The 143557-nt window shown below is 42.5% G+C and overlaps 10 protein-coding genes and 1 long non-coding RNA gene across 25 annotated transcripts in view; 6 read left to right on the forward strand and 5 right to left on the reverse strand.

Moving 5' to 3' along the window:
- The window catches only part of LOC110529600 (uncharacterized protein C1orf198 homolog), a 2346-nt gene extending 2260 nt beyond the window's left edge, over positions 1-86 (forward strand). Inside the window, exon 4 of the mRNA XM_021611953.2 lies at positions 1-86. This exon is cut by the window's left edge and continues 442 nt beyond it. The gene's annotated coding sequence lies outside the window, so the exon portion shown is untranslated.
- A 149-nt stretch (positions 87-235) lies between these two features.
- On the forward strand, positions 236-2930 carry LOC110529601 (C-type lectin domain family 11 member A). The gene is made up of 4 exons (XM_021611954.2): positions 236-948; positions 1256-1352; positions 1450-1641; positions 1773-2930. Exons 1-4 carry the CDS (start codon positions 838-840, stop codon positions 2171-2173), a joined length of 801 nt encoding a protein of 266 aa, XP_021467629.2. The 5' UTR covers positions 236-837; the 3' UTR covers positions 2174-2930.
- An 8384-nt stretch (positions 2931-11314) lies between these two features.
- ttc13 (tetratricopeptide repeat domain 13) lies at positions 11315-28385 on the reverse strand. Of its 7 annotated transcripts, none has more exons than XM_021611958.2 (23): positions 28180-28385; positions 27422-27516; positions 27198-27273; positions 27029-27099; positions 26733-26798; positions 26377-26469; positions 25910-26026; positions 25705-25815; positions 25510-25592; positions 25222-25363; positions 20892-21066; positions 20635-20791; positions 20316-20446; positions 19902-20034; positions 19638-19730; positions 19418-19501; positions 19259-19328; positions 18893-18999; positions 15527-15662; positions 12837-12916; positions 12582-12660; positions 12382-12461; positions 11315-12280 (listed from the first exon to the last, which is right to left on the reverse strand). In XM_021611958.2, exons 1-23 carry the CDS (start codon positions 28382-28384, stop codon positions 12166-12168), a joined length of 2499 nt encoding a protein of 832 aa, XP_021467633.2. In that variant the 5' UTR covers position 28385; the 3' UTR covers positions 11315-12165. The 7 variants fall into 7 exon arrangements, 6 of the variants coding, with proteins under 6 accessions (XP_021467633.2, XP_021467632.2, XP_021467631.2 ...); XM_021611957.2 differs by having other exon boundaries at positions 18893-19002; XM_021611956.2 differs by having other exon boundaries at positions 19259-19343.
- LOC110529604 lies at positions 28353-34771 on the forward strand. Of its 2 annotated transcripts, XR_005052833.1 has the most exons (5): positions 28353-28637; positions 29347-29465; positions 29628-30842; positions 31343-31539; positions 34705-34771. It is a non-coding gene; the product is annotated as an uncharacterized LOC110529604 (long non-coding RNA). The 2 variants fall into 2 exon arrangements; XR_002474422.2 differs by having other exon boundaries at positions 29347-30842.
- Positions 34772-38857: 4086 nt separating this feature from the next.
- LOC110529605 (protein FAM89A) lies at positions 38858-42131 on the reverse strand. The gene is made up of 2 exons (XM_021611960.2): positions 41642-42131; positions 38858-41019 (listed from the first exon to the last, which is right to left on the reverse strand). Exons 1-2 carry the CDS (start codon positions 41891-41893, stop codon positions 40759-40761), a joined length of 513 nt encoding a protein of 170 aa, XP_021467635.1. The 5' UTR covers positions 41894-42131; the 3' UTR covers positions 38858-40758.
- A 2783-nt stretch (positions 42132-44914) lies between these two features.
- Positions 44915-49649, reverse strand: LOC110529207 (sprT-like domain-containing protein Spartan). Its single transcript, XM_021611331.2, is given in 6 exon segments — positions 44915-44982; positions 45654-45951; positions 46036-46164; positions 47720-47819; positions 48048-49132; positions 49518-49649. Coding segments are annotated over 5 exon segments (726 nt in total). The 5' UTR covers positions 48179-49132; positions 49518-49649.
- A 702-nt stretch (positions 49650-50351) lies between these two features.
- On the forward strand, positions 50352-52992 carry LOC110529606 (exocyst complex component 8). The gene has a single exon (XM_021611961.2). The coding sequence runs from the start codon at positions 50538-50540 to the stop codon at positions 52605-52607; it is 2070 nt and encodes a 689-aa protein (XP_021467636.2). The 5' UTR covers positions 50352-50537; the 3' UTR covers positions 52608-52992.
- Positions 52993-54383: 1391 nt separating this feature from the next.
- On the forward strand, positions 54384-82007 carry LOC110529607 (E3 ubiquitin-protein ligase TRIM9). Of its 6 annotated transcripts, XR_005052834.1 has the most exons (12): positions 54384-55212; positions 67358-67453; positions 68562-68684; positions 70743-70853; positions 71892-72045; positions 74415-74483; positions 74747-74907; positions 75285-75423; positions 77195-77498; positions 77936-78209; positions 78662-78824; positions 79122-82007. XR_005052834.1 is itself a non-coding variant. In XM_036985031.1 (11 exons), exons 1-11 carry the CDS (start codon positions 54457-54459, stop codon positions 79170-79172), a joined length of 2127 nt encoding a protein of 708 aa, XP_036840926.1. In that variant the 5' UTR covers positions 54384-54456; the 3' UTR covers positions 79173-82007. The 6 variants fall into 6 exon arrangements, 5 of the variants coding, with proteins under 5 accessions (XP_036840926.1, XP_036840930.1, XP_036840931.1 ...); XM_036985031.1 differs by lacking the exon at positions 77936-78209; XM_036985035.1 differs by lacking the exon at positions 79122-82007 and having other exon boundaries at positions 77936-78012; positions 78662-78796.
- c8h1orf131 (chromosome 8 C1orf131 homolog) lies at positions 81547-84449 on the reverse strand. Its single transcript, XM_021611965.2, has 7 exons — positions 84085-84449; positions 83308-83594; positions 83151-83204; positions 82939-83034; positions 82634-82720; positions 82515-82546; positions 81547-82297 (listed from the first exon to the last, which is right to left on the reverse strand). Exons 1-7 carry the CDS (start codon positions 84164-84166, stop codon positions 82171-82173), a joined length of 765 nt encoding a protein of 254 aa, XP_021467640.1. The 5' UTR covers positions 84167-84449; the 3' UTR covers positions 81547-82170.
- Positions 84343-94135, forward strand: gnpat (glyceronephosphate O-acyltransferase). Its single transcript, XM_021611964.2, has 16 exons — positions 84343-84487; positions 84603-84791; positions 85174-85350; positions 85471-85600; positions 85746-85873; positions 85994-86069; positions 86445-86596; positions 86816-86946; positions 87549-87772; positions 90452-90700; positions 90946-91025; positions 91123-91263; positions 91695-91794; positions 92231-92324; positions 92424-92485; positions 92824-94135. The coding sequence occupies exons 1-16, from the start codon at positions 84464-84466 to the stop codon at positions 92865-92867; spliced, it is 2001 nt and encodes a 666-aa protein (XP_021467639.1). The 5' UTR covers positions 84343-84463; the 3' UTR covers positions 92868-94135.
- Positions 94136-131091: 36956 nt separating this feature from the next.
- Positions 131092-143557, reverse strand: part of LOC110529611 (exostosin-1) — a 280414-nt gene continuing 267948 nt past the window's right edge. For all 3 annotated transcript variants that reach the window (XM_036985038.1, XM_036985037.1, XM_036985039.1), the window contains exons 9-12: positions 141206-141295; positions 137078-137238; positions 132866-133037; positions 131092-132020 (exon numbers count right to left, since the gene is read on the reverse strand). In XM_036985038.1, the coding sequence (XP_036840933.1) occupies positions 131835-132020; positions 132866-133037; positions 137078-137238; positions 141206-141295 (609 nt within the window). In that variant the 3' untranslated portion in view covers positions 131092-131834. The remainder of the gene's footprint in view (positions 132021-132865; positions 133038-137077; positions 137239-141205; positions 141296-143557) is intronic.

Genomic DNA, 143557 nt, shown 5'->3' on the forward strand with positions numbered 1-143557 from the left:
AATTATATTTACTGTATGCTATATTGCACTCATAGATTTTGAAAACTTGGATTCAAAGCAAATAAATTATAGAGAATGAAGTCGTTGTTCTGGGATTGTACATTTTTTTTGATTCGGTGACAATATCAGTCCACAATGTGGCAGCAGAGATCTTGGTTCAATTGAGAACATCTCACAAATAGAGAATGAACTGTCTGAGCAGACCCTGATAAAATGGAAAGGTAAAACCAGCAAAGAATCAGACATATGTCTGTGTTGGTTAAGTTACTCCAAGTGTACTGTAAAAAACATGCTTATGGAGAATACTGGACATCCTATTTTTGCGTTGTACAGTTATCCTCAGCAATCTGTATGAAAATTTCAGTTTTGCCTCACACTCACCCCTTTCAGTGTCTGGCAGTAGCCACACCCCAAACATCCTAGCAGACCTAGCTAGCTCATGTCCAAGTTCTGTGGAATGGAAAGTATGATTTTTGTGGCATTTTAACTGGCATTCCTCCTGTCTGCCATGACTTCAGCACATAGGGATACATTGACTCTCTCCTTTCCCCTGCAAATTTACTCACCACAATCATTGCCTCTACTACTGTGATTTATTTACACTGGCAAATCCTCATGTTCGCCGTTATAAAAGTGGACTGTATTAATAGGAACATGTGTGCCACCAAAGGTCCACCTCTAAAAGTGCACTGTTAACACAAAGCGTGGAAGTGGGAGGTGATAGGAAAAGCAGGTTTCCTGTTGTTGGGGAGTCAGAACGACAGGAGAGAGTGAGATTGAGAGAGAGGGGGCACGACAGAGGGATACCGAGAACAACCAAAGTTATTACAGGGTAAAATGGGAATAGTAGCCATCCTAGTCATCGTCTTGTGTATGTGTTCACTCAGCTTTACTGATCTGGACAGCGGCACCAAAGATGGAGATCCTTTCGACGCAACACCATCTGAGGTGAGGACTTGTACTCGCTTGAAGATTTTGAGCTAAGACATAAAATCAGTTAAGGCGGTATAGTAGCACATTGTTAGCGCAGTAAGAATGGAATGAATTATCCAGATGCACATAAACTCAAATAGAGTGCTGTAACATTTTCATTATGTTGTCCTTATTGCATGGAAACCCCTAGACTAGTTTTATGTCTTTTTAACTCTAGTGTATTTTTAGTGGAGGTATTTAGTGTAACAGTACACTATAATGGAAATCAGTGGAGGAGCTGGAGTATTGGTTGCAAATGTTTTACCCTCACTGTTCCCTTCAGAACCCAGAGACTCAGGGGAAACAGGCAAGAGAAGACTTACCGGAGGAGCAAGAGCCCAGTCCTGTCTCAGACTTTGACAACACATACAACTATATTTGTATGTCTGCACAGACTCAACAAAAGTTATACACTACACACTATACAAATTATTGCTGAATTGATAGACATAACTTCTGAGGTTTTCTCTTAAACAGTGTCCAGGCTGGCAGCAATGGATCAGGCCATCCACAGACTGAATGTCGGCCACTACACCCTGGACGTGAAGGTGACCCAACTGTTGGACAGAGTGTCCCGGCTGGACGGCACCCTCGGGGAGGTAGAGGAGACCATGCAACAGATATCGCTCCTCACGAAAGAGAACCGCAAGGAGATTGGCCGCTTGGAGGGTATGTCTGCACTCTGCATACCTCCCTTGAACTTTTTACTCTCAATAGTTCAAATGTTTTAAAATGGAAGGATGAAAAAACATTATAAAATCATGAAAAACTAAAGGTGAAACGTTTCCTCCTCTTTCTAGGCTGTCAGAAGGGCCGACGGGTGGGGTATAAGTGCTATCTGGTGTACCGCACATACGAGACGTATGCAGGGGCAGCCCAGAAGTGCCTGGAGCGGGGTGGAAGGATGGCCATGCCTCGGGACAGGAAGGAGCAGGAGGCCTTGGCAGACTACGTCAAGGCTTTCTTTCAGCCAGGGAACTGGCCTGTGTGGCTGGGCATCAATGACCTGCGCTCTGAGGGACTCTACCTGTTTGAGGACAACACACGCGTCACCTACTTCCAGTGGCGCAAGCACTTCCTCTCCAGCCAGCCGGACGGAGGCAAGCGGGAGAACTGTGTGGCCATGGCGTCAGATGATGGGGACTGGTGGGACAACTATTGTGACAGGAATATGTCTTACCTCTGTGAGTTTGATGCCTAATCCTTTTCTTCAAACTTTTGACAAGTATCTGACATTTCAGAAACACAAATCCAGCCAAGCTTGACGAAAATGTACCTAGTAGATAATCTACTATGAGTAGTTGTCTATCTTGTTATATAGTAAAATCTTTTGTTTTTTTGTTTGTTTGTTTAAAAAGCAATAGGGGATGTCATTGATCCACAAAGAAGTGGGTTGTAATCTATATATCATACTGTTCAATACTCAAGAACATTTTAGTTTACTAGCTGATGGTGCTTGTGTTGAATAATAATCCATAACACATTTAACATACTGTTAAAAAAAAGAAAACAGTATCAAACCCATGGCCTAACATACTGCACAGACAGACAGTGGTCATCTTAGTCCACACTGAAAAAATAAATATATATGTAATTTATTACTCACTCTAAGCTACGCAAATGTCTTTGGCTGAATACGGAATACTTTGGATGGAATATTTAATCTAAAATTGGATTAGCAAAATATTTATTCAGTTTATCATGATTAAAAGCATACAATGTTATTACTGTACTTTTTCACAGTTAATGTAAACAGAATAGTTCCAGGACAAATATTGGCCAATAAAATATTTGAAAATGCTCGGTCACAGTATCATGATCAGATTTGTTTTACTCATAAAGTCAGTGATTATCCTTAAAGGGGCAGTGCAGTCAAAAACGTGATTTCCAGTGTTTTTTTACACAGTGTACAAAACATTAAGAACACTGTCCTAATATTGAGTTAAACTCAATTGTCTCAAGGCTTAAAAATCATTATTTAACCTTTCTCCTCCCCTTCATCTAGACTGATTGAAGTGGATTTAACAAGTGACATCAATAAGGGATCATAGCTTTCACCTGAATTCGCCTGGTCAGTCTATCATGGAAAGAGCATAATGCTTTGTACACTCAGTTTATATTTCCACACTATGAGGTTGGAATAATACTGTGAAATTGTGACATCACCAGGTGGTATAAGTTAATTAAGTGATAATGTGATAATGGCACGGGTGTTGTCAGGCCTGAGACGAACGTGCCAATATATCATCCAAAACACCAGCTTCGAGTGGCCGGTTGGTCGTTCGTTCTATTGGTTCGGTTGCCAGAGATGCGACCCAGTCGTTCAGTCTTTTGTTATGTATCTATGGACGCAACTCAGTCGTTCGTTCTAAATGTTCCATTGCCATACTTGCTGGCAATGTTCTTTAAAAAATAAAACATAATAAACATAAACATGTTATTTAACCTTTAATCATGCAAGTCAGTTAAGAACAAATTCTTATTTACAATGACGGCCTACTATTTACAATGCTGGGCCAATTGTGCGCCGCCCTATTGAACTCCCAATCATGGCAGGATGTGATACAGCCTGGATTCGAACCAGGGACTGTAGTGACGCCTCTCGCACCAAGATGCACTGCCTTAGACTGCTGAGCCACTCGGGAGTTCTTATCCATTGCTCGTTAGATAGCCGGATAATTCACCGTTACGTCAAACAGTGCAGCCAGAATAACAGCATAGTAGCTGCATTTGCGTTTGTTTAAGCTGTTTTCTGTGACATTTATTTGGATACATCCATAACAATGAGCTAATGATGCACGATTTCGCCTGGCGTAGAAAATGTGCTCTCTCGTCAGGACACTTGTTCAGAGGAGCTAGCCAACAACACAGCTAACACAATCACTTCAAACTGAAGCTGGAAAGACAGCAAATTAGCTGCACTTTGATTCGTTTTACCTGCTTTCTATTGATAGTTATTTGCATATATCCATAAAAATAATGCTGATTCGTGATTTCGACTGGCTGAGAAAAGGTGCCTGTCTGTCTCATCCCGACACGTCCATTACTATGGAATATCTGGAGATCTAATTTGAATATTGAAACAATGTAGCAAACGTCGGAGAGACAGACAAGGTTTATACAAATCTCTGCTGTTGAAAACTTAATGTTAGTCTAAAAGAAATGTGAGATAATGTCTAGATGCTTTTTATAGTGGCGATTAAGTTTAAACAGCGCCTGGCCGGGCTGATTAGCCAGTGAATTGCACAGTCAGATGGGACAGAGTAAATAGGCATTTTAACATCATGGAAATAGACACCGGCTGGAATGCGGTTTTAACCAATCAGCATTCACGATTAGACCCACCTGTTTTATAATATACCAATAACAAAGAGTTTGCCCTCTTCTCTGCCAATATCAGCTAGTTTTCAGGTTACACAACTCCCATTAGGCTCCTCCAATTAGGCCCCTCTCTCAGACCACTCCCAGACAGCCCTAGCTAAATTCTTGCTTGAGAAATTGCAGTTTGCTAAGAAGCTATTTTGTTTTCAATTAAAATGGTCAAAAATAATCACAGTAAATTACTTAATTGTTACCCAGAAATGATTTAATATTGAGATAAAAATGGCTGCAATGGACCTTCAAAAATCCTTGAGATCTGAATTAATTTAATAAAAAGTTAGAACATTAGAATTATAGAATTCAGTCAGGAATAATAGCACTAGCGCAGCACTGATCCCGCTGCAGGAATGGTGATTGTTCTTGGCTTGTGAGTTCCATTCAGACACTGCTCTTCATGAGGTCATAAGCTTGAGCCGTGTCTTCATCCACACAAGCCAAGGAGGTGCCCTTCCAATGAGGGGTCAGTGCCATGTCCACTCAGATGGAGCGAGTCACTACTACATTATAAGCTAGTAGGATGGCCACCAGACGAGATGGTAGCCACCATCTGTGTTACTTCAGGCTTGTCCATTGGATTCTTGCAGGGATGAGAGAGGATCAGTTTCCCACCTTCATTCAGGACAAAGTTAGCGCCCATCTGAAATCATATCAAAAACTGAATTATAATGAGGACATGGATTATACAAACCTATCCCAAAATAATTGGTCATTGTATAAATAATTTTCTTCATAGAAAGAGGAAATATTATTTTGTGTATTTAATGTATACTGTATCTTAAATAGGAGGTCATTAATCCAAATAAAAGTTGTAATTTTATTTCGGACAAAATCTTCAATGGAACCTGCAAAATAACAAATAAACAATGTAGCTGATTGTGCAAATGACAGTCCTGGCGAATGCATGACAGAGTTTAGATCCCCTATTGCTAAATTATTAATACCTGATCACATTGTTCTACTTTTAGAACATGTTCTGTAGGCCAGGGGTTTTCAAACTTTTCTTTCCCAGGAAAACTGGCTACCCAGGGATCCCCATCATAGGTTAGAAAAGGTGATTGATAATGGCAAGTGGAAGTAATCAACATTTTAAAATGAATAGATTTGGTGGACAGTTTCATTATTTTGATCTTCCCACAGTTCATTGGAAGAGGAAGCATAAACTCAAACATAGTCTATTAGCTAGAACATTTTCTGCAATATTTTTTTTTCTTGAGCTGAGAGAAAATGTTGCACTTTTGAAGCACATTTCCATGAATTTTACAGTTTGGCATTGAGCTGAAATTTTATTCAGTTTTAAATCTAATTTCCTGCAATTTTATGCATTTTATCCATGGCTAATGATGTGTTCCTCTGCTCAAACATTTTAACAAAATCAATGGCATGTGCCCTGAATGCCTGTTTCTTTTTTTGGGTGGGGGAACCTTGCTGACTGTCTAGCTTTTATTTGATTGTTAGTTCTCAAAGATTATGATAAAATATATATATATATATATATATATATATATATATATATATATATATATATATATATAGTTCAATATCTTTACTGCCTTCTATTTGGTTGTTTTCCTTCAAATTGACACTGAAATAGTTTTCCATCTGGAAAATTATCACTGAGACAGACAGCACGCCTAAAAAAAAACCTTGTAATTTACACTATATTAAAGGGATAGTTTGAGATTTTGCAATGAAGCCTTTTATCTACTTCCCCAGAGTCAGATGAAGAGGAACAGCTAGCATGCTAATGTTCCAGTAGACTTCCAGTCATTGCGCTAACGCTAGAGACATACAAATTCTATTCTGTTGCAGGTGGCGATATACAGTTGAAGTCAGAAGTTTACATACACTTAGGTTGGAGTCATTAAAATTAGTTTTTCAACCACTCCACAAATTTCTTGTTAACAAACTATAGTTTCGGCAAGTCGGTTAGGACATCTATTTTGTGCATTACAGAAGTCATTTTTCCAACAATTGTTTACAGACAGATTATTTACCTTATAATTCACTGTATCACAATTCCAGTGGGTCAGAAGTTTCCATACAATAAATTCACTGTGCCTTTAAACAGCTTGGAAAATCAGAGAAAATTATGTCATTGCTTTAGAAGCTTCTGATAGGCTAATTTACATCATTTGAGTCAATTGGAGGTGTGGATGTATTTTAAGGCCCACCTTCAAACTCAGTGCCTCTATGCTTGACATCATGGGAAAATCAAAAGAAATCAGGCAAGACCTAAGAAAAAAAATTGTAGACCTTCACAAGTGTGGTTCATCCTTGGGAGCAATTTCCACACGTTTGAAGGTACCACGTTCATCTGTACAAACAACAGTATGCAAGTATAAACACCATGGGACCACGGAGCTGTCATACCGCTCAGGAAGGAGACGTGTTCTGTCTCCTGGAGATGGACTTACTTTGGTGCGAAAAGTGCAAATCAATCCCAGAACAAATCAAATCAAATTTTATTTGTCACATACACATGGTTAGCAGATGTTAATGCGAGTGTAGCGAAATGCTTGTGCTTCTAGTTCCGACAATGCAGTAATAACCAACAAGTAATCTAACCTAACAATTCCACAACTACTACCTTATACACACAAGTGTAAAGGGATAAAGAATATGTACATAAAGATAAATGAATGAGTGATGGTACAGAACAGCATAGGCAAGATGCAGTAGATGGTATCGAGTACAGTATATACATGTACATATGAGATGAGTAATGTAGGGTATGTAAACATTATATTAAGTGGCATTGTTTAAAGTGGCTAGTGATACATTTTTTTCCATCAATTTCCATCAATTTCCATTATTAAAGTGGTTAGAATTGAGTCAGTATGTTGGCAGCAGCCACTCAATATTATGGTCTGATGGCCTTGAGATAGAAGCTGTTTTTCAGTCTCTCGGTCCCAGCTTTGATGCACCTGTACTGACCTCGCCTCCTGGATGATAACGGGGTGAACAGACAGTGGCTCGGGTGGTTGTTGTCCTTGAAGATCTTTATTGCCTTCCTGTGACATCGGGTGGTGTAGGTGTCCTGGAGGGCAGGTAGTTTGCCCCCGGTGATGCGTTGTGCAGACCTCACTACCCTCTGGAGAGCCTTACGGTTGTGGGCGGAGCAGTTGCCGTACCAGGCGGTGATACAGCCCGACAGGATGCTCTCGATTGTGCATCTGTAGAAGTTTGTGAGTGCTTTTGGTGACAAGCCAAATTTCTTCAGCTTCCTGAGGTTGAAGAGGCGCTGCTGCGCCTTCTTCCCGATGCTGTCTGTGTGGGTGGGACCAATTCAGTTTGTCTGTGATGTGTACGCCGAGGAACTTAAAACTTGCTACCCTCTCCACTACTGTTCCATCGATGTGGATAGGGGGGTGTTCCCTCTGCTGTTTCCTGAAGTCCACAATCATCTCCTTAGTTTTGTTGACGTTGAGTGTGAGGTTATTTTCCTGACACCACACTCTGAGGGCCCTCACCTCCTCCCTGTAGGCCGTCTCGTCGTTGTTGGTAATCAAGCCTACCACTGTAGTGTCGTCCGCAAACTTGATGATTGAGTTGGAGGCGTGCATGGCCACGCAGTCGTGGGTGAACAGGGAGTACAGAAGAGGGCTCAGAACGCACCCTTGTGGGGCCCCAGTGTTGAGGATCAGCGGGGTTGAGATGTTGTTACCTACCCTCACCACCTGGGGGCGGCCCATCAGGAAGTCCAGTACCCAGTTGCACAGGGCGGGGTCGAGACCCAGGGGGGGTACTATGGAGGGCACTTTAGAGGGTACTATGGTGTTAAATGCAGCATTATCACATATATTCCTCTTGTCCAGATGGGTTAGGGCAGTGTGCAGTGTGGTTGCGATTGTGTCGTCTGTGGACCTATTGGGGCGGTAAGCAAATTGGAGTGGGTCTAGGGTGTCAGGTAGGGTGGAGGTGATATGGTCCTTGACTAGTCTCTCAAAGCACTTCATGATGACGGAAGTCGTTTAGCCATTCAAAACAAATACAATCTGAACAACATAATAATAGAATATTGCACCATATCAAAGAAAAATAAATAACAATGTGCAAAACTGCAGCATCCCACTTAAAACATTAAACTGGTCACTCATTTCTCTCTCTTCTTAATTGGCATGTTATAACCAGCAGCACACAGCAATGCTGACCATATTTTGCTTTTATGAGAGATTTGCATTAAGAAATGCAAGCTGCCTCACTTTCAAGGGGCTGATGCAGTTTCTTCTCTCAGTAATTATTTGTCGAGAAGACCCTTTCAGAGGGAACGGATGTGGCCACTATAGAGTCTCCCTGTCATGACTTTAGTGAGCCGTGGGTAGGTCAGTGATGCCAGAGCGTTTGATGCTCTTCAAAGAATAATCTCAGCAGCAGGGAGGGACAGCCCCAGCAGTCAGCTGGCTCAGGCACCAGGGCAACAGGAAGAAGAGGGATCAGATGGAGCAGAAGCACCAGCAGTAGTGCCACAAACGTCTGCTGTTTGACGAGAGAGCAACTGGGGATGCAGCACGAAGGAATCCCTCAGCAGATGCCATAATGGAGGTCCAATCCTATTTGGAGGATCTGTAGATCCTCTGAGCTGGTGGAAGAACAAGGCAGTCTTGTTTAGGCCTCAGCTCAGGCATCCCCATCTGGCGTTGTGTAGACTTTAGTTTTTCAGCACCTAGTGTGCTCCTGTGGAAGTATTCCACAGCTACTTTCACTTTGTCCACAGTGGGCTTCATCACCTTCAGAGCATCTCTTACAATCAGGTTGATTGTGTGGGCAAGACATGGATGATGGGTCCATTCGAACATTTTCATGGCTTTGGTTATGTTAGCTGCATTGTCGCTAACACAACAGACCACTTTTCCATCTACTTGCCATTCTCAGGCCACTCTCAACAGTTCCTCTGCCAAGTTCTCTGAGGTGTGTCTGTCACTGAACTCAAAGCAGTCCAGAAGACAGCTTGACATCGAAAGATCTTCAATGAAGTGACATGTAATCAACATGTAAGAAGTGGTTACCCTTGATGTCCAGCTGTCAGTGGTAAGACAAACTGCAGTAGCTTTTTGGACTCTTTCTTTGCCTGTGTGCTCTCGTACAGTTGTGGAATAAGTGATTCTGAAAGTGTTTTCCTGCTTGGAATTGTGTACATTGGACTTAGACTATTGCTATAATTTCTAAAACCTCGGTCCTCCACAATCGAAAATGGCTGGCAATTATTTTAGCCAAGATAGCTACAGAAATATCAGTAGCATACTGTAACCGCTGCTTCTTTCTTGCCACAGTTTGCTCGGCCCTGCCTCACGCATCTTTGGTTCATTGGTTGAGACTGCGTGTCTGATTGACAGGAACAACAGGAGAGGCTGTTAGTCTGAGCAGACAGTCAGAACGAATGTGCGTGCGCTTGAGCATTTAGGCATATATTTTTATTTTTTTTGTTCTTTGAATTAGTTAATTCTATTCATTTTAATCTTTTGCTTATTCATAAATTATTTTTTGTATATTTTTATAAATAGTTAGGCTCTCCTAATATGTGAGCCGACTCGTTCGAGAACGACCCATCACTACTGCATAGGTTATATGTGACAGTAGCTAGCGCCATAAGATAGCTACAGAAATATCAGTAGTATACTGTAACCGCTGCTTCTTTCTTCCCATTTTCGAGTAGATTTCTTCCCATAGTATACAAGCCTGTTAAACCATAAATAAGAGTATCCCCTGCCTCACTGATATCTTCAGCCATCTCTGGGAACTGTCAACCTCCTCCAGCAAAACAGAAACAGTAGTGTTAGCTGCAACTGTACTGTTAGCAAGCAAACCATATCCTATTCGGCTTATCAGAAACATCACATGATTTGGCTAAAGTCATGGTGGTTTACAGTATTTAGGAGCACTTGTGCGACATCTGCTGACCTGAATGAAAGTACAAGCAAGGTGTGTTTGAAAGGGGTAGCAAAAAAGCTCATGAATTAATAATGTCTTGGTGGGTGATCTGGTATAACTTTAGATAACCCTATCAGTATCACTCCTGGTTGAATTGAAATAACAAGAAACAAACTCATTTGTCAACCAATTGTATTGACCATTGAACATCCCAATTCCCTAAAATCTCCACAGATTTCTTTCCTTCAAGTTTAAACTTCAAGCTGGGACATATGCTTAAAAATCCACCTTAGCGCTTCAATAAACATAGCCAATTCACCCAGTGCAAAAAAAAAAGATTAAAACAAAACTCCCAGCCATTCAGCACTAACATTGATTCGGAAACATTATGATAAAACAGTTCTGCCAAAAAATTAAATAAAAGTTAAGGAGAGAACTGAAAATTGTTGTTGGTTATTTCTTTTGATCCTCTGGAGCTCATTACGTAAGGACTCAGGCAGGCAATGCATACTTTATTCTGTCATTCACAAAATTCTTCATGATTGGTGGGTCCCCTGCGGGACATTGAACTAACGTAGGATAATGCGATTAGCATGAGGTTGTAAGTAACAAGAACATTTCCCAGGACATAGACATTCCCAGGACATAGACATTCTGATATTGTCAGAAAGCTTAAATTCTTGTTAATCTAACTGCACTGTCCAATTTACAGTAGATATTACAGTGAAATAATACCATGCTATTGTTTGAGGAGAGTGCACAGTTTTGAACATGAAAAGTTATTAATAAACCAATTAGGCACATTTTGGCAGTCTTGATACAAAAATTAACAGAAATGCAATGGTTCATTGGATCAATCTAAAACTTTGCACATACACTGCTGCCACCTAGTGGCCACAATCTACATGGCAGCTGGGCTGGTATAATACATGGCCTTTCTCTTGCATTTCAAATAATACAAAGAAAAAACCAAACGTTCTTTGTATTATCTTTTACCAGATCTATTGTGTTATATTCTCCTACATTCATTTCACATTTTCAAAAACGTCAAAGTGTTTTCTTTCAAAAGGTACCAAGAATATGCATTACCTTGCTTCAGGGCCTGAGTTACAGGCAGTTAGATTTGGGTATGTCATTTCAGGCGAAAATTGGAAAAAAAGGGTCCGATCCTGAAGAAGTTTAATTTTAAGGGTAAGTGGGGAACATACAAACTGAACACCAAAGCTTGTCCTCACATGAAGAGGTTCTTCAGAGCAGTTGAACAAACTCCCCTTAATGTATCCCTGAACATTTGTTCAAATGTTGTGTGTGGGTAAGACCATTATTAATTATTTTAAAACATTTTAAGGAACAAATAAACAGAGAACAGCAACAAGACAGAAACAGATGTCTCAAAATAAGACCAGAGGACTATTGTTGTGTGCTTTCCCCAAAACAAGTTTGACCTAACCTAAAACCAACCCTGCCTCATGCCCTTTATTGGTCAAGTTAAAATAAATTACTGAAAAAGGCAATGCCAAAGAGTGACATTCTCCACAATCGCACCATCGACAAGACTAAATAAAAAGATTGCTTGAGTTTTCTAAAAATGTTCAAGTATCCCAAGTGGAATAGAATAGCCCTGAAGGAAAGTTTATATCTTAGAATCTCCTCCCCCACTTTCTCTGCTTATAGACAGAGTTTTTAAAAAGAAAATAGTTTTAATTTTAGAGCCAATCACAATCGAGATTACCTCCCATTCAAATCAATTATGCTTCTTAGCTTTTACATACTAGACCCTACTAGGGTTTTGCTGGTATTGCATACATATCTGAACAACATGGAGTTCCCATAAATCATGTTTAGACAGACGCTGTGCTTTGGGGGTTGAGCTTGGCCAGAGAGACTATGAGCAGAGAGAGTGGACAGGGAAAGTGGCCCTTGTTCTCATCAGGAGAAGTGGTGTTAGGACTTCTTTGGACAGTGTGATGTCGAGTCCGTGTTGAGGACCTCTATCATGGTTCTAGTCGTCTGGAACGTTTCTACTACCGATGGAAGACTCTGGTACCACAATGGTAGGCTGAGGTAAAAAAAAAAAAAAAAAAAAGGTTATCAACACAATAATTGACCAACTTATGATGTGGTTAAAGTTGATAACAGTGGGCACACCAAGCTACTCACCTCTTTAAATTCATCCAGTTTTTAGCTGTTTTACTAAAGCTGTCAGGACTGTGTGTTGTCATGGCTTCAAAATCAACCAACTGAAAAAAAACACGAAAAATACTTAAACCAGGCACATTGTTACAACATTGATACCACCACTGGGAAATGTAACGTATTAGAATGAAGTAGTGCAGAGTAGAACAAAACGCCACTATTACCTTCCCTTTGGGGATTCTGCCTATCACCTCCTTTCCACTGGCCATCAGTGCTCCCATGACAACAGAGTATGCCACAACACTGAAAAAAGGGAAATAGAGACAACAAACAAAAAAATTGGGGGGGAAATGAGACCGATTTCATAACTAAAAACCGCTTCACAAAATGAAATCACCATTCAGAGAAGACCAACTGAAACACATGCCTTAACATGTATTGATGGTTATAGCAGAAAATATGATTTGGACAAAACTTACCTGGACCCTCTGGAGAGGGGCATAAGGTTACAGAAGTAGTAAACCAGGGAGAGGATTAAATTACACACTGCATCTGCATCCTAAAAGATAAAAACAAAAACACCACAATTCATGCTACAGGGTCCACTTAGAGGTAATATCATTACACAATGATGATGTGGCCAGTGACACATTGCTTCTTGAAAGTCCAATATCTTGAAATGCTTGACCGCTGACTTCCAAACCTTTTGGGACTTTATCAAGAAAAAAATACAACTCAGCAAAAAAAGAAACATCCTCTCACTGTCAACTGCGTTTATATTCAGCAAACTTAGCATGTGTAAATATTTATATGTACATAAGATTCAACTGAGACAAACTGAACAAGGGGGATGGGGGGGGGGGGGGGTCAAAATCAAAAGTAACAGTCAGTATCTGGTGTGGCAACCAGCTGCATTAAATACCGTAGTGCATCTCCTCCTCATGAACCAGATTTGCCAGTTCTTGAAGCGAGATGTTACCCCATTCTTCCACCAAGGCATCTGCAAGGCCCTAGCCCTCACCCTCCGATCCAGGTCCCAGTCGTGCTCAATGGGATTGAGATGCGGGCTCTTCGCTGGCTATGGCAGAACACTGACGTTCCTGTCTTGCAGGAAATCGCGCACAGAACGGCTGGTGGCATTGTCATACTGGAGGGTCATGTCAGGATGAGTCTGCAGGAAGGGTACCACATGAGGGAGGAGGACTTCCTTTAACGTGAGGAAAGACTCCCTTTAACACACAGCGTTGAGATTGTCTGCAATGACAACAAGCTCAGTCCGATGATGCTGTGACACACCGCCCCAGACCATGACAGACCCTCCACCTCCAAATTGATCGGTAGGATAGTCAAGAGTACAGGCCTCGGTTTAACGCTCATTCCTTCACACTGAACGCGAATCCGACCATCACCCCTGGTGAAAAAAAACGTGGCTCGTCAGTGAAGAGCACTTTTTACCAGTCCTGTCTGGTCCAGCAATGGTGGGTTTGTGCCCATAGGCAACGTTATTGCCGGTGATGTCTGGTGAGGACCTGCCTTACAACAGGCCTACAACCCTCAGTCCAGCCTCTCTCAGCCTACTGCGGACAGTATGAGCATTGATGGAGGGATTGTGCATTCCTGGTGTAACTCTGGCAGTTGTTGTTGCCATCCTGTACCTGTCCCGCAGGTGTGATGTTCGGATGTACCGATCCTGTGCAGGTGTTGTTACACGTGGTCTGCCACTGCGAGGACGATCAGCTGTTCATCCGGTCTCCCTGTAGCGCTGTCTTAGGCGTGTCACAGTACAGACATTGCAATTTATTGTGCTGGCCACATCTGCAGTCCTCATGCCTCCTTGCAAACATAGCCTTGTAAAAAAACTGACTATCCTACCGATCCTTGACTTTGGCGATGTCATTTACAAAATAGCCTCCAGCACTCTACTCAGCAAATTGGATGCAGTATATCACAGTGCCATCCGTTTTGTCACCAAAGCCCCATATACTACCCACCATTGCGACCTATATGCTCTCGTTGGCTGGCCCTCGCTTCATATTCGTCGCCAAACCCACTGGCTCCAGGTCATCTATAAGTCTTTACTAGGTAAAGCCCCACCTTATCTCAGCTCACTGGTCACCATAGCAGCACCCACCCGTAGCACACGCTCCAGCAGGTATATTTCAGTGGTCACCCCCAAAGCCAATTCCTATCGGCCACCTTTCCTTCCAGTTCTCTGCTGCCAATAACTGGAAGGAACTGCAAAACTTACTGAAGTTGGAGACTCATATCTCCCTCACTAGCTTTAAGCACCAGCTGTCAGAGCAGCTCACAGATTACTGCACCTATACATAGCCTAACTACCTCATCCCCATACTGTTATCTATTTTTCCTCCTTTGCACCCCAGTATCTCTACTTGTACACTCATCTTCTGCATATCTATCACTCCAGTGTTTAATTGCCATGCAATTATTTTGCCACTATGGCCTATTTATTGCCTTACATCCGTTATCCTACCTCATTTTCACACACTGTATATAAACTTTTTCTACTGTATATTTGTTTATACCATGTGTAACTCTGTGTTGTTGTTTGTGTTGCACTGCTTTGCTTTATCTTTGCCAGGTCGCAGTTGTAAATGAGAACTTGTTCTCAACTAGCCTACCTGGTTAAATAAAAGTGAAAAAAAAATGCCTAAGGCACGTTCACGCAGATGAGCAGGGATCCTGGGCATCTTTCTTTTGGTGTTTTTCAGAGTCAGTAGAAAGGTCATTAATTGTTTATGGTTCGTTTAACAAGCATGGGAAAACAGTGTTTAAACCCTTTACAATGAAGATCTGTGAAGTTATTTGGATTTTTACGAATTATCTTTGAAAGACAGGGTCCTGAAAAATTGATGTTTTTTTTGTTGTTGCTGAGTTTATATATGTTTTTGAGTGGATTTTCCCTTTAACAGGTTAGGTAGCCTCATATGAAACAAACTGCTCCACATTTTCAGTGGTAGAGAATAAATCTATCAACACGACAATAGAAAATAGAAAAACGTGCGTTACATCAGATAGGAAAGCAACAGTATGGATCAGATTGTTGAGATGGCATTTAAAAATCGCACAACTGGAAGCCAACACTGACAGTCATAGAAAATAAAACAGAGGGAATAGTGAAGAAGAGAGGGGAAGAGAGAAAGTATACCCCAAGTTCAGTGGACAGCATTAGAGCCTTGCCTTTGGCAGTCAGGTCTTTGTAGATGGAATCAATCTCAGACTGGTACTGCTGAGTGCGCTCCTCTGTGGTCTGGGTCTCCACTGAGAACAGCATGTTCCCCACTCTAAGGTAACACAAATACACACCGTCTGAACAAACACCTTGGTCTCTATGGACATCAACATTCATCATGGGACAGATAACAAAGCACACTTTGGTGAAAGCTGTAGGGTTAGAGGTACAGTGCCTTGCGAAAGTATTCGGCCCTCTTGAACTTTGCGACCTTTGCCACATTTCAGGCTTCAAACATAAAGATATAAAACTGTATTTTTTTGTGAAGAATCAACAACAAGTGGGACACAATCATGAAGTGGAACGACATTTATTGGATATTTCAAACTTTTTTAACAAATCAAAAACTGAAAAATTGGGCGTGCAAAATTATTCAGCCCCCTTAAGTTAATACTTTGTAGCGCCACCTTTTGCTGCGATTACAGCTGTAAGTCACTTGGGGTATGTCTCTATCAGTTTTGCACATCGAGAGACTGACATTTTTTCCCATTCCTCCTTGCAAAACAGCTCGAGCTCAGTGAGGTTGGATGGAGAGCATTTGTGAACAGCAGTTTTCAGTTCTTTCCACAGATTCTCGATTGGATTCAGGTCTGGACTTTGACTTGGCCATTCTAACACCTGGATATGTTTATTTTTGAACCATTCCATTGTAGATTTTGCTTTATGTTTTTGATCATTGTATTGTTGGAAGACAAATCTCCGTCCCAGTCTCAGGTCTTTTGCAGACTCCATCAGGTTCTTCCAGAATGGTCCTGTATTTGGCTCCATCCATCTTCCCATCAATTTTAACCATCTTCCCTGTCCCTGCTGAAGAAAAGCAGGCCCAAACCATGATGCTGCCACCACCATGTTTGACAGTGGGGATGGTGTGTTCAAGGTGATGAGCTGTGTTGCTTTTACGCCAAACATAACGTTTTGCATTGTTGCCAAAAAGTTCAATTTTGGTTTCATCTGACCAGAGCACCTTCTTCCACATGTTTGGTGTGTCTCCCAGGTGGCTTGTGGCAAACTTTAAACGACACTTTTTATGGATATCTTTAAGAAATGGCTTTCTTCTTGCCACTCTTCCATAAAGGCCAGATTTGTGCGATATACGACTGATTGTTGTCCTATGGACAGAGTCTCCCACCTCAGCTGTAGATCTCTGCAGTTCATCCAGAGTGATCATGGGCCTCTTGGCTGCATCTCTGATCAGTCTTCTCCTTGTATGAGCTGAAAGTTTAGAGGGACGGCCAGGTCTTGGTAGATTTGCAGTGGTCTGATACTCCTTCCATTTCAATATTATCGCTTGCACAGTGCTCCTTGGGATGTTTAAAGCTTGGGAAATCTTTTTGTATCCAAATCTGGCTTTAAACTTCTTCACAACAGTATCTCGGACCTGCCTGGTGTGTTCCTTGTTCTTCATGATGCTCTCTGCGCTTTTAACGGACCTCTGAGACTATCACAGTGCAGGTGCATTTATACGGAGACTTGATTACACACAGGTGGATTGTATTTATCATCATTAGTCATTTAGGTCAACATTGGATCATTCAGAGATCCTCACTGAACTTCTGGAGAGAGTTTGCTGCACTGAAAGTAAAGGGGCTGAATCATTTTGCACACCCAATTTTTCAGTTTTTGATTTGTTAAAAAAAGTTTGAAATATCCAATAAATGTTGTTCCACTTCATGATTGTGCACCACTTGTTGTTGATTCTTCACAAAAAAATACAGTTTTATATCTTTATGTTTGAAGCCTGAAATGTGGCAAAAGTTCGCAAAGTTCAAGGGGGCCGAATACTTTCGCAAGGCACTGTAGAATAACAAGCTGAATCATATTTCAAGCTTTGTATTTCAAGGTTGTTTTTTTTTAAAGTCCGAACTGAATGACAAAGAATTCAATAGGTTCAAATAGGGTATTGGATGTTTCAATACTGATCAAAAATATAAAACGCAACAGGAAAAAATGTTCCAGAAGTTTTCCATCCATCAAATTTTGTGCACAAATGTCACATCCCTGTTATTGAGCATTTATCCTTTGCTAAAATAATCCATCCACATAACAGGTGTGGCAAATCAAGAGGTGGATTAAATGGCATGATCATTACACAGGTGCACCTTGTGCTGGGGACAATAAAAGGCCACTCTAAAATGTGAAGTTGTGTCACACAACACAATGCCACAGATGTCTCAAGTTAAGGGAGCGTGTAATTGGCATGCTGACTGCATGAATGTCTACCAGAGCTGTTGCCAGGTAATTTAATGTTAATTTCTCTACCATAATCCGCCTCCAATGTCATTTTAGATAATTCGGCAGTACGTCCAACCGGCCTCACAACCGCATAGCACGTGTAACCACTCCAGCCCAGGACCTCCACATCCAGCTTCTTCACCTTCGAGATCGTCTGAGGCCAGCCACCCAGACAGCTGATGAAACTGTGGGTGTGCTGATGTCAACGATGTGAACAGAGTGCCCCATGGGGGCGGTGGGGTTATGGTATGGGCAGGCATAAGCTACGGACAATGAGCACAATTGCATTTTAGCGATGGCAATTTGAATGCACAGAAATACTGTGACGAGGTCCTGAGGCCCATTGTCGTGCCATTCATCAGCTGCCATCACCTCATGTTTCAGCATAATAATGCACAGCCCCATGTCGCAAGTATCTGTACACAATTCCTGGAAGCTGAAAATATCCCAGTTCGTCCATGGTCCACATACTTACCAGACATGTCACGCATTGAGCATGTTTGGGATACTCTGGATCGACGTGCACGATAGCGTGTTCTGGTTCCCGACAATATCCAGCAACTTCACACAGCCATTGAAGAGTAGTGAGAAAACATTCCACAGGCCACAATCAACTTCATGCAAAGGAAATGTCGCTCTGCATGAGGCAAATGGTGGTCTCACCAGATACTGACTGGATTTCTGATCTATGCCCCTACCTTTCCTTTAAGGTATCTGTGAACAAGAGATGCATATCTGTATTCCTAGTCATGTGAAATCCATAGAAGTTCCCTAACAGAAACCCCTGAGCGCTGAATTCGAATGAACAAAAACATACAATGCATTGAAGTACTTAATTGCTTTCAACTGAGCTGACATAATAAAGTTGACATAATAAAAGTTAAAAAACATAATAAACCGTGATGTTTATCCACGTTAAATTATGTTCAGTGATGAGAAAATGTGTCTCAAATTTCTGTATGATTGGAAAAGCTTAGGCAAACCACTGATGGAAACTATAATGTCAAGAGAGGAGTTTGTTATTAATTTATTAGAACGAAATAAACTGACCTGTCTCCTGTTATGGTGATCGTGAAACCATCATATTCTTTCCCGGGATCTTTTAGACTAGGTACCTTGGAGTTCACTGTGAAGCCATCCCTTGTTTTACTGTTAAACTGCTTCAGGATAAAAATGAAAAGACAGTTGTGAAACTCATGCCAAGTTGATATCTCAATTTGGATGTTTTTGCAATAGACCTTTTACCACATTATATCGTATCTAGCACACCCCACTTAGTCGTTCCTAGGACCTATATGTCCATGAATATATCAGGCCTCAGAGCTAAGCCCCCTGGGTCCAGAATCTGAAAACACTATATCATACTATTTCGAGGAGTCAATATTTTCTTATCTGGGTGTTGTTCCTTATTACTACCTTCATTATGGGGAGAAGGTCTTCCACCTTGTCCACATTTTCCAGTGCTAGTCTGACTTCCAGTAGGCCTCTTGGGTTGTATGCCCTGAGGACAATGCATAAGTAAGCCAAGATATTTCTCCAATAGAAAGCTATCTGTATTTTCTTTAAAAGACCCACCCATGGTAAACCAATATTCGATCTTTGATGAAGTTGAGTATTTTCTCAAAATACGCCAAGTATCTTATGTTGATGATCTGTCCTCTGTGAGGCAAAAAACAGGAAAACCACATTATCAAAAAGGATATCTAAAAAATACAACTTGACTCTACAGTTTGTGATCTGTTAGTCTCTGTGTAAATCTATCTTTGAGATGATATGTCATTTTCCTTTAGGTTACCTGATGAGGTTGATATGGTTATTGAACCCTCGGCTGAGACTTCTGGCAGGCATCTGGTCCAGCCAAAGAACAGGCTGGTCTGGATCAGCGATCCTTCACAGGGACAGAACAACAAAATGACTTGACATGAAACATGTATCAAACCTCACAGACTGACAGTAAAGAAACTGCAGACAGGGTGTTGATCGATACTGCAGATGTGCATTGTTGTAATAACGTTATTGTATAGCAACTTTCTCAAACAGTCTCACACCCAAACCTCACCTCCTCCATTTGACAGCTATATCGAACATGTCTCTCCACTGCATCTGCCTGGTTTTGCCATTGACTCGCACCTTTGAGTTGCTCCAGGTGCGCTGCATAGCCTGCATGACCTCTAGGGTCGCCAGACCCATAGCTTTGGAAGTGAAATACAGAACATGTTACATTTCAGAACTTTGAAATATACTGTTATGGAGCTACCGGACTTAAGACATAGGATGGGATCAGAGATTACGTATTCCAGAAAGAAAAAACAACAACCTTCATACCAGCATGCATAGGGTTTTTTAACAAGTTCAGGGCTGATACGAGTACATTAAAGTTATAGAGTTACTTAATCTGATTTCAGCCGAGAAGGTACACAAGAGGACAACAGATTTTAGTATGAATTCTAATGTGTCTAGGTGACTCACCCACCTCTGTGTATTCTGCGATTTGGAAGAAATCCTGGTGTATTGTATTGCATAAGGGCACCAAGGTGATCAGCTGTGCAAATGAGCTTCTGAACTTCAGTGTTGTAGCTTTCAAAGTTCTGAGGTAGAACATCCCTACAATGACAAGGCATGAAACAAGATCAGTTACAAATGGGTTGAATAGCACAAACACTCAGTAGGTCCATGTCAACTACAGTAACTGAGCCTACTCTATAACTTATCAGTTAGCCTATACCGCAATGCTGGCAGAATATATAGAACTGTGTTCAGTCAGAAGCAGGTTTATATCCCTTAGAACTCACTTAATATGAGGCTGCAGTCCTGGCTGCTCCTCATAGTCTTCTATTAGAAAAGGGAGGTTTTTTGCCCAGTGGTTTTTGAAGTTTCCTGGAAGATCCTGATCAACATTGTATTCTGCCACAGGTATGTCAAGATGTGAGTGCAAGTAGCGAGAGTATTCTGTGGGGGGGGGGCATGAGAGAGGCAAGAAACGATCAAAGATAAAACATTCAGCTTCAGGTTGAAATGTTAGCTGAGAGGTCATGAATGCTGCACTCACCTCTGAGGTATTTCACTTTGAGATACTCCGAGCTTGCTTTCTGGCCCAGCAGAGGGTCGTTCAACATGACTTTCGTCTGAGCCTTGATGCCTTCATAGAACTGCCCCATAGCCACGTGGCTCAGACCCTTCATGTACTGACATACCTCGTTGTAGGGCTCCAGCTGTAGACATCTCTGCAAAACACAATTCAACATGAAAGTGTTGCACATCAAGTCCAATGACACACATAGGTGTAATAACAAAAAAAGGGAAGGAACCTCAAATTCACACATACAATTCTGACTCAAAGTGGATATTACTGCAGATCGCTGATGACTGTGTGAACGGCCTGCGGGTGACGGCTCTAGACTGATTAATCATGACCCCACCAAGCCACATTCTCCACAGGTAGTGTGGGAAGCACGTGACACGGTCCTGTTAGCTGATGTGTTTTATTTAACTAGGCAAGTCAGTTAAGAACAAATTCTTATTTACAATGATGGTCTACCCCAGGCCAAACCCGGACCAATTGTGCGCCGCCATATGGGACTCCCAATCACGGCCGGATGTAATACAGCCTGGATTCGAATCAGGTACTGCAGTGACGCCTCATCACACACACACTTGAAGTCGAAAGTTGACATACACTTGGATTGGAGTCATTAAAAGTCGTTTTTCAAACACTCCACAAATTTCTTGTTAACAAACTAGTTTTGGCAAGTCGGTTACGACATCTACTTTGTGCATGACACAAGTCATTTTTGAATTGTTTACAGATTATTTCACTTATAATTCACTGTATCACAATTCCAGTGGGTCAGCAGTGTCTTTGCAGTAATTCGACCATGAAGGCCTGATTCACAGTTTCCTCTGAACAGTTGATGTTGAGATGTGTGCTACTTGAACTCTGTGAGGCATTTATTTGGACTGCAATTTCTGAGGCTGGTAACTATAATGAACTTATCCTCTGCAGCAGAGGTAACTCTGGGTCTTCCTGTGGCAGTCCTCATGAGAGCCAGTTTCATCATAGCGCTTGATGGTTTTTGCTACTGCACTTGAAGAAACATTCAAAGTTCTTGAAATGTTCCGTATTGGCTGACCTTCATGTCTTAGAACCAGCAGCATACCACTGCTGGCTTGCTTCTGAAGCTAAGCAGGGTTGGTTCTGGTCAGTTCCTGGATGGGAGACCAGATGCTGCTGGAAGTGGTTTTGGAGGGCCAGTAGGAGGCACTCTTTCCTCTGGTCTAAAAAAATATCCCAATGCCCCAGGGTAGTGATTGGGGACACTGCCCTGTGTAGGGTGCTGTCTTTCGGATGGGACGTTAAACGAGTGTCCTGACTCTCTGAGGTCATTAAAGAGCCCATGGCACTTATCGTAAGAGTAGGGGTATTAACCTTGGTGTCCAGGCTAAATTCCCAATCTGGCCCTCAAACCATCACGGTCACCTAATAATCCCCAGTTTACAATTGGCTCATTCATCCCCCTCTCCCCTGTAACTATTCCCCAGGCCATTGCTGCAAATGAGAACGTGTTCTCAGTCAACTTACCTGGTAAAATAACTGATAAATAAATGAACTTCTCTAGGGTATTTGGGACGCTAGCGTCCCACCTGGCCAACATCCAGTGAGATTGCAGAGCGCCAAATACAGAAATACTGATTATAAAAATTCAGAAAACAAAAAATCTTTAAACCTATGTAAAATATGAACTTCTTGTGAATCCAACCACGGTGTCAGATTTTAAAAATGCTTTACGGCAAAAGCATACCTTAAGATTATTTGAGAACATAGCCCAGCAGACAAATCATTACAAACAGTAACCAGCCAAGTAGAAGTTACACAAGTCAGAAATACCTTACCTTTGATGATCTTCATATGGTGGCACTCAGAAGATATTCATTTACTCAATAAATGTTCATTTTGTTCGATAAGGTCTCTTTATATACAAAAACCTCAATTTTGTTTGCGTGTTTTCTTCAGTAATCCACAGGCTCAAAAGCAGTCAAAACAGGCAGACAAAAAAATCCAAATTGTATCCATAAAGTTCATACAAACATGTCAAACGATCTTTATATTCAAACCTCAGGTTGCTTTTAGCCTAAATGATATATAATATTTCAACCAGACAATAAAGTTGCAATATAAAATGTAAACAAGAAAGGCACACTCTCGGGATTGCGCATGAAAAAGCTCTGTGACACGGTAGGGTCCACTCATTCAGACTGGTCTCACTCCCTCATTTATCAGAATACAAGCCTGAAACAATTTCTAAAGACTGTTGACATCTAGTGGAAGGCATTGGAACTGCAATTTGAGTCCTAAGTCAATGGATACTGTAATGGCATTGAATAGAAAACTACAAAACCAAAAGAAAAATCCCATCAGTAAGTAGTTTTTCTCAGGATTTCACCTGCCAAATCAGTTCTGCTATACTCACAGACACTATTTTAACAGTTTGGAAACTTTAGAGTGTTTTCTATCCAATATACATATCATATCTCCTGGGCCCGAGTAGCAGGCCGTTTAATTTGGGCATGCTTTTCATCCAAAATTACGAATGCTGCCCCCTACCCTAGAGAAGTTAAAGTAATGATGGACTGTCGTTTCCTTAGCTTATTTGCCATAATATGGACTTGGTCTTTTACCAAATAGGGCTATCTTCTGTATACCACCCCTACCTTGTCACAACACAACTGATTGACTCAAATGCATTAAGAAGGAAATAATTTCCACAAATTAATTAAGAAGGCACAACTGTTAATTGAAATGCATTCCATGTGACTATCTCATGAAGCTGGTTGAGAGAATGCCAAGAGTGTGCAGAGCTGTCATCAAGGCAAAGGGTGGCTACTTTGAAGAATCTAAAATTTATTTTAATTTGTTTAACACTTTTTTGGTTACTACATGTTTCCATGTGTTATTTCATAGTTTATGTTTTCACTATTATTCTACAAATGTAGAAAATAGTAAAAATAAAGAAAAACCTGTGAATGAGTTGGTGTTCTAAATTTGACCGGTAGTGTATACATTTTTGTCATTTAACAGACACTCTTATCCAGAGCAACTTACAGGAGCAATTAGAGTTAATAATAATATTCATTTGGTGGTTGCCTATATTGGTGTTTTTTGCATATCGCAACTCCCCAAGACACCCTCGGAGAGTGGGGTCACGGCATGGTCAGCCATTATAAAAAAGGTGAATTAAGGTTAAGTACCTTGCTCAAGGGCATATCGGCAGATTTTTTACCTAGTCGGCTCGGGATTCAAACCAGCGACCTTTCGGTAACTGGCCCAACAGTCAGAGTGTGGCCTACATAACACACATTCCTGTCCTGCTAAGCATTCAAAATGTAACGAGTACTTTTGGGTGTCAAGAAAATGTAAGGAGTAAAAAGTACAATATTTTCTTTAGGAATGTAGTGGAGTAAAAGTAAAAGTTGAGAAAAATATAAAGTACAGATGTACTGTACAGATGTACCATTGTACATGACAACTAGTAGTGTGTTTTGAGTTTTCACTTCGTGTGGTGAATTATCCCCAAAATAAATTAGCCTATGATATTAGTACACAAAAAGATGTAGGCAAATTCATCTATATTGAACCACAAATGTCAGAATAATGGAGCCCTATTTTAACAGTAAAATATAACAAATCCTAATTGTCAACCCACAATTCATGACAATTACTGGATTAGCTTGCACATCAAAATATCTTGAATCATGCCTTCCTGCTTGGACATGTTAGCTGAAACAACTTAGTTATTGAATAGCCTATCATCTCAGTAGTCTATTACACCGTCTAAAGCACTGTGAATGACTTTATAAGGTGATTCATAATTTGTTCCATTGTGTGATGCCACAGGAAAAAAAATTGGTGCGACCAAGTCAACTGAAAGAGTTAGGGGCACCAGTGCCACCAGAGGAAAATGCTAATCTGGAGCCCTGTCAAGAGATGTGATTTTTAATCTGCTGCTGAGTAATGTGTTCTGCTGCCAATTGGGCTGTTGGAAAGAGAATCATGTGATAGGATGTTATGCAGAAAAATATGTTGGTAGGACAAGGCTATGTTTGTGCACATGGAAGTCAGTGATTTATGTTTACTATAGGTTAATGAGGCAATAAAAATGTGATGTAACTAAAATGTGACTAAAATGGCCCACTGTCTTCATCCTTTTGACAATAACTAGACTAAATAATTATTCAAATTACAATAATTTGACTAAAACTTTGATATTTTTGTCAAAATGACTAAGACTAAACTACATAAAAACTATTTTTAGTTATCACTTGTAATGTGTGGTCGACTGATTGTGTCAGGAGAAAGAAGGTGTGTGTTACATGGCCATTACCTTGAAGTTGCCGATGGCCTCCTGGAGACTGCCGTGGTGGTATAGCATCATGCCTCTCAGCTGCAGAGACTGGATGTGGTTCTGGTTGAGCATCAGGGCTTTCTGGAAGCTCTCCATGGCTGCCTCAAAGTCCCCCAGCTCCCTACAGACACACAAAAGGGATCAATTACTGCACTGGCCCATGAGTGCAAAGGCCCTGAGTTTTTCCTGACTAGGAAGAACTCAGGACCCTAACTTTGAGGCACATTGGTTGAAACCAAAGCAAGTCATAGAGCATCCCCACTGTACCTGTAGGCCTGTCCGAGACTTTTGTACGCATCTATGAAGTCAGATTTTAATTTCAGGGCCTCCTTGAATGTTTCAATGGCTTCCTGGATCGGAGACAAAACTGTATCGTAAACGTGCAGGGATATAACCAAAAACTGGTTATATTGGCAGTACTCAAAGTTGAGCAACTATGGTTTTCTACAAAAATGTCTATACCTTGAGCATTCCTCTGTGGAAGAAGGTTAGACCTCTGTATAGCATGGCAATGGGCTGGTTTTTCTTCAGATCCAAAGACTGTTGAAAATCCTCCATAGCTGCCACATAATCCTATTTAGAGAAAACAAAAGCCTATAAAACCCACTGTGTGAACTGAACCCTATATCAACACTCATCAGAAACTTTAATACATTGCCAGTCTGACCTCGGAAATGAAGAGCAGAGTTCCTCTGTGTCTGTAGAGGCGGGCGGAGGGCTGGAGCTGGATGGCTTTGGAGAGATCACTCAGAGCCTCACTGATCCTTCCAAGAGGAGAAAGAATCTGCAAGCACATTATACAAGTAAAACTTGATAGTCAGAGACTAATATACTTTCCCATCATTTTACTTGTGTGGGGGGGTTCAATGGTCTAGTAACTAGGCTACGTCAAGGCATACTGTTAATACAACAGTGGTTTCCTCCTGTGCAAGAGTTTTTTTAATGCCTGCTTGAGTGAATACCACCGCTCTCACTAATTTGTAACAATTTTGCATGTGGTGACATAGAAACCTGCTCCATTCAAAGAGAAATACAATTCAAGCATGATAGTGAACCCCCCAAAAAGCCAATACCCTAACACAAGGTCTAACACAACAGAGGGTTAACCCATAACAGGCTTAGCATTATCCTCACCTCTGCCCGCTGTTCGTACACCTCAGGACGGTTGGGCTCCAGAGCAATAACTCGGCTTAACTCGAACAGCGCCAAGTCTGCATTCTTGATGTCCTTCCATAGAAGAAAAGAGACAGTGTCACCTCCATTGGACACACTAGGACAAAAAAGCACCACTCTCAGCCTTTATCAATCACATCCACTGATACGCACACATGCTAACTGCTGAGTAGGGTCCCCAGGAGAGGCACTCTCATAACCAAAAGGCTGCGCAGATTTGATTTTTATGTGTCACAATGAAAATATTGGCTAACTGAATAGAACTTCTGGTATCAATATTCTGTGAACTCCAGTATCATGCTAATGTGATCACTTGCCTGCAGACTCTTTTTCCCGTATGCTATCCCTCTCCCGTAGATGGCGCTGACCACCTCTGGATCCCCCTACACCAGAGCACAACAAACACTGATAAAAAATGTGCCCTTTATTGCAAATGCAAACCACACGGAGAAAGAGAAAAGGTAATGTAATGTAAATTAAGTCTGTGTCTCTCTACTATTCATGTATATGACTAAATAAAATAATATTCCTTAATCAAACTGTCAAGTAAGCCAGCCCAAGACATATCTACGGATGTGTGTTGTAATTCATGCATCTATGAATGTTAACCAACCTGTAGTAACAAGGAGAAGTGTTTAATGGCCTCATCGTAGAGTCCATTGCCAATAAGAACATATCCTATAGCTGCAATGAAAAGAAAATGAGAGTCAAGCAAAAGGGCATTGATAGCAGAAATGTATAGCATGCACTCCACATACCAAACTCTTACAGGATTAACTTACCAAGCTCCTCATTTGTGTTGTGGTTGTCCACTGCAAATGGGAATCTTTTCTGCTCTATGAACAACTTGGCTTGGCTCTGATTGAAAGAAGATCATTGTAGTTAGGTACACATTCAGTCTCCACTGTGAAAACAAAAGGGTCATATTCCACTACAATGACGAGTCAGCCAAACAAAAATGCCAAGGCAAAAGCATTGAGATCTTAGTGAATTCTGTTCATTTCACCAGGATTTTCTCTGCGTTGAGAGAGAAAACAGACTCGCATGGCGGGTTGCTTCCTTCCTCACAGTCTGGGCTGTCCAACTGTAGAATGGAGGACTCTGTGGGGAAATATACAGCATCAGAACCAACACAGCAACCCGACTGCTGCCAACTTGGTCATTATGGGGATAGATAAGGATCACAAACATTTGCAGGCTTCTTACCTGATCTGCAATGAAGGGACTGGTCACATCAAATACTAATATTTTATTGTTGATTGATTCATAAAAGCCTTAACTACAAGCTTTGTGATTATTCATTATCCTAGATCTTTTGATTCAGTCACAGTTCCAATGTAATTAGATTTTATTTGAATACATTGATTGTACATTCCAATACAGAACCTGTGCAAGCAAGACAACCGCGTGCTTTGAGATGCGCTCTGGGTTACGTTCACGCGCAGGAAAGACGCGCAGCATGTACTAGCTGACATTGTGTATAAAATGTATTTAGGTGAGGACATCATAACACTGTATTATTAGGGGAACTGAGGACATTGTCGAAGTATTATTAGTACTATTAAATCTTGAAATATCAGTTGAGGTGCCTCTGATTCTACCCTGACCTTTACCATCAAACCCTAACCTCTACGAGAGTGGGTAATATCCCTCGCTTGCTAGCTCTTACAGTAGCCAACCTCCTGTCAACGGGTGCGGAAAAAGAGAGCTTTTGCTAGCTAGCTACATTTACACAGCGAGTTACGAGGACGTGGCAAAACTTACCGCAATCACTTGCGTATTCCTCCCACTCTGACGGGGAGCTGCAACCATGTTTATGCAGTTCGCTATTAAAGAAAGTAAGTGTAGAGAAGTGTTCAGTGGAAAATATAGCACGGGATAAATACAGAAATGAGAGGCATACCACAACAACACCCCGGCAAGCAGGTGCCATGTTGTGTTTCATGTGAGAGGAGGAGCGCGGGAGCATTGGTAATGTAGTTCCCGGGTACCTACGCCCCCTTTCGACCCAAACCGCTAGCCAAACTGCAAACGACTACATTTCCCGACCAATCATGCATAAATCCAGGAAGTCAGGTTCCTCAAGCTGGTCGCTTATCGTTGCCAAGTTGCCAACATAAAACAGAATGGCAAATGGGTTCTTTAGATGTTTTGAATGCAATAAGGACGCGCACGAGCTTCGCAAAGATTACAGTAATGGGATCTTGAAGATAATAATATGTGTGAGTTGAATAGCTGGCCCATATTCATTTACTGATTTAGATATTACCTAACTGATGATGCTAGGCTAGCTAGAAATTAAGGGAGCTGTCACTGCCAGCGGTGTAGTTAGCTGGGGTTTTGTTTTTCCTATTCAAGTTATTAGCTGACATTTCTGGTTAGAGGTTGGGTCTCTAACCTTAAAACAGATAAAACAGTAAGCTGTCTATCTAGTTTAGCCATAGAAGCTAGAGAAATGCTTGGTGTGGAGTGCCTGTTTTATCCCTTTCATACACAGACCAAAATCCCACTAATTTACCATGCCTGCGTTTTTATAACAGCCATTTCATATATCTGAAAGGGGTAGGGGGTAAAAAACGTGGAAAAATAAAAGCCACCAAAAGACCTCGACATGATTCCTGGATAGACCATGTAACCAAAATATAGGTGTCGGGTCTGTGTGAATGGTTCTCTGCTTTTTGCAGGTAAATTCATTAACACTTCCATTGTTTAACACCTCCCAAATTTGAACTGCAAACAGCCCCCATGGTTTAACAACACCCCTCCCAATTTGCCAGGTACCCACTGATATGTAAAAGGTTTATACCTGCAATTCAGTGGTAAATAAGGGACTGTTTGAACAGGGGTCATATAAACATTGCCGTATATTTTTTTACAGGTAACATACCACATCTTCTGTCTGAAATGGGTAAATGTCTCTACTTCTTTCAGGAATCCTTCCAAAGGCCTGTGGACAAGTACATTGAATATGATCAGTCATTATTCTGATTGGTGCCATGTTATGCTAAACTCAAGCCTTCACACACATTCTGTTCAACATTACATTGAATGTATGTACAGTAAGACACTCAAATAACGATTCACCAGAGTCAGATTACAGTGCATGATTTCAAAAATGGATGAGACTTGATGCATGTTGCGTTGCATTTTCATTTTCTCTGCAGAGAGACACAAGACATGATGGTATGTCTTATTGATGGTTTCCTCTATAGATTCACTAGAAGCTGTGTGTGTTTTGCCTGCTGTGTGAGTTCTACCTGAGGTGGTCACAAATGCAGGGATTTGAACAGAACAATGACCCTGCAGACATCATTAGATACACCAACGAATGGGAATGTTTGGGATGGCAGCTCTTGGTGTATTGCTCATGGAAAAAGCACATTATTACTATAACAACTCATGCACTCATCAACAAACATGCATATGACAATGTTAATATCAATGTTATAACAATGTTTCCAAGTGTGGTTGAAGTGACAAATTCTGCTTTCTTTTCACAATGATTCCATACAAATTACAGTCTTCTGCTGGTTGGTACTGATTTCATGTTCATTTGTCTACAGAATTGGGTGCGTTCTCTGTCGGAGTGCTGTCCTTCCTTTAGCTGGTTTAGATGCTGCTTGGCTAGGACTTTGAACTGAGCTTAATGCTGAAAACCATCCTGCTGTCCAGCTATGGCAACATTCTGCTCATCCCTATAGTCATATGGGAGCATGACTATTCCCCGCTCTGTTTCAACCTCATCAAACTGTTTGTGCTCACGTCCAACTCTCAGGCTATTAGAGGTACATTAGCCAACTCCTCCCTCAGTGTACCAATTCTCCCATTAGAGTCACTCACATTTAGCGCCATCTCAGTTCCTGTTAATTCAGCGAATTAATTGGGTAGAAAATTGATTGAAAAGTTCTCATAACTCATTATTGATACTAGTAAATAACCTACTTCACACATCGAGCCCCATATCTATCTACTTTTCACATCAGTCATGTTTTATTAAAATAGAAACCATCAGCTCACAGGGTAATGATTAGGAGCAGGAACATTGATGTGCACCAGCAGATGGCAGCTCATACACCTAGCTTGAAAATCCATGTTCGAACATGAATTCTGTTATTCTCTAGAGTTACTAAATAGTTATAAATGGTCCCAAAATTGTCCAAAACGAATCCATTCATTCACTAAAACTGCATTACCATTATACTTTGTTTTTTTCACCCAACAATCAGGCCCACAAAGCAAGCATTAGTCTCTGTGTGGCCCTTGTGGTTTTTCACAATACACAGGGTAATGGCCCTTGTCGTGCTGCTGGTCAAGTTTTTGCATTTCTGCCTGCGGCTATGGAACCCTGACCTCTTCAACAGTTGTGCTACCTTGTCCTGGAGCTGCGGTTTCCACCCCCCCTCTCAACCTCTAAATGCTCGGCTATGGTAAGCCAACTGACATTTACTCATGAGGTGCTGATCTGTTGCACCCTCTATAACCGCCATTATTATTATTTGACCCTGTTGGTCATCTATGAATGTTTGAACATCTTGAAGAACGATCTGGCTTTAATGGCCATGTACTATATTCTCCACCCGGCACAGCCAGAAGAGGACTGGCCACCCCTCAGAGCCTGGTTCCTCTCAAGGTTTTTTCCTAGGTTCCTGCCTTTCTAGGGAGTTTTTCCTAGCCACTGTGCTTCTACGTCTGCATTGTTTGCTCTTTGGGTTTTAGGCTGTGTTTCTGTTTAAGCACGTTGTGACAACTGCTGATGTAAAAAGGGCTTTATGAATATATTTGATTGATATTGGATTTCTGTAGAATTCATAGTTTATTGTACTGATGGCAGTATTTCTCAATTCTACATGATGTGAAGTTGTTCAAAACAAGTACTTTTCCTGCATATTGTCATGTTTGTGTTCTGATCATTTCCTCTCTTCTCCAGTCATTCTATACTGCAGCAGAAGGCTCTCCCCGCTGGCTGTGTGTGTGGGTCTGCTATTGGAGACGTGCATAGCCCAGGCATTTCAGACACTTCCATGGAGTATACCGGACATCCTGCCGTTCCAGTGACCTGTTTCAGGCCGGTCCTAAAGAACACACTGTTACAATGGCGCCTATTATACCCGGGACCAGAGAGCGGTGAGGGGAACTATCAGTGCTGTGTGGAGTGTGCCTAGTCATATAGTCAAACACTGACAAAAACCTCTCTGTTGGTATTGGAGTTAATAAGGATACTGGGCATTCCTGAGGCTATTTGTGAAATACTTACCACCTTAGAAAGGACATATTGAACACATTCTTTAATCTGTGCAATGCCAAAACCCACAGGCTGTGTGTAAAGCAACAAATATTTTGATATGGAACAGATGTGTGTGAGAGAGAGAGAGAGAGAGAGAGAAAGAGAGAGAGAGAGAGAGAAAGAGAAATCGAACGTATTGCCTTGAATGCTTTATTTCATTGAAGCTGTACAGTAAAAGAGAGCAATACTCTCTTGGTGATGCAGCCTATATGATTAAGTATAGGAGCTGTGGAATAATAAGCATTTGACACATGTTCACAGAGGGTGGCTTTACAGTGCCTTCAGAAAGTATTCGCACCCCTTGACTTTTTCCACATTTTCTTGTGTTACAGTCTGAATTTAGAATGGATTAAATTAAGATATTTTTGTCACTGACCTACACATAATACCTCATAATGTCAAAGTGGAATTTATGAAAAATTAACATCTGAATATCTAGAGTTAGTAAGTATTCAACCACTTGTTATGGCAAGCCTAAATAAGTTCAGGACTCTGTTCAATAATAGTGTTAAACATGATTTTTGAATGACTACCTCATCTCTGTACCCCACACATACAATTATCTATAAGGTCCCTCAGTCGAGCAGAGAATTTCAAGCACAGATTCAACCACAAAGACCAGGGAGGTTTTCCAAAAGAAAGGCACCTATTGGTAGATGGGTACAATTTTTAAAAAGCACACATTGAATATCTCTTTGAGCATGGTGAAGTTATTAATTACACTTTTGATAGTGTATCAATACACCCAGTCACTACAAGCGTCCTTCCTAACTCAGTTGCCAGAGAGAGAAAAAAGGCTCAGGGATTTCACCATGAAGCCAATTGTGACTTTAAAATTATTACAGGGTTTAATGGCTGTGATATTAGAAAGCTGAGGATGGATCAACAAAATTGTAGCTACTCCACAATACTAACTTAATTGACAGAGTGAAAAAAGGAAACCTGAACAGAATACAAATATTCCAAGACATGCATCCTGTTTGCAACAAGGCATTAAAGTAATACTGCAAAAAAATGTGGCAAAGCAATTAACTTTTTGTCCTGAATACAAAGTGTTGTGTTTGGGACAAATCCAATACAACACATTACAGTGTATCACTCTCCATATTTTCAAGCATAGTGGTGGCTGCAACAGATTATGGGTATGCTTGTAATTGTTAAGGACTGGGGAGTTTTTCAGTATAAAAAAGAAATAGAATGGAGCTAAGCACAGGCAAATCCTAGAGGAAAACCTGGTTCTGTCTGCGTTCCACCAGACACTGGGAGATGGCCAAAACTATACTGGAATAGCTTACCAAGAAGACAGCGAATGTTCCCGAGTGGCCGAGTTACAGTTTTGACTTAAATCTGCTTGAAAATCTTTGACAAGACCTGAGAATGGTTGTGCTTCTGCAGAGTATTGATTAAGGGGTTTGCATACTTATGTAAATTCAATATTTCTGTATTTAATTTTCAATAAATTAGCAAACATTTCTAAAAACTTGTTTTTCAGTTTGTCATTATGGTGTATTGTGTGTAAATGACTGAAAAACAAAATACTGGCTGTAACACAACAAGATATGGAAGAAGTCAAGGGGTATACTTTCTGAAGGCAATGTATATGCTAAGGTCCCTTGAGACCTTATTGGTTAAGTAGTGCATACACAGAGCCTTTATATTTTTTCTGACCAAAGCCAGTTGCTTTGTTGGTGTTTCTTAACTGTATGAAGCACACTAATGTCCTCCGAAAATGCTATTATTGTATGCAGACAGAGCCTGAAGTCAGTGTGAATAAAATAATATTTTTGATTACTCACTGTTTTGTCCTTAGAGATTTTTCGAACTGGTCTTATCTTTTGTTTCTCCTTTTTGTACAGTGATCAAATGTTTAATGTTTAATTTTTGTCATTCCTGCCATAACTCGGTTCAGGATTCATGTTGTGCTCAGAAGTTGTAACAAGCCTTTACATCGTTGAGTGAACTATGCTTTGAAATGTTTTGTTTGGTATCCTTACAAGGATACCTCAAGTGGATCTGAGCATCTGTCCGTGGATGGTCCAGGATGACAAATAGTCATTGTTTTTAGACTGCCTTGCAAGCACATGGAATAAGGGGAGAAAATAGTAAGGGGAGTATCTTGAATGAATAGTGAGAATCGGTACCTTATCCAAACAACAAGGCATGTCAAGTGGATGGAAATGTAAACAACAATGCTAGAACAGAGATTAAACACCACATGTTCCCCGGACACATACTGTACGCTAATGTATCAAGTAAATTGGCGATGTGTATTCTAAAGAGCAGTGGCGGTCACTTACGGGAAATGTGTCATTTCAAATAAATAATCTCTAATGCCTGACGTGCTGACCCAGCCCGGTGCCTTCAAACAGGGGGAATGTGTTATGAAAGGCATCAGGTGTTCGCGGGTAATTGTAGATCCATGTTTTGAAAGACATTCCACTGCTTGTGAAATCAAACTGGTTTCAACCCCTGTAGTAAGCCTTGGAGACAGGCAGCTGTCTCTGCCTGGCCGGTTCCCCCTTCTCCACTGGGATTCTCTGCCTCTAACCCTATTACAGGGGCTGAGTCATTGGCTTACTGGTGCTCTTTCATGCCGTCCCTGGTGGGGTGCGTCACTTGAGTGGGTTGAGTCACTGACGTGATCTTCCTGTCTGGGTTGGCGCCCCCCCTTGGGTTGTGCCGTGGCAGAGATCTTTGTCGGCTATACTCGGTCTTGTCTCAGGGTGGTAAGTTGGTGGTTGAAGATATCCCTCTAGTGGTGTGGGGGCTGTGCTTTGGCAAAGTGGGTGGGGTTATATCCTTCCTGTTTGGCTCTGTCCGGGGGTATCTTCGGATGGGGCCACATCCCCTCCTGTCTCAGCCTCCAGTATTTATGCTGCAGTAGTTTATGTGTCGGGGGGTCTAGGGTCAGTTTGTTAAATCTGGAGTACTTATCCTGTCTTATCCGGTGTCCTGTGTGAATTGAAGTATGCTCTCTCTAATTCTCTCTTTCTTTCTCTCTGTAGGAGGACCTGAGCCCTAAGACCATGCCTCAGGACTACCTGGCATGATGACTCCTTGCTGTCCCCAGTCCACCTGGCCGTGCTGCTGCTCCAGTTTCAACTGTTCTGCCTGTGGCTATGGAACCCTGACCCGTTCACCGGACGTGCTACCTGTCCCAGACCTGCTGTTTTCAACTCTCTAGAGACAGCAGGAGCGGTAGAGATACTCTAAATGATCGGCTTTGAAAAGCCAACTGACATTTACTCCTGAGGTGCTGACTTGCTGCACCCTCGACAACTACTGTGATTATTATTATTTGACCATGCTGGTCATTTATGAACATTTGAACATCTTGGCCATGTTCTGTTATAATCTCCACCCGGCACAGCCAGAAGAGGACTGGCCACCCCTCATAGCCTGGTTCCTCTCTAGGTTTCTTCCTAGGTTTTGGCCTTTCTAGGGAGGTTTTCCTAGCCACTGTGCTTCTACACCTGCATTGCTTGCTGTTTGGGGTTTTAGGCTGGGTTTCTGTACAGCACTTTGAGATATCAGCTGATGTACGAAGGGCTACGTAAATTAATTTGATTTGAAGCACACATGCTGAAAGTGTTCCAGCAAGCGTGTAGTGAGTGCAGCATTATTCAACCTGGTGTAGTGGTAGATCATGAGCCTGGATAATCAGTTTAGTATAACAAGAATCACATCAGAGCTATTAGAATGTTGAGACCAGTGCATAAATGTGCTGTTAAAGGGAAACAACATTTGAGTCATTGGGACAAAAGATGTCATGGAGAATAGAGAATTTGTGGTTGTAATTCTCTATCTCCGTGAAGGAGATGAAGAAGAGCTCAGTGTAAGCTCATGAGGATAGTGCCAGCCAGGTCCAGGGCTCAGAGAGTAAAAGTCAGACAGGATCACTGAAGGAGGGCTGACTGTTCTGTGCCAAAGCTGGGCTGTAAACTCTCAATCAGCTTTTCAAAACCCTCTGGACAAGTTAACCAAGGTTTCAGACAGCACATCTGTTGACACAATAAAGGTCATATGTGCTTCTAATCACACAATATTTGATTGCCAGTAATGTAAGTGTTCATCAACAATTGTTTGATGTTTTTAGTTTTGTGTTCATCATATTTCTGAATAAAACCAAACTTCAAGGATACATCTGAAAATTCCTGAGCTGTATTAGTTTTCTGGCGTTAGCAGAACCAAGGGAATTTATTGGTGTTATTTCCCATTAATTGCTCAAGCTTTGTGGTGAGCAGTGTGTTTGTGGTCTGTGAATGTTGGCACAGCCCAGTTGTACATAGCCCATTGCTTGTGTTGTAAACTGTCCCACCCCAGCGGCAGAATTACACATACCTTGGATTTGCTTTCAATCAAGATTATGTTAATCTACCACAATCTCTTAAACAGGTGCTCAGCCCAGCACAGAGGCATGTTCACTACAGGCTGCATTCCAAAAGGCAGTGGTGTAAAGTACTTAAGTAAAATTACTTGAAAGTATTACTTAAGTAATTTTTGGGGTATCTGTACTTTACTATTTATATTTTTGACAACTTTTACTTTCACTTCACTACATTCCTAAAGAAAATTACCTACTTTCTACTCAATACATTTTCCTGAAACCCAAAAGTACTTGATACATTTTGAATGCTTAGCAGGACAGGAAAATGGTTTAATTCACACACTTATCAAGAGAACATCCCTGGTCATCCCTACTGCCTCTGATCTGGCGGACTCACTAAACAAAAATGCTTAGTTTGTAAATTATGTCTGACTGTTGGAGCGTGACCCTGGCTATCCGTAACTTTAAAAAATAAGAAATGGTGCTGTCTGGTTTACTTAATATAAGGAATTTGAAATGATTTATACTTTTACTTTTGATTAAGTATATTTGAGCAATTACATTTACTTTTGATACTTAAATATATTTAAAACCAAATACTTTAAAACTTTTACTCAAGTAGGATTTTACTGAGTGACTTTCACTTTTACTTGAGTCATTTTCAATTAGGGTATCTTTACTTTTACTCAAGTAGGAAAACTGGGTCCTTTTTCCACCACTGCTAAAAGGGTTACTTCATGCTAGTCAATATTTACCCCTACTTCTCCTTTGAATACAAGTAGCTCATATTGTACTCTAAGGGACACACGCTGGTGTATGAAGTGTGAGTGTGTGAAGAGGGGATTCATTCAGATCTGCCTTAATTTTAGCTGCCCAGCCGGATTGGTTGCTTTATAACGATGGTTGACCGTTGCTCTCTGTCTGTGAGAAGATACAGTAACAGGGTAACTATCTGAGGGTCCACCAGTGTTGATCACATGACTTGTCTACGGAGCCTTGACCTGATAAGAAAACACTTACATAGCCATATTGTGCAATAGCTCTCTACTTCACCTAAACTGCAAATTCCAGAAGCTTTGCTTCTTAGTTTTCAGTATGAGATAATAACAATGTTACCTTCAGCTGTACATATAAACTCAGCAAAAAATAAACATCCTCTCACTGTCAACTGCATTTATTTTCAGCAAACTTAACGTGTAAATATTTGAATGAACATAACAAGATTGAACAACTGAGGCATGAACTGAACAAGTTCCACAGACATGTGACTAACAAAAATGGAATAATGTGTCCCTGAACAAAAGGGGGAGTAAAAATAAAAAGTAACAGTCAGTAACTGGTGTGGCCAACAGCTGAATTAAGTACTGCAGTGCATCTCCTCATGGACTGCACCAGATTTGCCAGTTCTTGCTGTGAGATGTTACCCCACTCTTCCGGACATTTCTGGGGGGAATGGCCCTAGCCCTCACACTCTGATCCAACAGGTTCCAGATGTGCTCAATGGGATTGAGATCCGGGCTCTTCGCTGGCCATGGCAGAACACTGACATTCCTGTCTTGCAGGAAATCAAGCATAGAACGAGCAGTATGGAGCCTGCAGGAAGGGTACCACATGAGGGAGGAGGATGTCTTCCCTGTAACGCACAGCATTGAGATTGCCTGCAATGACAACAAACTCAGACCGATGATGCTGTGACATACCGCTCCAGACCATGATGGACCCACCACCTCCAAATCGATCCCGCTCCAGAGTACAGGCCTCGGTGTAACGCTCATTCCTTCGTTGATAAACGCGAATCCGACCATCACCCCTGGTGAGACAGAACCGCGACTCATCAGTGAAGAGCACTTTTTGCCAGTCCTGTCTTGTCCAGCGATGGTGGGCTTGTGCCCATAGGCGACATTGTTGCCGGTGATGTCTGGTGAGGACCTGCCTTACAACAGGCCTACAAGCCCTCAGTCCAGCCTCTCTTAGCCTATTGCGGACAGTCTGAGCACTGATGGAGGGATTGTGCGTTCCTGGTGTAACTCGGGCAGTTGTTGTTCGGATATACCGATCCTGTGCAGTTGTTTTTACATGTGGTCTGCCACTGCGTGGACGACCAGCTCCGTCCTGTCTCCCTGTAGCGCTGTCTTAGGGATCTCACAGTACGGACATTGCTATTTATTGCCCTGGCCACATCTGCAGTCCTCATGCCTCCTTGCATCATGCCTAAGGCACGTTCACGCAGATGAGCAGGGACCCTGGGCATCTTTCTTTTGTATTTTTCAGAGTCAGCAGAAAGGCCTCTTTAGTGTCCTAAGTTTTCATAACTGTGACCTTAATTGCCTACCGTCTGTAAGCTGTTAAGTGTCTTAACAACCGTTCCACAGGTGCATGTTCATTAATTGTTTATGGTTCATTGAACAAGCATGGGAAACAGTGTGTAAACTCTTTACAATGAAGATCTGTGAAGTTATTTGGATTTTTACAAATGATCTTTGAAAGACAGGGTCCTGAAAAAGAGTCGCTTCTTTTTTTTTCATGAGTTTAGATATAAATGATATAGCAACTTCAGGGATGCCTCTTTTGAACAAGAGATTTATTTTTAAAATGAACAGCATAAGTTGTAGTGAACAATTCTCCAAAACACAAAGGATGTCTCTATAGCAGCTATAAAACTAAACTATTTAAATTCACTCTCAGGAAGTGCAATGATCTAAGGTTGATCAATACACTATAAAAGTGGTGAGTGCTGACCCGTAAAGCCAAAGCTAATTTTAGAGCTACACAGTAGACAGTTGTGTTCAGTTGCCTCATTGAATGAGTTTCATGCAGGAATAACACACAAATCGGAGTATCAAGTCATTTTATTAAATCCATAAGTATAGCTATCACATGAGCATAATAACAATCTTCCAAAAACAGTAGTATGGTCATTCGCTGAAAAATAACAAACATGAGGAATAGATACAAAATACACTGAGTTTTGTATCTGAGGGAACACAATATATTTTTAAATCCTCCACAGATTCATAAATGAAATTCATATATTATTCCTTTGATGACAGATTAATCTACCTTGACCTTGCCACTAGACTGATATCAATGTTTAATTTTCTTGGCTTGAGGCCTATATTGACTCCTTTAGGTCTGTAGATTTGGATTCAGAGGCAACAACTTGAGATGAACTGTGGTACAAGAACACAGCTTTCTGATTGGATGAAATCAAGACAATTTCCATCTGGATATTGCCACATGAAAAAGAAACTAATCAGGATGCTCATGTACATTTCATATTTGGATTATTGACACTGGTGAACATAAGGTTTCCTTTTAGGTGGGAATTGAACTAGTAACTGGAGTTACAGTATGCGGTGCACAACATGTTTGCCATGAGACTGTCAAAAAGACATGACCAGGTTGAGGAAAGTGCTATGAGTTGAAGGGACAGACAACAATAACCAAGGTCTGAGACCAAAAAAGGCACTAAATGGAGATTAAGTATTCTGTTTAAATACAGGTTTTCAATTTGCGGCTGGTGGCGGTAATATACATTTACAGTGAAGCTGGAGGTAGAAAATTCAATACATGATCACTCACATTGAGGCATAGAAGGTACCGTGAACATTCTTTCAACTCCCCATTTTGAAAGCATGCTGTTAATGACCTCCAATCGTCCTCTGATGTGTATATTGTTCAATTGCATTAAATCAGTGAAGAAAACATACATAAACAGATCAAACACCTGTATTATAAAACATTCTTGATATATTGTTCGGAGAGTAAACAGACTAGATGCATCAGGAAGAGCATTGCATTTTACAGTATCATTCCTAAAAACCCAATACATTTCAGCAAACGAGCATCAAATATACTCTTTGGTTTACGTACCAGAAGCACATGAATTGTGGACCAGTTTACACACAAAATTGTCAAAGTTAAAGAATGCATTTCTAGCTTAAATCATTTAGATACAGTCTATGCAATTAAATGTTGAGTGCGCATAGAAACTCAAGATAGGGGTCAGTTGGCTATGGGAGACTAGTCAACATTGCCATACGTGCACTAAATGCATGTCCTGGTGGGGTCAACATACTTTGACTTCGTAATGGGTACCCTGTATTGAGTTAATTGAAAACAAGGTTTATGGAAGCAACTGTACTTAATTCAACAATGCAGACTTCCCAGTCTCATTGAACTATTAACTGAAAAGGTATGGAGCCACAGCACATTATGAAAGGAAGCACAGTCTGGCGTCTGCACACCATAAACAGGGCTTCTGAGAAGCACATGCTTTACCCCTGTTTTTTTAAACCCTTCCAGAAGTAAGCAATTTCCAGCATTTTATACTTTTCTCCAGCCTATGCAACACAAACCAGTCACAGCTGCCACTACATGCCATCTAAAAGTTGATATCCTCCCCTGATTGCAGGGGCAGGAATCCCATCCATTTTGTTTATCAAGACTGTCCCAGTGTCTGGGATTTCAATCCTGTAAACATTGTGAAGATGACAAGGAGCTTGGAAGTACATACAACCCAATCATAGAAAACTAAATGTCCATAGTAATAAGGGAAAAAACATTTATAATAAATAATTAATTTCTGTATATATTTATATGAAAAAAAGTCTGCTGAAAAAGGACTATAAGCCAGCAAAACTCAATGCATGGCACAGCTCTTTATAAAAAGCGTATTGCCTCAAACGTGTAGAGTCAAGCTAAGGAGCAAACAGCTCAGCTCTTGGGTCACTCAAATGGTGATGTGAAAAGAGTCTTGTAGCCAGGAATCCTTGCTTGTCCCATTTTTGGGAGATGTTGCCTCACTTCCCTCCGGTTGGTCAGTTGGTGTTGTGCTGGTCTCCTGGTAGTATTCATCATCTTCGTCAAAGTAGCCGTTCTCTATCCCATGCCCGGCGCTGAGATCCTGGCAACTGCCTTTGTACTCTTGGATTGACTCATGGAGGGACCAGAGCTGACACAGCAACGACATATCCTGCTGACGCAATCCCACCTGGAAAGATAAAAATGACCCCAGAATTATTTTAAGATCTCCCAAACAGGTGCTTGATACTATACTTATGCCTAACCGTTAGCAATTAGACAAACGTTGGCAGAGGTGCTTCATGACTTTAACTAGAATTTTCTCTCTCAATTAAGCAGAAATATTTATGGGTTCAAATATTAATCCCAACGGAGGATAGGCCTACAGTGAGGCTGAAAAAGTTTGATTTGTAAACTTTCAAAGAGATACTCCTAATCCTCTTCACACAAATCAATGGAGTATAGCTTGTGTAGGCTTTCAAATGAAACCAAACTGGCAGAGCTGCCATGGTATAAATGTAGGCTATCAAATTCTACAAGCAACAATGTATAAATGTGTCATTGTTGTGGCACCGTTACTAGCAAATGTTAAAACACATACATTGGCAACTGCCAGTGTAAAATTGTTGGTTTACGTGTTAACGCCGACCATAAGAGCTAGGATACTAATTAGACCATGAAGTAATTAACAGTAACGAAGTGATTTCTTGATTCTGTCAGAACAGCTGTTACTCTCACTTCACCTCATAAAAAGGAACCCCCCACGATTCTGTTTGCGATCATATATTGTTCACCTCCCCTTCACTTCTTACCATTTCTTTTCGGAGGAGTGCTAAAGCCGCATCAAGATTGGCCGGTTTATTTGCAAGCAGATTGTCGGAATTGTTTCGCCCACGGCTAAGGTCGTCTTGGATCATGGTTTTCTTTGCATACATCCTCTCCATCTCTCTCCAAGACCCGCCGCTTGAATTCAGCAAGCCGCTTAGGCTCTTTGGCAGTGGGGGTAGCCCCTCAATGGAGGCCAGTGTTCCGCCCGCTGTGCCATTCGCAGATTTACCGTTCATCGTTAAACTTTTTTTTCCCTCTCACTCAAACAAATATAGTACTTTCAATTTTAGTCGTTATAAATCACCACATTCGGGAATGAAAAGCACATCTCCGACAAACAACAGGCAACAGCCGTTGACACCAGTAACAGTTGACACCAGACAACAGTAATCTTCTCCTTTCGAGCTCTGGCTAACTCGCACTTCCTGTCCCTTTAACACAGTTCGAGGCTGATTGGGCGTTACCCGCAGTGACGGACAGGAAAGGGAGGTTGAATATTCATAACCTAATACAAGTGTTTTTCGTTCGTTCGAGTGACGGTCCTATCTAATCCATGCGGTGTATGCCACGTTCAAGTACTAGTCGGAACTAGGAAACCTGGAAAAGTACGATTTACAAGCTGGTTGTCGTTACACGTGCCGCATTCAACCAGTTAGCAAGTCGGAAGTGTCCGAATTTCCTAGTTCAGACTAGCGCATGAACGCGGCATTATTCCTGAGGTAAATAACAGCTCTACATTAAGTGGAATGATTTATTATGAAGACAGTTATAATGAACCAAATAGCCATCATTCAACATTTTATCAAATTAAAGTTCTCAAGCTTATTTTCTTTAGGATAAAGGAACACTTGGAAAAGAAACAAACTTGACATGTGCAACATGAATACCATTGACTGAGAATAGTACAACAGGCATTACTGAGTGTGGGTGAGGTCATCATGACAAGTATGTGTCTGCAGAACAAAGGTGTCAGTATGAAGGACAGATGGTGGGCTGTCCATCCATGGTCCTTCTTCACTAACAACAGACCCTCAACAAAGAGATGAAGCCCAACCCACAGAGGCACATAGGACCTAAAAAATGGCAGATGTAATTGAAAAAGCAAGGTCTCAACAACTGACATGCGTCATTTTAAATGTGAAAAACTAAAGAATGCATGTATTCCCTCAGTTAAAACAGATTATTTTATATGAATTGGCATTGCATCAATATGAGTTGAAATGAACTCAAAATTAGTTTTTAAATTGTGTAGTCAAGACAAGGACAGTTAGTGACTACCCCATACAGCCTTCATAATCAACATGAGTGCTGGTGCCTTTTCACTGCACTCAAGCTGAAAGGATTGTCAGTTTACCCCGGAGGAAACATTAAATACAGGGTAGAGATAACAGGGTGCAACTAATTTTAGCGCTGCTCTTTTTTGTCTGTTTTCTTCCTAAAATCAATAATATGCTACTTATTTGTCATTGTGCTAATTGTCTGGGTTGTTCTCAGTATCTTGCAGGTCAGGAGGAGCAGAAGTTGTGACACAGCTGCCGGTCTTATTGTTGGTCTTTGACTCCTTGAACTCTGCTACCTTCCTCTCTTCTATGACATTTAGCTCACCCCACTGCCCCTGCACTTTCCTTCCCTAAATAACATATTCCTTGGTTTTATTCTAGGATAAACATTCCTCAATGCATGTGAGACCACAGACTCAAATAGTACTGTACTTGAAAAGAGCACTATCGGTATTAAATTGCACAATAAGTTTGTCTTTACGGAAACTGTCATTGCTCTCTTGGCCAGTCTAGTTACATCCTCATGAAACCATCCTGCACTCTTTGAATGTGAATCAACAGACATTTCTCATCGGTGGTCAACACCCTTGGGGAGGCAGGAAATCTATTCAAAAGCATCTGAGCATGTATGGGTATTGAAGAATATGTGTCCGAGAATTATGTTTCAATTGAATTAGTTTAGTGATATGATGAAAGGGTTGAGACTCTTATTGATTTCCATTAGTCTACCATTGTAGTCGGACATTGAGGAGGACTATGAAAAGGCACATTCAGCCAGATGATACTTAGGGTATTGTAAGAACATTTTATTATTTAAATAAAATTCATACCAGTGAATAGCAAGCATGTGTGAAATGTTATAATACCAGATCAGCATACCAGACAGACATATTTCAAATTCAAGACCGCAGCAACTATATAAATTGCCTATGTCATATCAATATTGCCTTGAGCCATCAAGTAGAAGTGGTACCAATTAAATCAATTCTTCCTAAGAGAGGACATTTCCAACGCTAAAACATTTGGATAGTTTGAGTTAGAATTTCACAATTGAACAATGGGCTACAAGACATAGTAGATGCAAGCAAAAGTCAAACTGGAAAACTTCAAACCTGTATCTCTTACAGCAGTCCTACATGAGATAGAAAGTACATTTAAACTTATAAGCAAAATCGGCTTTGAATTCAAGGAAACAAACTCTAAAACTTCACCTATGCTGAGACTTGTGAAAAGTTTTGCAATATAAAATGGTTGCTGGGCTTTCAGCTCACGTTTCCGTTCTCATGAGAGACAGGAATCTAAATGTGCATTGATTATTGACTATTGCACCTTGGCTTGGCATACTGGGCCGCTGACGGTCACATTAAGGCTTGCAGAGCTGGCAGTGCTGTTCTGAACAGCAGAAGGGGCTGCTTTGTCCTCCGTTGTACACCTAGACGTTGATGGTCAAAGATGTGAGCAGAAGTTTAGTCTTCCCAAGGCCTCTTCCTAGAAACTGGAATGTTGACTCTACTAGGATTTTCAGGGCCTTCGAAATAGTTGGAATGGTAAGGCTCGGGGGACCCAGGTTTTGATGCGGCCGGAACACCAGAGAAATGGCTGTCTGGTATCTGAGGAAATGGCAGTTTGTGGCTGGTTTCCCAAAGTTCAAACCACCCACAGATGAAGATGCCCTTTTGGTCTCTGCTGCTGGTTTTGAGACCGTGGAGGTACTACTACTAGCTGCAGTTCCAGACTTCCAGCCACTTGGCATTAACAAGGCCTTGGACACAACTTTGTTTGGTCTTTAAAGCATCTGAGGAGTCACTATGTGGCTTGGTCACAGTGCTGTTGGGTTTGTAAACCCTAGCAGGTGAACCATTGATGTTTAAAAATGCCTTGGTTTTGCTGACATTTTTGGTCATTTCTGTCCTCTGAAGGAACCATGGGCTCCCCTTGCTATGTAAGTTGTGGTGCTCCCCTTCTTCTGTGGGATAATCAGACCTGGCCGTTCAGGTGAGTTGATTCCTTTAGCTGTTGCCTGAGGTGGAGGAGACAGTACAGGTCTGGGAGACACAGGAGTATTGAGAGGTTTTGTAGGACTGTTGACAAGAGGTTTTTGAGTTGATGATGGTGGCTGTGAACTCCCTCCAAGCAAAAAACCTTTGTCACTGAATGGAATGATATTCCTTATATCCTGTAATCCAGAGCCTGAGACCAAAAGATAGGGTTCATAGATTCACGAAGACACATTCACAAAGCCATATTTTTTTTTATTTTTAATTTTACGCCTTTTTCTCCCCAATTTCGTGGTATCCAATTGTTGTAGTAGCTACTATCTTGTCTCATCGCTACAACTCCCGTACGGGCTCGGGAGAGACGAAGGTTGAAAGTCATACGTCCTCCGATACACAACCCAACCAAGCCGCACTGCTTCTTAACACAGCACGCATCCAACCCGGAAGCCAGCCGCACCAATGCGCCGGAGGAAACACCGTGCACCTGGCCACCTTGGTTACCGCACACTGCGCCCAGCCCGCCACAGGAGTCGCTGGTGCGCGATGAGACAAGGACACCCCTACCGACCAAGCCCTCCCTAACCCGGGCAACGCTAGGCCAATTGTGCGTCGCCCCACAAACCTCCCGGTCGCGGCCGGGTCTCACAAAGCCATATTTTGAATTGCAAATAATATTACTGCTCTCAGCACTCATTAGAAGATTAAAAGACATGTATTACCTGCAGTAGATGTGCTGGAAGCTTTGCACTTGCTTGTGGGCTTGTCTGTAGGCTTCTTGCCTTGGCTGTTGTCTGTCTTTTTTACTTTCTTTCCATAACCCTCTGGCTACTTGACCTTTGTATAGGTGCCCCCACAGGAGCGTAGGTGATCCCCCCACAATGTGTCTTGGGCTGAGGGGGCACGGTTCATTACCCTCTTCACATATCCAAAGTAGGGCTTACGAGTCTGACAGGGCCCATCACACAGTCACCAGTGCGGACGGTAGAGATCCACTTCATCATGGAAAGTGTGATAGACCTGGTGGAACACAGTTGATTCAGAGACATATTAACACAAAGTACACTGACAGTTGACATTGATGGGACGCCGAGCATAACTTACTGCGATTTCAGTTCCAGCGGCTTGGTTGATTCTTTCCATGTGCTTGCAGAACTCAGGTCCATGCCCATCATGACCTCTGTTGTTCTAACTCACGAAGGGCAGTGCATGGATTATCTCATGCAGAAGTGTCTGGAATAACAGGGTATTTCAGTTATACTGAAGAAATGACATCAGCTACTTTGCTTACGTTATACAGTTCAAGTCGGAAGTTTACATAGCCAACTACATTTAAACTCAGTTTTCACAATTCCTGACATTTAATCATAGTAAAAATTCTGTTTTAGGTCAGTTAGGATCACCACTTTATTTTAAGAATGTGAAATGTCAGAATAATAGTAGAGAGAATTATTAATTTCAGCTTTTATTTCTTTCATCACATTCCCAGTGGGTCAGAAGTTCACATACACTCAATTAGTATTTGGTAGCATTGCCTTTAAATTGTTTAACTTGGGTCAAACATTTCGGGTTATGCCCACACATTGTCTATAGGATTGAGGTCAGGGCTTTGTGATGGCCACTCCAATACCTTGAATGTGTTGTCCTTAAGCCATTTTGCAACAACTTTGGAAGTATGCTTGTGATCATTGCCCATTTGGATGACCCATTGCGACCAAGCTTTACATTCCTGACTGATGTCTTGAGATGTTGCTTCAATATATCCATATAAATATCCTACCTCATGATGCCATCTATTTTGTGAAGTGCACCAGTCCCTCCTGCAGCAAAGCACCCCCACAACATGATGCTGCCACCCCCGTGCTTCACGGTTGGGATGGTGTTCTTCGGCTTGCAAGCCTCCCCCTATTACCTCCAAACATAACGATGGTCATTATGGCCAAACAGTTCAATTTTTTGTTTCATCAGACCAGAGGACATTTCTCCAAAAAGTACGATCTTTGTCCCCATGTGCAGTTGCAAACTGTAGTCTGGCTTTTATATGGTAGTTTTGGAGCAGTGACTTCTTCCTTGCTGAGTGGCCTTTCAGGTTATGTCGATATAGGACTCGATATTTAGTGTCAATATAGATCATTTTGTACCTGTTTCTACCAGCATCTTCACAAGGTCCTTTGCTGTTGTTCTGGGTTTGATATGCACTTTTCGCACCAAAGTACATTCATCTCTAGGAGACAGAACGCGTCTGTACTATTGTTTGTACAGTTGAATGTGGTACCTTCAAGTGTTTGGAAATTGCTCCCAAGGACGAACCAGACTTGTGGAGGTCTACAATTTTTTTCTGAGGTCTTGGGTGATTTCTCTTCATTTCCCCATGAAGTCAAGCAAAGGGAGGTACACCTCCAATTGACTCAAATTATGTCAATTAGACTATCACTTCTAAAGCCATGACTTCTAAAGCCATGACATAATTTTCTGGAATTTTCCAAGCTGTTTAAAGGCACAGTCAACTTAGTGTATGTAAACTTCTGACCCACTGGAACTGTGATATAGTTAATTAGAAGTGAAATAATCTTTCTATAAACAATTGTTGGAAAAATTACTTGTCTCATGCACAAAGTAAATGTCCTAACCGACTTGCCGAAACTATAGTTTGTTAACAAGAAATTTGTCGAGGTTGAAAAACAAGTTTTAATGACTCCAACCTAAGTGTATATAAACTTCCGACTTCAACTGTATTTTATACAATTGCCATCAATCTGAAAAGGTTCAGGTTGGTTAGTCAAAGTACCTGTGCAAGATCCCAAAGGGGTCTAAGTTTCAGTAAAGGCTCACTGAGTCGAATAAAACACAGTCCACCTCTTCCTTCGTAAGAACACACACCTGCATACCTACAATTGAAGATTGTATAAAGAGACTTTATACAATCTTGAATAATGAAAAATGAACCACAGGAAAACAATCACATTGACCAGTTATAGCCATGACAGCCAACGTTCCCACATGCTTTAAATTCTGACAGTTGATGGGCAGCTATTAATCTAATGTATGAGATATAATCATAGACACATTTATCATATCAGATGGTTGATACAACACTGTGAATCGTTCAGACTTACAGTATCATTCAGGGGCTCCATTTGACTTCTACACCACTGAGCTTTCCCCCGAAGAACGTGTCATCGAACTCCAGAAGCATTGCCCTCACATCTGGACTTGGGTCAAGATGGACATAAATAGGGAATGACATCGTTGCTGCTAGACTCAACTTTCATTTTTTTGCTGGTTTAGCCATAGTTATCATCAGTTGGTGTGTATGAGGATGCCTCAAAGTCAAACTGCTCCTGCAGCTGAATGGCAAGCACAACATCTTTGTCCCTGTTCAACTAGCTAGCTACTGGTGTTGAAAAGATAATTCAAGTTAGATGGATAGCTCCATTGAACAAAAATTAACACAACATGCAACAATTTCAAAAGATTTTATAGAGTTAGAGTTCATATAAGGAAATCCTTCAATTGAAATAAATTAGGCCCTAATTTATGGATTTCACATGACTGGGAATACAGATATGCATCTGTTGGTCACAGACACCTTAAAAAAAAGAGTTGGGGGTGTGGATCAGAAAACCAGTCCATACCTGGTATTGACCACCATTTGCATCATGCAGTGCAAAACATCTCTTTCGCATAGAGTTGATCAGGCTGTTGATTGTGGCCTGTGGAATGTTGTCCCACTCCTCTTCAATGGCTGTGTGAAGTTGCTGGATATTATATAGATTTTTTAAAACCTTTATTTAACTAGGCAAGTCAGTTAAGAACAAATTCTTATTTACAACGACGGCCTACCCCGGCCAAACCTGGACGATGCTGGGCCAATTGTGCTCCGTCCTATCCCAATCACGGCCGGATGTGATACAGCCTGGAATCGAACCAGGGACTGTAGTGACGCCTCTTGCACTGAGATGCAGTGTCTTAGACCGCTCTGTGGTTGTGAGACCGGTTGGAAGTACTTCCAAAATCTCTAAAACGAAATTGGAGGCGTCTTATGGTAGACAAATGTACATTCAATTATCTGGCAACAGCTCTGGTGGACATTCCTGCGGTCAGCATGCCAATTGCATGCTTCCTCAAAAGTTGAGACGTCTGTGGCATTGTGATGTGACAAAACAGAACATTTTAGAGTTGTCCCCAGCACGAGGTGCACCTGTGTAATGATCATGTTTAATTAGCTTCTTGATATGCCACACCTGTCAGGTAGATGGATTATCTTGGCAAAGGATAAATGCTCACTATCAGGAATGTAAACAAATTTGTGCACAAAATTCACATTTTTGTGCGTGTGGAAAATGTCGGGGATCTTTTTATTTCCGCTCATGAAACATGGGACCAACACATTACATGTTGCGTTTATATTTTTGTTCAGTATAGTAGAGTTAGATTGGTAGTACTGACTAAAATATCGTTGACCTATAACGTTAACTAGCTAGCTATATAACGTTAGCTAGCTAATGAATGCGCTTTACTTTACCAACACTCAGATGACTGTCATCGTGGTCTGATAAATATTATTGTTATCTACGTAAGCTTACCTCAATATCCAGCTTAAGTCAAATATAGATTAATGTTGGTAATTTTTAGGTAGATAACAGCACAAACTACATAAAATTCTCGCTTGTTCAAAATATGTGTAATTTCAGTCTATGGTGCTTTTGGGAATTCTGGGATAGGTTGTCCTCCACTGAGATTTCACTAGTTACCACAGCCACAAAGTCAAAGTGGCTATATATATATATATTTCTTTTTTACAGACATTAATTTAGGGTTAGGCATAAAGTTAGCAGTGTGGCTGAGGTTATGGTTAGGTTTAAAAATCACATTTCAAGAAAAATAAATTGTAGAAATAGGCGGAGTTAAGACTTTGTGGCTGAAGTAACTAGTGATGACACGCTACAGTAGCACTCGCGAATAAATGTTGTCCAACTAAACATTTACTCGGGATTTTGCATAACACTTACACTGAAATAAAATAAAACTTTTAAACTAATATTGACTGTCATTTTGATCTCTCAATATCAATACAACTTCGATGACTGAGCACACCATGTATTTTCTGATTCAATGCATTTATTTTTAAAACCATACCAGGGAGGGTTTACTCTGCCCAAAATCTGTCCACGAAAATAAGACCAAGTGAGGAATTTTTTTATGGCGGTCAAAAAGAGTGTCGTATTTATATCGGGTTGTGCCTGTTGTACACGTGAATTTCTGCCCTCTTATTGGCTATAATGGTTACACCTGATCTCACAACCTTCTGTCTGCCTTCCATCTTTAACGACATGTATTTCGATTGTTAGAGCGGTCACTCGATTATCTTGCCATTATAATCGAAAGTCTTTGACCATAATACACATTTTGTTGGCCACCTAGTCGCCGGACGTCTCGTGACGTTTTGGGTGTTAACCTATTTCCCTCTTCCTGACTGTTAGCACTGTGCAGCTAAAATTTAAAAAAGAACAAACTGGTCAGCAGTTGTTCTCACCTATTTCTGTATATTATTATTGTTCTAGCACATGTTTGTAATCTGAAGAATATACCTTAAAACGTTGGAGATGACAGACCAGGCGAACAGACTGCGCAAGCAATTGGAATCAGCTAATTTCGACCCCCAAAATTATGTCAAGCATCTCTCACAACAGTCTGATGGCGACAGAGATTTGCAGGAACATCGTCAAAAAATACAGACCCTAGCAGATGAAACGGCTCAAAACCTGAAGAAAAATGTCTACAAGAATTACAGACAGTTCATCGAAACTGCCAAAGAGATTTCGTACCTGGAGAGTGAGATGTACCAACTGAGTCATATTTTGACAGAGCAGAAGAGTATCATGGAGAGTATTACCCAGTCTTTGCTCTCAACAGATAAGGATGAAACGGCAAAGGAGATGCTTGCAGCATTCCCCAAAGAGACAGAGGAAGTGAAACAGAGAACACTGACTACACTGCTTGAGAAAGTAGAGGGGTGCAAAAACATTATGGACACCCCAGGCAGGTATTTAGTGTACAATGGCGACCTGGTTGAATATGATGTGGACAACATGGCACAACTTCAAAAAGTGCATGCCTTCCTGATGAATGATTGCCTTCTTATTGCCACCTGGTTAGCGAATCGCCACGGTACAGTGAAGTACAAATACAATGCACTGTATGATCTGGAGAGCTTTGCAATCGTCAACGTGAAAGACCATCCCCCAATGAAGGACATGTTCAAAATCCTGATGTTCCCCGAAAGCCGCATATTTCAGGCAGAGAACAGCAAGATTAAAAAGGAGTGGCTGGAGATCCTTGATGAGACAAAGAAAAATAAAGTGACTAAGGAAAAACATAAGATGGAAGAGGTAGAGTTGCCCAATTCACCTGTGAGACCAGAGGTCTTGGTCTCGACCAACCCTTTTGATGACGAAGAGACCAACCCTTTTGACTCAGAGGAGGCAGTGGATCTGGGATTGGAGTGGATCCAGGAGCTTCCCGAGGACCTGGACGTGTGCATTGCCCAACGGGACTTTGAAGGTGCCGTGGACCTCCTGGACAAGCTGAACGAGTACCTGAAGGACCAGCCTGTCAATACGATGGTGAAGGAGCTCAGAGTGAAGGTGGATGAGCGTGTCCGACAGCTGACGGAGGTGCTGGTGTTTGAGCTCTCTCCTGACCGTTCCCTCCGTGGGGGACCTAAAGCGACCCGTCGGGCAGTGTCTCAGTTAATCCGGCTGGGGCAGTCCACCAAGGCCTGTGAGCTCTTCCTGAAGAACCGAGCCGCTGCTGTGCAGACCGCTATCCGCCAGCTGCGCATTGAGGGGGCTACTCTGCTCTACATACACAAGCTCTGCAACATCTTCTTCACTAGCCTGCTGGAGACGGCCAAAGAGTTTGAGATGGACTTTGCCGGTAACACAGGCTGCTATTCTGCATTTGTGGTCTGGTCGCGCTCATCCATGAAGACGTTTGTGGATGCCTTCAGTGGGCAGGTGTTTGACAGCAAGGAGAGCCTCTCCACTGCTGCTGAGTGTGTCAAGGTGGCCAAGGAGCACTGCAAGCAGCTCAGTGAAATTGGCCTGGACCTCACCTTCACGTTGCAGTCCCTCCTGGTGAAAGACATCAAGGCAGCCCTGCAGAGCTACAAGGAGATCATCATTGAGGCCACCAAGCACCGAAACTCTGAGGAGATGTGGAGGAAGATGAACCTGATGACTCCAGAGGCTCTGACCAAGCTGAAGGAGGAAATGCGCAGCTGTGGCATGAGCAGCTTCAATCAGTATACAGGAGATGACTGCTGGGTCAACCTCAGCTACACCATTGTGGCCTTCACCAAACAGATGATGGTTTTCCTGGAGGAGGGGCTGAAGCTCTACTTCCCAGAGTTGCACATGGTCCTGCTGGAGAGCTTGAGGGAGATCATCCTTGTGGCTGTGCAGCACGTCGATTACAGCCTGCGGTGTGAACAGGAGGCAGAGAAGAAAGCCTTCATTCTCCAAAATGCCTCCTTCCTGCACGATACTGTCCTCCCTGTGGTGGAAAAGAGGTTTGAGGAAGGAGTGGGGAAACCTGCTAAGCAATTACAGGACTTGAGGAAAAGTGCACGGCACATTCGTGTCAATCCTGATAGCACTATGTCTCAGGTCTAGTGTGTGGATGATAACCTGTTGTGAACAGCACTTTTTGTTGTATTGATGCCACTGTTGAACTTCAAATCTTTGGCCAGAACTGATGAAATCTGTATTCTGCTATGTCATATAGGCTATTCCGTGATGATTCTTTCTGTTGAATGTGATGTTGAAGACAATGACATCGATATAGTTTGTGGTTTAAGAATTTCACTAATTTTTCCTGTGCTTGATGACATAGCATTATGAATAGTAGGCTAACTGGAATAAGATGACTGATTCATAAAGCCATGTATTAACTTAACGTAGTTAGGAATGTTATTGATTTGTATGAATGCGCCTCTGAAAATCGCTATGGTATCCCAAAAATTATCTTTCAAAATAAAAAGTGTATGCATTATAACAATTATGTCCAATTAATGAAAAAACTATTTGTTAATATACTGTTTGATTAACTTTCTGCAAGACAATGGAAATTCTAAGGATTACTGAACCAAATGGTGAAAAAGGATGTTGACCCTACGATTGAGTGTTATGATTTTCAAAATATCAAGAGGGCAGGGAATTTTTTTGACACTATAATCTTCTTATACAATCTTTTTCATATCCCTAGTGAAGATTTTCAGAACAAAGCCTCAAAAATACCTTTTGTTATTTCTGGATAAAATAGGGGTTTTATGTTCAATGTTTTCCATCATAACTGATTATATTCTTCTAACATGGCATCAAAATTCACATAGTAAGTCTCAGGATTTTCTAAATGGATAATGGATTGGATATTCAAAATATTTCAATTATTGTTGTAACAAACTCAATTCACATTGTAAAGACAACAGAGGGTAAGGTGATAAATATTATTTTGTGTGACAAGCTCTTCGATAGGCAATTATTTTCCATTTGAAATAACTGCTATGGATATTATTGACAATTTTGGGGAGAAAGAAATTCTGGCGTGCAATCTTGACAGCTACCATATTTCCTGCATCATTGGAATACATGTTTCATCATTAAATCAAAGATAGCCTATAGTAAAAATTTTGATAGTCTAATTTGGGATTGTGTCATACAAAGCATTAGTTATAAATTGTTCATGTTGTGGCGTTTTTCCCATTGTATGAAGCAATTATACTCTTGAAATGACAGCCCCTTGACTGGATCTCAGATAATCTGAGACCAATTGATTTATAAAATGCCAGAATGGATGTAAATTATTCCAAGCCTGCTGCATTGCACACATCAGGGCAAGGGAACACATTGTCCTGACTAGTTAATTATGCCTGACAGGACATTTCATTGACAGTGTGCTCACAGGGATGCCAACCAATTTGTCAAGGACAATGGGTGCATATGCAAAACATGTGAATCATGAATAGATATAGCTTGACCTACATATCAGTAGGTAAAGGGAAACGTTCTGGGAAAATGTGCCACATTTTCAGAATATGCATCCAGCATTTAATTAAATGGTTAGGTTGAAAATCTATATTAAATTAAATCACCACCAACATGCATTGCACATTCAATAGCCTATGAAATGTGCAGGCAGGTGCGTCTGCTACCCATATGGTTTAAGACAGCCTACTGGTTAATAACAAATTTAGTATCACCGATGTGTAAATAGCCTACAATGACCATATTTTTCACAAACGTTGGGGCTCCTCACTGTGATTAAGGGGGTTGTAGTTTTTTGTTGTTGATAAACGTGAAATTCTTATTGTGAAGCTGCAGTTGCAGAACTGATCCACTCGGACTACAACGCCAACAATTCCCACTCGCGCGCGCCTGCGTAAAACGGGCAAGGGAGCTGCCAGTATTAACTAGTGCTTGCTGCTCTTGCGTTCTGTGTGAGGAGCGTTGAATAGAAGACGTGATGGATGAAGAATTAAAATGCCCCGTTTGCGGTTCTCTTTTCAAGGATCCTATTCTTTTACCTTGCTCGCACAATGTGTGTTTGGCGTGCGCCCGAAATATCATTGTACAGACCCCAGAAGGCGAAACACCACCGCATAACCGTGCCTCCAACTCGGACTACGATTATTTGGATATGGACAAAATGAGCATGTATAGTGAAACGGACAGCGGTTATGGATCATACACGCCGTGCCTCAAGTCTCCAAATGGGGTGAGGGTGTTTCCTCCGACTCTGGTGCACCGCCACTGCTCCATAACGTGTCCTCTCTGTCACCGTAGTGTCTCTCTGGATGAGCGGGGGCTGAGGGGCTTTCCACGTAACCGGCTACTGGAGGCGATCGTGTCTCGGTATCAACAGAGCCGCTCTGCCAACGTGAAATGTCAGCTATGTGACCGCAACCCTGTCGATGCCACTGTGATGTGCGAGCAGTGTGACGTGTTTTACTGCACACCTTGCCAGCAGCGATGCCACCCTTCCCGTGGACCGCTGGCCAAACATCGATTAGTGCCACCGACCCAATCGCCAGTTGCAGGAGGACAGCAGATGCCCACCGCCACCTTGCGCAAACAGGGAACATGTGCAGACCATGACACGGTGAACTTTAGCATGTACTGCATCAACTGCAAGACTCCAGTGTGCATGAAGTGTCTGGAGGGTGGCAAGCATGGGAGTCACGATGTAAAACCTTTAGTGGCCATGTGGAAACAGCACAAGGTAAGGATGGAGGTGGTGGGGATGTCTTGGCCATAATCCGCTGCTCTGTGCAGCATCACATCACCGATGTCATCAGTGCCATTTAAATCATACCAACAATTTACTGTAAGGGACAATTCATCCGTGGTAACCTATAGTAGGCCTAGCCAGCCAGCAACATTATAGCCTATTCACAGATTAATAAATAATTGGAGCCCACAAGTCTGACTCACTAGTGTCAGTTTACTAAACTTCAGTTTCTAGGCCAGATTTTCCCTGCCTACAGTACAGCTCTTGGTTTGTGAAAAGGTCACCAGTGCTGTGTAACATTCCCCATGGTTTTCTCAGCTCCCACTACATGGTGAAGAGGAGTAGGAGGCTGTGACTCAGAGCTGGGCTCTGCTCCTCCCAGGCATAGCATTTCTAAAGGCAGATTGTGGACTGAGAGATAGTAGAGTAGTACCCAATCACACACACATTACATTGAGCTATTACACAGCTATCACACATGAAATTAAATGCCTTTATCACCCTCAGAGCAAACTGGGTCACTAATCTCACATTTTGCATGATTGGGACTGTATGTATGCCCCACGACCTTCCTTCCATCCATCATTTACCAAACAGCATGCATCCGTCTTCCCACTCACCCTCACTGTTTAGAAGGGTTGCTCTGAGTTCAGTTCACTTTTATCACACTAGCCTACTGTCCCACAAAAGGACTGTGAAAATCACATAAGTGTGAAGCAGCATGTATAAGTAATGAGCCCTATAAATAAAAGATGCAGAAGCGCTTAGTCCATATATTTCCTGGGGTTGAGTGAGCTCAATTACACACCAGTACATTGTCCATTTTGTGTTTTTATGGCCAACATTCTGTATTGTCAAGAATGGGATGGTCAAATGAGCTCTTCTCAGGTTGGATGTGTGTGTGTGTGTGTGTGTGTGTGTGTGTGTGTGTGTGAGCGAACGAGAGAGAGATGGAATGGGAGTATGTGTTGATGAAGATGGGGAGGACATGATGTATTGGTCTGCTATTGTGGCAAATTATCTCTGTACTGTTGAAGTTACACTATCACTCTTCACACCTCTTCTTGAATGAGTCCACTGCACCAGACAGCTCCCCATGTCACTGCACATTTACATTGAAGTAATTTAGCATATGCTGTTATGCAGAGCAACATACTTTAGTGAGTGCATACATTTTCATACTGGTCCCCCATGGGAATTGAACCCACAGCCTTGGCATTGCAAGCACCATGCTCCACCAACTGAGCCCAAATGTAAACGAGCCCAAATGTATGAATGAGTCCACTACACCAGGCAGCCCTTCATGTCACTGTCACTAGGATGTAATTCTGTTGTGACATAGGGGACTAATTCACATCTGTTACTCACATTCTCATCCACAGCTCCAGATCCACCCTATGCTCTGACATGCTTTATCATTTGTCCTCCTCTAGGAGCTGACAGAAAACTCAATTGAACAGACTCAACAACCAGTCTGTTAGTTAGGGTAGGAAGGCCTGGAGATTGCAGTGTTGATAGGAGAGAGAGAGAAAGGCTGCTGGTCCAAGGTTTCTTTTATGACCACAGATGGATTGTGGCATGTGGCCCAGAGGCAATTGTCATCCTTCATGCTGCAGAGATCCTTCATGCTGATAATGGAGAGGCATGTGTGTGCTGACCGTCTGTGGACTGTGGAGAACATAATCAGCACTGAAAGTCCAACTACACACACACACACACACACACACACACACACACACACACACACACACACACACACCTCCTCTGCCGGACTGCTGCTGTCTCACTCCTCAAATCTGACCCACGTCCACTGGGAATGAGAGACTGTGTGTGTGTGTGTGTGTGAGCTCTTGTGTGGTGGGGTGTGTCTCTTATTACAGTGCTCAAGCTGTTGTATTGCACTTGGCTTGCTAGTGAGAATAACAATAAACCCCCATTAGTTTTTGTTGGACCTTCAGTTGTCAATCTTATCTTTCTATATGGGGATGCTTTTACAAAAATGATTTGAAAGTAATGTAAAGAAGGACATCGTTATGTTTATGTTATTTACAGTATGTCAAATGAAACAACGGAACACAAGGGACTGCCTTAGGGTATCAATTATATTTTTTCTCTCCTTTTACAGGCCTAACTGTGAGTTAGTGAAAAAAAATATTGCCAGGAATACATCATGAATATGTATTTACTAGAGGATAAACCACAGATGAGGGATTGGATGGTAAGTCACAGGGGTGTAGTTTCCTGTGAATGTCCTGTGGGCAGCCAAGCAGAGGCATCCAACGCCCCCCCCCCCCCCCCCCCCCCCCCCCTGCATGCACAATTCCAGGGCATTGCTCACTAGGCACCAGCAGGCAGACATGCGCAATCGGGCCCAAGTCCAGAAGGGCAGCTCGCCGATTGTTAAAACCAACTTTGTTTTGTCCTGAATTCCCAAATACTGCACATTATAAATAGCCACAAAGACTCTTTTAGGAGATTAGAGAAACCATGGTTCCTCTTTGTAGATACAGATGATACTGCAGCTGGAGACAGCTTGCTATGCTACCTCAGGCATACAGAAAAAGGGAGCCCCTCTCCCAGACCCAGTAATGGCGTTGGCTCCAGAATGTAGGTCATGTAAAGTACAGTATCTCCCATCCCATTGAATATGTGTGCTGCATAGTTCCTGATACACTAGGCTTGGTAAATGCTGTGATGAATAAACGTTTGGTGATGGGGGAGCCAGGGGTAAAAGGATGAGTGCGTATACTTTATGTGTGCAACTACTGTAACCAAAGGCATAGGAACAGGAACATTTTTGAGCTATTTTTAGAGGAGAGAATGAGTGCTTGGGCAAGACCTTTGTGAAGTGTGTGGACATGAGATTGTAGTGCTGTGCGCAAATACTGTAAGTGTTACCATGGCTACATAGTGGCAAGTTACCAGAATGTTGGAAAAAATTGGGATTAATAAATCCTAACTTTGTAAGTGTATGTAACAGGTTTTACAATATGTGTATCAAATCAAATCAAATTTATTTATATAGCCCTTCGTACATCAGCTGATATCTCAAAGTGCTGTACAGAGAAACCCAGCCTAAAACCCCAAACAGCAAGCAATGCAGGTGTAGAAGCACGGTGGCTAGGAAAAACTCCCTAGAAAGGCCATATTAATATCTCAAATAGCAGGAATAATTTATGATCAATGCTTTTCGATGTATTTAGCTACACAACTGAAAGCTGACTGACCCATAGTATGAAAAAATAATTAATTAATTATTCCTTGCAAGTGTAATTTGAACTGGGCTTTATGTCATGGAAATTGTCCATATTCTGCACGTTCATACATATATTAATGTAGCAAATCCTATCAATATTTGATATCTTGTTAAGGCGCTTCCTTTTAAGTATATAACATAACGTTATTACTATAACTACTGTTCACTGAAGGAGGGAAATGAGGTCAAAAATAGTACGGGGAGTCGCACTCTTGCGACTTCTGTTGAAAGATCTACAATCACAACTGACAAGGCCAATGAAATCTGCACCTCGCTGGAAGTCCGGCTGGAAGTCCGGCTTTCCACAGGTGATAAGTGTGAGGCTCAAATTCATTCCTTCAATTTAATACCGCTCTTCACCAAGCCCAGGAACAGACGGTGCGGGGCCAAACAGGTGTTGTACCTCCTTCAGGGAACAGTAGTTATAGTCATAAAGTTACGTTCCCTTTGTCAGTCAACTTCGGTAGAACATACTATGGGGAAATATAATCGCAACCCAAGCCGACCCCAACAGATACTAAATGAAACGGCCCATGGCAGACCACCCAGACCTGACCCCGCCAAATGCGGCAGTCTGGGTATTGCGCACACGGCACACTGCCTGGTGACTTTTCCCTATCCCAGCCATTAGCACACTGTGTGCTATACTGGGAGCAGTGAGATCCAAGCGATAAAATCTCACAAAGTGTGTGGTGATGCCCAACCTGCCCAACCAGCACAAATATCTTCTATAGTCAACCCTTTAAACAATGCTCAAGAAGCTGCCAGAGAGCCTCTCGGGTGGCGCAGTGGTTAAGGGCGCTATACTGCAGCGCCAGCTGCGCCACCAGAGACTCTAGGTTCACGCCCAGGCTTTGTCGTAACCGGCCGCGACCGGGAGGTCCGTGGGGCGACGCACAATTGGCCTAGAGTCGTCCGGGTTAGGGAGGGTTTGACCGGTAGGGAAATCCTTGTCTCATCGCGCACCAGCGACTCCTGTGGCGGGCCGGGCGCAGTGCGTGCTAACCAAGGTTGCCAGGTGCACGGTGTTTCCTCCGACGGCTAGCTTCCGGGTTGGATGGCGCTGTGTTAAGAAGCAGTGCGGCTTGGTTGGGTTGTGTATCGGAGGACGCATGACTTTCAACCTTCGTCTCTCCCGAGCCCGTACGAGAGTTGTAGCGATGAGGCAAGATAGTAGCTACTAAACAATTGGATACCACGAAATTGGGGAGAAAAAGGAGTAAAATTCAAAAAAAAAATCCCTGATGGAGTGGGCGTGTAATGTAAACCTGGCTCCTTACTGGTATATCCAGAAAATCCAGTGGGAGAGACGCTGCATAGAGAGCGTCCTGCCGCGAGCTGGATTAGCAAAAACAGACAAAAAGTTGGTCACATAAGCGGATATCCCGGTTACGTGCATAAAGCTCACACCGGACACAGGGCATGTAACCTTTGTTGCTCTTCAGAAGCAAAAAGGGAAATAGCTCAATAGCTAAGGACCTGTAGGACATAGCCATGACTTTCAGAGCGAAGGACGCATTTGGACACAACGCCAACTTAGAGTTTCCCGCGGCGAACTGAGTACAGGAAGGGTGTACGGAAAACGCATGGAGGTCCCCAACATGTTTAGGCAAAGCAATGAGCATGGAGGTTTTGTAGGAGAGGATTTTCAGATCCACCAATTCCAGAGGCTCAAAGGGGATGCACACAGTGCGTCCAAAACTAGCGCCAAGTCCGATGTGGGCGCAATAGGTTTAGAGATCGGTCTTTAGAGACCGGTTCTCTCTTTCAGGAACTGCACCACCAGGTTGCTCCCAGTGAGGTTCCGTCAATTCCCACATGACACGCTGAGACAGCGGCCATGTACACATTTAAAGTGGAGAATGCTTGAAAAGCTCCTGTAGGAACATCAGGATGTCCCTAAAAGAGCACTGAAAAGGAACAAGTCCTTTATCTTGGCACCAGAGCTCAAATGCATGCCACTTATACGCATACAGCCCTCTCATGGAGGGCACCCTTGCAGACTGAATGGTAACAATAACATTCTGAGGTAATTCTCTAGCCATGAAATTGGCCCTCTTAGGGGCCAGGCCCATAGGAACCAAATCTCTGGCCTCGGTGCCAAACCTGCCCTTGTGCCTTGGACATCTGGTCCATGTGCTACGGGAGTTTCCACGGGTCCCCGCCTAAAAAATGAACGTCTCTGCCTGGGCCACTGGAGAGCCACAAGAATCAATGGTAAGCACTCCTGGTGCACACACTCCAACGTGAGGTGAATCAGAACCACTGGCGGAAATGTGTAAAGGAGGTTCCAAGGCCACTGGTGCATCAGACTGTCCGTTCCCAATGGGGCACTTGGGTCCTTCATCGAGAAAAATGCTGAAAATGTCCCATACCTGGGAGAGAGGGTCCCACCTAGATAAAATATCTGCACCCCAGTAAAGGCAACTGGGGACATGCGTCACCCAAAGCAAAAGCATGTGCACACTTTTCCCCAGCAATAGGGAGTGAGTAAAGGTTAGGCGGGAGAGAGACAGTCTCTTCCCATCTGTTGATGCACGCCACCACTGAGATATTGTCGGTTCTGACCAGCACAAGCCAGCCCAACAAAAACTGGGGGAATCGCCTGAGTGCCAGATACTCTGGGTAATTGACATGCAATGCGCTCTGCACAGTGCGCTCTGCACAAGTGTCCATGCCCCCTGAATCGAGTTTCCATCTCCGCCGCTACCAGCCAATTGCTGTGAAAGCTGGTTGCTTGTGAGCATTCTGAGTTTATAGACTGAGGTCCTTGCTGAGGGCTTGTAGGTCTACAATGGGAACAAAAGGCCCATCTCTTTTCGTAACCAGGAATACCGGCCGTATGGACATAGGACCCACTCGGATTGCCTGCTTCTGGAGATGGGAGGATTTTTCCTCCCTCAAAATGGGCTCTGAGGCCTCGGAAACAGTCGATGTGATGACGTTGCATAAGCGTGGGGGATGCACAACAAATTGTAGCTTGATGTCACTGTTCCCATATTTACAATAACGGTCTACCCCGGCCAAACCCTAACTCAGACGACATTGGGAGTACCAATCTCGGCCGGTTGTGATACAGCCTGGAATTTAACCAGGGTCTGTGGTGAAGACCCTCTAGCACCATGACGCAGTGCCTTAGACCCCTGCGCCACTCGGAAGCCAGAAAGACTGTGCTTCCGTGAGACTGTTTGCCAAGCTTGGGGGCACTGTTGTCACAGTAATGTTTTTGCGGAGGGGCACACTGGTCATGGCCCCTTGCTCCGGGGGTTACCCCAGCCAAGTGCTCAGGGGGCTACTTTTTCATTGGAGGTGTGCGCAAAACCGGTTTCCTTCACTCCCTCCAACTCTAGGACCTGAAAATAGGAATGGGGTTGCCATAATGCTGGGGAAAGCTAGTAAATTTGACTTGCCAGAAGTTAAGCTAGCTTGCCGACTTTCACCAGGAGGCTTTTTTAGCATAAGCTAGGCTAGCTTGCGTCTTTGACCTCAGCGCGGTCCGTTTAGAATAACCAAGCAATTTAACACTACATACGGTATACTAAACAAGAGCGCTAACCCAGCAACACCACTGTGGCGAGCCAGGAATAGTTAGTAATAGCTAGCTTGCCTCAGATAGTTAGCCAACCTGGCTAGCATGCTATGCAGGGCTCATTTAGCTAGTCCGGTCTCGAAAGTCCACGTAGGACCGTATCACTGAGGTGGGACCGGACCCTTCATCAACAAGTCTGGGAAGAGAAGCAAGCAGTGCTTGACCGAGGCAGACACAGGTGGCGGGGGGTACACACCAAACCTGGCTGCGCTCTCTTTTTCGAGTAGCCTCCCGTAACTGGCATCAGAGTGCACAAGAGCCGGGTGCAGGCAAATTACATTTGCTCCCACCACCTAATCCGTCTCTGCTTCCTGTACCTCGGTCCAAGCTGAGGTACTGGCTTTCGGGAAAGGAAAGTCGCCATCAGTAATTCCAAGCTTCCTCAAGAATGATACATGTCCTTCCAGGGAGTTTGTACACAGTACGTGGCAATGCAAACACAAACTGTGTGCATTCTCTGTGATGCTGTACTGAGCTGGCTGTGCTGTGCAGCACTGTGCTGTGCTGGCTGTCGTGGACATGCTGTTGAGCGTTAGTCGGTCGTGGAGCAGCAGTGTGCCATACGGCCAGAGGATTTGTGTGAGGCTGAGCTGGGGAGGGAGATTGGTTCTGCTCTCATCCAGATGTGGAGCGCTAATGACACAGCTGCTGAGAGAGGGAGAAAGGGGAGGAGGTGGAGACAAAAAGAGAGGGGAAACAAAAAAGGAGATGGAGGCGATAAGAATCTAAGCTATTCCTCCAGGAGTGTCCCTAAAGACCCATTTGAAATCATGGCCAACACCGCAGATGAGCGCTGCAGCTTTGCATCGTCTTACCCAGATCCCCAAACACTGGGCTGGAAATGAATAGCTATGTTCCTCCACTGTTGAAAGTCTCTGCTCTTGAATGTCATGCACATTACTTAAGAGTTCTCTCTCTAATGACATTACTGGGTCTCTTCATTGCATTCATTGCATCAGATAATAAGAGAGGAAGGATGCTGCTGGCTGCCCTCTCTCTATGCTTCACGGAATTGTGGCTGAATGACGACATGGATATTCAGCTAGCGGGATACACGCTGCACCGGCAGGATAGAACAGCACACTCCGGTAAGACGAGGGGGGGGGGGACGGTCTGTGCATATTTGGAAACAACAGCTGGTGCAGGAAATCTAAGGAAGTCTCTAGATTTTGCTCGCCTGAAGTAGAGTATATTGTGATAAACTGCAGGCCACACTACTTGCCTAGAGAGTTCTCAGCTATACATTTCGTGGCTGTTTATTTACCACCACAGGCAGATGCTGGCACTAAGACCACACTCAGTCAGCTGTACAAGGAAATAAGCAAACAGGAAACCACTCACCCAGAGGCGGCGCTCCTAGTGGCCGGAGACTTTAATGCAGGGAAATTTAAATCAGTTCTACCAAATCTATATCAACATGTTAAATGTGCAACCAGTGGAAAGAAATTCTAGATCACCTGTACTCCACACCCAGAGACGCGTACAAAGCTCTCCCTCGCCCTCCATTTGGTAAATCCGACCACAACTCTATCCTCCTGATTCTTGCTTACAAGCAAAAATTAAAGCAGGAAGCACCAGTGACTCGGTCTATAAAGAATGGTCAGATGAAGCAGATGCTAAACTACAGGACTGCTTTGCTATCACAGACTGGAACATGTACTGGGATTCTTCCGATGACATTGAGGAATACACCACATCAGTCACTGGCTTTATCAATAAGTGCATTGAGGACGTCGTCCCCACAGTGACTGTATGTACATACCCCAACCAGAAGCCATGGATTACAGGCAACATTCACACTGAGCTAAAGGGTAGACCTGCCGCTTTCAAGGTGCGGGACACTAACCCGGAAGCTTACAAGAAATCCTGCTATGCCCTGCGACGAACCATCAAACAGGCAAAGTGTCAATACAGGGCTAAGATTGAGTCATACTACACCGGATCCGACGCACGTCTTATGTGGCAGGGCTTGCAAACTATTACAGACTACAAAGGGAAGCACAGCCGCGAGCTGCCCAGTGACACGAGCCTACCAGACAAGCTAAATCACTTATATGCTCGCTTCGAGGCAAGCAACACTGAGGCATGCATGAGAGCATCAGCTGTTCCGGACGACTGTGTGATCACACTCTCCAAAGCCGACGTGAGTAAGACCTTTAAACAGGTCAACATTCACAAGGCTGTGAGGCCAGACGGATTACCAGAACGTGTGCTCCGGGCATGTGCTGACCAACTGGCAGGTGTCTTCACTGACATTTTCAACATGTCCCTGATTGAGTCTGTAATACCAACATGCTTCAAGCAGACCACCATAGTCCCTGTGCCCAAGAACACAAAGGCAACCTGCCTAAATGACTACAGACCCATAGCACTCACGTCTGTAGCCATGAAGTGCTTTGAAAGGCTGGTAATGGCTCACATCAACACCATTATCCCAGAAACCCTAGACCCACTCCAATTTGCATACTGCCCAAACAGATCCACAGATGATGCAATCTCTATTGCACTCCACACTGCCCTTTCCCACCTGGACAAAAGGAACACCTATGTGAGAATGCTGTTCATTGACTACAGCTCAGCATTCAACACCATAGTACCCTCAAAGCTCATCACCAAGCTAAGGATCCTGGGACTAAACACCTCCCTCTGCAACTGGATCCTGGACTTCCTGACAGGCCTCCCCCAGGTGGTGAGGGTAGGTAGCAACACATCTGCCACGCTGATCCTCAACACTGGAGCTCCCCAGCGGAGAGTGCTAAGTCCCCTCCTGTACTCCCTGTTCACCCACGACTGCATGGCCAGGCACGACTCCAACACCATCATTAAGTTTGCTGACGACACTACAGCAAACAGGAAACCTTGCCTGATCACCGACAATGACGAGTTAGCCTATAGGGAGGAGGTCAGAGACCTGGCCAGGTGGTGCTAGAATAACAACCCATCCCTCAATGTAACCAAGACTAAGGAGATGATTGGGGAATACAGGAAAAGGAGCACCGAGCACGTCCCCATTTTCATCGACAGGGCTGTAGTGGAGCAGGTTGAGAGCTTCATATTCCTTGGTGTCCACATCAACAACACACCAAGACAGTTGTGAAGAGGGCACGACAAAGCCTATTCCCCCTCTGGAAACTAAAAAGATTTTGCATGGGTCCTGAGATCCTCAAAAGGTTCTACAGCTGCAACATCAAGAGCACTGGTTGCATCACTGCCTGGTACGGCAAATGCTCGGCCTCCGACCGCTTCAAAAGGTAGTGCATCCAGGACCACTACACCAGGCGGTGTCAGAGGCAAAAGGCCCTAAAAATTGTCAAAGACCCCAGCCACCCCAGTCATAGACTGTTCTCTCTACTACCGCATGGCAAGCGGTACCGGAGTGCCAAGTCTAGGACAAAAAGGATTCTCAACAGTTTTTACCCCCATAAGGCTCCTGAACAGGTAACCAATGATTACCCAGACTATTTGCATTGTGTGCACCCCCCAACCCCTCTTTTACGCTGCTGCTGCTACTCTCTGTTTATCATATATGCACAGTCACTTTAACTATACATTCATGTACATACTACCTAAATTGGCCCGACCAACCAGTGCTCCCGCACATTGGCTAACCGGGCTATCTGCATTGTGTCCCACCACCCGCCAACCCCTCTTTTTACGCTTCTGCTACTCTCTGTTCATCATATATGCATAATCACTTTAACGATACCTACATGTACATACTACCTCAATAAGCCTGACTAACAGGTGTATATAGCCTTGCTACTCTTTTTTCAAATGTCTTTTTACTGTTGTTTTATTTCTTTACTTACTTTACCCCCCCCCCCCCCCCCCCCCCACACACACACACACACACACATTTTTTTCTTTTTGCACCATTGGTTAGAGCCTGTAAGTAAGCATTTCACTGTAAGGTCTACCTACACCTGTTGTATTCGGCACATGTGACAAATAAACTTTGATTTGATTTGTTGACAGGAAAAAGGATGTCTCTCCCCCCTTTTTTTCTGGTACATTTGTATAATTATGAATTGGATTCCTCTTTGAAGAATAGAGCCTCACCTTTCATCTTATAACCCGTATTAATCATTACTTCACAACAGGTGTTTCTTCCTGCCATAGCTCACCTGTCATCCTTAGTGACAGTGAAGGGGTTATGTAGGTCATCTACCACTGAGGCTGTAATCCATCTCTACAAATGAGATCGCTACCACTTCTGAGCCACATGAGGACAATATCCAGAACTTAATTATAACATGAAGTTTAGTATTAGCTCATAAAGAAAAACTGGATCTTACAATGGGGGCTCATGACAAGACCGATAAAACCTTGAAGATATGGCTCCCTTGGTCATTTCTTCATGTTGAGCAGTAGCATCCTTCCTTACCATATTGAATCCAACTCTCCCATACAACACTGTCAGGATAAACAAGCACAACCCAGTGAAAGGACATTAATTGGTGTTGTGCAGGAGGTTGCTATGTGGCAGGCTCTGTCCCCATAGGAGGGCCCCCGGACCCCTCCCCCTGACCCCCGGAGGTCACCCAGACACAGTGTCACAGTATAGAGAGAAAGGGCTTAGCAGACATACACTGGCCTGGCAATGCCCCCTTGTCTTGTCCTATCTGTCTGGGGCTGTGACTCGGGCCCTGGTGGAAAGAAACAGCAAAGAGGAGGGGAATCACTCATCCCCTTGTTAGCGGTGCAGACAGACAGCTTGTTTTGCCAGATGGCTTGATTTGCGGCCCTCTTGAACCTACGCACATAGCCCACAGGCCCAGCCCCAGAGAAGCCCTACAGGGAGGCCCAGAGGAAAAGGAGCAGGTGGGAGGAGCGGGGGGGGGGGGGGTGTTATTGGATCCTGGCCAGATTGATCACAGCAGGGTTGGTTTACACCATGATTACCCATCACTCATGGGCCATGAGCCTCAGCACAGAGCAGATCTGGTGAAAGATAGAGAAATAAATGATTATAGGACTACAAGGTGAGGGCTTGACTTCTACACATGGCTTTGAGGTGCTCGTTTGAATCTCCTTGATTATTATGACGAAAGAGGTCATGTGGGTGGGCTTGAGTGAAGTGTTTATTAGTTGTTTGCATCATCGCTGGTACTGTACTGAGTATTTCGTCACTGGTACTGCCCCAGGCTTTAATCTTAACATGTTAGAGAAGTGACATGGAGAGTTATTGCTCAGAAGTGGCTGCATTCTCAAACTCATTCAATTGAAATGTCTGCATAGATTGTATTTTTATTTTTATTTTGGATGATTAATTGTGTGTTTTTGATTCACAGTGTCAACTGTCCCAAGCTTTGAATGGTGTGTCAGATAAAGCCAAGGATGCCAAGGAATTTCTGGTGCAGTTGAAGAACATGCTTCAGCAGATACAGGTAGCATTGGGTCTTGCAGATCCAATTGAAATATCCACATGTATTGAAATAGAATACTGTTATTTCTGTCCTATATCAATTTAACTTGTATTCCCCATAAACGACTTACCTGTAGTCAACTTTGTAGATCAAGGGTATACAGATGCTCAACAAATACTTAAAAGAAAGAAGAAATAAGCTCCAGATTCATACAATGTCACTTTCTGGAATCTTTTTATTATGCAGGAAACTTGTGGGGACTATAAAAGGTTTTTATTTATTTTTAGGCTGGCACTACATATAATGCACTTCTTGTCGCTCAGCGGGTACAAAGGTATCTGTTTGTGACCACGCTCACAGCTGAAGCAGGAGAGGGCTGCTGTGCCACTCTAATCAGCACGGCAACGCTGTCCACAGAGACTGCCCCAGACAATCGCAGCTTTTATACTGCACTTCCATGTCTTATCAGTCGCAGCAATGCTGTCTATTGTCAAAGACCCCCCCCTTGTTTTTACACTGCTGCTACTTGTGGTTTATTATCTATGCATAGTCACTTCACCCCTACCTACATGTACAAATTACCTCAACTAACCCTGTACCCTGCACACTGACTCAATACTCGTACCCCCTGTATATAGCCCTGTTATTGTTATTTTATTGTGTTACTTTTTATAATTTTTTACTTTAGTTTATTTAGTAAATATTTTCTTAACTATTTATTGAACTGCATTGTTAGTTAAGGGCTTGTAAGGAAGCATTTCACAGTAGGTTCTACACCTGTTTGGTGCATGTGGCATGTACTGTATTTTGTGCATGTGACAAATCAAATGTGATTTATTAAGACTCTTATTTTCGGTTTGAGAGGATTGTATTTGAGTAAAATCCCAGCTCTGCTCATCCTTGAACTGAGTGCAAAGTGTTTCTAGATTAGAATTCTCTATCTCAGGCCTCATCTACTCTCACATAAATGATTGATATACAGTGTCGATGATGGATGATTTAACAGGAGTCAGCGTGGTGTCAGAATATGCAGTCCGGTGGTGTCCTTGCCCCCTGTCTCTCTGTGTCTCGCCCTAGCGCCCTGTACCTCCCTGTTCTGTCATTAAGCGATGTGTTGTGTTCCTGGCAGGAAAATGGGGTGGAGTTCGAGGCCTGCCTGGTGGCTCAGTGTGACGCCCTTATTGAGGCTCTGACGCGGCAGAAAGCCAAGCTCCTCACCAAGGTTACCAAAGAGAGGGAGTACAAGCTCAAGGTGGGTCAGTGGGTCTGATCTGATGGACGCTCCAACAGCTTGATGGGTGGGAACGTCATGTTGACTGCAGTCTCACACACCAGACCAAGCTTGGATTATACTGTGCACAATTAGCCTGGGGACCAAGTTATGTTGGCTGTAATGTACAGATGGCATCATTCAGTTCGGTGAATGGTTTATGGTTTATTGATAACAATAATCACAGTACTCTCTCTGCATCAAATATGTTAACATGACTTTGCACACTTAAAAAATATGATCAATAGATAACTGTTATTCATAATACAACTCTGAGTAGTGATAGACTCAGCTGTCAGCTCTCTCTAGCAACAAAGGGCATCCAGGGTTGTGCACTTGTTTTGGCCTAGGTCGAGGTGCATCTGGACCCAGGTCTCTTTCCTCTCCTCCCCCTGTCCTCTCCTTCTGAAGCCCCAGCTGAGGGGTGGGCCTTGGCCTGTAGGCTGGCTGGCGTTAAGCTCTCAGTGGGTCACATGGATCCATGCCCAGGCTCAACGTGCCCGGCTGGAGGATTGGGGCTTCAGAGGACAGCTGTTGTGTTTATCAGGGCTGGAGCTGAAGAGCAGCTAGGACTGCTGCAGCATCACACAGCAGAAAAAAGGGTCTTTTCATTTCACTTTGATTAAGGCCATCAAACTAATGTGCCCTTTTCAGAAGATTACAAAATAAGAGTTTTATGGACTTTAGTTCACGGCCATATGGTAAAGTCAGTAACTGGACTGTAAATAGCAGTTGTTGGGCTTTTACCAAACTACTGTCGTGACAGCATTTGGTGTCCATTACATTTGATCTCCTACAGTGTGGTGGAGATGGATGGGGGTGATAAGCGGTAAGCTACTTTATATCAGCTACAAGACAATGATCCCTGACTGAAAATATTTCAGCTATCACGCAGCTGTTTCTATCATCAAAGGCACAAATATCTTATTTTTTATAATGTAATCCCAACATCGGGGCATTTGTTTCCCCCTGTTCAATCGTCAAGTGTTGTGTTAGTTTGTGTCGGTGAACGTCATTTTCTACTCTAATTAATTTCTTCCGAGCCAGTAGTCTGTCGGCTGTGTTTTTATCAGTGGCCTCTTTCGCCACGCTACACATTCCCAAGGAGAGAGTAATGTCATGTGATTCGTGACAGTCTAGTCCAGGCATAATCCATAGAATGCTGGATTGTTATTGTTTTCATGTTGCGTGATGTGAGGATTATACAGTCAATTCAATCTGAGTTGTTACAGTTATTTACTGCCCATTCATTATCATTGGATAGATATGACAATTCCTGACTGTCCTCTGGTGTGTTTATATTTGTGTGATATTTTATTCAATCTAACCTTTCGGAATGCTAATTTTATGCTTATTTTATTAAATTAAGATCCAGTTGAATAGTTTATGAGCATTTAAGTAATTATGGGCCTATTGCCTGAATGTGTCAGTGACTTAATCAAATTATTTATTGGATACGTTTGGAATTTTAAGGCTTGATTTGATAATAGAGTGATTAACTGCTTTGAAATTAATCTACCTTGTATGACCTTTTCATTATAATCTGATAGTCATATTTTTTTCCTGAAAATGCAAAGATGAGTTGAACACATGAGCAGGTATAAGTGGTCTACCCAAAAAATGGCTCATAAAATGGTGACAGTCCACTGAATTTCAATTAGCTGTGAATGAATGGCTTTGACACTCACCCAAATTCCTTTTCCCCAGTGCTCTATGGGGAGGGGGAAGCACACAGAGTCAAACATGTGGTTTCCATATGTTTGATGCGTTTGATACCGCTCCATTTATTCCATTCCAGACATTACAATGAGCCTGCCCTCCTATAGCTCCTCCCACCAGCCTCCTCTGATGTGCAACTACTCTTCCTGGGGTCCACGTGTGTGTGTGTGTGTGTGTGTGTGTGTGTGTGTGTGTGTGTGTGTGTGTGTGTGTGTGTGTGTGTGTGTGTGTGTGTGTGTGTGTGAAATGCCTGCCCAGTGTTAATATGACATTAAAGGGTGCCTGTCTGTGTCCTTCTGGCTTCTCATGTGTTGTGTTCAGGTGGTGCGTGACCAGATCACTCACTGCACTATGAAGCTACGTCAGACTACAGGCATGATGGAGTACTGTCTGGAGGTGATCAAAGAGAACGACCCCAGCGGCTTCCTGCAGGTACAGTAGTGATGTATGGAAGGATAGATGAATGGGTCAGGAGCTCTGCTAGTAGAAGGTTATGGATGAGGCTATCCTTGCTGCCTGCCGGTCTGCCTCTCACGCAGAGAAAACTTCCCTCAGATGTCCCTGTCTCCTACTGGGCTATAAATGCTAAGACCAAATAGAGGAGACCTTTGAAGAACTGCTTATATCTTTTACTATACTTATAAATATTGATTGAGTACATATGATAAGTTTGTAGAAAGATGTGAATACATGTTTTTGTTGTTGGCGAAGTGTGGATGAAGATATTGATACTTGATAGGTCATTCCAAACCATTTCTCATTGGCTTGCACTAATACAGATTAACGTGATACTGAATGTTGGTATGTGACACCCTCATCTAGGTGACTTGTCATATTTAGTTCCCCACACCATTAGCCGGAAGCCATTGATTCTCCTGGTCTTTTGATAGGAGTGGTCTGAATCAGATGAAATAGAGTGGAAAGACTATTTTCTGGGAATCGATGCTTATCTCCTCCCTTCAAATTTGTATGAAGTATTGATTGTACAGTTTATTATACCCCTTGGAACAAAATCTGTGCTCTGTACATAAAAGCTTGTATAAATTCTTACAAAAGCTCTGCAAGTAGCATGAAAGCTGGTACCCTACAGCAGTGATTCCCAACCAGGTGTACTAGAACCCCAGGGGGTACTCGGCCCATCCACAGGGGGTACTTGAGAAGACTCCTGAGTCCACTGGGCTACTGGTAAAATGCACATGAGGGGGTACTTCAGGGGCACTTTGCGCAGAGCCAAATTCAGTTGTTGGTGTAGTAACTGAATAAGGTTGGGAACCAGTGCCCTACAGGGTTATTCCTAAATGCAGCACATTTCCTGCTGGCATTTTTCCAGAAGCACAAAGCCTCGAATAAATCATAAAAAGCCAACCATATTGCGCTCTGTAATAGTATATTTACTATGTAGATTCATGTTTTAGGGGAGTTGTATCTTCTTTGATGCTAAACCCTCCTGCTGTGTGTGTGTCTGTGTAGATCTCCGATGCGCTGATCAAACGTGTGACATCGTCTCAGGACCAGTGGGTCAAAGGGGCTCTGGAGCCCAAGGTGGGCCCTGAGTTTGACCTGACCCTGAACACCGACCCCCTGCTTCAGACCATAATACAGCTGGACTTTGTCCAGAGCAAAGGTACCCAATCTATGTAACGTTTTAATCCGTTTTATACGTCATATTCATATACTTGCTACAGTTTGTATAGTGTGAGTCTATTCATACACATTTAATATATTGTTACATTGTTAAGGACAGTTCGAAATTTACTGGGGGGGGGGGCTGGTCCAACTCAAGTTGTCATGAAAAACAAATGCACCCCTCCCCAAAGTTTTCACATGACCCTTCCCTTGTACTGTAAAATAAATTGAACACCCTCCCCCTGCATAGAATTAACTCGAAATAATGTTTAAGACCACAAATAACAATAACTGTAGCAACCATGTATTTATAAACGTGGATATCTACTTTACCACTTCAGCATGCTTTTGTGGAACAGTCGATGCCACGCAGGGCTACGGGCCAGAATGTTGAGGGTTCGCCGACCACCACAGACGAGCTCCCTCTCCCTGTCTGTTTCATTACACAACGATCGGAGCCTGGTGCAGACAATGATCAGCTAGGGGGAAATCTGATTTCAAACATTTTGATGCCATATTTATAATTATATAAAATATATGCAACAAATCTTAGGTTTCTGTGCCAATGCACCACACAACCAATAAGCAAAGCATACAGACTTCGGGCACTTCAATATCATGGTTTCTGTTTTCAACACCACAATAAATAGACTATATCAATCTGGACAAACAGAATACATCCCTCCCTCTTGTAGGCTTACCCTGTATTAAAGACTTGGCTTGAAAAAAGCAGAATGTCATTAAACATTTTGATGTTTTGTAACAGATGTCTCTTTCCATTCATCAATTGGCCGCTGCAGTTTGGATTGATTGATTGATAGATTTTGTCAGTTAAAAAAAGACATATACTGTACACAAAGATTTTTTTTTAAAGTGACCAGCATTTCACAATAAAGTCGGCAACTTATTTCCATTGTGGTCCCTATCTGTTTACATAAATACTATACAATTACATAAATACAGACACATTACAGAGATAGACCAAAAAAATGCTCAACCTCCAGATGAGTGTGAAGGGGGAGTTTAAGTACAATTCTCTCAAGCTATTCCTTGTGTTTCGATGAAATCACATCGGTGTCGTAGCTCCGGCATATCTCTCTCTGAGAGAGCATATAGCATATGCAAAACTTTAAAGCCTACTTTTTTGAGGGGGGTTTAGGCTACTTTCCTGAAATAAATCATTGTTCACCTCACGGTTCAGCTGTCAGAGATTTTAGTGTAAAATGTATCAGGGCATTGCATGCCCGCTGTATTATATTCATATTTAAATAAATAAGTTTAGGCCTAACCCCAGAGAGAGAGATATGCCGATGCTTCGACATTGATGTGATTTCTTTATGTCAGATGGCTACTGCGTCTGCTATACAGATATAGACCTACATAAGGAGGGTAATTAGTAAAAAATTTATCCATCAATGTTGTATAAAGATAAGCATTATATTGTTAGATTATAGGAGTAGTTCTGGTAGGGCTGAAACTGTCTTCCTCAAGTTCAGCTTTCGGAGTCAGTTGGAGAGCTTAAAAGCCACACCATACTAAACCTTCACAAACGTTTCTAAACTTTATTAGGTTAATATCAAAAGTAAGTCGAGCCATTCTTTATAGCAAAAACACGAGCAGATGAGTGAATGTAAACCAGGGACTAAAGGCACTACCCTCCCCTATGCCCCTCAAAAAACACACAACCCTCCCCAAAGCAAAACAAAAAAGTTTGATAACCCTCCCCTAACCCTCCCCCCAGTGAATTTCAATCTGTCCCTTAGATTTCAGTGGACTCATCTTTTAAGTGTCCTGACTGTACTGTGTTTTTGTATGGCTGTTCATCAGTTCAGCAGATACTCTTTTGTCTCTTGTGAAATGCATAATCTGTACTCATTCTGTGCTTAATTGCTTGGTGAAGTGGTAGAAACGTTTTTGCAAAACTGACCAGAAAGGTGTCCATGTTTTACAATCCAAATGCTTGGCTGATGTGACCAAGTTCACTATTCTGAGTATACTATGTGTCCACAGCTATTTTGCCATTAGTCTATTTAACCATGCAACGAAATATTATGCTTGAGTAAATCTGAGGAAGATTTGTAGTGTATATCCCCTGGCAATGTCCTAGAATACCAGAATATATTTTTTTATAAACTAATATGTATTTCAGTTCGCTTCAACACTTACTGAAGCAGACAAGATTTTCCCTTACTCAGTTGCCAACTCAGTCTGGCCCAAATAAAAAGTAATGTAAAACAAATGTGATTTTGAACCCATGAGGAGTTGAACCAGCATTCTCTTGAGAAAGCACTGCAGTTGATCAGTTCCACTATGTTGCAAAATAACTCAAGCATCACACATGAACAAATGTCCAATATCGTGTTTCAGATATTCAGGAGACTCCATTATTGAAACAAATGCATGCAGGTGGACTGAAAGACACGGAGAGCTCAGGAGGTATTTCAGAGCTGCTATATGATCATCCAAATCCAAGTTGTCCCCTTTTCCTCCTTGAGACCTGCCAGCCCACACCAGGCCACCACGCTAAGGGGCATAGAGTGGTCCCGATTGTGCTCTCTTCCCATGCATGTTTTACCCTTTACACTCTTCCCTTTTAAATTTGACACCTGCCTGACAACAACCACTATCACCGCTACTTATCCATGCAGTGATCGATGTTAACTCCTCTATGGTGTTCCTGCCATCCGTTTTTATTCCAGTGGAGTCTGCCACGGTGCCCCCGGCCCCCCTGCTGCAGCTGGAGAAGTGCTGCACCCGCAACAACAGTGCCACCCTGGCCTGGAGGGTCAGTGTGTCCCCTAGCAACCCCATTGAAGGCTACGTCCTGGAGCTGGACGACGGCAACGGGGGTCAATACAGGGTCAGATAATACTTCATATATTAGAGACGGTGTGTGTCGTCATGTCCGACGCTCCATGTAGTCTGACACTAGGATGGAGCGCTTCACGCTCTGCTGTTTTAACAGTAGATTTAGTCAAAGAATTGAATACTTTAATCAAAGAAAGTTGATGCTCATTATGCAATGCAAGGAATCTATGGGAAATATTTTATTTAGCCAAGATTATTTCAATATGTGTAATACATTTCCACTGTAATTATATGTGGAGTAAATTTCCCCTATAGACAACAGTTGTCACCTCTACGGAATCTTTTATTATTCATAGTGCTTATGCTGGAGTCAGAGCTCTAACTAACGCCAGAAGGTCCTGTGCTGTACTGTATATCTGCATGTCCTAGGAGGTGTATGTAGGGAAGGAGACCGTGTGCACCGTGGACGGCCTACACTTCAACAGTTCCTACAACGCCAGAGTCAAGGCCTACAACTCCACCGGGGTGGGGCCCTATAGCAAAACTGTGGTGCTGAAGACATCTGACGGTGGGTCTTCTTTCTGTCTTCTCTCTCTGTGGACCTAACTGTAGACATGAAAGGGAAGACCACTCTCTGACTGGGGACCAGGGGACGGCAGGCTTAATTAGTACCCGGGGTGCAGTATGATACTCTGTATTCAGCACTGCTGAGCCAAAATAGTCCTCTGGGACATCCAGGCCTGCTGTTTGCCGGCAGTGCCTCTCCCTTCCATCAACCAGCAACACTCTTGTTTTTGTCCTAAATGCAATGGCATCCCGATCCCACTTTAATGGAAGGTGACTCTGAGGAATGCCACCTGCTCGGCATCTGACCGTAAGGCACTACAGAGGGTAGTGTGTATGGCCCAGTACATCACTGGGGCCAAGCTTCCTGCCATCCAGGACCTATATAATAGGCAGTGTCAGAGGAAAGCCCATACAATTGTCAGAGACTCCAGTCACCCAAGTTATAGGCTGTTTTTTCTGCTACCGCACAGCAGGCGGTACCAGAGGGCCAAGTCGAGGATCGAAAGGCTACTTAACAGCTTCTACCCCCAAGCCATAAGACTGCTGAACAATTAATCAAATGGCCACCCAGACTATTTACATTGTTTTGTACACTGCTGCTACTCGCTGTTTATTATCTATGCATAGTCACTTCACCCCTACCTACATGTACAAATTACCTCAACTAACCTGGACCCCCGCACACTGACTCAATACCGGTACCCCCTGTATATAGCCTTGTTATTGTCCTTTTATTGTGTTACTTTTTATTATTTCTTACTTTAGATTATTTGGTAAATATTTTCTTAACTCGTCTTGAACTGCACTGTTGGTTAAGGGCTTATAAGTAAGCATTTCACAGTAAGGTCTACACTTGTTGTATTCGGCACGTGACAAATTAAGTTTGATTTGACTTGTGCAATCTGTCACTGTCCTGGCTGGGTGTGGTGGTGCTAGCCGGGACCGAGTCCCCAGAATCCTCCTGGTTTATCTGCCCAAAGCTGAGAGCAGTAAACATCAGGCAGCGCCATGCCAGAACCAGAGCTGAAGGAGCTCCACTAAAGAGGTGTCCAGTCCTGATATAGTGCTGGCAGACAGTGGAAGTGGTTTTGCAGTTTAGCAAAGCATGACAGCGAGCGCGTGCCAGACTGTGATTACTCTAGCCTGTCAGTTCTGGAGGGAAGACAGAGAGAGAGCAGAGGGAGAGAGAATAGGCTGTCGATGCCATTGATTGAGTGTAAGGCTGGGATTGGGAGGCAAAGCATGGCAATGTGCTGACGGCTGACAGAGCGGTGAGGCAGGGAGAGAGTTTAGACTTAGAGTACAGGCGGCTCCAGCTATGGCTCTGCCAATTGCAATAACAATGGATCTCTGCATGTGGAGGCCTTAGAAAGTGCCTGTCGTGTGCCAGATAACTGTTTATTCCAAAATAGCAGTGTCTCTCTGAGGAATGGGGCTAATTAAAGCAATACATTGCAATGATTTCATACAGCAGTGCCTTATGGGCAAAGTGCTGCGGAATGAGAATTAATCCAGTGCTTGACATTTAAATGAGAACATCACGTTGAGTTTTTCATTGTGGCGCTTTGTGAATATTTCATGTGTCATCTCCCGGTATGCAGCCCACCATAGGGTCCTAGCTGATCGTGCTGTTCTATAATAGCATCATGTTTCATTCTTTCCTGCTCTCCATCTTCCACTAAGGTTCACTCAGGCAGCCATGGCCTAGAGACCTGGAAATGTTCTCGTTTCTCTCCGACTCATCCTACTGCTCTACTTTGTCTCTCCTGCAGTGGCCTGGTTCACCTTCGACCCCGCCTCGGCTCACAGGGACATTGTGTTGACCAATGAGAACCAGACGGTGAGCTGCAACAGCTATGATGACCGTGTGGTGCTGGGGACTGCCGCCTTCTCCAAGGGGGTACATTACTGGGAGCTCATGGTGGATCGCTATGACAACCACCCGGACCCAGCGTTCGGGGTGGCGAGGATCAACACGATGAAGGACATGATGCTGGGGAAGGATGATAAGGCCTGGGCCATGTACGTGGACAACAACCGCAGCTGGTTCATGCACAACAACTCCCACACCAACAGGTAGGTGGGACATCTCTCAGGAGCGGAAGGCTGACTCCTGCTCCTCCACAGCTTCCGAGTTTAGAAATAATCATCATCCTCATTGTGTGTCATACTGTCAGAAATAGCCCACTTACGCACGTACAATATTGGCAGGCAGTTAGTTGTAAATGGAAGAGATCATTTGTAGGGCAATAAACTTATTATTTTGTGATAATCCATTTTTACTTATCTTATACTGTATACTTACTGAGTAGCATAGAGTAATGAAATACATAGATTCAAATTCCACAGGCTTAGCAATCTACCTCCAGGGACAAGAATACACAAAGCACAATCCTCCTTCCCCCTTAATGAACAATAATGCAGTAGTAGTTACCATTTTCAGTAGCTGATTCAAAAGTGTCCCTGTGATCATCTTCGTGTTTGTTCACCCTCATTATTTCTCTTCCTGTCAGCTGTCACGTTGGAGCCTATCACCCACAATGACTCACTCATTTCCCTCATTAAAGTGCCAGGTATACATGAATGTCAGGTAATCATCAAAGGCAGATTTTTGCTTGCAATCCTGCTTGTTTGTTTCTTTCGCCTAGTGGATTTCTCTGGAAATCCACTAGGAAGTCCTGTAGCTTTGTGACATAGCTGTTTGACAACGGTGATGCTTTCACACTTCCACCATTTTGTTGTTTGAGCTGCTCACTCTCAAAAACCAAAAATCTGCTGGCTTTTTGGGTGAGTTGACTGGATTGAGTTGAACTATTTACATACAGCTTTGCATTGCCAAAGTATTTAAGATGTTTGGATACTGATGTATTTATCGGACTTTGTGCCATTGGAATGGAGTAAGCTACACACCCTGAAGGAAAAGCTCGAGAGGCGTTTTTCATATATTTGTTGAACCACAAGTAATCCGGATTTACTGTACATCAATCAATTCACACACAGCCTACATACAAAACACACATTATTTTGCAATTAGGTCAAATCTAATGTTTTGAATAGAGGAAACAATTAACTGCTGAAAGCCATTTGCTGCAAACTGTGTTTGGAGTCATTGGCAACCCTCTATCCCTCTGAGATCCCATACCACTCTCAAAGGGCCTGTTTGATCTGTTTTGATATGGTCCATTAGGCCTAGACTCAGTGTGTGTGTGTGTGTGTGTGTGTGTGTGTGTGTTCTGCAGGGCCGAGGGGGGCATCAGCAAGGGTGCCACTGTGGGCATCCTGCTGGACCTGAACAAGCACACTGTAACGTTCTTTGTCAACAAACAGCAGCATGGCCCCGTGGCCTTCGAGAACCTGGAGGGAGTCTTCATGCCTGCTGTCAGCATCAACAGGAATGTCCAGGTGAACAGACAGTCAGACAGAGTTGCTTAGATGGGAAAACATTGTTTTTTTGTACAAATTTGGGTAGTTTTGTCTCAAAATTCAAGGATTATGGGCTTAATTTAGAAATTAAATTAATCTCCAAATTAGGAATATGTTAAACTGCATATGCACATATTTTTATTAAATTCTTACGTACCAGAAAATATACATTATGTTGAGTTAGTACACTCTGTGGCTCCTGAAAGTCAAATCCTGGATCTCGAGTCAGCAGCTTAGTCTGTCATGATCTCATTTTGTAATGTTTGTCCTTCACAGGTTACCCTACTAACAGGAATGGAGGTGCCAAAGAATTTTAAGCAGCAGTAGCCTCCTAAGGTGTCCTGGCACAGTCCCACCAATGTCAAAATGTACTCCTCCTGCTCCATCCCCATCTGTTCTTGCTACTACAGCATATCTTATGCTGTTTAATGCCTACGATCAAATATCACCCTCGGAGGGAGTCTTATATACGAGGGACTTTTGTATATAAAATATTTTGTTGTTTTTGTAATTTTCCAAGTCCTAATTGCATCTCAAACCGTACAATCAGATTCTGTGTTTACAGTCAAAATGCCACAGGGTGCTTTAATGAAGTGCATCACTAGAACGAAATCCCATATGAGGGTAGAGTCATGAGATGTCCTACAGTACAATTTCTCTACTTCTCTTCTCTCAGGTTCCTTCATAGAGGCTTTCTATACTTTCTTTGTAGGAAATCACTGGATGGGTTAAATGCGGAAGACACATTTCAGTTGAATGCATTCAGTTGTACAACTGACTATTTATCCTCCTTTCCCTTCCCTTCTAATTCAAAAGTTGAGAATAATATAGCTTTTCTTAGACACATTATCAGTGGAATACTGTCTTTGCAACTTTACAAAGCCTTTCGATACCAGAATTGGAATAAATTCAACTTGAAATCTGCTCAATTGAAAATGACCTATGGGAATTTTATACACTATACATTTTATTTAATGAAATTGAATTCACCCCAGCATAGATCGTCAGATCTGTGTAAAGGACTAATCAGAGGACAAACGGAACCTACAATTCTGTCACTAGATGACAAATCTTGGTTCAAAGTGAAGCCAAACCACTGTGACATTGAGATGTAACATAGCCATGTATATTTTGTCAAACTATTTAAAATGCAAATATGTATCTTTTTTCAAACTATTTACTGTTTATGCATTGGGTTTTACTACACTATTTAAATATTTATTAAGAGGGTGTATGCTCATGTGAATAAACAAGTATTGTTAAAGGTTTTGTAAAGCAGTTAGAAATATTGTATTGACAGACCACTACAGGGTCAAGGAAGTAAGGAAATGTATGTAAGGAAATTGTAAATACGACTAATGTGTCCTAAGCATGCATTCTAAGCAAACTAGTTTACTAAACTCCATCTGTACATAGTAAAACTATTCCTAAAACAGTGATATGCAGAAGCCTTTCAAACTACCTAGTACAGTAAAATACATTTGCCCCCTAGAGTTTGAAGTCAAAATTACAGCATCACTTTAATTTCCTAAAAAAATAAGTGTTTAATCATTTATGTGACAATTTAATATCTTATGGGGCTCAAGCACAATGTCAGATGACAAAATTAATTTAGAGGGTTAAGCAGTGCGTTTGTGATTTGTCTGAGGGAGCCTTAATGGAATTGTAGATACTAGGCAGGCTTATTATCCCACATTTACATTTGACCATGTCCTCATAAAGTTCACATACTGGTATATCATTAATCATAATTAGATGCAGTTAGGAGTTGTTTTGTATCATATTCTGTAATTCTAATTTTTGAACATTTTAATCTCCGACGGCTACTAAAAGTGTTGCTTCAAAGTGATGTGCCCTTAATCCAAAATGGTAATAGGTTTTTGGATTAAGAATAAAGCTATTGTTATTAGAATAAAAATTATACTCCGAGTCTGTGTTGAAGCATGGTGGTACACCCTTGGTGAAAATGATTTGTACTGTTCTTGTATGCTCGCTTTGTAAAAACACCAAATATAGTCATGCATTGTTGAATGGTCTTAGAATCTAATGTTGGGTTTATTTAGCTGTGTTTAATGTTCTCTGAACAGAGCCAATGCCTTGTACATTAAACATGTTGATATGATGTAGAGCAGACTTTCTGATTACAGAACTACAGTATGTCCAAAGCTAAAATGTGGAGGTGACCATTCCCAGGGTACATAAATTATATTGACTAAAGCCATTTTGTATAGACAAGCCAGTGCATCAGGTTGCAGCATGTACAGTTGGTTATTGAGTGTCTCCAAGTGAATGTTGTCAGAGAGAATCATCCCTGTTATGAAGATATTCTTATAAAACTCAATAAGTGCTTGTGTTGGCAACTACAGTATAGTGAAGTGTCATGTACCCAAAAGGGATGACTGCAGAGGCCTACAAACAAAATTGGCTCCATGTAGCCTCTCAACAATCACCATGGAAATGGTGTTCACAAACACACTGCCAGCACAGACCATAATATCAAAGGAATCTTTGTAGTAAATTCACATAGTAGCTTATCGTCTCTAAATGTCATATTGTAGAGTTTGGCATGCATTTACCAGCCTGCTTCTGAATGTGAACACCCCACCCCCCCAAAAAGAAAATAGTGCTAGAAACAGTCATGACTGTCAGATTACAATTGGGTTTGAATCCTACACTCTTCCTCAAGAGACTGACAGACACATTTATTTCATCCATTTATTTATAAATGTATAATACATTTCTGAGATTTATTTTGCCCACGTTTACTGTTCCCACCCTCAGTATGCCATGTGGGGAAGGTTGTTGCCGTGTCTGGGGGACATCTCTCTTCTAAACACACATGCCCTGGGGTCGTGGCTAGTGCCCTCCCACTGCCACACTACCAGAGAACTAGGCAGGGTGCACCACCAAACCTCATAGGGAATGTCAACTGGTCCATTAGGACACTGGCATCCGTGTCCAGTGTGTTCACAAAAAGCTGTGCTTTATTTTATAGAATTCTGTTACGTATGTTCTTTAGTTATCATACGATGTAAACGTTTCGTACTTCTAAGTGGTTTGTATATGAAATGAGTTGGCATTGTTTTCATATTATACCGTTTAAAAGATGAAGAAAATGCTGTCTTTCCTTTATATAATGAATAAACTGTGATGGAATATAAATGTGCTCTTCATATCTTTTCTGTAGTCTTTCTGGGATTATGTTAATTGTGGCTTGGACATCAATTGTCCGTTACTGCATCTTCATGTGAAAAGTCTCTTAACTCCCAAAAATGCTCTTAATCATTGTTTTCACTTCATCACTTTTGTGGCATTTATTTTAAACTTATTTTTTTTTGATGGAGGCTTTTATTTTCTGAATTTCTTTGGTGCTCAGGACCAGCATTCCATTTTTAAAGCGTCCCACCTGGCCTGTTGGAGCTTTACTGGACGATGACTTCCTCTTCTCATCCCTAGTAAATGGTACAGCATGAAACATTCAGTGAACAGAGTATGAAACATGGAGATTTAACACTTAAGGGAGGCAGAAATTCATAATAAGTGGAGGCATGGAGCAAACATGTACTACATAACAGTTACTGACAGTGGTTCATACCTATTCAATTGTGGCAAAATGTCCACATATTTGGAAATCTATTTAAAAGCTAAACTTAGATTAACATCACTGACCTTGGTTTAGTCATCTTCTTTTTCTTTAAGTCCTAGAATGGAAAATAATTGGTATACAAATTCAGAACTGAGATGACACCACACTCAATGTGAAATTAGGGGGATATCATTCAATTTACCGTCTGAATCTCGTCCTTTGCCTTTTGCTTTTTGTCCTTAACCCTTTGCTGCAACACTTTGTAGTTTACATACTCCTTCTTAGGGGGCTGTGATAAAAAAAAAAATTAAAAGTTTGTCAGACTATTTACTCTGCTTCATCATAACCAACTCCCACTTTACACAACTTTGTCCGAGGATCATGTTTGTAGATTACGAGGGAGGGAAATTATATGGTAAACTCTGTTGGTGTGCAAATAGCAGGAGAGATTACATTTTCTGGAATGTGCATAAAATATCATGTTTATTTTATGCAACCACAGTTTACCCTTGCTCCAAGCATGATGGCTCGCTCCTGTTCAAAAACCCTCTGCTGCACTTTCTGGTATCCAGTGATTCCAAATCTATGAACTTCTAACCGAGCCTAACAAACAAAATAAAACAGGAAAACATTGTATTTCAACAAAATAATTGGATCATTCGTATAAGATTGTATCATAATTGGGTAGAATTTCAATATCCTAGAACATTCACTTTTACCTTTTCTAGACTGAATTCATCTGGGTCCACCTTTTTCTCTTTTGTTTGAGGAGGCTGGAAGGGAGGAAAAATGTATGAGATGCAATAATTCTGACAAGAGGCTCAGGTTGAGGTGAAACCGTAATATGCCATTTACAGATGCCGTTAGACATAGTACCTTGTCCTTGACCTCGGGCACTGGTGGCTTTCTGGCTTGTCTCGGTCTCTTTGTAGGATCCTGGAATGTGACCACCTCTACTGGTGGTGCCTGTTTAGTGGTTAAACTTGTGTTTCCAACTTCAGACGCACCAGGAAGGTCAATCGCTGAGATATCTGAAAGTCTGACTTCCAGACTGTCTTTAGTATCACTGCAATCGTCTGCAGCGGTGTCCTCGTCCTCTACCTCACTCCTTTGGGATCTCTTCTTCTGTGACTTGTGTTCTCTCTTTGATACTGTTCGATCACCTGTAACAACATGCTGTTAGAAAAATATTCAAGACCACCCGCACCAAGCCACACAAATGAGCAACTAGCTACCTTTCTCCTTGAACTGGGGTGGCCACGGCTCATGGAGAGCTGCTAGTTGCGTGGGCTTTTGCTCCAAACCTGCTCAAATACACTTGATTATGCTAATCACGTTTCTAAAAAAGCAGCTCATTAGTATAACAAATGTTAATGCAGTACTGGAGCAAAAGCCTGCACACCCAATTACTCTCCAGGAAGAGGTTGGCCCACGTCACAGACACAGCTAGCTAACGTTAGCTTTTCTGCTAGCTAGCTAAATTAATGGCTAGCAAGTATAAAAAGCAGAGCTAAACTGGTAAATAAAGGACGACGTCCAACCACTACTACTAGTAAGACATCCATCTCTGGATAGCTAATGCTAGCTAGATTCCAACACGCTAGCTTTGCTTTGTTTGCTAACTAGCAAGCTAAATTGCTAACTTCTGCTTACCGAAATCATACAGCGTATTCAGGACATGGTCAAGAAAAAACTGATCCGTGTCTTCTTCCTTTCCATTTTCGTTGTTGTCCATTTCAAGCAGTGACTAAACTAATACCATAAAAATACGTAATAAAATAGGGAAACAAAGAAAAAACACGATTGTGGATGACTGATAACAAACCAATGTACACACGTGTGTGTACTATGCATCTGAAAAGCAACAGGATCAGGATGTCGTATCTTGGCCACCGTAGTTTAATGTACAAACAAGGAAGTAGCCATTCACAGCAGGGAATTATCCAGCGAGTCAAACATACATATCTAGCTTAAATCTCTGCTGACGATTCAGCCAAAGCAGCATCTATGTTTTTATGATACCTGCTAAGGAATGGCATCAAAAACTCTTTATTCGGTACGTAGGCTATACATTGCTAGCTTGCCCCACCCACCCACATGTTTGACACTTGAGCTAAATGTCAACTGTTTGTGCCAGCTGTCTTAACATTCTTGTGTTTGTAACGTTACAGCAAAGGGACCCAATGCTAAAGAGAGATGGCTTTGAAGACATTTTAGAAGAGAGGAGGAACTCCAGCGACTTGAAGTACGCGTTGAGGTGCTATGCACCGGTTCTTTACAAGGGAGTCACTCCCTGCAAAGCAAACATGCTCAAGAATATCGTTCTCCAATCTGATCAGCTACGCTATGTCATTAATCAAGTAGGTAATCAGTGCCATAGCCCGCATGTGCAACGTTTGTCATTGGTTGTTATAGGTTGTCAAGTGTTACATCTCAGTTCTTCTATTGTGCCTCACACCACAGTGACATCGCAACCCCTCTGATCCACAATTTTAGGCTACATGTAGATTACAAAATGTGTTGATACAATGTGTGCATGAATGTAACTGACATTGCTCTGCATGCATGCAGGGTTATCCTTGACTTTGTCACCTAAAGGGTTAATTCCATCCCTTCAGTGTTTAAACTAGTTTGACTACCAATGACGAAATGATTGACAACATACTCTGAAACTGTCTTTAGGGATATGGCAAGACATCTATTATTCATAACCCCTGCCTTCTGGTTGATGATCATGCCCAGGTGTCACAAGAGTCTGGCGAGGCCCCTGACATCATCCAAGAAGAGGCCTCTGTCATTCTGGAGGAGATGGCCCACCGGCTCCAGATCAGCACCGTCCGCTTCTTTGCCTTCGCTCTTAGCAAGGCCTTCAAAACCCTCTTCCAACATGTCTGTGTCAACGAGGAGGGCATCCAGAGAGTGAGTGTCCTGAGTCTGACAATAAAAAACGGTAGATTAAGGAGCATGGGACATATGGGATATTAACTATTTGTCCTATTAACAAGTTCATTCATATCCACACATTCTTAATTTCCCCAGCTCCAACAGGCCATCCAGGAGCATCCGGTGGTGCTGCTCCCCAGTCACCGTAGTTACATGGACTTCCTGTTGATGTCCTACATCCTATACACCTATGACCTCGCCCTGCCTGTCATCGCTGCAGGCATGGGTAAGCATCTGCTCCAATGTCTCTCTGAACACCTTAATGTTCACTCTGTGTAAAGACACTCTCTCCTTTGTTCTTTTATCTTTTGTTTGGCCGTTTCTGTTGTTGTTGCTCGCCTTAGTATTGAGGATATTATTGTGTGATCTAGATTTCATGGGGATGAAGTTTGTTGGTGAGATGCTCCGGATGTCAGGAGCGTTCTTTATCCGGCGCTCGTTTGGAGGAGACAAACTGTACTGGGCTGTGTTCTCAGAGTATGTGAAGACCATGCTGAGGGTATGTACAATGACCTACTGTTCTGTTCTGCTGTCCTTTTATTGTGCTTTGTTGCTGTAACAGAGCAGGTGCTGAGTGTTTAATTTGTATGTCTGTCTATCTCTGAATCTGTTCTTTTAGAATGGATTTGCACCTATTGAGTTCTTCTTAGAGGGTACAAGAAGCCGAACATGCAAGTCCCTCACCCCTAAATTAGGTAAATAAACATTATTTTTGTTTTGATTGGAGACTTGACCAAAATCCTTATTTTCATATCTGACTTGGCTCCTTGCTTTTGATTGAGCTTATTGCTGAGCTCTGCATTTGTTGTGCAGTATGTAGCATTTAAGTGTTTTGTTTTATGACATTTTCTTCTTTCAGCAAAAAACCTCTAGGTGACAGGAAATAGCTTTTCTGCTACCATTGCCAGATTTTCTGTTATATACCCAGGGAGAGGTGCCAGAATTGACCCCAATAAATGTCATTTTTTTTGCAGTGGCATTATTTCAAAACAATACAATGCTCTTGTCTGCAGATGTATGAGAAACCAATCCACTGTAATCATTTTGGACCATGGCTCTCGTCATTTCAGGATTACTGAATATCGTGATTGAACCATTCTTCAAAGGAGAAGTGTTTGATGTCAACCTAGTGCCTATCAGCATCAGTTATGAGAGGATACTAGAGGAATCTCTCTATGCCAGGGAGCTCCTGGGAGTGCCCAAGCCTAAGGAGTCCACCTCTGTGAGTCTCTACTATGTGCCTAGTCCTGTACTGTATTGATGGATTGGATTAGACATTCACTTGATTTCATCGGTTTTTCAGTATTGATTGAAAATAACTTACTTCCTGCATATATTGATATCTCACCTCACTTAGTTGATATCATGCACCTGTGTTAACACAGCACAATGCCAGGCAATTGCATCACACTCAAACATAGGCTGCTATTTTGCCTTTCAGGGACTGTTGAAAGCCAGGAGAATCCTCAGTGAAGACTATGGCAGCATTCATGTGTACTTTGGCCAACCAGTGTCAGTACGGAGTCTGGCCCAGGGCAAGGTCAACCGCTCTACGTACAACCTTTTCCCAAGGTACACTGTGCTGTCTATTTATGGTAAACCTTACACTTATAATTTACAATAGCTCACACGGATTGACATTAAGTGTTGCCTTAATCCCTGGGGAATAAATTGAGCCTGCTTGTATGTTGCCCTTTTGGGCAGGTGTTAAAAAAACAACCAAACTGCGAAGATTTCCACTAAAACGTATATATTTCTGGTTCGTCCCCAAGTCAAAAACAGTCAATTTGTGTAATTTCAGGCAATCGGACATGTTGAGACTGCTCTGATTTAAAAAATAAAAATGATAACAACAAAGATACAAAACTCCAGTACTGATCTTTCTGATGTGTAGGTGAAAGGCAGGCCATATATGGCACTTTTGCATGTAAATAGCAAATGTACTTTTTTGATCTTCAGGCAACCAAAAAATATTCCTGACATGCCTGATGGGCAAGTGCCTTTCAGACTTCAATGTTAATCCCTGACTCATAACTCTCCCCACTAGCTAATACTTAAGTGGCTTTTTCTTCTTCTGAGATTAAAAAATTAATACAATTCAGTTGAGACCCTATTTTAATTTGAGATGGTTATTCATGTTCTTCAGTAATCACTGGAGTCTTATCCTGTTACAGACACATCCCTAGGAAGCCCATGGAGGAGACCCAGTCATTTGTGAATGACACTGCCTACAGGATAGTGCGTCTGCAGGAGGACAACATGGTGCTGAAGCCCTGGGTCCTGATGGCCTCCCTCCTCCTGCAGAACCTGGAGGGCATGGAGCTGTCTGTGCTGACAGAGCAGACCGTCTGGCTCCGAGGCCTAGCCCTGTCTTATGCTGCCTTCCTGGACTGGCCTGGTAGGATCCACACCAGCCATAGGCAATGCACATTGATCCCCGTGTAACTCTTACTTTTAACTTTAACACACCATTGATTGTGCTTTAACTCTCTTGTTGACCTCAAATGATACAGTAAGCTCTTTGATGCTGTTGCTTAGTGTTTTTTTGTAGCCTCAGCACAACTTGGCCTAAATATTTATTTAAACCTTATTTTACCAGGTAAATTGACTGAGAACACATGATCATTTACAGCAACGACCTGGGGAATAGTCACAGGGGAGAAGAATGAACCAATTGGAAGCTGGCGCTGATTAAGTGGCCAGATTGGGAATATAGCCAGGACTCCGGGGTTAACATCGCTACTCACGAGACCCATTTAACAGCACCTTACACAGGGAAATGTCCCCAATCACTGCTTTGGGGTATTGGGATATATAAACTCAGCAACAACAACAAAAAACGTCCCTTTTTCAGGACCCTGTCTTTTAAACATAATTTGTAAAAATCCAAATAACTTCACAGATCTTCATTGTAAAGGCTTTAAACACTGTTTCCCATGCTTGTTCAATGAACCATAAACAATTAATGAACATGCACCTGTGGAACAGTCATTAAGACACTAACAGCTTACAGACGGTAGGCAATTATGGTCACAGTTATGGAAACTTAGGACACCAAAGAGGCCTTTCTACTGACTGAAAAACACCAAAAGAAAGATGCCCAGGGTCCCTGATCATCTGCGTGAACGTGCCTTAGGCATGCTGCAAGGAGGCATGAGGACTGCAGTTGTGGCCAGGGCAATAAATTGCAATGTCCGTACTGTGAGACGCCTAAGACAGTGCTATAGGGAGACAGGACGGACAGCTGATCGTCCTCGCAGTGACAGACCACGTGTAACAACACCTGCACAGGATCGGTACATCCGAACATCACACCTGCGGGACAGGTACAGGATGGCAACAACAACTGCCTGAGTTACACCAGGAACGCACAATCCCTCCATCAGTGCTCAGACTGTCCGCAATAGGCTGAGAGAGGATGGACTGAGGGCTTGTAGGCCTGTTGTAAGGCAGGTCCTCACCAGACATCATCGGCAACAATGTCGCCTATGGGCACAAACCCACCATCGCTGGACCAGACAGGCCTGGCAAAAAGTGCTCTTCACTGTCGAAGGAATGAGCGTTACACCGAGGCCTATACTCTGGAGCGGGATCGTTCTGTGAGTGATTTCCTGCAAGTCAGGAATGTCAGGAATGTCGGTGTTCTGCCATGGCGAGCGAAGAGCCCGGATCTCAATCCCATTGAGCACGTCTGGGACCTGTTCGATCGGAGGGTGAGGGCTAGGGCCATTCCCCCCATAAATGTCTGGGAACTTGCAGGTGCCTTGGTGGAAGAGTGGACTAACATCTCACATCAAGAACTGGTAAATCTGGTGCAGTCCATGAGGAGGAGATGCACTGCAGTACTTAATGTAGCAGCTGGTGGCCACACCAGATACTGACTGTTACTTTTGATTTTGACCCCTCCTTTGTTCAGGGACACATGTTTGTTGTTGAATCGTGTTATGTTCATACAAATATTTACACTTGTTAAGTTTGCTGAAAATAAACGCAGTTGACAGTGAGAGGACATTTCTTTTTTTGCTGTGTTTATTTTTTGACCAGAGGAAAGAGTACTTCCTAGTGTTGCTTGTAGGGGCAGCAGGTAGCCCAGTGGTTAGAATGTTTGGCCAGTAACCGAAAGGTTGCAAGATCAAATCCCCGAGCTGACATGGTTAACTTCTGTCGTTCTGACCATGAACAAGGCAGTTAACCCACGGTTCTTAGGCCGTCATTGTAAATAAGAATTTGTTATTAACTGACTTGCCTAGTTAAATAATGTTAAAATAAAAAACAAAAAAATCCTACTGGCCTTCCAACACCACTTCCAGCAGCATCTGATATCCCATCTAGGGACCTATCCTGCTTAGCTTCAAAGGCAAGCCAGCAGTGGGATGCACAGTATGTTGCTGGCCAAATATAAATGCAGCACATTTGGTTCACCTCCAGGCAACAAGTGAATGTCATACTTATTGCATTGGAATTTAATCAAAGGCAAAGTAATTCTATTTAAAAAAAATGTTTTAATTTACTGTCCCACATGTAATCAGGGGTTGATTGCGGTATGGTCGTATTGGAATTGACCCAGTGAAAAAAAACTTTATTTCCTCGCCAAGGTCTTTCTTGGACAAAAGTGTTTCATGAGCCCTAAAAACATTCTCTACCTGAAAGTGGAGAAACTGTTCACTCACTGACTTTGACAGGCCCTATAATATTTATCACACCCACTGCTCCTGATGCGATATGATGTTTGATATCCAGTTCCCTTTGATGTCAAAAGAATACATGTTTGAGTATGAGCGACTGCTCTAGCTTTATAATTAGCTCTGTGTGAACCTCTGGGCTTGCTAACTACACCCAGATGATGCTCTCATGGCCCTTCCAGGCCTCAGACATCAGTCCCTTGTCACTGCTCTGGGGATTTCCCCTGCCATCCTTAATGAGTCACTGATGTTGTGACAGGATCTGAAGGATCATCTCAGACACCCTGCGTGTGCCGTCTAGACAGAGCTCACTGCTGGGCCTCGTCACCTTGTTACTTCCTTCTCTTTTCTCTGTCTCACTCTTTGTTTCTGTCTCTTTTCTCTTGCTCCTCCAGACCATGCTCCCACAGCGAAGGTGGTGTCGTCCAGCCTGGCTCTCCACAGGGGCTTGGCGTGTGTCTCAGGGGGCCGGGTTAGTCTGGTGGTAGGGGAGCCCCTGGGCCCGGTGACCCCAGAGGAGGCTCTCTTTAACAGAGCCGTCAGCGTGCTCTCCTGTGCCTCCTACAGGAACCAGGTCCTTCACGTGTTCCTCCGGCCCGCCATGCTAGCTGTGGCCATGCACACTGCAGCCTCCTCTAAGAAGAGTGAGTGGCCTGGCTGTAGGCTCTGATCTCATTTAATAATAATAGTACATTCATGGGTTTTATATAGTGCTTCATGGACTCAAAAATGCTTATTAGAACAAATTTCTTAGGGTTGAAATATAGTATTTAGCCCCAGTTTAAGTTTCCACTCAATATTCCTGCTTTTATGTTGTCCCAATAGGGTGCTAGCTAGTATACATGGCTGAGGTTTTTCCACTTAATTAAATGAAGGCTACATCTTTCAGATGAAGTGTACAACTGCTTCAGCTTCCTTTGGGACATGTTCTCCAATGACTTCATCCTCTGTCCTGGGGACACTGTCCAGGTAATACTTAAATGCACAGTGACAAATTATTTTAAAGAATTTAAAATTGTAATAAGTTCTTAGTATGGACTTATTCCTATGGTGAATATCCATACAGGACTTTGAGGAGGCGTGTTACCTGCTGGTGAAGACTGGTGCTGTCCAGATGCCGCAGCAGGACATAGTGATGACAGACATAGGGCAGCCCACCCTCTCCTTCTTCAATGGCCTGCTGGAACCATTCCTACAAGGCTACCAGGTACACTGGCCCTCAGTCTAGCACTAATGTAAACCTTTTATCTGAGCATGATACTTCCTGATGGCTTTATAGTAGCTTTATTACTTTATCATAACTTAAAACACTTTTCTTACATTTTTCTCAAAGCACTCAAGAGACTTTTACAGTGGCCTGATGATTTAGCAGTATTGTGGACATTGGCGTTCCCAAAAGTTGTCAATTTATTTTACAGTGGCAACTGTCTTGCAGGAGAATCCTCAGTGAAATATACATTTTCATGACCGGTCTCCAGTAGAGGGAGCTCTATAACCAGAGCACTGTCACGTTATGGTGTTACTTGATGGGTGTCCACAAATCAGCACTGCACATTCCTTTGGATAGTGCCACTCCGTGGTCTTCAGTGGCTGTGTGTGAGTTGACTGGTGTTTAATTATTGTGTGTGCCTCCTCTAGGTGGTGTGTCGGTACCTCTGTGAGGAGGCCAGTGAGGGCCTGACAGAGAAGCAGTACATCCCTGCTGTCCGCAGCTTCGCTGTCAAACTCATCCTAGCAGGTGCCTTCACTTCACTCTCTGAATTGTTTTGAGTGTGGTCTGGGTTCAGTCAGCAGGATAACAAATTTAGTTTACAGCCAAGTGGAACAGTATACATGTATTTGGATAGTCCCATGGTTTGTAGATGTTCAGCTGTCTGTCAACAACATTTTAACTTACTATCCACTAACCCTAGTCATAACCATAGCTTTATGTCCACGCCTGTGCCCAGCGGGTAGGTTTAGCTGGACATATGTCTATTACACATTGGTTCAACGTAATTTCATTGAAATGCCGTGGAAACAACGTTGATTCAACCAGTGTGTGCTCAGTGGGCAGCTTCATGTCTACACCCTTGCTCTTGGTTTATATGACACAATGAAAACTGCCATCTAGTGGCTTTAGATGCTACTGCCAACTCTCAGAAGTGAGCATTCTGTGTTGTGTGTTTTCACAGGAAACCTGAGGTGCTATGAGGTGCTATCGTCAGACATGCAGAAGAATGCTCTTGCCGCTTTGCTGCGTATGGATGCTGTAAGAAAGGTCAAAGTGTAAGTCCAGTTCAACTACTCCTATATCTGGGTTGTGAAGTCCCATTTTGCTGTGGGAATGTTTGTTCTCACTGTGAATACTTTGTTCTTTAATTTCAGAGCTGATCAAGTCACTCTCATAGTGAACAAGATGGCTGTGAACTCTATAGACGATATACTGGGTAAGAATAGAATGATCAGTCATATCAATCAGACTCAGATCAGCCCAAGTCTCTCTCTTGTTGCTGTAGCAGAAGATCTGTGTAGAGATGGGTTGACACCAAGTTATATAAGATGATGGTATATTTAATTCTATTTAAGTCACACAGGCTTGTGTAGTGCTGTTTCATTTCAAATGGCTGCATCAGGTACTGAGGGCTGGCCTACTTACAATTTTTGTTACAGCAGTTGTCATGACCCAGTTTGGATGATGTGGCACTGGCACATGCATGACAGCTAGCCTATAGTGGATGTTCCATTACACAGTCCTGATGGTTGATTTTGTTTTTACTCTCTTCAGGAGGCAAACTTCCCACTCAGAAAGCTCTCCTCGCTCGACTGTAGTTCACTCACTTCGCGGGCCAATGAAAACTCTGGAGAGTAAACTCTGCCTTCATTACCATAATGCCAAATTTTCCAGGAGAGCATAGCTTTGCTGACTACAAAGGTTGTTTGTCATAGTTTTTTTTAAAGGAACTTCACTGGTTTGCCATCTGGGACACTGTTTTCACACACACATGCTCTTCAAAATGTTTATATGACAAATAACACCAAAATACTTCTTTTAGATCTTCGCTCACACTAACTACGTGTCTGTCTAGAGACGTTTTACATTTCCGAGGTTGCCAAAGTAATTTAAATAGTAACCATTTTAATTAACACGTTTTGTGCAATCCCGGTTGTTTTCTAACACTGCTTGGACTCATTAATATCTTCTTCATTTGTTATTTTGGTGTTATGGCGCCTGATGTGGTATTGCTGCTTGTGTAGTCTGTTAGTGTTTGTATTGTGTTTGTGTTGGTGTGGACCTCTCCCTTTCTCCTCCTCTGGGATCGTTGCCTTTGTGTGTTTTTCAGAGAAATCATTGTTACAAAAATGGGGTCGCATCATGTTGTTTACAGACCGAAATGAGGATACCAGCCTATTTCTGCAACGTTAACACTGGGTAGATAAGAAATTGTATTTACTATATTTTATTATATCATAAAAACAGATTTGGAGTAGAAACACCCCCTCTCATGATCAAAGCCAAAGAGTTTGGGATTTCATCAGATATGCTGATGGTATAATATCCAAACATGAGAGCCATATGTTGTTTACATCTGTTTTATACACATGTGCAGCGCTACATATCCAACTGCATCATTGTTACTCTGATATATGATGACTATTGTGGAATACTCAGTTACATCTTAAGACCTAAGATCACAAAGGTAACCTGACCACTGAGGATTTGCCGTAATCTCTCCTTTCCTATACTTCCGGGTTTGTTTATTGTGACCGAAGTATGTTTCTGAACTGTTTTGATATGACTGTTTACAATGCGGATTTGACAAAAACATGAAGAATGTGACCATGATCTCTGTTACCAAGTGCAGCAGATGCTTTGACTGCTGGTCTCCTGCCAAAGTATACATGTCTGTTACCCTACCATTCTGTCATGTACAGTAGGGTGCAATGTGTTTTTGATGTGGAATTAATGTTGTTCTAACATGAATGACTACTGTTGCAGTACAGTAACATTTAGCTATATGACAGTGTTTGGCAGTTAACTGTGATCAATGATGCTTTTTGAAGTAAATCTACAGGCAGAATAAATAATTTGAAATGATGGTAGATGGTCTGACTGTTCTGAGGACTAGGGGAATGTTGTGGTTATCTATAGGCAGGAATGTTTATGACCTTCCCATAGATGGCAGGCTTGCTCCTCTTCTATGAAATGCTGTAGGTTGTCGATTTCTAGGGAAGTAATGTGGATGGACGTGTCATATCAGGGAAGTATTTTCCATCATGTTGTTTTGTGGTCATGCTGCTGAGTAAGATAATACAGCCAGCAAATCCCCTAGCTTCCATCAATTTTTGTCTGACATACTGTTGGGTTCTCTAAAGTCACCACACTCTATTTACCTTCTCAATCCAGGCCTCTGAGCTCTTTTAACAGCTATATCAGCACTTAGATTTTTTTTCTCATGACATGCTTTATTTAAGGGGCATGAACCAGATTAACTCTGTTCAACTGAAGTGCTGCTGCTGGGGCTCTGTGGAAAACAGGTTAGGCCAGTCAGGTGGGTTTTCCCATCTATGGAAGTGCAGTTAAAAAATAAAACTAAATGTTTTTAACACCCATCTTTGCTTTTCCTATTACTCTGTGTGCTACTGGGAGTTGTGGCCTCATGAATGTGAGATATAGTCGCTGAAATGGGTTGATGCCTAGTAGTTAACCTTGGACAGTCTGATTTCATTAATTTCCTTGAATACATCCTGCCTAAATACAAACACCATTAGCCTTGGCAATTTGCATCGTGGCGTAATACCCACCTGAACATATACAGTGCATTCGGAAAGTATTCAGACCCCTTCACTTTTTCCACATTTTGTTATGTTACAGCTTTAATGTATTGTATTGTTTTCCCCCCTCATCAATCTACATACAATACCATATAATGACAAATCAAAACAGGTTTTTATACATTTTTCAAGATGTATGAAAAATAAAAGCAGAAATATCACATTTTACAAGTATTCAGACTCTTTACTCAGTACTTTGTTGAAGCACCTTTGGCAGGGATTACAGCCGTGAGTCTTCTTGGGTATGATGCTGCAAGCTTGGCACACTTGTATCTTCTCTGCAGATCCTCTCAAGCTCTGTCAGGTTGGATGGGGGGTGTCGCTGCACAGCTAATTTCAGGTCTCCAGAGATGCGCGATCGGGCTCTGGCTGTGCTACTCAAGGACATTCAGAGACTTGTCCCGAAGCCACTCCTTCGTTGTCTTGGCTGTGTGCTTAGGGTCGTTGTCCTGTTGGAAGGTGAACCTTTGCCCCATTTTGAGGTCCTGAGCACTCTGGAGAAAGTTTTCATCAAGGATCTCTCTGTACTCTGCTCTGTTCATCTTCCCTCGATCCTGACTAGTCTCCCAGTCCCTGCCACTGAAAAACATCCCCACAGCATGATGCTGCCACCATCATGTTTCACTGTAGGGATGGTGCCAGGCTTCCTCCAGATGTGACGCTTGGCATTCATGCCAAAGAGTTCAATCTTTGTTTCATCAGACCAGAGAATCTGGTTTCTCATGGTCTGAGAGTCCTTTAGGTGCCTTTTTGGCAAACTCCAAGCGGGCTGTCGTGTGACTTTTACCAAGGAGTGGCTTTCGTCTGGCCATTCTACTAGAGAGGCCTGAATGATTGAGTGCTGCAGGGATGGTTGTCCTTGTGGAAGGTTCTCCATCTCCATAGAGGAATTCTGGAGCTCTGTCAGAATGACCATCAGGTTCTTGGTAACCTCCCTGACTAAGGTTCTTCTACCCCAATTGCTCAGTTTGGCAGGGCGGCCAGCTCTAGGAAGAGTCTTGGTGGTTCCAAACTTCTTCCATTTAAGAATGATGGAGGCCACTGTGCTCTTGGGGACCTTTTAATGCTGCAGAAATGTTTTGGTACCCTTCCTTAAATCTGTGCCTCAACACAATCCTGTCTCTGAGCTCTATGGACAATTCCTTTGACCTCATGGCATGGTTTTTGATCTGACATGCACTGTCAACTGTGGGACCTTATATAGACAGGTGTGTACTTTTCCAAATCATGTCCAATCAATTGAGTTTACCACAGATGCATTTCAATCAAGTTTTAGAAACATCACAAGGATGACCAATAGAAACAGGATGCACCTGAGCTCAATTTCGAGGCTCAGCAAGGGGTGTGAATAGTGTTTTCGCTTTGCCGTTATGGGGTATTGTGTGTAGATTGATGATGATTTAAAAAAATGTAATACATTTTAGAATAAGGTTGTAATGTAACAAAATGTGGAAAAGGGAAGTGGTCAGAATACTTTCCAAATGCACTGTATGACAATATATGACAATGCTTTGCAGTTCAGAAAACGATTTGATTCAACCTTCCTATGTTATCTCATACCTTGTTTGGAGCAGCAGAGACTGGGAGTAGTTGTTTGAAGACTCAAAAGACAAAACATGTTGTTTCATGACACACAGTCAGTGACATCATTAAGCAGAGAGCGGAGTTCTTGACATGGCAGAGAGACATGCCACTCCCCACGCTACTCTGAGAGCCAGCCCCCTGCCCCTGCGTGTTAGGAGTCTAATTAGAAATGTCTGCCAAGTGAGAATGTCCCACGTTGTTGAACACATTGTTTTAACTTTCACCAGGGAGTGGGTCCATTAGCAGTCAGTTCTTACACCGCCCTCTGCTCCCCTACTCCCCTCTCAGAGCAGTGTCTCGGTTCTGTGGGATTTCTGGAGATGCAAGTTTGACGGGAAAATACATAATAATCCTCAGATGGTGACCGCAATGAAGTGACAGCCTGGAGAAAATGTAATACAATTCAATACAATCTAATTGAAGTGGTGAGCCGGAACCCTTCAGAGAGCAATCAAGCTCTCTTTATTTTTGTCATGATCCTCGAAGTACACATTATAAAGGGGAAAAAAAGGTAAACTAATGGATCTGCCATATTGTGTTCCTGCAACACCTTCACACCCACCTGGGCCTGATGCAGATGAGTTAAACAAAGTTGTACTCAAAGTATAAAGCATCTGCCGTGAATATGTGGGGAATGATGACATAGAGAATGTTTATCCATTCTATGTTTTTGTAATGCTATAGTATCTGTATATTGAATTTAAACTAAGTGTTGTCTTTAGCTATTTTCCTTTCATATGCCATATTTCATATAAATACAAGGCCTTATATGCATCAGGTTGCATTTATCAGGTCCATTCAATATGCAGTGAAAGTATGCCATTATCTACACTTCATTAGAAAGTGCCGCCTTCTCCGTGTCTGTGGGCTTGTCTTGTTCTCTGTACCCCCTGGATGTCATTATTGTCAAAGAACATCCTCTCAATTTGTTATTTCCTTTGCAGTACGGAGAGACATTGATGAAGGTACAAGATGTGGAAAGGTAATCTATTCATTGGGGAGGCAGGTAGCCTAGTGGTTAGAGCTTTGGATTTGTAACCGAAAGCTCAGAGATCGAATCCCCAAGCAGACAAGGTAAAAATCTGCCGTTCTGCCCCTGAACAAGGCAGTTTACCCACTGTTCCTAGGCCGTCATTGTAAATAAGAATTTGTTCTTAACTGACTTGCCTAGTTAAATAAAGGTAAATAATTGTGAAGGCCCAGCATTTAGCTGGGTGCTCCTTAACTCATACCTCCCAATATAATAGAGTATATTCATTCTAACCTATGGATTAATAATCTCCCGTAATTATACCATTTCCTGCTTTGGAAAATGCAGATTGCTGGGCCCAATGAGGAGTTATATATGTTAAGTGCATAAGCCACAGAAAGGAAATTATATCTAATGCTCTTTTGTATTCAATATGTCTCAGAAGGAAGCAAGCAACTTTCTATACTGAGATTATGTCAATTGGTTGGTAATGCTCAGATTGTTTAGTTTATATAACAAGTCTTTTCTCCAATGCCTGCACAATGGATGTAGGCTACATGCAGCACATTACTGGAGTTAACTTCTGCTGGATTTCCTCCTCCCACTTCCTATATTCCCTCGCTATATTTAATCAAAGTCGGTTCATGATGCATTGCCTAGCCGTACCCTCAGGCAAGTGCATTTCTGCATTACAGGAAATGTAATTATGAAATTACAAAGCAGCAGGCTGATCAGCACAATTCAAATTAGTGGGTACACAGCATTAGGCTTGCTGGCTGTGGCCTTCCCAATTAGCATGACAAAATGAGTTCCATTGGGTCTCAATGAGCCCTTTCATTAAGTGAATAGCAAACCTTTAGTTAATTAAAATTAGTGGATAGGTAAACTTCCCTCCTCGTTTTATGAGTGCACTCGGCTGCCAAAATAGTTTTCATAATTACAATTACACTGATCCTCTCTTTTTCTGTCTCCAGAGGCCTGTATGAGTGTATAGGGAGGAGGATAGCAGTCTGATGCTATGGTAAATGAGAGTGATTATACATAAAATATGGATATCAGCCTTCTGAGCTGCACTGTCACCGTGGTTTGATCAACTCTCATTTGAAACATCCTAAGTCCTAAATTGGATCAGTGTTATATTAGGTTCTGATGAGAGAGACATGAGGATGGGTGATATTTGAATTATTTGATTGAATAGGGCCTGCATGTTTCTCCTTGTTTGTACATCCATCCACCAACAACCTCTGGCTGTTTTTAATTGACTTTGCAGTCCTCCTGCCAGCAAGACACAGGTGCATATAGCCCTTCTATTTCTGCTCCAGTGAACACAGGCTAAACAGATACCACACAGAAACTTTAGTGATTCATTCTAGCAGTAGACTGGGGTAAATAGTGAAGTCTTCTCACTGCAGACAATTGTCCTTCTCCCATTCCAACTTGACGTTACATTGCGTCTGCAGAGGAATACATATGAAGTTGACAACATCAGTGTTCAGATGGCCTGAGGGGTACACTGCTGGCTGATGGGGAGTGACTCACATGGACTCCATTCTCCCTCCCAGACAATGACTGGGAATGTATGTGGGAGAGAAAGGAAGCCAATTGCAATAGGTCCCTGATTGGTATCGCTTGGTGTTCCCCACTGGATATCTCCATTTGGCTTTTTTTGCATTGCAAATGTTACAATGTTTTTAAAACAATTCTATATAACTAATCCGCTGAAATGATGAATGTACAGTTCAGTAGAGAGTGTTTGTAACATATGTAGCCATGAAATGCTTTGAAGGGCTAGTTATGGCTCATATCAACACCACCATTATAATAATGCATGCCATTTAGCAGATGCTTTTACACAAAGCGACTTAGTCACTGTGCGTACAATTTACATATGGTTTGTCGTGGGAATCGAACTCACTATCCTGGCATTGCAAGCACCATACGCTACCAACTGAGCTACAGGGGACCACATCTCAAGACACCCTGGATCCACTCCCATTCGCATACCACCCCAACATATCCACAGATGACACAATCTCTATTGCACTCCACACTGCTCTTTCCCACTTAGGTGTTTATTTTATACTGTTAATTGTCTACAGCTCAGCTTTCAACACCATAGTCCTCTCGAAGCTCATCACTGAGATAAGGTCCCTGGGACTGAACACCTCCCTCTGCAACTGGATCCTGGACTTCTTGACGAGCTGACCTCAGGTGGTGAAGGTAGGCAACTTCACCTCCGCCACGCAGATCCACAACACGGGGGCCCCACTGAATTGCGTGCTCAGCCTCCTCCTGTACTTCCTCTTCACCCATGACTGAGTGGCCACACACGTCTCCAACAATCATCAAGTTTGCTGACGACACAACAGTGGTAGGCCTGATTACCAACAACAACAAGACAGCCTAAAGGGAGGAGGTCAGAGAATTGTCAGTGTGTTGCCAGGACAACAATCCCTCCTTCAGCATCAAAAAAACAAAGGAGCTGAAGAGGAGGAGACAGCAGAGAGCATGCCCCCATCCACACCGACGGGGCTGTAGTGGAGAGGGTGACAAGCTTCAAGTTCCTCTGCGTGCATATCACTGATGACCTGAAATGGTCCATTCACAATACCATTATTAGAGAATCAGACAAATTATGCTACCCTCTGCCTATTGGCTACTTAGCTTATTCAAGCCTGTCTCAAAATACAACACTGCCCACTTAGACAAAAGAAAAAGCTCTTTACCTGACTAGCTTTCAAAGATGTCTAGAAATGTACACGTTTTGTGCTCTTTTAGGAAGCAATCACTCCACTATTGCTGACTAAAAATGATCTATAACTGGGCTAATAACTCACTAACTAGCAAAGTTATGAACAAATATGCACACATCGCAACATGTAGGGAGACATCTACTCACGACTGTTCATGTAAAAACAGTCCAGTTCAAAGAGAATGGCACAGATCCATATATGGCAATGGTCTATTTGCATATAGGCCTACTGCACCTCTGATTGGTTATGGTGCACCGGTCTGTGTAGTATGGGCCTGAGTCATACCTGTCAAAGCAGTAGAATCCTACTCCGATTGCCTACAACAAAATCTCTTGCATAGTTAGTTTTGCATACTAAGTCTTGCATAGTTCGTTTTGTTTCTGTATGTTGCATTGAAAGTGTCTAATATTTAATTGATTTGATCACAATTGTCACAGAAAAGGGAAACATTGATAATGTTAAATTAGTTCATGTTAAAACTAGGAAGGTGAGTGAAGTTCAATCTCGTGCTTCACTGGCTGATTCTTCTTCAGGGCTGCAGTCCTGGGGGGCTGCGCACCTGCACGCATTTTACAAGGAACATTGCTTGCAGCACAGCCAGTCTTCCATTCAAAGCCTTTCATTGTGTATTAATTTTGTTTGTAGACATCTTTCACCACACAACCATTGAATTAAAAATATATGTTTACTGTGAAATATAAGTACATTGGTTTAATCACTAAAACAGAACATGATATCTACCCATTTAGTTATTCTAACAACCAGTTAACCCAAAAAGAAATAAATGGCAGATACATGTTTCAAAATGTCCCTTTACATTACACCGTTTTCACAATAGGCAACACACTTGCACTAGACATTAATATTGACTGAACATCACATTTACATAATTTCTATCCCATTGTGTGATCATTGAAGACATCTTTCACAATGTAATTTATTAAAATAAATGAAAGCATCATAATGTTTAGCAGGCACCTGTTTGCATGAAGCCTGTCTTGAGCATTTGGCTACAGGTTCTCATCGAAATCGCAGTAAATATCATGCACCTGGGGTAGAAATCCAACATACATATTACTGAATTGAAATCATTGCAAACCTCATCCATGGCCTGAAGGAGTGTGGTACGCTCATGGAGATGGCAATCCATTTTCCACCTGTATTGTAATCATATTGTATTTTACAGTATTGTAGTGATCTTGTACGTGGCTCAGTTCATAAGAGCATGGTACTAGTACTAGAACATGGTACCTGTACTAGTTGTTGGTTTGATTCCCACTGGTGTCAGATACCAAAATGTGTGGATTTTTGTCAGTTTGGATAAAAGTATCTGCTACATAATTGTCAGATATTATGGTATTATAGTAGTGTATTGGCCAATGCAATATTAGAAAAGCAGTGTGAATTCCCCCACAAAAAAGACCCCAGCAATTTAATTCTGGATTGTTTGTGTGTTGGTAATGTATTGTATTGATATTGTATCACCGCACTGTAGGAACTAGAAACATAAGCATGTCACTGCACCTGCTGTAACATCTGCTAATCTGTGTATGCGATCAATTCACTTACTGTGAAGTAAAATCATAGTAGTCGTCGTCATAGTAGTACATTCAAGTATTTATCATACATTTTATGTTTCTACTTTAGACATCTATTTTCATGATGTAGTTCCCATAATCTGTACTAGACAAGCGAGTTTACATGTTAAATCTACAGGTTTAACAAACTGTTAGGTGAACATCAATTAAGAGTAATTGGGTTAAGTAAAGCATGTATTTCTAGATGAATCACTGATTTAAGTTTAGTGAAAAGGTGCTTTTGTGTGTTGTTCTTAGTCAATAAAAAAGGAAACAACTGACTTTTTGATTATCTGTTTTGAGTTTTGGACTAATAGTTATGAAGATTTTTTTTTTTTTACGAATACTGGTACGGTTCAAGTCCCTCTTAAAGATGTCAGATCAAACCTCCAGATTGCCTGTGGTGGATTTGAAGCAGGCACCCAGGAGAGCTTGGGAAATTGCATTTGCTGCTGCTAAAAGATTCTGATAAGAGGAGAATGCAATGACAGGGCAAGGTTATCTGAACGCTGCAGTGGAGCAGCGCGCTGGGCGCCTCACCTCCCTGAGAGGTCAGCCTCTGTCATCAGTGAAGTGAGGGGCAGCAGTAGAAATACAGGCTACTAAAGACGCATGGGTAGTACAGGGACACTGTACTTTATGGGTTTGAGTCCCTGAGCTAAGCCTCACATCAAATCAAATGTACTTGTCACATACCTGTATCTCGTCGTCTCATTTTGCTACAGTGCATTCGGAAAGTATTCTAAAATGTATTAAATTGTTTTTCCCCCCCTCATCAATCTACACACAATAACCCATAATAACAAAGCAAAAACAGGTTTTTATAAATATCACATTTACATAAGTATTCCGACCTTTTACTCAGTACTTTGTTGAAGCACCTTTGGCAGCGATTACAGTCTCGAGTCTTCTTGAGTATGACGCTACAAGCTTGGCACATCTGTATTTGGGGAGTTTCTCCCATTCTTCTCTGCAGATCCTCTCAAGCTCTGTCAGGTTGGATGGAGAGTGTCGCTGCACAGCTATTTTAAGGTCTCTCCAGAGATGTTTGATCGAGTTCGGACTCTGAGTGGGCCACTCAAGGACATTCAGAGACTTGTCCCAAAGCCGCTCTTGCGTTGTCTTGGCTGTGTGCTTAGGGTTGTTGTCCTGTTGGAAGGTGAACCTTTCATCAAGGATCTCTCTGTAGTTTGCTCTGTTCAACTTTCCCTCGATCCTGACTAGTCTCCCAGTAACTGCTGCTGAAAAACATCCCCACGGCATGATGCTGCCATCACCATGCTGTAGGGATGGTGCCAGGTTTCCTCCAGAAGTGACTCTTGTCATTTAGACCAAAGAGTTCAATCTTTGTTTCATCAGACCAGAGAATCTTGTTTCTCATTGTCTGAGAGTCTTTATTGTCTGTGTGCCTTTTACTGATTTTTACTGAGGAGTGGGTTCCGTCTGGCCACTCTACCAAAAAGGCCTGATTGGTGGAGTACTGCAGAGATGGTTGTTCTTCTGGATGGTTCTCCCATCTCCACAGAGGAACTCTGGAGCTCTTTCAGAGTGACCATCGGGTACTTGGTCACCTCCCTGACCTCCCTTCTCCCTCGATTGCTCAGTTTGGCCGGGCGGCCAGCTCTAGGAAGAGTCTTGGTGGTTCCAAACTTCTTCCATTTAAGAACGATGGAGGCCACTGTGTTCTCGGGGACCTTCAATGCTGCAGAAATGTTTTGGTACCCTTCCCCAGATCTGAGCCTTGACACAATCTTGTCTGGGAGATCTACGGACAATTATTTCGACCTCATGGCTTGGTTTTTTCTCTGAAGCCACTACATTGCCGGATTCTTGTCGTAAACTCTGGAACTTTGCATTGGATCATCGCAACTAGCTAGCTGCTACCGAGTAGCTATAGTGGCTAACGCCGTTGTCCCGAAGCCAGCACCAGTTAGCCTGGAGCCAGGCGCATCTCCTGGCTAGCAAACTAAATTACTCCATCTACAATACCTATTTTGCCAATTGACCTGGACCCTTTGTCAACACGGAGCCCGGCCAATCCATTATGTCTGGTCTGCCGATGTAATTCCATCCGATGTGCCCTCAACCGGCCTTTGTCGGACGTCGGTGAAGACACTTCTGCTTTCTCCGGCCTGTTAACTTTATGAACGCCGTGTCTTCTGCTTTCTAGCGTAGTAACAACTTCCCTGTTTCATCTATTGCTGTTCACTGGACCCTATGATCACCTGGCTACATAGCTGATGCCTGCTGGACTGTTCATTAATCACGGTATTCCATTTTGTTTATCTGTCGGCCCCAGCCTTCGAACTCAGGCCCTGTGTGTAATTAACTGACCCTCTCTGCCCATTCATCGCCATTTTACCTGTTGTTGTTGTTGTCTTAGCTGATTAGATGTTACTGTCTTACCCGTTTTTGTCTTAGCTAGCTCTCCCAATTAACACCTGTGATTGCTTTATGCCTTGCTTTATGTCTCTCTCTAATGTCAGTATGCCTTGTATACTGTTGTTTAGGGTAGTTATCATTGTGTTATTTTACTGCGGAGCCCCTAGCCCCACTCAACATGCCTCAGATACCTCTCTTGTCCCACCTCCCACACATGGGGTGACCTCACCTAGCATAACTAGTGCCTCGAGGGATACAACCTCTCCTATTGTCACTCAATGCCTAGGTTTACCTCCACTGTACCCGCACCCTACCATACTCCTGTCTGTACATTATGCCCTGAATCTATTCTACCACTCCCAGAAATCTGCTCCTTTTATTCTCTGTCCCCAACGCACTAGACGACCAGTTTTGATAGCCGCAACCCGCAAGTAGCTCCGCAACCCGCAGCTACTTGCCCAAGCCTCCCCAGCTTCTCCTTCACCCAAATCCAGATAGCAGATGTTCTGAAAAAGCTTCAAGACAATCTGGACCCTCTCTTTCTAAAATGATCTGCCACCATTGTTAAAACCCCTATTACTAGTCTGTTCAACCTCTCTTTCGTATTGTCCGAGATTCCTAAAGATTGGAAAGCTGACGCGGTCATCCCCCTCTTCAAAAGGGGAGTATACTCTAGATCCAAACTGTTACAGACCTACCGTTGTAGTTGGAAGTTTACATACACTTAGGTTGGAGTCATTACATTTTCAACCACTTGACAAATTTCTTGTTAACAAACTATAGTTTCGGCAAGTCGGTTAGGACATCTACTTTGTGCATGAGACAAGTAATTTTTCCAACAATTGTTTATAGACAGATTATTTCACTTATAATTCACTGTATCACAATTCCAGTGGGTCAGAAGCTTACATACACTAAGTTGAATGTGCCTTTAAACAGCTTGGAAATTTCTAGAAAATTATGTAATGGCTTTAGAAGCTTCTGATAGGCTAATTAACATCATTTGAGTCACTTGGAGGTGTACCTGGATGTATTTCAAGGTCTACCTTCAAACTCAGTGCATCTTTGCTTGACATCATGGGAAAATCGAAAGAAATCAGACAAGACCTCAAAAAACAATTGTAGACCTCCACAAGTCTGGTTCATCCTTGGGAGCAATTTCCAAATGCCTGAAGGTACCATGTTCATCTGTACAAACAATAGTACTCAAGTACAGTGCCTTGCGAAAGTATTCGGCCCCCTTGAACTTTGCGACCTTTTGCCACATTTCAGGCTTCAAACATATAGATATAAAACTGTATTTTTTTGTGAAGAATCAACAACAAGTGGGACACAATCATGAAGTGGAACGACATTTATTGGATATTTCTGTATATACACCATGGCACCACGGAGCAGTCATACCGCTCAGGAAGAAGACGCGTTCTGTCTCCTAGAGATGAACGTACTTTGGTGTGAGAAGTGCAAATCAATCCCAGACCAACAGCAAAGGACCTTGTGAAGATGCTGGAGGAAACAGGTACAAATGTGTCTACATCCACAGTATAACGAGTCCTATATCGACATAACCTGAAAGGACGCTCAGCAAGGAAGAAGCCACTGCTCCAAAACCCGCCATTAAAAAGCCAGGCCATGGTTTGCAACTGCACATGTGGACAAAGATCGCACTTTTTGGAGAAATGTCCTCTGGTCTGATGATACAAAAATAGAACTCTTTGGCCACAGTGACCATCCTTATGTTCGGAGGAAAAAGGGGAGGCTTGCAAGCCGAAGAACACCATCCCAACCGTGAAGCACAGGGGTGACAGCATCATGTTGTGGGGGTGCTTTGCTGCAGGAGGGACTGGTGCACTTCACAAAATAGATGGCATCCTCAGGTAGGAAAATTATGTGGATATATTGAAGCAACATCTCAAGACATCAGTCCGGAAGTTAAAGCTTGGTCACAAATGGGTCTTCCAAATGGACAATGACCCGAAGCAGACTTCCAAAGTTGTGGCAAAATGGCTTAAGGACAACAAAGGCAAGGTTTTGGAGTGGCCATCACAAAGCCCTGACCTCAATCCTAGAGAACATTTGTGGGCAGAACTGAAAAAGCATGTGCGAGCAACGAGGCCTACAAACCTGACTCAGTTACACCAGCTCTGTCAGGAGGAATGGGCCAAAATTTACCCAACTTATTGTGGGAAGCTTGTGGAAGGCTACCTGAAACGTTTGACCCAAGTTAAACAATTTAAAGGCAATGCTACCAAATACTAATTGAGTGTATGTAAATTTCTGTCTCACTGGGAATGTGATGAAAGAAATAAAAGCTGAAATAAATCATACTCTCTACTATTATTCTGAAATTTCACATTCTTAAAATAAAGTGGTGATCCTAACTGACCTAAAACAGGGATTTTTTTACTAGGATTAAATGTCAGGAATTGTGAAAAACTAAATATATTTGGTTAAGGTGTATATAAACTTCCAAATTTAACTGTATATCCATCCTGTCCTGCCTTTCTAAAGTCATCGAAAGCCAAGTTAACAAACAGATCACGAACCATTTCGAATCCCACCGTACCTTCTCCGCTGTGCAATCCGGTTTCCGAGCTGGTCACGGGTGCACCTCAGCCACGCTCAAGGTACTAAACAATATCATAACCGCCATCGATAAAAGACAGTACTGTGCAGCCGTCTTCATCGACCTGGCAAAGGCTTTCAACTCTGTCATTCACCGTATTCTTATCGGCAGACTCAACAGCCATGGTTTCTCAAATGACTGCCTGGTTCACCAACTACTTCTCAGATAGAGATCAATGTGTCAAATCGGAGGGCCTGTTGTCCAGACCTCTGGCAGTCTCTATTGGGGTGCCACAGGGTTCAATTCTCGGGCCGACCCTTTTCTCTGTATACATCAATGATGTCGCTCTTGCTCCGGGTGATTCCTTGATCCACCTCTACGTAGACGACACCATTCTGTATACATCTGGCCTTCTTTGGACACTGTGTTAACAAACCCAAAGACAAGCTTCAATGCCACAAAACACTCCTTCCGTGGCCACCAATAGTAAAACTAAACTAAATTAGTAAAACTAAATGCATGCTCTTCAACTGATCGTTGCCCGCACCCGCCTGACTAGCATCACTACTCTGGAAGTTTCTGACTTAGAATATGTAGACAACTATAAATACCTAGGTGTCTGGTTAGACTGTAAACTCCTTCCAGACTCATATTAAGCATCTCCAATCCAAAAGTAAATCTAGAATCGGCTTCCTATTTCGCATTAAAGGCCTCCTTCACCCACGCTGCCAAACATACCCTCTTAACACTGACTTTTATTGCATTGCTTTGCTTTATCTTGGCCAGGTCGCAGTTGTAAATGAGAACCTTTTCTCAACTGGCCTACCTGGTTAAATAAAGGTGAAATAAAAAATAAATAAATAAAACAGGTGGACTCCAATCAAGTTGCAGAAACATCTCAAAGATGACCAATGGAAACAGTATGCACCTAGGCTAAATTCGAGTCATAGTAAAGGGTGTGAATACTTACCTAAATAACATATTTCAGTTTTTATTTTGAATACATCTGCAAAAATGTCTAAAAAACATATATTTTTTGTATAGATTGATGAGTATTTTTTTTTATTTTATCGATTTTTAGAATAAGGATGTAACGTAACAAAATGTGTAAAAAGTCAAGTGGTCTGAATACTTTCCGAATGCACTGTACACTATTACAGCAAGTATAAAGGTGCAGGGAAATGCTTGTGCGCTAGCTCCCTCCACATTACAATATCAATAATAATCAAGTCAAATAAAAAATCTAAAATAACACGTACTGTAATTATAATAAGGTAATATGTATAGTAATAAAACTGATATGTACACAATTTTAATTACATTATACATTATGAATGTGCTATGTCAAGTATGACAGTGTTTACAACATAAATTTGCACAGTTTAATAAATAGTATATACTAGAAAAGCAGTGTTGACTCTCTCTCTCTGTATGTGTGTGTGTAACCTAACATAGCAGGCGTAAATGAAACGCCTGTAACTAGATCCCCCACATTCTGGTCCTAACAATATTTATTTTTAACTGTCAGGGGAGGTTGTCCTCTGCACTGTTCAACCATTCCAGTGAATGTGGAGGAGGAGTTAAGATGGAATGTCGCCTTGTTAATGTCTGAAAGCGGAAGTCAAGTCACAGGCTCTCTTCCATTTCCCCTGAAAACCGGAACATCCGGTTAATCACAAACCCCGCTGAGGCTAGTGTGTGTGAAAGTGTGTGTGTGTGTGTGTGTGTGTGTGTGTGTGTGTGTGTGTGTGTGTGTGTGTGTGTGTGTGTGTGTGTGTGTGTGTGTGTGTGTGTGTGTGTGTGTGTGTGTGTGTGTGTGTGTGTGTGTGTGTGTGTGTGTGTGTGTGTGTGTGTGTGTGTGTGCGTGCGTGCGTGCGTGCTTGTGTGTAAGGGTGCAGATATTCCTATCTCTAGCTGATAATTATGAGGTTAAACGTTTGCTTTGTGTATGTCTTGTTTCATCTATTGTTGCCATTGTCCTTTCTGGAAGACAGTTCAGTGAATGGGGAGGTGAAGCTTGAGGTAATACAGTAGGGTGGGTGCAAGTGCTTCTCAAATGTATTGTTTTATAGGTTCTCAACACTCTCGTCCTCAGAAGGACGTAGTCAAGAGAACGTGGTCGGAGAATGTACTCCAAGCATGAGAGTGTGGAGCACTGTAGTATGCACATTGAGAAACATCCTCTGAGGTGCAAATAGTCTCTAAGGTGAGCAGGTAGACAGCTAGGGTTAGCTGTTCAAAATCTGATGGTATGGTAGTAGAAGCTGTCTCTGTTACCATTTGCCAGACGGTAACAGAATGAACTGTCTGTGGCTCAATGAGGAGTCCTTGACGATCTTCCCTGGCTTTCCTCAGACACCTGTAAAGCCATGAGTAGATGGCCAGAGGGTCACAGCTGCACACTTCACTTTATGCTATTATTGTAGGACTCAAAGGCCAAGAGTGTCTAAGGGCAATTTCATGGTTAATAGTACATCATGTTCCTGTATGTATACTCAGTTTTCCAGGAAGTTATATCTGCTGGCTTCTATGTGTTGTCATGTTTCTAGCTGTGACAGTTCAAAGAACACTAGCTCAGTCACAGTTGCTACATGTCACAAGAACCAATTTTAATCAATCCACAAATGCATAAACGTTGAAGTTTGGAAATGTGTCATTGTAAATCTTTCCTAATCTGACCCAGAATAAAACTCAGACTCGCTCGACAGGAATTTCCTCAAAAGCAGCATGCAAACAAGATCGTGTCACTGTTTTTGGCCTTGTTGAACGCTTCAGCTTGGCGGTGTGATGGTTCCCAGATAATGATTATCCCGGGGGAGGGCAGAGCGACATCTCGAACAGGTGTCAGTGCTGCCTGTCAGCGCCCTCAGTTCAGAAGTGACAGTTTGAAAGTGTTGTGTCTGACAGTGTGTCCCTCCGCCAGGGTGTCTCCTCATTGTTCATCCAGGTCAGAGGAACCAAACAATATTCAACAGAGTAGGGGAGGTAGAGAGATAAAGAGGTAACTTACAGTAGGTACAGGAGAAGAAATACCCAAGTTGTAGAGGATGAGGGGATGGTATGAGTCTGTCTGTGAATCACTGGTGTTGTGTGTTTACAATGTTAACAGGTGGCAGTAGTTCAGGCTCATTTCAAAGGGAATGGTACTATGTTTATTCTGCATGACTTCACTGACATTGAAGGATGCCAGGTGAGAGGCGAGGATAAATTACAGCTAGATGTTGGGGAAGCTTGACTCACATTGAGAGTCATCCCTCTGGCTGCAGTGAATTAGTGAGGAATATGGACAAAAATCCATATCACAATAAATTGACAATTACCTTGATAGAGATAAATAGAATGATATGTTTATAACAATGTGCACCATTTTTTTATTTTTTATATTACCCTTAAAACTACTACTAGTACTTTGAATGTTGTAGCCATTAATTGTCCCATTAACAATCACCCATATTAGCAAATGTATCTGTATATTTCTCAGGTAGGGCCCTATAGGTTATTTATTGTAATAAAATAAATCAGCAAAATGTCCACGATAAGTAGTCGGTTTGGTCTGTGCCGATAATTTTCGGTTTATCGTCCCAGTTCTGTGCTAGACAGACATATGAATACTGTATTGTTCTTCACAGGAAGAGCGGAATGAACACATTTGGCACACACATGGTTCAGACATCTGCAGGCATGCACTGAGCAAGTTGACTCGTATCGTTAATGTCAGGGTGTGTTTATTAGGATTTTTCCCTTCATGCATCATTACCATTAGGCTCTATGCTGGCATGGTCCAGTCCACGGAGCCTCCCTATTAAAGACTAGGATTAAAGGCCTCAGAAGTTCAATACCTGCTTCTTAAACAGTCCACATTATCAGATACACTCCCTATGCTTTTACCTTTATACTTTTCCTCTCTCTTTAAAGGAGTGAGCCTCATATACATCTGTCTTGTTTGCATTGCAGGAGATAGTAGCATGGTGCTAAATGTTTCACATCACTGATCCCGCTGCATAGGCAATGCAGGAACTTTGATTTACTGCCTGGTGGAGTAAATTAAATCATTTCTCAAGGCCTCCCGAGTCTGGCTTGTCCAATAAAAAGATGCATTGTCCAAGCAAGTCCCCCAAAAAACAAATTCAGCTGGGGGAAGGAACTAAACAACGTTTCAGGAAGAAAATAGACAATGTTACACAGGAGGCAAGGCAGCGGTGCATCCCTGGTATGAGAATATGCTCTGACTGAGGCATGAGATGAGGCATGCAAATCCCTGGACTTTTTAAATACTACCTTTTACCTTGTGATGGGTTTTCCTTTTAGACCAGGATAACCAAGCAGAAATCCATTGATAGATGGAATATTGCCATCCAACAAATCATTCACTTAATACACCTTGGGGTTTGTGTGTGAATAGCAAGACTTCCTCATAAGACAATGTTATTTTTTATTTGAATGTTGAATACTTTCCCTCCTATTGACTTACATCTATGCAGTAACTAGAACATGTTGCAAGCCATGTGAATGAATCTGTTATTACTATTACAAGGAGACCAGTGTCTCTACACAGAGGGCTGTAGTTCAGGTAAAATGGATACCTCCCAGTTCAGGTGTTTGTGAGTGTGACCCAACTCCCCACTGTTATGTTACAGCCCCACTATTGCATGATTGATGGCATTAAATTGCTTTTATCAGGATTTACAGGGCTCCCTTACCACAGGGTTCCACCGCCACTCTTTTAATAAATCATCGCAACACCTCCCCATTCCACTGCAAGGCTGCGTCTGGATACTGAAGATTGATGACCTGACTGGCACCGTGTGCCAAAATCAACTGCACCCGACACACTGATGGACGAACATATGTACATTTTTTCTTTGTAATGGAAAATGTCAATCTTGGTGGCTGGGGCCAGGAAACAGTTTTTCTCATTATTGGGAAATGCCACCTCATTTCCCATATACAAGCCCTTGATTAATTTCAAAAGGAGACAGACATGGGATACGTCAAGACTGTCGATTTTGTTTTTGTCTCTCTGAGCGGTGAACAATTACGGTTTGTAAAAATGGTCTAGCGGAACTTTGGCCTTTCACTCTGGAGAGGCTTGGCCCCGTGTTGGCACTGGCCAGTTAATTTAGTAAGGCTGTCGCTGCAGAGACAGAGACAGCACCGTAATGTCTGGGCCTCTATCAGGACTGAGTGTGGCGACAAGTGTTTTACATAGATAAATAATTAGAATTAGATACAACACCAGCTTGGCTGTCGAAAAGGGATAATCCAAACTAATGACTCTTAAATTGAATGTTGAGGCAGAACATACTCACTCCAGCGGCTGGCTGAGCCACATACCTTTGGGCTTAATAGTATCAGATAGAATCTCCACACAAATTGCTCTGTGATGACAACATGATTCTTTCAATTTGAATACTGATTAATATCCTATTGCTTCCTCTCCTCAGCGGGCTGCTGTACTCAAACCAGCATGTTAGATATTCTATGTTCTGTTGCTAAAATTTCTAATTAACCTCAAGGCCTGATCTTGAGTATAATGGATCTAAAAGGTGTTGCTAATGTGAAAGCTATTGTAGCTGGAGGGTTGATGGGGATATATATCTCATCACTTAAGAGGTGGTGAATGAGTTTAAATGTACCATTGTATGTACATGTCTGAAACATCAGTCCCCATTGTTACAACCAACCATGGAGGTGTAAGTGTTATTTCTACCCTAAAAGCAATACCCGTTAGCCAAAGACCAATGGATTTCAATGATCTTACCTCTTGGTTATTGGCTGAAGTTTTATCCTCTATTAGGTTTAACATCATTATTGCATTTACTGAACCTATGTGGGTATAAGGAAATTATGCTACATTCAGATAGGCAACAGCACCTATAATGTCATTCAGTAGAATACTGTACATAGGAGACTGACCTTGGCGTCAACCTAATAACTTTAGGTTACTCACTGTAATCCTAGTTGACAAAATCATCTGTTCATTTCAGGGAGGACTGTCCCAGATGATCTAAGCATCTGATGACACTAGGTTTTACATTTACATCATTATCCAACATGACTTACATTAGAGTGCATACATTTTCATATTTGTTTGTACTGGTCCCCCGTGGGAATCAAACCCACAACCCTGGTGTTGCAAGTGCCATGCTCTATCAACTGAGCCACACAGAAATCACGTAGACTCCACCAGGTGTGGACATAGCATGCTCCCAGGGATAGAGGCTATGAGCAAGCATAATTCAGGCTAAGAAATCCAGGTGTTTTGTGCATACACATGAAATATGCAATGTTTGACTGGAAATGGAACCATCCTTGGATGACAGAACTGATACAGACGATGACAGCTCTGTATTTGTAGGAAAACCGTTAATAGTTACTTAGCTGCCACGTGTGGGAAAAAGTCTAGTGGTCTTTCTAATTGTAAACTCCTCATTCCTCATCCAAGCATGACTCCAACATGGCAGGACATCAGACAGAGTCTAGGATGGAAATAATACTTCTGGCCTTGGGTGGATACATGCACTTTTGTTTAATTTCTGGTTTAATAAAACCTCTGTTTGCTCATCTACCGTGGCCAACTGCACAGCCAATGTACTTTTTCTAGAGGTATTCCACCACAGATGAACTGCACCTCTCCGACTGCCCTGTCATTTCTCTCTCTTTCTGTCTCCCACCAGGTAACTAAACTCAGCAAAAAAAGAAACGTCCCTTTTTCAGGGCCTTGTCTTTCAAAGATAATTCATAAAAATCCAAATAACTTCACAGGGTTTAAACACTGTTTCCCATGCTTGTTCAATGAACCATGAACATGCACCTGTGGAACGGTCGTTAAGACACTTACAGCTTACAGACGGTAGGCAATTAAGGTCACAGTTATGAGGCCTTTCTACTGACTCTGAAAAACACCAAAAGAAAGATGCCCAGTGTCTCTGCTCATCTGTGTGAATGTATATTAGGTATGCTGCAAGGAGGCATGAGGACTGCAGATGTGGCCAGGGCAATAAAATGCAATGTCCGTACTGTGAGACGCCTAAGACAATGCTATAGGGAGACAGGAAGGACAGCTGATCGTCCTCGCAGTGGCAGACCACGTGTAACAACACCTGCACAGGATCGGTACATCCGAACATCACACCTGCGGGACAGGTACAGGATGGCAACAACAACTGCCTGAGTTACACCAGGAACGCACAATCCCTCCATCAGTGCTCAGACTGTCCGCAATAGGCTGAGAGAGGCTGGACTGAGGGCTTGTAGGCCTGTTGTAAGGCAGGTCCTCACCAGACATCACAGGCAACAACGTTGCCTATGGGCACAAACCCACCGTCGCTGGACCAGACAGGACTGACAAAAAGTGCTCTTCACTTAAGAGTCGCAGTTCTGTCTCACCAGAGGTGATGGTCAGATTCGAGTGTATTGTCAAAGGAATGAGCATTACACAGAGGCCTGTACTCTGGAGCGAGATCGATTTGGAGGTGGAGGGTCCATCATGGTCTGGGGCGGTGTGTCACAGCATCATCAGACTGAGCTTGTTGTCATTGCAGGCAGTCTCAACGCTGTGCGTTACAGGGAAGACATCCTCCTCCCTCATGTGGTACCCTTCTTGCAGGCTCATCCTGACATGCATGTCAATGCCACCAGCCATACTGCTCGTTCTGTGCGTGATTTCCTGCAAGACAGGAATGTCAGTGTTCTGCCATGGCCAGCGAAGAACCCGGATCTCAATCCCATTGAGCACATCTGGGACCTGTTGGATCAGAGTGTGAGGGCTAGGGCCATTCCCCCCAGAAATGTCTGGGAACTTGCAGGTGCATTGGTGGAAGAGTGGGGTAACATCTTACATCAAGAACTGGCAAGTCTGGTGCAGTCCATGAGGAAATGCATTGCAGTACTTAATGCAGCTGGTGGCCACACCAGATACTGACTGTTACTTTTGATTTTCACCCCCTCTTTGTTCAGGGACACATTATTCCATTTCTGTTAGTCATATGTCTGTGGAACTTGTTCAGTTTTGTGTTGTTCATACAAATATTTACACATGTTAAGTTTGCTGAAAATAAACGCAGTTGACAGTGAGAGGACATTTCTTTTTTTGCTGTGTTTACTTCTGCTCTGAAGAAAAGACGATGTGGTGAGAAAAAGAAAAGGTGTGGCAAAATTGAAATGATGGGCAAAAAAAAGAAGAAATCAAAGGACTTTCCCTCTATTTGTCTGCACACATTGTATTCGCCCCGACGTTGACAGATGCCAGACGGCACTATTATTATCAGCTAGATTCAGCCCTTTTCAAGTCAAATCAAACTTTATTTGACAAACTTTATGCACCGAATACAACAAGTGTAGACCTTACTGTGAAATGCTTACTTACAAGCCCATAACCAACAGTGCAGTTCAAGGAGAGTTAAGAAAATATTTACCAAATAAACTAAAGTAAAATTTAAAAAACAAATAAAAATAAAAGTAAGACAATAACTTAACAATAACGAGGCAATATACAGGTGTACCGGTACCGAGTCAGTGTGTGGGTGTACTGGTTAGTTGAGGTAATTTGTACATGTAGGTAGGGGTGAAGTGACTATGCATAGATAATAAACAGCAAGTAGCAGCAATGTACAAAACAAATGGAGGGGGGGGGGTCAATGTAATAGTCCGGTGGCCATTTGATTAATTGTTCAGCAGTCTTATGGCTTGGGGGTAGAATCTGTTATGGAGCCTTTTGGTTCTAGACTTGGAGCTCTGGCACCGCTTGCCGTGTGGTAGTAGAGAAAACAGTATATGACTTGGGTGACTGGAGTCTCTGACAATTTTATGGGCTTTCCTCTGACACTGCCTATTATATAGGTCCTGGATGGCAAGGAAGCTTGGCCCCAGTGATGTACTGGGCCGTACGCACTACCTTCTGTAGCGACTTATGGTCAGATGCCGAGCAGTTGCCATACCAGGCAGTGATGCAACCGGTTAGGATGCTGTCAATGGTGCAGCTGTATAACTTTTTGAGGATCTGGGGACCCATGCCAAATCTTTTCAGTCTCCTGAGGGGAAAAGGTTTTGACGTGCCCTCTTCACGACTGTCTTGGTGTGTTTGGACCATCTTAGTTAATTGGTGATGTAGACACCAAGGAACTTGAAACTCTCGACCCGTTTCACTACAGCCTCGTTGATGTTAATGGGGGCCTGTTTGGCCCTCCTTTTCCTGTAGTTCACCGTCAGCTCCTTTGTCTTACTCACATTGAGGGAGAGGTTGTTGTCCTGGCACCACACTGCCAGTTCTCTGACCTCCTCCCGATAGGCTGTCTCATCGTTGTTGGTGATCAGGCCTAACATTGTTGTGTCGTCAGCAAACTTAATGATAGTTTTGGAGTCGTGTTTGGCCATGCAGTCGTGGGTGAACAGGGAGTACAGGAGGGGACTAAGTAAGTACACACCCCTGAGGGGCCCCAGTGTTGAGGATCAGAGTGGCAGACGTGTTGTTGCCTACCCTTACAACCTGGGGACCGCCTGTCAGGAACTCCATGATCTAGTTGCAGAGGGATGTGTTTAGTCCCAGAGTCCTTAGCTTCGTGGGCACTATGGTGTTGAAGGCTGATTTGTATTGACAAAAAGACACACACCCCCACCCCTCATCTTACCAGACGTAGCATCTCTGGTCTGCCGAGCCATGGAAAATCCCACCAGCTCTATATTATCCATGTCGTTGTTCAGCCACGACTCAGTGAAACATAAGATATTAGTTCTTAATGTTCCGTTGGTAGGATAAATATGTTCGTAGGTCATCAATTTTATTTTCCAATGATTGCATGTTAGCAAGTAGAATTGATGGCAGTGGGAGTTTACTCGCTCGCCTACGGATTCTCAGAAGGCAGCCTGATCTGAGCCCTCTTTTCCTCCGTCTTTTCTTCACGTAAATGATGGAGATTTGTGCCTGTTCCCGGGAGAGCAATATATTTCTTTGTCTGACTCGTTAAAGGAAAACGTTTCTTCCAGTTTGTGGTGAGCAATCGCTGTTCTGATGTCAAGATGTTATTTTCGGTCATAGGAGACAGTAGCAGCAACATACAAAAAAAGTTTTAAAAAATAAGTTAAAAACAATGCAAAAATTGGTCAGGAGCATGTAAAACCAGCCTTTCTCTTCGGCGCCATTTTACCATTTTCTCAAGTTTATGAGAAAATATGTCAAGATATAGTCTTTATGTCAGGGGAGTCTGTTAAATAGTTGAGTCAATGTGATTCTGGAGAGGGGTGTGTGTAATAGGTAAAGTCTCCCTTACTGACTGAGCCCCTTCATAATGTCCTGTGAGAGAGCGACATGGAACAATGACTCTACAAAATAGGTGAATGCCCATGTGATTCAGTGGGAACAAATCAGGGTATAGATCATTTGCGGAGACTGAATCAACCTAACCAGATACATGGATAAGGTCAGTCAGTGGTTTGGCATTTTCGGGCCCTAAAGCATTATACTACTCCTAGTTTGAAAAGTGAATAGGAGTTTGGTATAAAACAGAGTTATACATGTCCACGATTTACATCAGGAAAAATACTGCTAGGCTCACAACAATCTACATTCCTTGAAACCCACGCTAACATCTTGATTTAAGATACCTTGTCCTGAACGTCAAATGCAACAGTCCTGCTATAGTTAATAAATAAATGGACACAGAAGGCAGTTTTAATTCCTCTTCTTCATTCATCATGTAAATGGTGCTATTCTCCTGAGCAATTATCACCCCCATTTTCATCTCACTTTAGTAGTCCAGTCACATGCCCTCTCTGATGTTATTGGATTGGATGATGTTTGCTAAGAGATAGGTGACTAAGGAACATGATGACAGAGCTGTACACCATATAGATAGAACAGGCTGAAACAGAATGGAAGGAACATCAGAACATCAAACAGCCTGATATGAACCCAGTTGGAATCTTCAAGACGTGATGAAGTTCTAATTCCACAGCCTCCATCCCTCATCACTCATTTAGATTACAGGTTGGCCCTTCTGTTTAATTTGCCCTCTGAGGTCCAGAGAGCTCCTCTGTTGACCTTTCGCCTGGTAAATTGTAATAGTCTCTTTCTCTCTCAAGTGGGGGTAAACACAGGAGAGCTAATTATAGGAACACTAGGAGAATGTCGGACACTGCAGAGCAGAAAATGTCAGAGGGCATCTCATGCACTGGTCTTTGACACAAGGCACAAGACCGGCGGCAGCCAGCTAGGGACCCTGCTTGGAGGCAGGAAACGCATGAAATATGTTAGATCTACAGATGCGGAAAATTGGCAAGATAGTCTGGGGTGAGAGATGGGAGCAGAGATTTTGCTGGAATTTAGCGATGTGTAAAAGAAAAAACCCGGCCGGGGTCCCTGGAGTGAGTGTGCTGGAATATTCTCCACCACTTGCGTTTCAGCAGAGCGATAAAAGTATGCACTCAGTGTCTGTGACTCAATTCCACTTCATAGGTTCAGGTAGTGCAACAGAATTTCCTCATCCGACAGCATGAAAGGCAGACATGCTAATGCTAGAATGGCTGTCTTTTCCCATTACATTTGGAGTAAATCACTCTCTGGTATTTATTTTTCATGGTGTGAAGCAATTACTTGTCTATTTTAGATGTAATTAATAGTTTTGATCTTGGAATGATTTTGATGTCTTTGACAGTTGTCTATATTGCATTTTAAGCCTTGAGATATTTCAAACAAAACATCCAGCTATAGTTTCCATCTGCTCAGCATTTTCAACCATATGCTAAATGACAGTGTTGCGTTTGTGAATGGAAATCATCCAGAAAAAGTGAAAACAGACCGCCCTGACAGATGCCCCAAATACTTCAAAGGTGATAATGGGAATCAGAGGAGGCTGGTGGGAGGGGCTATAGGAGGACTGGCTCATTGTAATGAATGGAATGGAATAAATGGAACAGTCAAACATGTGATTTCCATGCATTTGATACCTTTCCATTTGTTTACAATGAGCTGTCTTCCTATTCATGGTTTGCAAGTTTCGTCACAATATTGTTTTGTACATTCGTTTTAGGACTGATGCCCAGCTGGGCATTCTACTCAATGCAGTCTTAATAGGTGTTGATAAAGATCTCGTCTGAAGTATATTACTGTGGCTTGGAAATACGATGACATTTCAAAAGGAGGCAAATAGTTAGTTGGACAAGCTTTTGTAATTGTAATGTTGCCAGATTGACTTTAGTTGCAGTATAACTTTAGCTAGCTATCCTACGATAGAGGGGAGAGTACCGACATTTTTGCTAGATTAATGTTAGCATTGCTAGCTATTTCTGAAAAACTGTGCTAGCTCACGGCAACATTGCCGTCTTTATAAAGTAAACTTGACGACATCATAATGATACCAATGTTCTTTTCTACTAATTCTGTGTCTACTTTAGCAATGTCATCATATTTCCAGGCCACTATAGTGTAGTTTTTATTAAACAGTCATTAGCCCACATTCAGAAAGACATAGAAGCCCATTTTTGCTTGATCTGACTATGTGGTCGGAGGCTCCATATGGAGGGTGTGAGACAATTGCGGAGCCTCTGGAGGCATACAAAGGCCAAATTGAACTCTGTACCGCATCGCCGTGCGCCTCCCAAATGTTGTAACAATGCGGAGGGCTCTGTATAGCTCTGCATTGACATGATTGTTTGACAGAACTGTAGGTGAGGGTGGAAGGTCCTGTATAAAAACAAACTTACTTCCTTGACAACTTCCTTCACAACAGCTCTACTCAACTCTGCACTGCTCCGCAAAGCACAAGAAGTATGAATGCCGACTTCTGCAGAGGCCGTATCACCATAAACGCTGCACGGCCAACGCAGATGTCGATTTGACCACGCAGCGCCTTTTAACCATCAGTCGGACATCAGTATGCTGCTGCATTTGTAGAACGTTGATACCAATGGGAACGACGTGTGAGTGACGGAATGAACCCCATGAATAGCTGTGAACCCCATGAATAGCTGTGAACCCCATGAATAGCTCCTCCAACCAGCCTCCTCTGATGGGAATTCAAAATAGATTGTTATTTTTCATGCTCTTAATGGAAATGTTAGTGTGGTATCTGTGTGCTCTAACAAAATAAATGTCACGTTACCATTCAAAGCACTGACTGGAAACACCAGTCATACATGCAGCTATTAGTGTGGAGAGGTAATTCTGTGGTCTCTTTTTCATTTACCACAATCACACCTCACTAAGAGGCAAAAAAATTACAATCCATTTCACTCCCACTTCCTCCCTGTTGACACGCACACACACATTCCAGGTTGTTTATTTCTTTTTTTGTATATAAGAATTCTATTTCCTTTGCAAATCTAATTTTCATCAACTTAGCCCTGGGGGGAATAACAGGAAGGCTGCCACAAAGCCCATGGTCAGTTGCTCTGTAATGAATACTTGGTTTCATTTCAGTGAGACTGAGCGAGGAGGTAGGCAGGCTTCTGGTTGTCCTTACCTTATCCGAATAGCTTAGCTCACCCAGTGACCGAGGACTGCATCTGAGTAGTCTGTGGCAGTAGCAGGCCGGAGGGGAGAAGGGAAATGTATGAATCTGTGTGTTTGTTTGTTGTACCCATTTTGTTGAGACTGAACCCTCAATATGTAAGGGATATTCAACGAGGGGGATATGCGTAGTACGGAAAATAAAGGAACGACGTAGAAGGTGTTCCACGACATGCTAGCAGAGTGGAACTAACCTTCCACAGAGTTGCATTCTTTTCCAGAGAACGCATAGAGCCCCGAATTGATTATTCGTTTTATACCATGGCTATAATTTAACAAATTTGCCGCTAGAAATGTTTTCATTTGCCAGGTAGAAATGTGTTCAACATCCACTGAAGAAGCTAGCAAGTTTACTAGATACATTATATATGCAAAAGTACAGTGCCTTGCGAAAGTATTCGGCCCCCTTGAACTTTGCGACCTTTTGCCACATTTCAGGCTTCAAACATAAAGATATAAAACTGTATTTTTTTGTGAAGAATCAACAACAAGTGGGACACAATCATGAAGTGGAACGACATTTATTGGATATTTCAAACTTTTTTAACAAATCAAAAACTGAAAAATTGGGCGTGCAAAATTATTCAGCCCCTTTACTTTCAGTGCAGCAAACTCTCTCCAGAAGTTCAGTGAGGATCTCTGAATGATCCAATGTTGACCTAAATGACTAATGATGTTAAATACAATCCACCTGTGTGTAATCAAGTCTCCGTATAAAATGCACCTGCACTGTGATAGTCTCAGAGGTCCGTTAAAAGAGCAGAGAGCATCATGAAGAACAAGGAACACACAAAGCAGGTCCGAGATACTGTTGTGAAGAAGTTTAAAGCCGGATTTGGATACAAAAAGATTTCCCAAGCTTTAAACATCCCAAGGAGCACTGTGCAAGCGATAATATTGAAATGGAATGAGTATCAGACCACTGCAAATCTACCAAGACCTGGCCGTCCCTCTAAACTTTCAGCTCATACAAGGAGAAGACTGATCAGAGATGCAGCCAAGAGGCCCATGATCACTCTGGATGAACTGCAGAGATCTACAGCTGAGGTGGGAGACTCTGTCCATAGGACAACAATCAGTCATATATTGCACAAATCTTTATGGAAGAGTGGCAAGAAGAAAGCCATTTCTTAAAGATATCCATAAAAAGTGTCATTTAAAGTTTGCCACAAGCCACCTGGGAGACACACCAAACATGTGGAAGAAGGTGCTCTGGTCAGATGAAACCAAAATTGAAATTTTTGGCAACAATGCAAAACGTTATGTTTGGCGTAAAAGCAACACAGCTCATCACCCTGAACACACCATCCCCACTGTCAAACATGGTGGTGGCAGCATCATGGTTTGGGCCTGCTTTTCTTCAGCAGGGACAGGGAAGATGGTTAAAATTGATGGGAAGATGGATGGAGCCAAATACAGGACCATTCTGGAAGAAAACCTGATGGAGTCTGCAAAAGACCTGAGACTGGGACGGAGATTTGTCTTCCAACAAGACAATGATCCAAAACATAAAGCAAAATCTACAATGGAATGGTTCAAAAATAAACATATCCAGGTGTTAGAATGGCCAAGTCAAAGTCCAGACCTGAATCCAATCGAGAATCTGTGGAAAGAACTGAAAACTGCTGTTCACAAATGCTCTCCATCCAACCTCACTGAGCTCAAGCTGTTTTGCAAGGAGGAATGGGAAAAAATTTCAGTCTCTCGATGTGCAAAACTGATAGAGACATACCCCAAGCGACTTACAGCTGTAATCGCAGCAAAAGGTGGCGCTACAAAGTATTAACTTAAGGGGGCTGAATAATTTTGCACGCCCAATTTTTCAGTTTTTGATTTGTTAAAAAAGTTTTAAATATCCAATAAATGTCGTTCCACTTCATGATTGTGTCCCACTTGTTGTTGATTCTTCACAAAAAAATACAGTTTTATATCTTTATGTTTGAAGCCTGAAATGTGGCAAAAGGTTGCAAAGTTCAAGGGGGCCGAATACTTTCGCAATGCACTGTATGTGGATACCCCTTCAAATGAGTGGATTCGGCTTTTTCAGCCACACCCATTGCTGACAGTTGTATAAAATCGAGCACAAAGCCATGCAATCTCCATAGACAAACATTGGCAGTAGAATGGCCTCGCTGAAGAGCTCAGTGACTTTCAACGTGGCACCGTCATAGGATGCCACCTTTCCAACAAGTCAGTTTGTCAAATTTCTGCCTTGCTAGAGCTGCCCCGGTCAACAGTAAGTGCTGTTATTGTGAAGTGGAAACATCTAGGAGCAGCAACAGCTCAGCCGAGAAGTGGTAGGCCACACAAGCTCACAGAAAGCGAACGCCAAGTGCTGAAGCGCATAGCGCATAAAAATAAACTGTCCTCGGTTGCAACACTCACTACCGAGGTCTAAATTGCCTCTGGAAGCAACGTCAGCACAAGAACTGTTCGTCACGAGCTTCATGAAATGGGTTTCCATGGCCAAACGACCACACACAAGCCTAAGATCACCATGCGAAATGCTAAGTGTCGGCCTGAGTGGTGTAAAGCTCGCCGCCATTGGACCCCGGAGCAGTGGAAATGCGCTCCCTGGAGTGATGAATCACGCCTGACCATCTATCTGGCAGTTCGATGGATGAATCTGGGTTTGGCAGATGCCAGGAGAACGCTACCTGCCCCAATGCATAGTGCCAACTGTAAAGTTTGGTGGAGGAGAAATAATGGTCTTGGGCTGTTTTTCATGTTTTTGGGCTAGGCCCCTTAGTTCCAGTGAAGGGAAATCTCCAGTTTGGGGAAGGCCCTTTCCTGTTTCAGCTTGACAATGCCCTGTGCACAAAGCAAGGTCCACACAGAAATTTGTTGAGTTCGGTGTGGAAGAACGACTGGCCTGCAGTAAGCCCTAACCTCAACCCCATTGAACACCTTTGGAATAAATTGGAACGCCGACTGCGAGCCAAGCCTAATCGCCCAACATCTGTGCCCGACCTCTCTAATGCTCATGGCTGAATGGAAGCAAGTCCTCGCAGCAATGTTTGAACTTCTAGTGGAAAGCCTTGCCAGAAGAGTGGAGGCTGTTATAGCAGCAAAGGGGGGACCAACTCCATATTAATACCCATGATTTTGGAATAAGATTTTCGAAGAGCAGGTGTTCACATACTTTTGGTCATGTAGTGTAGTTACAGTAGTTACCTCTGTAACCAAACAAACAGACTTGCTAGTTTAGCTAACCAAACCATCAGTCCTAGCTTGCTATTTTATGAAAATCAAATTCAACAACGATAATGTTTTCAATTCAACTTTTTGCTTTCAAAAGCAGCTAAAACATAGAACATGTAAGAATGAACTATAGCCATTGACTTCTACCGTGCTGATATACCGTGCTTACAGGGAAATAAAGCATGCTCTAGAATGCTCTTCAAGCCAATCAGAAATGAGTATTCAACAATGCCATGGTACAAAATACTTTATAAACTGGGTGATTCGAGCCCTGAATGCTGATTTGCTGAGAGCAGTGGTATACAGTATCAGACCGTATACCACAGGTATGATTATTATTTTTTTTACTGCTCTAATTACGTTGGTAACTAGTTTATAAAAGCAATAAGGCACCTCAAAGGTTTGTGGTATATGGCCAATACACCATGGCTAAGAGCTGTATCCAGGCACTCCGCATTGCGTTGTGTGTATACCAGCCCTTAGCCGTTGTATATTGGCCATATACCACACCTTATTGCTTAATTAATCACAGACAATGCTTTCCATAAGCATCGGGATAGAGAATTCAGTTTGTTTACAGGAGGAATCAGCTGAATATGAAACATAAAATTCCAGTATTATAGCTTCATGTTATTGTATTGAGACTCAGGTTAAAGAAAACCTAGAAGCCAGATTCAACCTTATTTTCAAATTTCCAGGATTTTTTTTATTTTTAACAATTTAGTACTGTAGTTTAATCTTGTAGTTAAAGGCTGATTTTCACTGAAAATTGTGAGCCCCAGCAGGTACAGTGCCTTGCGAAAGTATTCGGCCCCCTTGAACTTTGCGACCTTTTGCCACATTTCAGGCTTCAAACATAAAGATATAAAACTGTATTTTTTTTGTGAAGAATCAACAACAAGTGGGACACAATCATGAAGTGGAACAACATTTATTGGATATTTCAAACTTTTTTAACAAATCAAAAACTGAAAAATTGGGCGTGCAAAATTATTCAGCCCCCTTAAGTTAATACTTTGTAGCGCCACCTTTTGCTGCGATTACAGCTGTAAGTCACTTGGGGTATGTCTCTATCAGTTTTGCACATCGAGAGACTGACATTTTTTCCCATTCCTCCTTGCAAAACAGCTCGAGCTCAGTGAGGTTGGATGGAGAGCCTTTGTGAACAGCAGTTTTCAGTTCTTTCCACAGATTCTCGATTGGATTCAGGTCTGGACTTTGACTTGGCCATTCTAACACCTGGATATGTTTATTTTTGAACCATTCCATTGTAGATTTTGCTTTATGTTTTGGATCGTTGTCTTGTTGGAAGACAAATCTCCGTCCCAGTCTCAGGTCTTTTGCAGACTCCATCAGGTTTTCTTCCAGAATGGTCCTGTATTTGGCTCCATCCATCTTCCCATCAATTTTAACCATCTTCCCTGTCCCTGCTGAAGAAAAGCAGGCCCAAACCATGATGCTGCCACCACCATGTTTGACAGTGGGGATGGTGTGTTCAGGGTGATGAGCTGTGTTGCTTTTACGCCAAACATAACGTTTTGCATTGTTGCCAAAAATTTCAATTTTGGTTTCATCTGACCAGAGCACCTTCTTCCACATGTTTGGTGTGTCTCCCAGGTGGCTTGTGGCAAACTTTAAATGACACTTTTTATGGATATCTTTAAGAAATGGCTTTCTTCTTGCCACTCTTCCATAAAGATTTGTGCAATATACGACTGATTGTTGTCCTATGGACAGAGTCTCCCACCTCAGCTGTAGATCTCTGCAGTTCATCCAGAGTGATCATGGGCCTCTTGGCTGCATCTCTGATCAGTCTTCTCCTTGTATGAGCTGAAAGTTTAGAGGGACGGCCAGGTCTTGGTAGATTTGCAGTGGTCTGATACTCATTCCATTTCAATATTATCGCTTGCACAGTGCTCCTTGGGATGTTTAAAGCTTGGGAAATATTTTTGTATCCAAATCCGGCTTTAAACTTCTTCACAACAGTATCTCGGACCTGCCTGGTGTGTTCCTTGTTCTTCATGATGCTCTCTGCGCTTTTAACGGACCTCTGAGACTATCACAGTGCAGGTGCATTTATACGGAGACTTGATTACACACAGGTGGATTGTATTTATCATCATTAGTCATTTAGGTCAACATTGGATCATTCAGAGATCCTCACTGAACTTCTGGAGAGAGTTTGCTGCACTGAAAGTAAAGGGGCTGAATAATTTTGCACGCCTAATTTTTCAGTTTTTGATTTGTTAAAAAAGTTTGAAATATCCAATAAATGTCGTTCCACTTCATGATTGTGTCCCACTTGTTGTTGATTCTTCACAAAAAAATACAGTTTTATATCTTTATGTTTGAAGCCTGAAATGTGGCAAAAGGTCGCAAAGTTCAAGGGGGCCAAATACTTTCGCAAGGCACTGTATTAGGCACCATATTAAAGATAGAATTCTCGTTAATCCAGATACAGTGTCTGATTTCAAAAATGCTTTACAGCGAAAGCTTCGCAAATGATTATGTTAGGTCACCACCAACTCACAGAACAACCCAGCCATTTTACCAGCCAAAGAAAGGAGTCACAAAAAGCACAAAGAGATAAAATGAATCACTAACCTCTGATGATCTTCATCAGATGACACTCATAGGACTTCATGTTACACAATACATGTATGTTTTGTTCGGTAAAGTTCATATTTATATTCAAAAATCCTATTTTACATTGGCGTGTTACGTTCAGTAGTTCCAAAACATGCAGTGATATTGCAGAGAGACACATGAATTCACAGAAATACTCATTATAAATGTTGATTAAAATACAACTATTATACATGGAACTTTAGATACACTTCTCCTTAATGCAACCACTGTGTCAGATTTCAAAAACACTTTACGGAAAAATAATAATCTGAGAACGGCGCTCAGAGCTCAAACCAGCCAGAGAAATATCTGCCATGTTGGGTAGTCAACATTATTTATAAATAGCATTATAAATATTCACTTACCTTTGATGATCTTCATCAGAATGCACTCCCAGGAATCGCAGTTCCACAATAAATGCTTGTTTTGTTCGATAATGTCCATCATTTATGTCCATTTATGTCCAATAGCTTCTTTTGTTAGGGCATTTGGTAAACAAATTCAAAAGAGCAATCTGGTCCATTCGGACGAAACATTCAAAAAGTTATATTACAGGTCAAAGAAACTTGTCAAACTAAGTATAGACTCAATCTTTAGGATGTTTTTATCATAAAAGTTCAATAATGTTCCAACCGGAGAATTCCATTGTCTGTAGAAAAGAAATGGAACGAGAGCTACCTCTCAAGTGAAAGCGCGTGACTGAAAACGAGCCTGTAGGCAGACCCCTTAGTCAAACAGTTCCCATCCGGCCACCCTTCACATGAGCAGCCTGAAACAACGTTCTAAAGACGGTTAACATGTAATGGAAGCCTTAGGAAGTGCAAAATAACCCATATCCCACTGTGTATTCGATAGGGGTGAGTTCAAAAACTACAAACCTCAGATTTCCCATTTCCTGTTTGGATTTTTGTCTCAGGTTTTCGCCTGCCATATGAGTTCTGTTATAATCACAGACATCATTCAAACAGTTTTAGAAACTTCAGAGTGTTTTCTATCCAATAGTAATAATAATATGTATATATTAGCATCTGGGACTGAGTAGGAGGCAGTTCACTCTGGGCATGCTATTCATCCAAAAGTGAAAATGCTGCCCCCTATCCCAAACAAGATAAGGTGCATCGGAGGCAGCCATCCACATACCGTATCACCAGGAAGAATAGCTGACAAAACACTGCATCCTGGACAGAAATATCAGAGGAATAGACTTAAGACACAGCATAGGCCAGGCTCTGACAGGCTATCACCACATCAGCACTCTCACTCGCTCTCTGTCATAATACGCTCCTGGTAAAGTCATTACGTGTAGGATCTCTCACAGAGGCATCTCTGTGATATGTACTCTCAAATCCACAAAGTGATGATGTTGACCACCCACTGGTGAGGAAAAAGCGCTTTGAGGTAATAGAAATCTCAGCCTCAGTCACAATCAACCCGAGGCAAATCTGTCTAGGCTTTGCTGGATGGTGATGTTTCTTTTGGCTACGGGCGGAGCCGGTCTGCTGCAGCCTGTGAGCCTCCCACAGGGCTATACCAGTAAGTGGAATTAGGATGGTGGCCTCCCCATCCCTGATGTCCATTACAGAACAGCAAACCTTGCAGTCCCCAATCTGACAAATGTAAAGAGACGGGCCATGATGAGCAATATTGTGGGACTCCAATAAGAAGAAACCGAGGTCTAATGGCTTTTTATAACACAATTACAGAAGAGGAGCCATATCCCATCTCTCCCTGCTACAGAATCAGCTTCAAACTTACCATAACTAATATGGAAGAAGGTGGAAGAAGTATTTTGTGCCCTACTTGCAATTATAACTCAATTTGGGCTGTGTGGATTACCATGGTCTTCCCCCGTTTCCACAACAATTTGGTGAGCCCCTCTCATAGTCTCCAGTGAGGGACATAAAACAATCAATTTGACTCATGGCCATGAAATCTGTTTACGTTTCACAAAACAGTTTTAAGAAAATTGAATTATTATAATCTCAGCCGTTTTTCAGATATGCAGTTATGCAGTGGTGGTGCACAAGCAGAGCACCATTTCAATCAGGATGAATATTGACAGTTTCAGAAATTATAATCAGCATGCAAGGAAAGATGGACAGTTTGGAAGGTTGAGGCAAGACAAACAGCCAGCCAGCCTATTGACATATTGGTAGAAAAATTGATAGACAGGTAGATGGATTGATCACCAGAATTCTCTCATTTCTCTATTGTAGCTGTACTAGATGGCCAGAGTCATGACTGTGCTCTGTGTCTGACACCAGTGCTACGGGAACACATAGACTCTCAGACTGTACTCAATAACTATGCCACTCACCCCTATCTCCATGACCTCTCCTCTCTCACCTCCTGGATGGTCTATGGATTTGTGTGTGTAAAACAGAGAGAAAAAGAGGAGAGCTTTATATGAAGAGAAAAAGAGAGCGAATGAGAAAAAGACAGCAGAACTGAGGAATACAGAGAGAAGAGACAGAGTCACAGAGAGACAGCGAGAGAAAGACAACACTTACTGTTATTTTCCGATATGCCAGTTAAGTGTTTACTTGACTCTGTGGCTGAGTCACAGTGACACAGGCACAGGCATATAACAACAGCAGTGGAGGCTGCTGAGGGGAGGATGGCTAATAATAAATGGCTGAGCGGAGTCAATGGAATGGTATCAAACACATGGTTTCCAGCCATTATTATGAGCCTGACTCCCCTCAGCAGCCTCTACTGAACAGCTATGATGATACAATACTTTCTGGAGAAATGCTTCATGGCTCAGCCATCCTCAACGGGAGCTTGTACCATCACAGAGAGAAAAGCTTTTGTTTCACACAAGTCTCCAGTCACACAACTTGATAAAACCCCATCTGTGATAGTAATGGGGGCACTGGAGAGGGTTTCTCAGGGCCCAAGTGTGCCGAACACATCTAGGGCTCAGACTGGGGGGGGGGGGGGGGGGGGGGGTGTCAGCTGATGTCTGCTTGTACTCTCATTTGATGTGCAGAGATTTGGGACTTCATTTTTGATGTCTGGGTGCTCCGCTGTGGCATGCGCTGAGCAGATATGTCACAGAGGGCTTTGCTGCCACGCCGCCCTGAGATGGGCTGTCTTGATGTCTACAGTTATTGGCTTTTTCCTCCCCTCCTGACAACTCCTCGGCTCCAAGCCTGGTGGTATTTGAAGCTCCCTGACCTCACATACAGCCAGGCTGGAGATAACAGCTGTACATCAACTTTGGGGAGACCAGTGAAGGGTAGCTACACCTTTGAAGATAGCAGACACCTGACAGGAAATGTCACGCTACTTTTACTCAACAAAGTAACAAACAAATTGCATACATGGTGTTCGACTGGCAAATTGTGCTAAAACAATAATATATGCACACCGTATACTATTTCAATATCAAGGCAGTAGAATGTGAATGTATATCACCTGAGTGTGCGTGACACCAGTAATCTTGCACTAACACCTGAATTAGAAGTAAGCAGTCACATTTGTATTCATTCTGTATCAACTGCTTTGCAGGGCAGACAAGTTCAGAGATATTGAATAAGAGTGTGGAGTTGTAAATGCGCCTCTAATGCTGTTCTTGTATGTCGTGACACACACTAAACCACCTCGACCGGAACTGTAATACCTTGGAAATGGGAATCTAATAAACACTGTTGGAAAGCAGGCTGCATGATAGTTGAACCTGCTAAATGTGTCTCCTCAACAGAGACATTACCCCTGCTCTTCCTCTGAAAACAAATAAAGGCTGGCTCTCCGTTGGGATCAATGTGGATCAATGGCAGACTCATTCTGTGTCCTCATTCCTATTCCCCCAGGCAGTACGGGTCGAATGACTTGGGAGTATGCATCAGCCTCCCTCCTACACCTCCTCTTCTCTCCTCTCCTCTCGCTCTGCAACTCTCCGGTGTTACTTCTGAACGAAGCAGGCGAAGAGAGTAGATGCTTTAAAAAAGACAAGCAAATGTTCTAACCCTCCCTACTGGGGGTGATAGAAATAAACAAATATATTAATTAATATTCAGAATAGCCTCCACTCGGTGTAAAATAGCCTTGACTGCGTCCCATTTGAGAGAGAGGCCCTCTTTAGAGGCAGGTCCCTCAGATGCTGTATTGAATCAGTTCTGGGGGAGCACTGTCATTATCATACATCATTGTGAGAAGTGAGAGGGCAAGCGAGATATCCCCTCGGCGAAACTGAAACAAAAACTCTTGCCTGCCTTCCATTAGGCTCCTCATTAAATCACTGGTTGTTTGTGCTGGGTAGAGCACATGGTGTCTAGAGCACATGGTGTCCAGAGCACATGGTGTCTAGTGTGACACCTCATTTATGAAAATCCATCACACACACATAGATAGAGATATTAGCTGCTTAGCATACCCTATACCCACTCACCCTAAGAAAGTAGTTGCAAAGGTAAGCTCATGTTCATGAACAACATTGACCCATGTACAGCGTAGCATTTATAAACATTCTATTAATCCAGTGAAAGGCCTTGCGACTTTGACCATACCCGAGGTGTCTGATGCTCAGAGGTATTATTGTAGAACCGTAAGGAAGTAAACATGATTATTGGTTGGGAGAGGGAGACGGGGGATGTACAGGGAGCGCCATGCAGAGGCTGGTGTCCTCTCAGAACCAGCTGAACGGTGCGTGTACATTGGGTTGGCTCTCTGGAGGGACATGAAAGAGGCTTCAGACCTGGAATAGAAATCAAAGACGCCTGTCTGTAGCATCACCACGCCTACCCCCATGGCTACACAGTACGTACACCTACTTACTAAATCCATAAGTGGATGCAGAAACCCACCTCTTGTTTATAGCCAGGCAGGGTCACAGTGAGTGGTATGTCTCCAGCATTTAGACAGACAGCCTGGAGGAGACAAGCAGATGTGAAGATTCAGAAGGGTGTCCTGAGGTGGTCTTTGATGGAAAAAGTTCATCAGGCTTTGCATATTTCACCAAGACAAAATAACATGGTAGTTAGTTATTCCCTCTGACCACATTGTCTACCACCATCATCTATGAAACACAGAGAATTACAACAATAGGCAGTATAGATTTTAGCATCTTTTATAAGAGTTGTTTTTTTGGCAATTTAAATCTTATAGGAGAAAGAAGCAACCAAAAATAAAACAATTCCAAAATGAAAGTCCAATAAGCCCCAGAAATGAATAATGGAAAGCAACAGATACAATGTAAGAGATATAAACTTTATAGATCTCATGGAGGAAAGACACAATGCACTGAGTTAATTTCTGTATAAGACACACTGCCACAGAAAAGATCTGAAACCAAACTGGAGTACACATTGTACAGGCGTTTGTGACCTCACTTCCCGGTCTGCTCTGTCAGAGGAAGGACGTGACAACGACAATCAGTCTGGAGTTGAAGCGTGTGAAAAGTTGCAATATTCCTCTTTTGACAACAATGACGACAACATCGACACAGTCCAACTCACTGACATGGAGAGAGCTGAACCAACCAGAGTTCTGAATCATCTTCAATAGCCAAGACCATCACCTCTGGAGAACGGTCCTGGTGTTGCATATTTCATAATAAATTACTCTGTAGAGATTTCACGTATCGTTCGGACAATCTGACTGACTGAACAGGCTGGTTACAAAAAGGCAGTTCTTTTCACTTGCATATGGGAGGGAGATTTGTCCCAAACCCACACCACTCAAGTCTCTTCTGTGTGTGTGTGTGTGTGTGTGTGCGTGCGTGTGTGTGTGCCTGTGTGTGTGTGTGTGTGTGTGTGTGTGTGGTGGGGGGGGGGGGGGGGGTGGGGGGGGGGGGTTCACAGCCTCTCAATGTCCCTGTACTTCTTCCTCAGGATGGAGACCTGGTCCTTGAAAAGCACAGGGTCCAGTCTCATCTGGGAGTGCAGCAGAGGCATGAACCCAAACCAGCCGCTGAATGAGTTCATACAGGTCTGTCTCTGGGAAAAGTGGTCCGGATCGGCCCACCGGGACGTCTTAGAACCCTGTGTACAGACAGAGGAAATATGTCAGTTCAGCACGCCAACCATAAGACTCACTGACTGCTTCAGTGTAAAAGCAGAAACATATATTGGGAGGAGGATGGTACATTAGAGCTGTGTTGCCTGAAGCAGCTCATATCTACTCTATACATACACACAAAACAAACTACATCTAAGAAAGGTTGTATTTTTCTGCCTTTTAACTCCCATTCAACTGATAAAGTGTTGGCCAAAATCTCCATAATCTCCACCAAACTTCCCCATGTTCCCAACAAACTTCCCCACTTTCCTGTGTGATCTTGTGCAGGGCAACACATCTTACAGCCCTGACTGCAGTGGAACAAATGTCCTGGAAAGGGAAAGGGCCTGAAGATACTATGTATGGAAAGAGATGGGAGTAAATCCAGCACTGGTACGCTGCTGCCTACACAATTAAGACGATCATATGGCCGATAGTGCCGAGTCATCGTGCTGCCGGAAGCTGGGCCATCAATCAGACCTGCCGTGGGCCGGCCCCGGCCCAGCCCACACACGCACACCGAAACGGGGAATCACAGAGGGAGACTGTCAGCATGCTGCAACCTCCTCCCTCCTCCTCCACCTCCACCTCTCTCTGGATGCTCCTGAGTGAACCGATCTGCAATCCTGCAGTCCCTCACCTCTCATGGGTGCAAGTATAGGCCCATTTCAGACAACTTGAGAATGGGCCCTGTCCCAAGCACTGGATACCGGATATGAGCTTGTGGCTTCCATTGAAAGTGGCTGTTGGTGAATGATATATGCTGGGCAAACATGGTTTGGCGGACGGCACCACACACACATACAGTTACCAAAGAAACATACTGTACCTGCTGCATCATGGTTTCCTTGTACTGCTTCTTCTGGGTGACTTTAATAGGTGGGAGCTTAGTGACAGCAGAAACCAGGAAGTTCATGAGGATGTCCTCACAGTTGGCCATCTGGTCCACCATGGTGAGAAGGCTGGTGGGCAAGTAGTGAGTGTACAGGTAGTGATAATACCTAGGAACACAGAGAGGAAGCGAGATGGATCCAGGAATTGAAAAAAAATGCAATGACAGTCTTTATGGAAACAGAAAATGTGTCGGTAAACTTTTAAAATGTTGACAAAACGAAATACGTTAGACAAGGTGGGATCATTTTGTGTTGGTAATACTAACGATGCAAGAAATGTTGGTGGAACTGCTTTTATGCGCAAATATCTATATAAAAACCATCATATTGGAGTCATGAGATAACATGTTGTGTGGTCCTCCCACTACGACTCGTCCAGAAAGCATGCAGTTTATTAGGCTACAGATTAAATAAGTTATGATGAACTTCACAAGGTTATGAGCTTGATGCTCCTTTCAATAAATATAGATGGTTTTATTCTGGTGACATGATCATCGATGCTTGACTGCCGTTTGACCAATAAAATAATCTAGCTCTTTTGTCCTAAATAACCTCTTCATGTAGGTAATACCCGCATTGTATCTGCCAGCTGTTGTCTCGAGAGCATGTGCCAATACCAGAGTGGGCATACTCGCTATATAATGCAAATAATTTTGTGAGAAAACCATCAGTAGAGTTGGAAATGGAAACCCATTTACTTTTTTTTATAGAATTTTAAAAACATACAATCTACCTGCAGTGAAGCCGCTCAACATTACATTACATTCAGTCATCCAGCAGACACTCCCTGTCAAGGATCTCTCCGGAACTTTCATCACGCACACCTGTCCCCTATTCCCACTGATTAGTATTTGTATGTATGCGCCCTTTGGTTTCCATGGGGCCGTCCATTATTGTTCAATGTCCGTTGGTGCGTGTGAGTACCTGTGCTGTATGTTTTGGGATTTTGTGCCCTTGTGGATTGCGCAGATGATTAGGGGTCTCGTCCTGTGTGTTAATCATTGTGAGCGTGTGTATTTCTTACACGGCACGCCTTAACTTGGGGCGTAATAAAAAAAAATATTACGCATTCCTGCGCCTGTCTCACGAATCATTGTTACCAGTGTGACACTCCCATTCAGAGCAACCCACAGGAGCAAACAGGGTCAAGTGCCCCGCCCAAGGGCAACAAGGACAGATCCTCCACCCATTAGAAACTGGGACCAGAACCAGCAACCTCTCGGTCACCGGCCCCAAGCTCCCAACCGCCAGGTCACCAACTATCCAAGATCCCCCCCCCCCCCCCCCCCCACAGTTCCCCTCGAGAGCTGGCCCTCAACCATCCAAGACCCCTCGCCATCCCATCCCCCCCTAAGCCACGGTCCCCCTTCAACCCAACCACAACCACCACCCACCTAATGCTCCAACAACCAACAAAAAGAGAAAATCTAAAGAAAACAGAAAACAACAATGCAAAAAAAGGACCTGAAGGACAACAATAATCTAATCAGCAAGGCCAACTGAATACGATTGAGTGCACGTGTGGCACTATTTACATGTGTGTATGTGTCCGTGTGTATGGATGTGTATGCTCGTACAAGCGCTTACGTGGCATCAGCCTCAGGCAAACAGGCATTGGATGTAACATCGTTCATTTTCAGTGTCAGTTAAACTTATTTTTGTTTGGTTTATTTTGACTTTATTTTTGACTTTTATCTTTGACCGTTATTCTATCTCACCGCCCAGAAAGTTCACTTCCACTTGTCTCCAGTTCCACATCTTAACCCTCATCTTCCCTCAGCCCATCCCACCTATCTCTGCTGTCCACCCACTTCGGATTTCTACCAGCCATATATCTTTCAACTATGCTGTGATGTTTGATAAACAATTAGAATCTATCTAATCGAATATAAACCACAGATTGCGAGTTGAAGATAAATACTTTTACTAAGAGTATTAGTATATTAGTAATTCACTGACCAGGTCTCTCCAAATCTCCCAACAATGCTATTTCTATTGTCAATTTTATATTAATGTTCTGCTTTTTCAGCCATTCCTGAAACTGAGAACAGAAACAGGCATCCTGAGGGCAATACCAGAACAAATGGTCTATTGATTCTGTATCCTCGCAACAAAATATGCAGAGCTGCGATGGTTGTATGCCCCTAATATTCAACACTTTGTTGGTGGCAAGAATTCAGTACAATCATTTTTGCTGAAAAGCAAGAAGTCTTGAATCTTGTGTCATTTTATACTGTATATCAACTCATTCACCCTTTTAACTTGTAATTTTTATTTGGTATTGGGAATTATATTATACCAATTTTATTTGGTATTGGGAATTTAAATATTGCACAGTCTTTTATCCACAACAAATCAATTTGATGGAAACATCTTTGGTGGGAAAATGCGCATATTGTTTTTATGCGGATTTTAGAATATTCGCATGAAAATCTGTTGTCAATTGGATGGAAACCTAGCTATAGACATACTGCATAGTATAATATTAATGCACAATATTGCAAATGGAAACAGCAGTGCCTAAAAGGAAATCAAATGTCCTTAATTCTATTTTCAGTGCCATTTCCTGAATGTTCACCATTTCTCTGGATAGTGCCATTGTCGTTTTCTATTCACTGAGTCACAGAATATGGGTGGTAATCTGTCTGGTGGATACATCTGGCAGAATGAGGGGAGTTAACCCCCCCCCAGAAGCCATCATAAGAGCCACCCTCCCCAGTGACCTCATCCACTTGCCTGACAACACCCAATTTCTCAGAGTAAGTTACTTCTCCCTACTTCGACCCTGATTGTGTCATGTCTCATTTCCCCATATGTTTATTAAGTTGGGGGCCCTGGCTGTATGGCTGACATAGGATCAACTGCATCACTTCTTGTCTGTGGTGACACATGGGCTTCAGTTAGGGGGTCACTCTGTTTATATCCAGAGGCTTCAGACTCATGCCTCATCTCCCCCAAGAAGACGAATTCCTGTTTTATTTTTCCCCCTCTCCTACTCCTCCTCCGGAGCCCCACTGGGCTCTTGGCCTCTGCGGCATCAGTGCCTTGCCCAACTGCCGAGCCGAGCGGTACATCACTGTCAGCCTAGTGAAGGTGAGGTGTCGCAGCCAAGGTCTGCCGTCAGCACCGTTTGTCTGTCTCATCCATGCAGGAAAGATGAGAACAAGACCCTTTGAGACAAACTGTGAGCCCAGGCTGGGCCTCTCCCTCTCTGCGAAGCTATTGATCTATGTGATGTTGTTATCAGTGATCTTGTCAACGTTTTCCTTTTTCTGATCTGACTATTATATTCAGCTTTGTTCATGTTGATACTTTTGGATAGGAAAAGTAGCAATCTAATCAATGACACGGATTTGTTAATTGCGTTGATCTGATAGAATTATTCTACACTTTCTACTGGTGAATATCTGGTAGAAACACTTGTCACTTGATTATTAGCACAAAGCCTCAGCAGACAGCCTGTTGAGAGCCTTGAGTCCTGAATAATAGAGGCATTTTGAAACCACACAATAGAACAATGAAAAATGACTAGGAGAGCTGTCTATCTGCAACTGCCCGGAAAGACATGACTTCAAATCTCTCATGAGAGGAAAAGACTTCCCAATTCAATTTGCTGCATGGCTTAATACTTTCTATTCATTTTGATGATGCATTGCATTTCACAATCAAATCTTTCACAGAAAAGGGAAGGAAAAAACATAATACTTTATTTCCTTTTCTATTAAAGCTTATATGCAACAAATGTCAGCAGTGTGAGGAAGTCAGATGAGTTTTCTAAATGGCACTTACTGTACTGAAGGAAGTAGACTACTCCTGAATAAAACATAATATGTGAACCAGTATTGCAGTCGGTCTGTGGCAACTTGTCTGCTGGTACAGAACAATACAAACCTGATCACACCCATCCGTGATAAGAGTAAGTGACAAGTGCAGGAGAAAGAGCTCACAGAGTTGCTGCTATGCAGTGGGAGGATGTTAACAGGCCCCAATATGTCTTAGGGCTTTTTATAGTCACCTCGCATGTGCTCAAAGTAAATTATGTCTTACCGCTTGTACAGTTTTTCTCCCTGCCATCTGCATCCCCTCCCTGAGCTAATATCATGGCCCCTACACCACTCATAGAGAGCAGGCAGGGGAAGTGACTGTACCTGTGATAGAATGCAGCCCCTGTGAGCACCATGGAGTACTCATTAGTCCACTTGGAGGTGTAGCCCCATCTTGATTTGCTGCCATCCCAGTAATGGCTGCGTGCTGGGTAGCCCACAATTCTGTCTGGGAAACTGTGCCAGACAATGAAGGCAAAGTCAACCTGCGGTTCAGAGGAAAGGAAAACATCTTAGAAAATCCCTTATAGACAGATTTACTTATGCATTAGATGAGCAACAACAACTGCAGTACAATGTAGCAAAAAAGTAGATGGAATTCCAAAATTATTCTTCTCAGGTACAAACAGTCACTCAGGTCAAGAGAATGTGAAGAACACCACATAGTATAATACACATGCTGACTCTACCTTGCTGTGGGCACAGCGCGACATTAATTTCCAAAATGCTACAGAGAGCAGAGCCTAAAAAATGTATAGTCCCTTAAAACAACCAAACATCTCTCAGCTTCTGTCATGATGTGTGCGCATAATTATGAAGGAATGAGACTACAAATCTGAGGAAAAGGTTGGAAACATCTCTCTTAATGTAGCCTTTGATTAATTGCTGTGTTAGCCATTACCTCAGCACAGGATTTATGATATCATGCAAATAATTTGCCTTCAGGAATTACGCTCCTATAATGCCCTGATTGTGCCTCGCATCATTTGTGACAGACTGTGATTTGGCCCATTCATAATGTGTCTTAGTTAATTATGGATTGGAAATAGGGAGGAAGAAAAATGACAGGCGCAGAGGGAGAATGCTACCGTATGCGTGCAGAAAGCCTTTCCAAGGGCAACATACATTGATCCCATGTAACACATAAGATGGTTTCTGAATATGGGTTCTGAGGAGTCTACAAACAGATCCATCACAAATCTCTACGGGCATATCATTTACCTGTGCCATTTGATATGATATGTTATTAAATTAGATAAAAGTATAGTCGTATAGGAAAGACAGACTCAGCATTTGGTTTCTAGTGTATACAGTAGTATGACTTCTCTAGTATGAACTGAAAGTAAAGTCAATTTCAGACATTGATAGATCTTGTTAAATGACCAAGATCATGTCCTAGTGCAGGTTTCCATGCAGTCATATCTACCCTTGATATGATATTCCACTGGATCCCTGGAGAACATTTGACAAGCTGACTGTTTTTACGGTTATATGTGCCCTGCTTTCTCATGGGCAGCCAGACAGTGTCATGATAGGAACATTCATATTCCACACCGCATTCTCTCTTAAAGCTTAATCATGTGATTAATGAGTTGAAACAATGCAATTATGAGTTATGTTCAGTCACTGTTCCATATAGTTATTGTAATATGAAAAGTCCCATTAAAAGTGCTATACTTGCTCACATTTCAGTTCGTTTCAATTAAAATGCTTTCAATGTTTAAAGGGCAATTATTGAGACAGATTATTAAGCAGATGAGGGATTTGCTGTGACTGGTTTTGGAATTTCCGACAGAGGGCTCTTCCTTTTTCTCCCCTGAAATATCCTCATAAAACTTTTGTAGCATTAGTTCTTTAATCTTGTACCACTATAAAATGTAAGTGGATCCTCTTGCAAGGCAGAGGTGAAATTGATTTGCTGCAATTAATAAAATATAAAATAGATGAATAATACATTGCAGGTCTCTTACACACAGAGACTCAGAATACACTAAGGATTGGGACTTTACTCACTGACATCTTCCGATTTGGATAGCTGTGGTCTGAAAGGTGAATATTGGCTATAAACCTTTTACATTTCACCTGCATGAAACATCTTAATTAAAGTCTTGTTGTGGCTCTTAACTTAATGCTAGCTTTTCCTACTAGCAATGACTCTGCTGATAACTACATTATTGAGAGAAAATGTACTTGCTACGACTGTGATTTGTGGTTGTCTCACCCAGTTATCTTAAGATGAATGCACACATTTGAAGTCGCTCTGCTAAGAGCTAAATGACTCAAATGTAAATGTCAAAATGTTAATGGAGGTAATGGATGGGGTGAATTAGACCAAAAAAGAGAAACATAGCCTACTGTGTCTGTCTGTCTGTCTGTCCACCATGTGTCAAAAAGGTATGAGGCAAATACATGTGGAACAATCATTACACTGACATGTTGGTCCGTTTTGAAGTTTCCCAAAGCAGAATCTTTTCTCACTTTGATTTACAGCAGAAATGTTATTGATTCACACAGAAGTAATACAGCATGTGCTTAGAAGAGAGAGCAGCAGATGCAGAAAACAACTATAGTGACTCAACCACCAAGACTCTAATTTGATGCCGAAAACAATGGATTTCCTAATGAGCATAATTTAACAAGTTTAATATTTGGAACAAGATAAACCACTCCACATACAACTTGTACATTGTGTCAGACACAAACAATGTCAACGTTTCCAAGGGCTCAGACAAAATAATTCTCCACACGTTTTAAACTTTTGATTAAAAAAGAGCGAACATAATCTTCACACAGAGGCAACTGCTGCTTTGGTTCATTTAGTGTTTTTTTAATTTTTTTTTACAACTGCCAGCAAAATGAGCCACTAGTGCTTTTCCTTTTCCAAGACATGAAGCTTAATCAAACTGTGACTTCATGGTTTGACAGTCTAATGATCTTCGCAGAGACTAGCATGCCGGAGAGGTAATAGGTTTCACAAACCTTCTGATTGCTTGAAACAACTTGGGCATTCATTAGTTTCTCATTCCAGGACAGATGGTGAATACATGTTTTTTGAATTGGCACCATGGTCACCGAATTTGCATTTCACAGCATGGGAAGATCCTTTCGCTAACTACATCCAGATAACAAAAACATCGGGAGGAAAATGCCCTCATTTGAGATATTTGGCAGCTTCCAGTCAGTGACGCAATAACAAGACTTAACAGGAATCTTAAATACTTTCTTTCCCCCTTTAGAGGGGCAATCAATCCGTCCCGACCACGAGAAGTGAATTAGTTATTACGCTATGCTTGACAAATTAACTCCAATGGGGTTCCCCCCTCAAGTGTCTCTTATGGACAAGGGGTGTTGAAATGACCCCATCAATATTATCCTGTAATGTAACATACACAGGGGAAGAGACACTCGGAGACAGGTACCAGACCATTTCACTGATACCGTTTAATGGAGAAACACAGGGGTGGAATTTATCAGATGAGGCAAGACGTCCCTGTGGGTTTAGAGATGTACTAGTTAGAGAGGATAGAATTCTCTCTACTGTGAATGATTAGTGTGAAGTGTGGGCATCCACCTGGACCACACACTTGATCTACTAATATAACCTGTCACCTTGCTTCACCTCCCTCTGTCTCGACTGATTTCTTCTACAGTAGCTCATGATACCAGTGACTTTCAATGTAGAGTGCGGCCTGGGCCTCAGTGCCAGTTTAAACGTTAGACCAGAGCACTTATTTTGAAATTCCCAACTTTGAGTTGCTCCATTAGGCCATTCTCTAACGGAGTAACATTAATGGGAACGAGCAATTAAAAAGAGCTTTAGCGCTTTGCTGATTCTTCAATGTGCAAATATTATACAGGGACTAATTGAATAGCAGAAATGAGAATTAACAGGACCAAATTGCAGGCCCAGAAACAGAGCATAGCATTACAACAAGGGCAGCAACACGGCACTCTGTATAACAACAGACTACAAACAAAACATGGAGTTGCTTTGAAGATGAAGGAAGTCAGTTGGTGTACATCTCCACACCCCTGGGAGAGGGAATACTTTCAAGAAACTGTCTGGAAGTTCTGTCACTTCTTCAGTTGCTGCTAAATCTCACCAGTTGGTGCCGTTGTGGATGTCAATGTCAGATAAAAGAGAAAGGAAATGCTGTAGCTGATCATACAATGTTAATTGTTGGCTTATTTTCACACACAGACGTGGGACTCTGTTCAACCTGGCCAGCTCTCTGTTTAAACCTGCCTGGTTCTTTTTCCCATAATCAAATTAAATCAGAGAATGAAATCAGACTCCCCTCACAGGTATTTTCAAGTTCTCACAATAAAGTGTGGAGGGGCAAGACACTACATAAACATTGCTAGAGGAGGGTTGATTGATTCTGGTCTTTGAACGTTAAAGCCCCTGGTAGAATAGGGAGACAGAGAGGGAATGATAACTAATCCTCCTACCTCATTAGTCGACAAGACAGAGTCCTCGTCCAGACTGAGGACAGCATCTGTGAGGATGACTTCATGGGGGAAAAAGCGACTGCTCATTGTCTGTTGAGAGGGAGAGAGGGAGAGAGAGGGAGAGAGAGGGAGAGAGAGAGAGAGAGAGAGAGAGAGAGAGAGAGGTGGTCGTCAATGGCTGCCATCGCGCAATCAACAATCCATCGGCTCTGGTGTCAGCACCTCTGACTGTGTGTGGGGACCTATTCAATCACAAGTTGAAGTATTTCAGGTACCTTTAAATGGGCTCATCCAGAAATTGCAAGAGAGGAGTCACCATTTCATTTTGGATGAAAAGATGGACAAATGATTTAATCACTTCATCCTGACGCACCCAGAGAGTAACCTTAATCTTCTTCATTTGAAATGTAATTGCATTGCTTTAGCCCTCCCTAACAATCCATAGAAGGCCAAGCTTTGTTATTTTAGGCCTGAAATTCCACTCTTGTGTAGGCTACTTCTGGGAAGCTCCTATTATTGAAGGACTTTTCATTTTAAGGAGAAAATATTGCTCTGATTATTGGATGAAAAACCTTCTGTGGAGTATGTGGGTGAAGGCCAATTAGAGATAAAAAAACAAACACCATAATGGCCTGGCAGTATCTTCTGCCCAAAGCCCCACTTCACAATAAGACTTGTCCTTACTAGTACAGTGCAATTACAGTGTAGGCACACAATGAAAACATTTCTTTGCAATTATGACATTATTAATAAAACACCTCAAAGCTGTATCTCCAATGTTATTGTCTGTGGACATTTAACGTCTAAGACATTTTCGAGGCGTTTCTATTTAAAACGACTGATGGGCTGTTTCTCTCTCAGCAGCCAGTGTTATTGGTAGTTTGCCTGCTGCACAGTATGTCCTGTAATATTAGGGAGCACACACATGGCAGAAGTGACCTGTCAGCAGTGGCCTCCTGAGAGGGATGTCTGGGTAATCCCCTTCACTGTCACTCTCTCTGGGAGGCTGCCGGCCAGAGTGTGTGGTGTGGTGCATCCTCACTAAACTCCCCCTGCCTGCCTGTCTCCCACCCTGCAATGGTCTTGACACCAAGTCTATGGGGTTAATGTACCTGCTGTATTACCCATACCTCCCTCTCTCCTCCTCAACCTCACAGGCTGCTCATTCCTTATATAAGGAAGTTATCGAGCAAAACCTGTTGACTTGCATATTAGCCTTGCCTTAGGTTGGCTGCTCTAGAGCAAGTGGATGTGGCTGTGCTATCGACAGGGCCTCTGTCATTATTTTGCCGCGGCAGTGGCAGCGGCTGACTCCAGGTGCTGTGGACTCGCATCATTATGGCTTAATGGGTCCTTTTCAATGCAACACTATTTCCTATTCACTTGAACTATCCCTGCCCGGTGCGTAAAAGCAGGATAATAGTGGCAGTGTATCGCTGGCAGGGCCGGCTCTGCGCCGAGCCAAGTCTCTTGGCTCAGGAGAGCATTTCATGGTGCCTATTGAAAAGTCATTTACCAGCTGAGGGCTTGATTAAACGAGGAGCATTGGGATACTTTAAGAGTCGTTTAGGAGTCGTGTGGCAAAAAGCTCTCCTAAAGAACATATTGAGAGAGATAGAGTGGGAAAGTACAGGCTCTCTGTTCATTACACCTATTATACACTCAGTAATCAGCCATTTATCAGCTGTGGAGGGCCCTTGGGATGAATGATAGCATCAGACCTGACTCTCAATGACAATGATACACATTCAGGTAACAAGACTATTTTCCTGAAATAGATAGAGGGTATGGGGGGTTGCTTCTTCTGATAGGCAGCTGCTGTATGTAGGCTGGTTGGATGGGCAGCGACACTCCCCATCCAACCTTGAGAGGACTTGCAGAGAAGAATGGGAGAAACTCCCCAAATACAGCTGTGACAAGCTTGTAGCGTCATACCCAAGAAGACTCGAGGTTGTAATCACTGCCAAAGGTGCTTCAACAAAGTACTGAGTAAAGGGTCTGAATACTTATGTAAATGACGTATTTCAGTTTTTTATTTCAAATAAATTAGTAAACAGTTCTATAAAACTGTTTTTGCTTTGTCATTATGGGGTATTGTGTGTAGATTGATAAGGAAAAAACAATGTAATACATTTTTAGATTAAGGCTGTAACGTAACAAAATGTGTAAAAAGTCAAGTGGTCTGAATACTTTCCGAATGCACTGCACACTATTACAGCAAGTATAAAGGTGCAGGGAAATGCTTGTGTGCTAGCTCCCTCCACATTGCAGTACAATATCTCTTCCTTAATTACCTCGTACCCCTCCACATCGACTCAGTACTGGTACCCCATGTATATAGCAAAGTTATCG

The sequence above is a fragment of the Oncorhynchus mykiss genome, chromosome 8 (genome assembly GCF_013265735.2).
Source record: "Oncorhynchus mykiss isolate Arlee chromosome 8, USDA_OmykA_1.1, whole genome shotgun sequence".
NCBI lineage: Eukaryota > Metazoa > Chordata > Actinopteri > Salmoniformes > Salmonidae > Oncorhynchus > Oncorhynchus mykiss.

What these genes read in the sequence shown, in the direction of transcription:
- gnpat (XM_021611964.2), top strand. Translation starts at nt 84,464, where the DNA reads ATGGCATCAAAAACTCTTTATTCG. An exon ending in TACGCTATGTCATTAATCAA is followed by an intron (nt 84,792 to 85,173) that starts GTAGGTAATCAG and finishes GATCATGCCCAG; the next exon opens with GTGTCACAAGAGTCTGGCGA. An exon ending in ACGTACAACCTTTTCCCAAG is followed by an intron (nt 86,947 to 87,548) that starts GTACACTGTGCT and finishes ATCCTGTTACAG; the next exon opens with ACACATCCCTAGGAAGCCCA.
- LOC110529606 (XM_021611961.2), top strand. Translation starts at nt 50,538, where the DNA reads ATGACAGACCAGGCGAACAGACTGCGCAAGCAATTGGAATCAGCTAAT.
- LOC110529601 (XM_021611954.2), top strand. Translation starts at nt 838, where the DNA reads ATGGGAATAGTAGCCATCCTAGTCATCGTCTTGTGTATGTGTTCACTC. An exon ending in TCGACGCAACACCATCTGAG is followed by an intron (nt 949 to 1,255) that starts GTGAGGACTTGT and finishes TGTTCCCTTCAG; the next exon opens with AACCCAGAGACTCAGGGGAA. An exon ending in CAACACATACAACTATATTT is followed by an intron (nt 1,353 to 1,449) that starts GTATGTCTGCAC and finishes TCTCTTAAACAG; the next exon opens with TGTCCAGGCTGGCAGCAATG.
- LOC110529607 (XM_036985031.1), top strand. Translation starts at nt 54,457, where the DNA reads ATGGATGAAGAATTAAAATGCCCCGTTTGCGGTTCTCTTTTCAAGGAT. An exon ending in GCAACGGGGGTCAATACAGG is followed by an intron (nt 74,908 to 75,284) that starts GTCAGATAATAC and finishes TGCATGTCCTAG; the next exon opens with GAGGTGTATGTAGGGAAGGA. An exon ending in GCATCAACAGGAATGTCCAG is followed by an intron (nt 78,825 to 79,121) that starts GTGAACAGACAG and finishes TGTCCTTCACAG; the next exon opens with GTTACCCTACTAACAGGAAT.
- LOC110529605 (XM_021611960.2), bottom strand. Translation starts at nt 41,893, where the DNA reads ATGAACGGTAAATCTGCGAATGGCACAGCGGGCGGAACACTGGCCTCC. An exon ending in CACTCCTCCGAAAAGAAATG is followed by an intron (nt 41,020 to 41,641) that starts GTAAGAAGTGAA and finishes TTATCTTTCCAG; the next exon opens with GTGGGATTGCGTCAGCAGGA.
- ttc13 (XM_021611955.2), bottom strand. Translation starts at nt 28,384, where the DNA reads ATGCTCCCGCGCTCCTCCTCTCACATGAAACACAACATGGCACCTGCT. An exon ending in CGAATATTGGTTTACCATGG is followed by an intron (nt 19,344 to 19,417) that starts GTGGGTCTTTTA and finishes CATTGTCCTCAG; the next exon opens with GGCATACAACCCAAGAGGCC. An exon ending in ATCACCATAACAGGAGACAG is followed by an intron (nt 15,663 to 18,892) that starts GTCAGTTTATTT and finishes GTGTTACCTTAG; the next exon opens with AGTGGGGAACATGCTGTTCT.
- c8h1orf131 (XM_021611965.2), bottom strand. Translation starts at nt 84,166, where the DNA reads ATGGACAACAACGAAAATGGAAAGGAAGAAGACACGGATCAGTTTTTT. An exon ending in ATGAATTCAGTCTAGAAAAG is followed by an intron (nt 83,035 to 83,150) that starts GTAAAAGTGAAT and finishes TTTGTTTGTTAG; the next exon opens with GCTCGGTTAGAAGTTCATAG. An exon ending in AAGAAGATGACTAAACCAAG is followed by an intron (nt 82,298 to 82,514) that starts GTCAGTGATGTT and finishes ACCATTTACTAG; the next exon opens with GGATGAGAAGAGGAAGTCAT.